This window comes from Rhinoderma darwinii, chromosome 7 (assembly GCF_050947455.1).
Source record: "Rhinoderma darwinii isolate aRhiDar2 chromosome 7, aRhiDar2.hap1, whole genome shotgun sequence".
Taxonomy (NCBI): Eukaryota; Metazoa; Chordata; class Amphibia; order Anura; family Rhinodermatidae; genus Rhinoderma; species Rhinoderma darwinii.
The window spans coordinates 64,236,426-64,380,604 of NC_134693.1; the positions used below are offsets into that span (position 1 = coordinate 64,236,426).

Sequence of the window (144,179 nt, forward strand, 5' to 3'; positions counted from 1 at the left end):
GTCTTTATGTGAACTTACCCTAAGGCCTAATTCACACGACCACGTTTGGTCCGTGATATAAGGTTCGCATGTCGGACATATTTCCCCAGACACAGTGCAGGGAGCCGGGCTCCTAGCATCATAGTTATGTATGACGCCAAGTCTCACTGCCTCTCCACAGGAATACTGTCCTGTACTGAAAACATGGTTACAGTACGGGACAGTTTTCCCCCAGAGAGGGAGGGACACCTAGCATCATACACCGTGTTCCAAATTATTATGCACATTGGATTTAAGTGTCATAAACATTTAATTATTAGTTTTTCAATTAAACTCATGGATGGTATTGTGTCTTAGGGCTCTTTGGATCAATGTAATCAATCTCAGACACCTGTGATAATTAGTTTGCCAGGTGTGCCCAATCAAAGGAAAACTACTTAAGAAGGACGTTCCACATTATTAAGCAGGCCACAGGTTTCAAGCAACATGGGAAAGAAAAAGGATCTCTCTGCTGCCGAAAAGCGTGAAATAGTGCAATACCTTGGACAAGGTATGAAAACATTGGATATTTCAAGAAAACTTAAGCGTGATCATCGTACTGTGAAAAGATTTGTGGCTGATTCAGAGCACAGACGGGTTTGTTCAGATAAAGGCATAATGAGGAAGGTTTCTGCCAGACAAATTAATAGGATTAGGAGAGCAGCTGCTAAAATGCCATTGCAAAGCAGCAAACAGGTATTTGAAGCCGCTCGTGCCTCTGGAGTCCCGCGAACCTCAAGGTCTACGGATCCTCCAGAGGTTTGCAAGTGTGCATAAAGCTATTATTCGGCCACCCCTAAACAATGCTCACAAGCAGAAACGGTTGCAGTGGGCTCAGAAATACATGAAGACTCATTTTCAAACCGTGTTGTTTACTAATGAGTGCTGTGCAAACCTGGATGGTCCAGATGGATTGAGTAGTGGATGGTTGGTGAATGGCCACCATGTCCCAACAAGGCTGCAACGTCAGCAAGGAGGTGGCGGAGTCATGTTTTGGGCTGGAATCCTGTGGAGAGAGCTGGTATGCCCCTTTAGGGTCCCAGACGGTGTGAAAATGACCTCTGCAAAGTATGTAGAGTTTATGACTGACCACTTTCTTCCGTGGTATAAAAAGAAAAACCGTGCCTTCCGTAGCAAAATTATCTTCATGCATGACAATGCACCATCTCATGCTGCAAAGAATACGTCTGTGTCATTGGCTGCTATGGGCATAAAAGGAGAGAAACTCATGGTGTGGCCCCCATGTTCTCCTGACCTCAACCCTATTGAGAACATTTGGAGCATCCTCAAGCAAAATATCTATGAGGGTGGGAGGCAGTTCACATCAAAACAGAAGCTCTGGGAGGTTATTCTGACATCCTGCAAAGATATTCAAGCAGAAACTGTCCAAATACTCACAAATTCAATGGATGCAAGAATTGTGAAGGTGATATCAAAGAAGGGGTCCTATGTTAACATGTAACTTGGCCTGTTAATTTTTTTTTGATTGAAAGAGCTTTTGATTTCTGTAAATATGACCTCCTGATGCTGCAAATTCAACAAATGACCATTTTAGTTCTTTTTACAACCTTTAAAATGTTTTGATCTCTGTTGTGCATAATAATTTGAAACAGTGCATTTTGAGTTTTTTACTTCTAAAAAAAATTTGTTATCATTAGGAGATTTGTTCAATAAAATTCGCATTATACTCCAACTGTTGATGGCTTGAAGATTATATTGACTGTCATTTGCATCGACTATTTAGGAAAATCAGCGAAAAATAACATTTGCATAATAATTTGGAACGCGGTGTAGATGACTATGATGCTAGAAGCCCGGCTCAATGCACTTTCTTCAGTCTGGGAAATACTGCCGACATGCGGACCGTATATCACGGACCGAACACGCTCTTTTGTCGGCGGCCTAAATGTTATGTGTGGGGTGAGGGGATTCTGTTTAAAGGCTATGTAAACCTTTAAAACCTTTTTTTTTCTTTTAAATAAAAATGTGAATCAGTGTGTTTGGTGCAACTTTGCAATTACATTTTCTTAAATAATTTTTACTTTTTGAGATACAGCTGCTTTGCGTCCTGACTGACGGGTTCAGTGACAGCTGTCGGATCAAGCAGTTATCAATCACATCATTGTTGATAACTTAGATGTGATCGGTAAGGCCGGGTTCCCATGTAGCGTAAATGCTGCAGAATTTCGGATGAAGTTACGGCGAAACGCGCGTCGGGAGCGCGGTGGTGGTGTGGGTCTGGTCCTATCTGGCCATTTTTTCACTGCTCCCATTTAGTTGCATCTCCAGGTATTGTCTATACTCTTCCATTTTACCAACACATTGTTGCTCTGTTCTAGCTATTGACTTTCACATTTGATAAAGCTAATCATTGTGTGTCTCCACTGTGAGATTTTTAATAGCCTGTTGTACTATGCTTGACTATTTCTATGATATTTATTCTCTGATTTCAGTTCCCATTGGCATCCCCGTTTAGGACCTTGACACAATCTATACTTCTACCACTTACACCAAAATTTTTTCTTTCTTTGTTCTAGTGTGTAGGTTGCACTTGTGATTTTATTCTATTTATACTTGTTTGTATATTTTCATTTGTTCATTCATTAAAAATATTTCTTTTTACTGCATGCCAAAGGTCGTGTTTGGTTCTTATTTGTTTTTTTCAAAGTAAATTACACGTACCATTACACTTAGGCCTTATTCACACGAACCTATGTTAGTGAATGGGGCCGTTCAGACTGTCAGTAAATTTCACGCAGCGTATGTTCGCTGTGTGAAACTCACGACATGTCCTATACTTGCCCGTGTTTTGCGCAGCACGCACCCATTGAAGTCAATGGGTGCGTGCAAATCGCGGACGGCACACGGAAGCACTTGTAGTAAAATAAATTAATGAAAACAGAAAAGCACCTCGTGCTTTTCTATTTGTAAACATAAAAACAGAGTGTCATAATAATGCCGGCTGCGCGAAAATCACACAGCCACGCACCATATGCTGATGACACACGAACCTTTTACGCTCGCAAAAAGGAGAGGTTTTTGCGTGCGCAAAACGGACACGTCCGTGTGAATAAGGCCTTAGGGTTGTTCTATTTTTTGGTTTTCTGATGCAGAATTTCTGTAACGGAATTCTGTGTGGAAATTCCACAGCATTTACAGTAGCAGTAAAGTGCATGAGATTTTGTAAATCTCCTGCCCACGCTGTGGAAAAAAAACGCAGCGTAAATGTTAATAACTTGACCTGCAGTGCAGAATTTAATTCCGCAGCACGTCAATTTATGCTGCATTTTTGTTGAGTTTCAGTTGCGGTTTTTCTCCATTGAATTCAATGGGGATACAAAACCCTCCACAGAAAGCCGAGTTTTGAGACTTTTGTGGTATAATCTCAGCACTTATGCCGCAAAAATTGCAACTCTGAAAAAAAAGGTGTAGCCTTTAAATAGTTTTGTGGGGATCGGTGGGTTTCACTGTAAATGTCATGTGGGGGGGAACTTATTAAGCATATATTCACAGGTTACGGTCATATTGCGTTTTTGTTTTTTTGCAGAGATATTCGCAAAATCATGGCAAATGGCATGGTTATAAAGCAATTTTACAAAAACTGTTGCGAAAAAATGGGATTTGACCTCGACGTGTGAAGAGACCTTTGTAGTTCGTTTGTGTAGGGTAGGGGGCTGTAGATGTTATGCAAGGGAAACGTTTAGTTATAGTTTTTGTGCGGGGTTAAGTATATTTACATGTACAATAATAGAAATTCCTCTAAGGCCTTATTCACACGAACGTTTTTTGCGCGTTGCACTTCCGTGTGTCATCAGTATGTGGTGCGTGGCTGCGTGATTTTCGCGCATATGCCATCGTTATGACACTCTGTTTTTATGTTTAGAAACAGAAATGAAGGAGGTGGTTTTATTTTTTCCTTCATTTCTTTTACAACCATAGCGCGAATCGCGCGTGACACACGGAAGTGCTTCCGTGTGCTGTGCGCGATTTTCACGCATCCATTGACTTCAATGGGTGCGTGATGCGTGAAAAGCGCTCAAGTATAGGACATGTTGTGAGTTTTACGCAGGGGACACACACTGCGTGAAAATCACGGCATGTCTGAACGGCTCCATTGACTTACATAGGTCCGTGCGACGCGCGTGATTTTCACGCGCGTATCACGGACGTGATATATGTTCGTGTGAATAAGGCCTTATAGGTTTTTTGCTTCTAAATGTGCCCTGATGTACAGCACCAATATAACTTTAAATACAAAGAAAGGGGGGAAAGGGGAAATTATGAGGAAGAGAAGGACAAGAAGCGTTAGGATCAAACGATCACTGGATAAAATTAATAGACTGGCTTAGAAAGGTATTATATATCTAACAGGGGTAGGGTGAGCGGTCCCTCAATTAAGAACACCCTATAAAATTTTCAAATCCCATTTAATATATGCCACAAAATGAATAGTTAAATGGGAATAAAGAGGGAAAGGTGCATGGATTGAGTAGCTGCAGTAACGTGCTTCCAGAGCCAAAACTTGGATTAGTACTTTTGTCTCCCTGGAGCACAGCACCACATTTGTTTCTGACTATTGGATTGCTCTAGAATTGAGCCTGTGTCAGATTGTGTTGTTCAGACCTAAACTGGGTGATGCATTAAGTACATATCTCTATCATTCCATTACGCAAGTAACTGCATTACCCAGTATTGTATAGTTTCTCTTATATATGAGCAACAAGTCTATTATTCAATTACCAGTAATAGATACTTTTGGGTGCATTTTATTTTGGTGCCAGCGGCCTTATTGATTGTAGCGATCTGGCAATATAGAAGACTAGGTAACGAAAGCAGATACTTATGTTTATGTTTTTACCAGTAACATTATTTATTGTGGAAATCTGGCAACATAAAACACTAGATAGTGAGAGCAGCTTGGGAAACGACACTCTTCCCTCCAGTAATTACGGAGAGTGCGCTGCCCAGTGTCAGGCTGTGAGCCAAAGAACTGAAAGGGAAAGTCCGCTGTTCTATCTACTGCTCATGCGCTGTTCAAGCGATATGAATAGCTAAGCTAACACAATCTGACATAGGCTCAATTCTAGAGAAATCCAATAGTCAGAAACAAATGTGGTGCTGAGCTCCAGGGAGACAAAAGTACTAATCCAAGTTTTGGCTCTGGAAGCACTTTACTGCAGCTACTCCCAGAAAAGTCAGACGAAACCCATGAACGGAACCCCTGACGGAAATGTGAACGAAGCCTTAGGCTTCCAACAGACGAGCGTGTTCGGTCCGTGATATACAGACCGTATGTCGGCCGCATTTCCCGGACTGAACACAGTGCAGGGAGCCGGGCTCCTAGTGTCATAGTTATGTATGATGCTAGGTATCCCTGCCTCCCCACGTGACTGCTGTCCCGTACTGAAAATGTGATTACAGTACAGGACAGTTTTCCCGCCGCGAGGCAGGGACTCCTGGCATCATACATAACTATGATCCTAGGAGCCCGGGTCCCTGCAGTGTGTTCGCTCACGGAAATACTGCCAACATACGGTCCGTATCTCACGGACCGAACCTGCTTGTGTGTGGGAAGCCTTACATATATGGACATGAGGAACAGGGGAGAGCGCTAGTAGAAGATTTGCCCGGGGACACGAGCCCTGGGAAAGCTCCACTCCCCGGGAGACATATTCCACATATGCCATACAGTGGGATACGTCTTGGCTAAATTGAACAAAATCCAGGGCATTAACCGGTCACTGCCTGCTCCATGGTTTCGTTCACTGTAATTGACGTCAGCACCAAAATCGGTTAACGCGTATAACGTACAAATGTGAGCACCACACTTTCCGTAGTCCACCCCTGGTAATGGTGGTGGGCCCAGACATCTTGGCTGTATGGGGCCCAGAAATTCCTGATGGCGGCACTGTTGGCAACATTTAAAGTACCATATAATGTACTGGAAACGGAAGATAAATACTTTGTAGGCTGAAATTGGAAAAAACTGCAATTTCTCCATTGTTTTTTTTGTTTTGTTTTTACGGCTTTCCTCATGTGGTAAAAACGACAACTTAACTTTATTCTGTGGCTCAATACGATTACGGTGATACCACAAAAACAGCAATTCTGATATAGTTTTATTTATATAGCGTTCACTACGTGTCATAAATTACATGTTAACTTTATTCTGCCGGCCGGTCTGATTCCGGCGATACCTAATTTATAAAACTTTTTTATGTTTTACAACGTTTTGCACAATAAAATTACTTTTGTAAAAAGAATGTATTTTTTCTGTCGCCATGTTGTAAGAGCCATAACTTTTTAATTTTTTAGTCGACAGAGCTGTATGAGGGCTTGTTTTTTGTGAGACAAGCTATAGTTTTTATAGGTATCATTTTTGGATACATGCGACTTTTCGATCACTTATTATTTAAATTTTTGGAAGACAAAGTGAAAAAAAAAAACAGCAATTCTGGCAGTACCTTTTAGTTTATTTTTACGGCGCTCACTGCACGGGACAAATCACATAATATTTTCATAGTTCAGGTCGTTATGGATGTGGTGATACCAAATATGTATGGTTTTATTTATTTTCAATAATAAATGACTTGATAAGGGAAAAAGGGTGATTGTGGTTTTTTTTATTACTTGAAACTTTTATTTTTATGTTCTAATACATTGCACTACCTATGTATTAGAACTGCCAGTTGTTCAATGACAGCAAGCCAATCAGGCTCCGCCTCCGGTCGGGGCCTAATCAGCTTCCATAATTGCAGACAGGAGGCCATTGTTAGACCTTCTGTTGCCATAGTAGCAGTCGGCAGCCTTGCCATCGCAATGGCAGGACTGCTGATTTGCTACAAACCATTAAGATACAGCGATTGCTTTCGATCGCTACATCTAAGGGGTTAATGGCAGGAATTAGAGCTAGCTCCGGTTCCTGCCGTTACAGCGGACATCCACTGCTGATGACGCAGACGCAGCTTCTGTGCCGAAAGCTGAGCCGGTGCCATCTTGCCGATGCTGGAACTGGAAACCTTTTAGGCCCTGACTCTGAGCGGGGCATAGGAGGCTTCCGTTGTTGGCAGATCGGGAGGTCAGCAGTAGGCCTCCGGTTGCCATTGCAGCCACCGGCAACCCAGCGATCACGTTGCTGGTGTGACGGTGGCTAAAACCCCTCACATGCTGCGATCTCTATTGAACTCAGCATCTGAGGGGTTAATCGTCCGGATCGGAGGCTAGCTCTTGTCCTGGCCATTACATCAGGGTGCCTGCTGTAACATACAGCTGGCACCCAGCGGTGATGGTGCGGGCTCAGCTCCTGAGCCCGCACTATCACCGCGATGTAATGGTACTGCGCTTTGCGGGAAGCCCTGCCTGACAGCGTCGTATATATATATGGCGGATGTCAAGAAGGGGTTAAAAAGCTTCCAAATGCACCAATTTAAAGGGGTTTTTCCATGAGGGACATTTATGATATATCCCCAGGATAAGTCATAAGAAGACCTGGAGACGTGTGCTGCTGTCTAACCGTCTTTTTTTTGAAGATTACATCATGCCAGATCGGGTTTATCTGACTTAAAAAGTCTCTGTCACCAGTTTAATACTTCTTTATCTCCTACCTAATCTAATAAATGCTTTAATATAGATAACTACTGTTTGTTTAAAAACGTTTATTATTGAACAAGTTCTAATCATTTTTAGATTTATGTACATTTTTTCTAAATGCCCAACTGGGCATTTTTTTTCATTTCACCAAGTGGGCGTTGTAATGAAAAGTGTATGATGCTGACGAATCAATGTCATACACTTCTCTTCATTCATGCCCAGCTTGACCGGACATCGCCTACAGCCGTGCCGGGACTGCTGCTGAAGAGGATAATCATCCTGGCACGGCTGGAGGCGATGTCTGGTCATTCTCCTGTCGCTCCGGTGAAGGAACTGCGGGAGTAAGTGACGTCACAGTGTGATCTCGCGATTCTAGCAGCGATCACGCTGGGATGTGAATAAAGCTGGGCATGAATGAAGAGAAGTTGGTCAGCATCATACACTTTTCTTTACAACGCCTACTTGGAGAAACGAAATTAAAACGCCCAGTTGGGCATTTAGAAAAAAATTACATAAAGCTAAAAATGAACTTTGTGAATAATAAAAGTTAAAAAAACAACAAAAACAGTAGATATCTACATCAAAGCCTTTATTAGATTAGGTAGGAAATAGAGATTTATTAAACTGGTCACAGAGCCTCTTTAACAGCTTTCGCGATCTGTTCTGCTTTAAAATTCGATTGTTGACAATTACAAAACCACAGAAGTGGGCACTTGGATCATGAATCTGAACTCTCCCAACACATTGGGTTTGATCCCCCGAGATGATATTCTATTAGCTTCGCAACCTATGTCCAATACATTCGCATATAGCAATGAAGATGCATTGAGGATTATACAAGGTGCAACTTATGACTCTGCCTTTCTGAATACTCCATCAGTTGAAGCCTTGAAAAGGCAATATGTGAATGAGTCTAAACGTAAAATCTCTTGGGACATGCATTTATCCACCTTGCTGGAGTACTATAAAGCACACAGGATCCCAAGGGGGCTTAGATCGCACTTACACCCTAATTTATTTCCAAATAAAGAATACTTTGCAAAAAATTCGAACACATATCGACCAAATATGCGTTTGATTTAATTCTCTTGAGTATTGAATATTTGCAGTCTGAAATTCTTTTGTTGGAGAAAAAGTTAAAGGATATTGAAACATTAATTTGGATTAACCTGGATAGGGTTAAGACGGAGATTGAAAAGACTAAAAGGGATGAATGGCATAGAGATTTAGAGGATTACCAAAACGGAAAAATCTACAATTGGCTGAGCAATAATTTAAATTCCTTTGCATCCCAACACTGAAATCGAGGAAACCAAAGACTGGTAACTTTCTTTACACAACCGGAGATTCTGATTCTACTGATGATTCCGTTCATATACCTTTTTTAGACAAAGGTCCCCATGGAAGCATAGGTGCACCAGGAGAGGTGGACGCAAGCACCAGCAGGAGCGTAAGAGGACGTTTTTACCCGAAATTGAGACCCCCAATGAGGAGGAATCCCCCACGAGTAAAAACGTAGTGGTAAATATATCCTCTGTAGAACTCTCTGATGAGCATTTACGTGTTTTGCAGAAGGGACTATCATTTTGTCCTGATACCGACATTGATTGGTTCTAACTTGATTTAAATTTGTGAAATTTCTTTAGATGTTTAAATTTGAAAGTATTGTTTTCCAAACAAAAGAATGATGTGTTACATGACAAGGTTGATTTCAGTTGTACATTTCAAACCAATAAATTAGGTGTTAGACTAGTCAGCACTTATATACCTCCATCTAGTCCAGTGATCGACATATTCTCTAAAATTGTGCTTAATGAGATTACACTTTTGAAGGAACATACTAAAGAAAATCCTAGGGTTAATCCAAATCTCTCTAAAAAAGAACGTAAAGCCCTGAAAGAATTTATGGGCAATGAGGTAATCACAATAAAGCAGGCAGACCACTGTCACTACACACACACACACACACACACACACACACACACACACACACACACACACACACACACACACACACACACACACACACACACCTATACTGCATTTTATCTAAAGATCCAAAATTTGACTTATTAAATGAAATCAATGGAATCATTAGGGTAGCAGTGGAGCAAAATATTATTGATCACAAATTGGGAGAGTTTCTAAAAGTGGATAATCCAATCACACCACTATTGTACACACTCCACAAAATTCTCAAATATCTATTTGCCCCCCCCCCCCCCCAGGGAGACCAATTGTATCTGGGTGGGGATCAGTATTCAATAATGTGGGGATCTTTCTAGAAAAAGTCTTGAAAGAATTTGCAGTAAAAGCCCGGTCCTATATTAAGGATACAACTGATTTTCTGAAAAGGTTAAAACGTGTTGACTATAGTGGTAGTCCGCTTCTTGTCTTTTTTGATGTTGTAGTGCTTTATACCGGCATTGAGCACAACAGGTTTAAAAGTGGTACAAAAATGTCTCACCAGCATCGGGTGTGACCCAGGGTGTAGACGATTTGTCCTCGAGCTGTTGGAGTTGGTGCTGAATAGGAATTGCTTCCTCTTTAGTGACCGGTTTTATTTGCAGCGCAGGGGACAGCGATGGGTTCCAATGTGGCCCTCATGTATGCTAACATCTTTATGTCCTCCTTTGAGGATGAATAATCTACACCTCTGCTTATATGGGTTGCATCCGCTGCTGGGGGAGATATATTGTCTTCATTTGGGAGGGTGACAGTGAGTCTCTGGATAATTTTCTCTTGGAGCTGAGGAGCAGTGTCCCGGCACTGCAGTTCACTATGGTGTATTCTGAAAGTGAGCTGCAGTTTCTGGACACTCTGGTACAATTAAAGGATAGGAGAATCACAATGCATTTGTTCGTCAAACCGAAGGACAGGAATAATCTGCTGCTAGTCAACAGCAACCATCCGGGACACATGGTTAAATCTCTTCCATGGAGTCAATTTCTGAGGGTGTAACGCATTGTTTCTGATGAAACACAAAAACAAATCAGATTGACAGAAATGTGTGGGAAATTCAGACAAAGGGGTTACCCTAGAAATCTTATACAAAGACATAAGGATAGACTTGCAGTTGAGCCAAGACAAGCTGAATGTGAGGTTGGACAGTTTTGTAGCGTTTGCACAATAAAATTAAGTTTCTGTAAAATAATTTATTTTCTGAGACACACTATTCTGAGCCGTAACTTTTTTATTTTTTCGTCAAAAAAGCAATGGGAGGTCTTGTTTTTTGCGGGACGGGTTGTAGTTTTTATTGGTACCATTTTGGGGTAAATGTGACTTTTTGATCACTTTTTATTCTATATCTTGGGAGGGGTGGTGACCAAAAAATAGCGATGCTGACAGTTTTCCGTTTATTTTGTTTGCGGCGTTCACCGTGCGGAAAAATGAACATTATTGTTTCATAGTTTGGTTCGTTGCGAACACTGTGATATCAAATATGTGTACTTTTTTTTTAACGGTTTCATTTTTTCCCTATAATAAATGACTTATTATAGGAAAACAAAACCTTTTATTTTTACACTTTTATAAAACATTTTTATTAACTTTTTTTACTTTTTACACTTTATATTTTTGTTTATTAACTTTTTCTTTTACTTTTTACACTTTCTTTTTTTTACCTGCAGCTCTGATCGCTGCTATAATACATTACACTACCTAGGTAGTGTAATGTATTCCAACTGTCAGTATGACGTCACAGTCACTCTGACAGTTGGTCTACGAGGATCAGCAGAGGCTGATCCTCATAGGCTAACATACATGGCAGATCTGGGGGCCGTTGTCTGGCCCCCGGGTGCCATCACAAGCATCAGAAGCCCCCACGATTGCATGGGGGCTGCTGATATGCTACAAACCCGCTACATGCGGAGATCACAATCGAGCCCCGCATGTAACGGGTTAATTGCCGAAATCAGCGGCGATGAGCCGCTGATCGGCAACACTGGAGTGTCAGCTGTCGGGGACAGCTGATCTCCAAGTTCCCGATGCACACTGTCGCCGACAGTGTGCCATCGGGAACGACACAGTGACTTCCTGTCACTCTGACAGGAAGCCTATCAGGACCAGCCGAAGGTTGCCATTGTTTGGCTTCCGTTTGCCATAGTAACTATTGGCAGACCCCGCGATTTCGGACCGGGGTCTGCCGATATGTTAAAAACCCCCAAAATTCGGCGATTGCACCTGATCGCCGAATTTAAGGGGTTAATTCGCCGAAACCAGCGGCAAAGGACCGCTGGCCGGCAAGAGGGGAGTGTCAGCTGTCGGCGACAGCTGACCTCCCGTTTCCCGGTGCACACTGTCGCCGACAGTGTGCACCGGGAAAAACTCAGTAACTGTACGTCCTCGTGCGGGAAGTAACCTCCCGCGACGACGGACAGTTACGTCCTGGTGCGGGTAGGGGTTAATGTATGGGATTTATATCCTCTTAGTTGCCCACGATTATATTATATATCCTTAGATACTGGAGATTTTGGATACAACAAGGGGATCTGCTCACCATGCATCAGTGATTCCGACGCCAGGTGGAACGATATTATAGAGGAAAAATACTGTTGAAAATGAGTGAACTGAGATGATTTACTTCTTTGGAGTTACACATGACTGTTATGGTCTCTTCATATTGTGTGTTTTCACATGGATGAATAATGAAATAACTAGATTGAAGTGGGGGTCTATGAATATATGGATTGTTGCTATAGATGGTTATGCAGAGTTTTGATCTATTAGGTCGACTTACAATGAGCGCTTCCATTTATCATTAAAATTGCATCTTATATAGGGGAAGTGATTCTGGGTTAAAAAAAATCAATTTCGATACACTTTATCTGGAGCATCTATGAGTTTCTTTAAAATCGATACCATTTAGACGAGACGGGCTATCTAACGTTATAGCCCCTCCCCTTGGATTTTATTGGTGGAGCATAATCATGTGACTCTGATTGCATAATTATCTCGTCCCTTGCAGTATAGTACGAGTGGGGATCTTTTGAGAACACCTGCTCATCGTAGTACTTTTAGGTTCCGTGATGATGTAGGATATGATATATCGAGAGGTGATCTTTTCTGTACGTTAGTTTATTTTATTTTTTTCTGTGACCTGATGTGAAGGAGATATAACACATTGTTTTTGAGACATGCGCAGTAACATATGTCAAACGCCGCTGGATGCTGTAGCATGGTGAGCCGATCCAGTAATTATTCGCCTTGGTTCTTCGTTTTTTCCAGTTGTCTTTAGGATCATGTGGGTTTTTATGTAAGTCTTTTGTATGACATGTATATTATAATGCACTATTGACACTTTTATATGGAAACAATGTTTAATTCGCCACCTGTGAGTAATGTTGTGACGTATTGATGTTACCATTAGTCTAATTGTACCATGTGATGCTGTACACTTACCTATTTAAAATGCTATTGTTAGACACAATGTTAGGCTTGAGAAAGACCCTCCACTTGTTATGGGTCGAAACGTTGCCGTTTTTTGCTGGATGTTTGACCAATAAAATATTTTTGGGGATCCGAAGACCTGGAGATGTGTGCTGCTGTCTAACCACCTTTGTTTTGAGGATATCCTGTGGATATGTCATAAATGTCCCTGATGGGAAAACCCCTTTAAAATCTTCCCTAAGCCCAGTTGGCCTTGCTGTCCATTGATCTCGAGCATCTTCCAATATTCCATTAAATAGTAATTTTACATACACTTATAGTTGCCAGAATGAAAATTGCCAAAACTGGAGAGATAATCCCATCCCTTCTCTTACAGAAGTAATAAAAGGAGTCAATGATAACTTTTTTTTTGAATGTATGTCTTTATATTCCTTTAATAATCGAGAAAATATATATCTAATATATACCATATGTATTAATGCTCTTGGTATGCATTTAGACTGTGTTAAGCTTAGGAGTAGTAATTTTACAACCTATGCAGACTACTAAAATACATAACATACTGTAAAATATAAAACTATATATAGGGTTTACTTACTACAAAAATAGAGCCTTTAAATAAGATTTTAAACATTCCTGAATTCTCTGATCTGGGCACAAAGACAACACGTAAGCAATTCTAGTACATTGTATTTTTTTTTCATCATTTACACAGAATATTTAAAGAAATAGAAAATCGGCATACCAATGTACCTAAAAATGTAATCTACAATTCATACACATTTTGCATATTATCGATGTTAAGTAAATGTTATTAAATGTATTCTATATGTAAGATTGTTCTTGCATCCACAGTTTTGTAGTGCCTGACTGGTAATGGTGGCATTAAGAGAAGGAGAGGTCAGTTCCAGCAATCATAGGTCAAATGAGCAGTCGTTATCTAGAGACAAATGAAATGACAATGAAAATACAATAAATAAGATCTAGTAACAATGCTTTATTTATTTATTTTTTACATTAAGGCCTCGTGCACACTTCAGTCTTTTTCTTCAGGGTGCAAGCCGTTTTTCTGACGGCTAGCACCCTGACCCATTCATTTCAATGGGGCCATGCACACTTCAGTTTTTTTTTTTTTGAATCAAAAAGTTTTTTATTAAGTCCGCAAAACATGCAAAATACATAACACAGTAGTGGAATAGTTTACAGTATAGAAAATAATTTACATACATTTATTTGACTGTATGTTACATTCTCATATATTCACTGTGTTAATATGTAAAATCGAAACAGTACATTCTCTTAGTATACTAATATACATATACAAATACATTATATATAATATTATATGTCAAATTTTTAATACCTTTCCTTAAGTACTAGATGGTAAAATTTATCTCAGAGCATACAATACAATTTCTTTTCTCGGATCCTTTTCGTTGTATATTGGGTTTTTATTCAGGAACTGCTCAAACCGGATAAGATTCATTATAGTTTATACTGTTTATGCTTTAAGTATCACTGTGCGGAGCAACTATAGTAAGTAACTAATCTAAACCAGTGTTGACTGTATGAACAGGAAAATTAATATTAGGTAAGTGTGCGTTCAGCAGCTATAATATGAGCTATCTGACCATATACCCCATCTTTTAGTAAATTGTGCATATTTATGGTTTTGATTGGCAACCATTTTTTCATATATGTATGTGGTATTAACTTGGGCTATAACTTCTTGTATATGTGGTTGTGTGGTTTGTTTCCAATGTCTAGTAATGATAAGCTTTGTTGACATAAGGAGATGTGCTATAATATATCTGGAGGAGGAGTCGAATGAATTCAAATCTAGAAATAATAAAGCCATTCTTGGTTTGAGTTGAAAATCGTTTTTCAGGAGTATAGAGATTATCCGGCTGGTTGCACTCCAGAGGGGTTGTATTTTGTTACATTCCCACAAAATATGATATAGGGATCCTTTATATCCGCATAATCTCCAGCAGTTATTGGAGCAGGAAGGAAATATTTTATTTAATCTTGTGGGTGTGTAGTACCATCTCAGGTATGTTTTGAAAACCGCTTCTTGGTGGGTTACACATCTAAAGATTTTATATATATTATTGAGTGCTGATTTCCATTCGATTTCAGATATATTAACTTTCAGCTCCTCCTCCCATTTAACCATGTAGTGGTTTTTAATCAACGAAGATTTGTTCCCAATATCATTGTAGAAAAAGGATATTCCTCTTTTTGCTTTAGTGATCATATTAAACATTGAAACTACATCAAAGCTCTGATTGACATTCGTTGGTCTTTTCAGCTTTAAGAACTTTTCAATACGTGAGAACTTGATGTGGTGGTCTGGAGGTATTTGATATTTTTCGTTTATTTGTGAGAAATCCTGAGCTATGATATCAGCTACCGATATGATATTATTTAATTTCCATTCATCTAATTCTATGCCTGGAATATTATCTTCCAGGAAACTAAGCGGGATCTGGTTATATGGGCACACCATATTATTTTTTGATACTTTCATGTAATTTTTCCACACTTTATCTGAAGTTTGTATAGATATCAAATATGTTTTTTTTAACGGTAACTTCCATATCACAGATATCATTCTGGCCTTTAAGGAGCTATAACCACTTATGTATCTTTCTAATTCCACCCATCTTTTATCAGAGTTGTCATTCCACCAATGGCTAAGTTGGTCTAGAATACATGCGGAATAATAATCTCTCAGGTTAGGGAGTCCTAGACCTCCTGCTCTCCTATGTAGTGTCATTATTTTGTATGCTGTTCTAGATTTTTTCCCATTCCATATAAATTTTTGTAAGTGGCTGTTAAGGTTAGTAAAGAATGAACTAGGAATCGGAATTGGTATTGTCCTAAAAAGATACATTAATTGTGGTAATAACATCATTTTAAAGGTAGCTATTCTTCCGAACCATGAAATTATAGATTTAGAGTAGTCCTGCATTTCGTTTCTTAATTTCATTAACAGATGTGGGAAGTTCTGTTGATATAGTTTTTTTGTTGGACATGTAAGTTTGATGCCCAAGTAGTTGAGTTCTAGAGATTGCCAATCAAGATCATGCCTGGCCCTCAACACAGAAAGAGTTTGTAATCCAATATTTATTGGAAGGATTTGGGATTTGGATCTGTTGATCTTGTAGAAGGAGATATCACTAAAGGTATTGAGCACTTCAAAAATTCTCTTCAAGGATTTCTCCGGGAGGGTATTACATAAAATAATGTCGTCTGCAAACAAGGTTATTTTATGTTCTTTTTTATTAATAGTAATGCCTTGTATCTCCTTGTCAAGTCTAATAAGTTCAGCTAACGGTTCAATAGATAAGATAAAAAAAATTGGGGATAGGGGACATCCCTGCCTGGTACCGTTAGTTATATCAAATTCTTGTGATAGAGTATTGTTGGAGTAGACTTTAGCTGACGGTTGTGAGTATAAGGCTTTAATTGCCGAGTAAATATGACCTTGAATGCCAAACTTTTCTAATACAGAGAAAGCGTAGTTCCAATTAATCCTGTCGAACGCTTTCTCAGCGTCAATTGTAAGAAAGGTTGATGGAATATTATTATATTCACAAAATTGCATAAGAGATATGACCCGTCGAGTGTTATCTGGAGCCTGTCGGCCCGGGATAAAACCTGCTTGGTCATTGATTATTAATGATGGGATAACTAATTTCAGCCTGGAAGCTAATATTTTTGCATATATTTTGACATCCCCGTTCAGGAGAGAAATAGGTCTATAGTTTGAAGTTCTTTCTGTTGACTTCCCTGGTTTAGGGATGGTTACTATTAATGCCGATAGCATTTCTTTTGGGAATGTTGCAGTAGTGGAGGCTTCTTGTAATACCTTGAGTAGTCTGGGTGCTAATATATGTGTAAATTTTTTGTAATAATCGTTCGAAAAACCATCAGGTCCCGGGGCTTTGTGCATTGGAAGGGATTTTATGGCCTTAATAATTTCATTAAGCAATATCGGAGAGTTAAGAGATTGTAAGGATTCTTCTGAGATTTTTGGTAGGTTTATTTGCTTAAGGAATTTGTCTATAAGTACTTGTGTAGGTTGAATTGTCTCTTTATCCTCTTTAAGATTGTATAACTTTTGATAGTAATCTTTGAAGGCGTTGGAAATACCTTTTGGGGACATTATCGTTTCCCCGGTCTTGGGATGTATAATTTTCTGAATTCTAGATTTTTGTGCTTGTTGCTTGATTCTTTTAGCTAATAAAGATCCTGCTTTATTATCTTGTGTATAATAATGCATTTTGGATCTCCTGAGTGTATGTTCGTATTTATGAAGTAATAAATTACGTAGATGAGTCCTTTCCTTTCCCAGTTCTGCCGAAGTGGAAAATGAATGGTTCTGTTTGTTTAGTGTTTCCAAATTTTGTATTTTTGCCATGGAGTTGTTAATTTGTAGCTCTCTCTCCTTTTTTAATCTGCTTCCTATTTTAATGAAGGACCCCCTAATATATGCTTTGTGGGCATTCCATAATGTAAATGGATTAACTTCTGAGATGTCATTAAAAGAGAAGTACTCTTCTATGTCTGAGGCAATATTTTTAGAGTGGATATCATGCGAGATTACATAAGAGTTTGCTCTCCAGATATAGTCATTTGTCTTCGGGAATTGTTCGGATATCGACATTGATATCGGCGCATGGTCAGTCCATTGTATATTTCCTATTTGAGTTTTGGTCACTCTCTCAATTAATAGTTTATCAATCAAGAATAGATCAATTCTTGAGTAGGTCTTATGCCGTGAAGAGTAATAGGAGTAATCTCTTTCTGATGCGTGTTGGATTCTCCATATATCAAAGAGGGAATTTAGTCTTAGGGATTTTTGAAGATCAAGATTTTGGTTTCTAGAGTTAGCTGTCGAATCTAATGAGTGATCTACTATTGAATTGAAGTCTCCACCTATTATCAAGTTCCCTTTCCTAATCTTTTGGGCTTTTTTGACTATTCTGTTTATAAAATGGATCTGTCTTCTGTTAGGGGCATACAAGTTTACTATTGTGTAATCTTGATTATTAATGGTACATACTAAGATAATATATCTACTTAGTGGGTCTATATACTGGTGGTGAATTGTAACCGCCAATGATGATTTAAAGGCAATAAGTACCCCTCTCTTTTTTTGAGGGTATGTTGAATATATCAAAGTAGGGTAGTCCTTATGTTGTAGGTGAGGAATATTATTTTCACTGATATGTGTTTCTTGTAGACAAATTATGTCACTTCCATGCTTTTTAGCTTCTCTCCAAAGGAGGGATCTTTTGAAAGGGGAGTTAATACCCCTAACGTTTAATGATAGTAAATTTATTCCCATTTTTGAGTGGGTAGTGTTTTGGTATTATCGAAGTAGGGCCAGGCATGATCTTAAGGGCAAAGACAGGGGTCTGATATTTCTTTGAACGCACACTTTTACAGGTTTGCAATAAATTACAGTCATTATGTAGATAACTGTCAGTACAAAAACATAACATCCCTACAACAATAACACAGAATAGGATGACTTCCAAGTCATTCGGTATCTTTATACGAACCGATATGTGGGGGAAAATTTTAAGTGGGAACATGTAATACCACATAATACATTATCATCATCAATTCTCAAAAAAAAAGTATTAGATTACCAGTGTAAAGTTAAGTCGGACCAATTCTTTGCCATTCACCATCTATTCTTGCCGGTGATCTTCTGGGAGAGTCCAGTGTAGGTGGTTCTGTAGAGATATTCCATAGCTTCAGTAGGGAATGTCCTTCAGTAACTGTTCTGGCCGTATGAACTGTGCCGTTACGATTTACCAGTATTTTCGTTGGATAACCCCATCTGTATGGAATATTATTTTTCCTCAATAATTCCGTTAGCGGTGCCATTTCTCTCCTTGCTTGTAAAGTGGCAGCTGATAAATCTTGAAACATCTTAAGATGAGAGTATGGTGAGGGTAGAGGCTGATGTATACGTGACGCATACATTAACTTTTCTTTCATTTGAAAAAAAGTAAATCTTGCTAGTACATCACGCGGTATGTTATCAGGTAGACTTTTAGGCTTTGGAACTCTGTGTGCGCGATCAATGCTAAGTTCATATTCAATAGTGTCTGGTAGGATACTCTTTATGAATTTTTGAATGTAATCTCTCAGATTTAGTCCAGCTATCGATTCCGGGATGCCCCTGAATTTTATGTTGTTTCTTCTGTCTCTATCTTCTGAATCTATCAGTTTCGCTTGGATTTTACTGACTTTCTCTTCCATGACTTTATGTGAGTCAACGAGATCATTATGTGCAGCGGCAAATGTCGCCATCTTGTTTTCTATGTGCGAGACTCTCTCTCCTACTTCAGACAAGGATTTTTGAAAAGGCTGAACAATATTTGATATGTCATTGTGCAATGTGCTTCGGAGAGCTGACAACATTTCTTTAAGCATGTTTTCTGAGACCACTTTGTTTGAAGTGTGGAAACTTTCAAAAGCGTCTGCTGCATCATTAGCATTAGCTTTATTTAAAGATGTAGGATCGTAGCTTACCTCAGAATCCTTGAGGTGATCGTCCATTTTCTGCTTCTGCTTAGCAGGGCTAGAGGACGGGGAGCAGGGTCCATTCCCTGACCTCTCCGGGCTCGGTAACCGGATCACTGTTGCGTGCTGTTTCAATATCATAGTATCGTCTCTTCCGGGTGTGCCTCGTGGGGACGCTGGCGCCATTTTAGTAATGGAGTACTTCACAGTACTCCTGGTTTGTGCCGTTCGTAGCCCTACACGAGGTGTCTGTATGCCTTCCGATATCTCTCTCGCTCTTGTACCTTTATCCAGCACTGTCTCCTCACCAGCGGTAAGTATCATTGGGGGTTTATCTGTGGGTAACGGAGCTGGACTTCGTGACCTCTCCTCATCGCCATCTTCCGGAGCTCTGTAATCACCTTCTTCCATTATGGATGAGTTCTGATCCGACTTTGTAGCCGATTGCTTAGGGAATCTCTTCCTGCCCATATAGATTTGCGAAATCCCTATCATGGGAATGATTTTTGTCGCTGGCAGGTTCTTTTAGTAGCTAGTGATGATAATCTTTGGCGGAGCTCTTCTTTCAAACGGCCATCAGCATTCACGGCCAGACCACGCCCCCCCACACTTCAGTTTTTTTGACAGTCCCGTTGCTCCGTTCCAACAAAAGTAGAGCATGTCCTACTTTGGTCCGAGATACTGTGACCGTGAGGCCCATGCAAGTCAATGGGGCCGTCAAAAAAACTAAAGGCACACGGAAGGCATCCGTGTGCCGCCCATGTGTGACGGAGCCATTGCCTAGCAACGGCCGGGCGGGCAGAAGTACATTACAGATATATTACACTAATTGGCAGCCACTTGTCTCTATCAATCACAGATAGAGAGAAGAGGCTGCTGATTAAAATAAAATAAAAAGCAGTTCATACGTACCCCGGTCGTTGTCTTGGTGACGAGTCCCTCTTCTTCCTCCATTCCGACCTTTCTGTATGACGCGGCAGTCCATGTGGCCGCTGCAGCCTGTGATTGGCTGCAGAGGCGGTCACATGGGATGAAACGTCATCCCTGGAGGCCGGCCTTCTGACGTCATCCAGACTTCCGTGACAGCCACTACAGCCTGTGATTGGCTGCAGCGGTGACATGGGATGAAACTTCATCCCAGGAGGCCGGAGAGGAGGAAAATGCAGGGAGTTCTGGGTAAGTATTATTTTTTATTCCAATAAAATTTTGCGAGCGCCGAGCATTGTCATTCTTCAGTGCTAGTCACTGTCCAGGGTGCTGAAAGAGTTACCGCCGATCAGTGTAGCCCATTAACTCTTTCAGCACCCTGTACAGTGAAGAGCGCTGCTCTTTCAGCACCCTGGACAGTACCATGCTCGGAACTCGGAAATGAAAACACGGGAGTGCACATGGGAGTGCACACGGAAATCACACGGCCGCTAAAACGGGCCTAAAGGGTTTTCATTTTCAGACAATACTATATTACAGATAACCCTCTGTTATGTAAAGCTGGGAACCATGTAAATGATAGTTCCCTGCTATGGAAAAAAAAATTATATAGTCACCTACAACCAGTATGGCTTTATGAAAGAGAGACTTCTAAATTTGATATATTTTATTTTAGCAAAAAACAACATCCAACAATTGGTATCATATAATCCTTTCGATTATACAGTTGTTTATAACCCCGTATCCCCCCCCACCCCCAACCAGACCACGAGAGGGAAAAAAATAAAATAAAAAATAAATAAATGAATTAAAGAAAAAAAATTATATTTTAAAATGTACCATCCACGTATTCCATATTGCATCAAATTTGAGAACTTGATTTTTACTCTGATATTTTTTTTCAAACCCTATACCTTGTATTAGCTTTTTTTTCCCAGTCAGTTATTGTGGGAACCTCAGATGATATCCACCGTTGCATTAATGTGATTCTAGCAATTAATAACACTCTCAAAATTGCCATTGAGTCACAGTTAGTTACCTTTAAACTAGTGGGATCTCACAAAACGATCAGAGTGGGATCCATGGCACCTCCACTCCCTTAATTATACCCACAATCCTATCTGGATCACTCACCAGTGCTCCTTCACCAGTTCTAATGACTCCAATATGTTTATTAACTTTTTGGTTTTGTACTATATGCATTAAAGTTCACCCCCCCCGGTATACCTGCTTCATATAAATGTTTAACCCTTGAAAACCCAATTTGTCCCTGGCCTTTTTCCTTTCTGATACTATCATATCTCCTTTGTGCTATTTCCCATTGCTCTCTATTTTGAACACTCGGGACCTTTATATATTCTTGTTCACTCTCTTCCACTTTGTGTTTTGCATGTTCTTCCTCTCTCCTATAAGATTTTTTAAGGAAGTTTATTTCAGAGAAAAGGGTACCTCTAGTGTAGGCCTTTAAGGCCTCCCACACCGAGCTTAGTTCTGTTATCAAATTTATTTAAAGAAAAGTAGAGATAGAATCATAAATTTGCTTATGTGTTTTTAAAAGGGAAAACCAATGGGAATTAATTGTATGTTGCGGTCTTTGTTTCCCCCCTTCCATATCTAATATCAGAAGCACTGGTGAGTGATCTGAGAGCCCCCTTGTTTGGGAACTAATCTTATTTACCCTATTAAGGGCCACTTTGTTCCCAAATACCAGATCTATCCTGGACATCACTTTATGTGAGCTGTTGTAACATGAATATTGCGATCTATCAGGGTTTCTATTCCTCCATATGTCTGTGAGACCCATTTCTTCCATTGTATTTGCAAACCTTGTAGTGCCCTCCATATCTTGTGTCAACCCTTCTATAAACCTATCTTTCCGTAAATGCATAACATTATTAAAGTCTCCCATGACTATAACTAAACAATTATGTTTATTTAATATGAAATCTTTCAGTGCAAATAACACCCTAGGTGAATAAGGAGAGACTTACTTGCACTTTATAAAGTAGTAAGCAGGAGCCTTTTGATCGCTTGTATAATGCTTTGGAATGCTCAGTAATTTAAAGCATTATTGCTTGTCAGTATTAAACTCACAGGCAGGCCATGCCTCTGGCATTTCACCCATGGCAGACCTGGGTGCCTTTGTTAGGCCCCCACGCTGCAATGGTTAAAGAGGCTCTGTCACCAGTTTATAACGGCCCTATCTCCTACCTAATCTAATAGGCGCTTTAATGCAGATAACTACTGTTTATTTTTTATTTTTTTAAAAAACGTTTATTTTTTACCAAGTTATGAACATTTTAAGATTTATGAAAATTTGTTCTTAATGCCCAACTGGGTGTTTTTTTTAACTTTTCACCAAGTGGGTGTTGTAAAGAAAAGTGTATGACGCTGACCAATCAGCATCATAAACTTCTCTTCATTCTAGCCCAGCTTGATCCACAGCACAGCGTGATCTCGCAAAATCACGCTGGGACGACACTTCCTCCCGCAGGTCCTTCACCAGAGCGACGGAAGTGTGAACAGACATCCAGCCATGCCGGGACGTTTATCCGAATCTGCAGTGGCTGGAGGCGATGTCTGTTCGGCACCCGGCAAATGTGATGCGGGGTACAAATGAGCTGACAGGGGAAGCCCCCTCCCTCTGTCACTCAATTTAGATACTGTGGTCGCTATTGACCGCGGCATCTAGGGGGTTAAACTACGAGAATCGGGGTAATCTCCCATCCCGGGAGTTGTGGCAGGAACCCAGCTGTGTGTAACAGCCGTGCTTCTGCCACTAATTTCATGAGTACAGTGGCAAGATCCACAAGATGCCACTGACGTATATAACTGTCAGTGGCATCTTGTGATCTGATGTATATATCCGCTTGTGACGAATATATACATCACAGAGCATTAAGGGGTTAATGTAATGTTGTTGGGAGGAGGGAGGATTTTTTTTTCCACATATCAAAATGGCTCTGCCCTTAGGGGATGGTTTTTGCTTTCCTCTAAATCTTAGGTAAGCAACCAGTAGATCTAGATCTACTGGTACATCTTTTACAGACCCTGAGTAGGTCACTGATGCCTTAGTTAAACAATGAGGGCACTTTAGCATAGTCCACAGGAAACCACTGTTTTTGTTTGCTACCATTCTGACTGACACATTCTTTTCTCCTCTACTCAAGCTAATTAGTTCTTCTGTGAAAATATGCCCTGTTACTGCTTAATTATTTTGGAGAAAATATTTGCAGACTTACAATGTGATTGGAACATATATGTTTGTAAAAAATCCAAATCATCGTGTGACAATAGCACCTAGAATAAGCACAGTGTACGGCCTAAACTGGGTGACTTCTTTTCTCGTCCTGATTATCATGTGGGCACAGAAAGTGCTGTAATTTACAGCCACAGCCCCGCTCCAACGGCTGAGACATGAGAAACCTCTGATCTCTGCCGTTAACCCTTTGAATGCGATCAACGCTAATCACGGCATTCATAGGGAAAATGTGGGGGGGGGGGGGGCCCTTGATGCATCACAGGGATTTCCTGTGACGTGATCGAGACCCATATTTCCTGTTAGGTCGTACACAAGTTAATGTACTGGCATATATATATGTATATATACCAGTACATTATAGTAAAGATTCAAATAAATAATCCCCCTATGGGATTACAAAAAAAAGTTAAATTAATAAAAATAAAAGATAATGTTAAAGAAGGCAGTAAAAAAAAAAAATACACGCAAATGCCCATTTTTTCTTACAATAAATAAACTTCATTAATCCCTTAAGGAAACAGCCTGTTTTCGCCTAATGGACGAGGCTATCTTTTCAAATCTGACATGTGTCACTTTATGTGGTAAAAACTTTGGAGTGCTTTTATTTTTTCAAGCGATTCTGAGATTTTTTTCTCATGACACATTGTATTTTAAGTTTGTGGTAAAATTTGGTCGATACATTCAGAATTTCTTTGTGAAAAACACCAAAATTTAGAGAAAATGTGCAAAAGTTTGCATTTTTATCAATTTAAATGTATCTGCTTGTAAGACAGATAGTAATACCACTCAAAATAGTTACTAGTTCACATTTCCCATTTGTTTCTTTATGTTGGCATTGGTTAATGGACATTATTAAATTTTTCTAGGACATTACAAGGCTTATAACTTAAGCAGCAATTTCTCAAATTTTCAAGAAAATTTCAAAAGCCTTTTTTTATGGATCAGTTCAGTTCTGAAGTGTCTTTGAGGGCCCTATCTATTGGAAGCCCCCTATAAATCACACCATTTTAAAAGTTGCACCCCTCAAAGTATTCAAAACAGCATTTCTAAAGTTTCTTAACCCTTTAGGCGTTTCACAGGAATTAAAGCAAAGTGGAGCTGAAATGTACAAATGTAATTTTATTTTGCAGAAAATCAGTTTAATCCATTTTTTTCTGTAACACAGTTGGTTTTACCAGGGAAACACAACTCAATAGTTACAGATTCTGCAGTTTTTAGAAATATCCCACATGTGGCCCTAGTGTGCTACTGGACTAAAGCACAGGCCTCAGAATCAAAGGAGCATCTAGTAGATTTTGGGGCCTCCTTTTTATTAGAATATATTTTAGGCACCATGCCCGGTTTTAAGAGGTCTTGTGGGGCCAAAACAGTGGAAACACCCCCAAAAAGACACTATTTGGCAAACCATACCCCTCAAGGAATTTATCAAGGGGTATAGTGAGAATTTAAACCCCACAGTTTTTTGTTTGCTGGATTTAGTGAAATTAGGCAGTAAAAATGAAAATCTGTATTTTTTTTCAATAAAACATAGAAATTTTCCATTTTTACAAGTCATAAAGGAGAAAAAGCACCCCAACATTTGAAAAGCAATTTCTCCCGATTACGGCAATACCCTATATGTGGTAATAAACTGCTGTTTAAACCCATGGCAGGGTTTAGAAGAGAAGGAGCACCATTTGAATTTTGGAGCTCAAGTTTTGCTGGATTGGTTTTCGAGTGCCATGTCGCATTTGCAAAGCCCCTGAGGGACCAAGACCGTGGAAAGCCCCCAAAAGTGACCCCATTTTGAAAACTACAGCTCTCAAGGAATTTATCAAGGGGTATAGTGAGCATTTTGATCCCACAGATTTTTTTTACTGCATTTAGTAGAATTAGGCCATGAAAATGAAAATCTAAGTTTTTTCTAATAAAATGTCGTTTTAGCTCAGATTTTTTCCATTTTCACAATAGATAAAGAAGACGAAAGCACCCCAACATTTGTAAGGCAAACTCTTCTGAGCAGGGCAATACCCCATATGTGGTAATAAACTGCTGTTTGGACACACGGCAGGGCTTAGAATGGAAGGAGCACCATTTGGCTTTTGGAGCTCAAGTTTTGATGGAATGGTTTGCGGCGCCATGTGGCATTTGCAAAGCCCCTGCGGGACCAAATTCGTGGAAACCGCCCAAAAGTGACCCCAATTGGAAAACTACAACCCTCAAGGAATTTATTGAGGGGTATAGTGAGCATTTAGACCCCATAGGGTTTTTGCTGAATTTAGTGGAATTATGCAGTGAAATTGAAATTAAATTTTTTCAGATAAAACGTGGAAATTTTCAATTTTACAAGGAGTAAAGGAGAAAAACCGTCCCAACATTTGAAATGCAACTTCTCCAGATTACGGCAATACCCCATATGTGGTCAAAAACTGCTGTTTGGACACGGCAGGGCTCAGAAAGGAAAAAGTGCTACTTGGCATGCAGATATTGCTGGTTTGGTTTTTGGGTGTCATGTCGCATTTGCAAAACCCCTGCGGGACCAAATCAGTGGAAACCCGCCAAAAGTTAACCCATTTGGGAAACTACACCCCTCAAGTCATTTATAATTTACCTGGACAAATGACAAGGCTCAGATGTGAAGGGCAACATGTGCATTGAGGTCTATTCTGGTGATTTTTACAGCATTGGCCCACCATTGCAGGGCAAAAAGTAAAACAAACCCCCAAGTAGTGACCTCTATTTTGGAAACTACACCCCTTATGCCATTGTAAGGGGTGAAGTGTAGTGAGCATTTTGACCCCACAGGTGCTTTTTCATTAGAAATTAATGCGCAGCGGATGGTGCAAAGTGAAAATTGCAATTTCCCACTGATATGCCATTTTAGTGCACAAAATGTTGTGCCCAGCTTGTGCCACTGAAGTCAAATACCTCATACACTGTTAAGCGGGTTCACCTGGGTATGGCGATGCCATATATGTGGACGTAAACTGCTGTTTGGGCACGATGTAGGGTTCAGAAGGGAGGGAGCGCCATTTGGATTTTGGAGCGCGGATTTTGCTTGGTAGTTGTTCTGTTTGGTTTTACTGGTATTTCAATTTATAGTGTGGCGGCATATGTGAGCTGAGCGGAGTACATAAGGACATAATAAAAGAGTATAATAATGCAGTAAATAAATTATAATTCACTGATGTAGCCATCTTTTTTTTTTTTTTTTTATTTAGTTTCAACAAATTTTAAGTATAACAAGAGGAGGGAAGGGGGAATGGGAGCAGAGAAGAATGGAAGACACAAATCAGCATTGGTATTGTATATCTACATATCCAGTACATAGTTGGACATCACATGCAGTAAGACCCTCATCAGATTTGAAAGGTCCAAATATAAGCAGTACAATAGTTAATCAGAAACATATGTAGTTGCGTTCAACATATGCAACCTAGAAATGAGATCTGTGAGTCATTAAGGTAGATATTGACAATGGGGGAGAGGGAGAGGGGGCTTATCTTATAGAGAAAGAAGCGCAAGTCACTTATAGGCAGGCGAAAGGCTCATTCATTAAAGTAGTATAGTGTAGGCAATTACACAACCGTTCAACAAAGGCTAATTGGTGGAGCACCAGCTACCGACTCTTCAAGATACCATGTGGTATACTGGGAGTAGGTGTTAAGTTTCTGTTTTATCCTGGGTGGGAGCGTGACAATAAAGGTTTCCCATAAGGAAAATAATTTTTTAACTCTCGCTTCTTTGTGTAGCGTAGCCTCCACCCAGTCCATCCTGAAAATATGAGAAAGCTTTTCCAAAAACATTTTCAGGGGTGGTGCCTGAGGCGAAAGCCAGTCCTGTAGGATGGTCTTACGGGCTGTGTTAGAAACTATAAACAGTATTTTTTTCGCGTTTGAAGCACACGGAGGAGCATCCGAGTCCAAAATACCAAAAATTGCCCAAGAAGGGAGAGAGGCACAAAATTAACTAAGTGTTATAATGCAAAGGCTTCAACTCTTTTCCAAAATTGGCGGATAATGGAGTAGCCCCAAAAACAGTGATAGAGGTCAGCGTTCATTTCAAAACATTTGGGGCAAGCTGATGTGGGAATTCTGCCCATTAAGAAGTTTCTCATTTGGGGATATGTAGGCTCTATGGACAATCTTCAGTGCCATATGCCAGTAGGATGTTGACGGAAGAAGTCTTGATGCAGTGTATAAACTGTCCATAATATCTTTGATGGATAGTTTGGGAAAATGTTGTAACCAGAAATGTGCACCTGTTGTGGGGGTAATGTAATCAATAGGAAATCTCAGGAAATTATAATACAATGATATTATTCTCTTGGTATTTTTAGTTTTGAGAAGTAGGTTAACCACCAGGTCTTGTGAGGGATCAGGAGAGATCTGGTGTATGATTTTTCTAACGTAACTAGAAGCCTGCAAGAATGGAAATAGTGCCTGAGAGGAGAAATGGAATTTGTCTTGAAATTCCGCAAATGCCAGTGGACGGGAGGCGTCCGTCAGCAATAGATCCGAGATGCATCTCACAACTCTCCCCTCCCAGCGAGTTAATATTCCAGCAGGATGTCCATGTTGAATATCAGGATTACCTACAAATGGCAATAATAGTGAAGCATGGGGAGTCAAGTCGGCACTTTTGCGCACAATCTGCCATGTCTTGATGACTGAGGAGAGGGTTAAGGCGCACCTCGTCTGTCAGGCTGCCACTAGGGCATGCAGGATGTATAATAAAGACTGGTTTGGCAAATTGTGCCTCCACGAGCGGTTTGGAGTAGTGCGATGTGTTGTGTGTCCAATCTGCCACAATTCTTAGATTAGAAACCAGGTTATAATCGCGGATGTTCGGAAAGTTAATGCCGCCATTGAATTTTGTTTGCTGGAGGACCCTCATGGCTCTCCTAGGTCGACCATTGTTCCAAATAAATTTTCTGTAGAGGGCCATGATTACCTTTTCGTCTTTAGGTTTTAAATATATGGGAAAGGATTGCATCAAGTATAGGAGTTTTGGGAAGGCCACAGATTTTATTAGGCTGGCTCTCGCTGAGAAGGAGAGGATGGAAGATGCCAAATGTGTAAGAGGTGTTTTAGATGTTCTATATGTGCGTTTATGTTATCGGCGTATAATTTTTGCGTGTTTTTTGTAGGGGTTGTCCCTAAATAGGTGATGTGAGATCGCGACTATTTGAGTGTCAGTCTCGTAGCCCAGAAAGGGGGAGATGGGCCCTTAAAGAGTAATGCTTCTGATTTTTGTAAGTTAATGGTGAAACTTGATTGCGCTCCATATGTCTCGATAAGTGAGAGGACAGAGGGGAGCGATTGTCTGGGGTTGGAAAGAAATAGCAATACGTCATCAGCAAATCCCGAGATACGAATTTCCCGGAAGTTTATTTTGATTCCCTGGACCTCTTGATCAGAATGAATCAACCATAGTAGGGGGTCTAGAGATATGTTAAAAAGGTGGGGGAAAATCGGGCAGCCCTGACGGGTCCCTCTATGAAGTCTTAGGGGGTCAGTATTTAGTCCATTTATGGTGAAGGATGTGCATACATCAGCTTGCATCAGTTGTACATAATTAGAGAAAATAGGTCCAACATTTCTGCATTGGAGAGAGGAGTTTAAGAACGTCCAAGAGACTTTATCGAATGCTTTCTCAGCGTCCAGACTGAGAAGCATGGATTGGGGAGCCGATCTAGATAATTAGAGAAAATAGGTCCAACATTTCTGCATTGGAGAGAGGAGTTTAAGAACGTCCAAGAGACTTTATCGAATACTTTGTCAGCGTCCAGGCTGAGAAGCATGGATTGGGGAGCCGATCTAGATTGAGCGGTTATTTAGCTGCTATTGCTAGTCTAATGCCTTTGGAGGAGTGATGGTTTTGTAGGAACCCCAGTTGGGACGACGTGAGAAGCGATGGGAATACCTGTTGTAGTCTATTAGCTAGGACTTTAGCAAGCAGTTTATAATCCTGGTTGAGGAGAGATAGATCTATAAGATTGCACTAAAGTAGGGTCTTTGGCTGGTTTAGGGATCAGGATGGTCCTGGAGTCATGAAATCTAGGTATTTGAGTATTGTTTATGTAAATGAGATTGAATATGGACACGATTGTAGGCACTATATGTGGTTTTAGAATTTTATAGTATTCTCCCAATAAACCATCTGGGCCTGGAGATATGCCGTTCGGGAGTTGCGAGATTGTCGATTCGATCTTCTCTTCAGTGATTCGTTGGGAGAGCAAGGTCTGTTGACCTGAGTTTAGTTTAGGGAAAGATGTATCATTCAGTAAGCGTCGGGTTAGTTGGGGGTCCGGTGTTGAGGGTATGATTTTGTAACGACGGGGTAGGGAGACAGACAGGTGAGCCCTAATCTACCCGCCACTCAGTCCCTGCCTACTTGCACGGCCCGTCCTAGGCGATGGCGTACAACTGGGCGACGGTCCCTACACTCAATAAGTGCACGACAGACAAACAGACAAGGGTACACAGAAGCTAAGGGAAATGGGGCAGTTGCCCACGGCAACACCGTGAGCAACAAGAGTAGTGAACGAGCCGAGTCAAACCAGGAGTGTACGAGGTACAAGACGCAGAGCAGGAGTGTAGTCAGTAAAGCCAGGGTCAAACTGAAGCAGAGGTCAATAGCAATAGCTGGAGCGGCAGAGCCAGGACACAAGATAGAATCACAGGCAAAGACAAGCAGGAAATGAAGGTATAAATGGACCGAGGGCGGGAGCTAGAACCGTCTGGCCAGGCTGTGATAGGTTCTCCCACTCCTAAGCCTACCAGCCTGAGTGGTAGCAGATCGAGTCACTCTATCAGACCTAGGAGCAGGTGCAGACTGATTACCCACGGGCGTTGACACAGAAGCTGTGTCTGGCAGATCCTTTACAGTTTTGTAATATTCTATGAATGTTTGTTGAATAGTAGTAGGGTCGGTGGTTAGGGGAAACATGTTATTAGTCTTTAGTTTTAGAATTCTGTAGTTAGTATAACGGTTCTCACCGGTTTGTTTGTGGATCCTCTGTGTCGTCCGGGAGATGGTGCTTGTAACCCAGGGCAACACTTGGCACAGCAGGTTTTAGAGGCAGTCGGATATATAGGCCAGAAGTCAGGACAGGCAGCAGACATCGTAACGGGTATCAATAGCAATAGGTCAAGGCAGGCGGCAGGCAAGGATAGTCAAGTACAGGCAGAGGTCACAACGGTAAATCCAGATAAAGGCAGAAGGTGAGGTAACAGGAAAACTGGGTACAGGGAAGCTAACGGAGAACTTGATTGAACAAGCAAGGATTCAGAGGGAGGAGGATCCTTAAATAGGAAGTCTTGGAAATTTTGGCACGCGCTGGCCCTTTAAGTAGGGAAGAGTCAGCGTGCGCGCCCTCTAGTGGCTGCAGCCGCACATCGTGGATGACGATCGCGGAGGAAGGTAAGAGAAGCACTTACCTGATGCCGCCCAGAGCCAGCAGAGTGTCCGGATCAGGTAAGTGGAGCTCAGGACGAGCATGAGGAAATGGAGGGCGCAGGAACTCGGAGCAGAGACTGTGGAAGAGGCGGGGAATGGCGCGGCAGCCGTTACAGTTAGATTTGGGTGTTTTAATAAGATTGGAGAGCAGACGTCCCATTTTATTTCCCCATCTGAAATATTTATTTCTAACTGTGTCATTAGACCATTGGGCCTGTCCTATTAAATAGGTGTCAAGTAGCCAACCTAGGTAGTGTTGTTTCGTTTCCGGACTGGGGTCAGCTATGTGTCGGATATAGGCATCCGTTAAACTGCCATACAGGGAGTTATGCTGAGCAGTCTGAGAGCATCTCTTGTGAGAGACATAAGCTATGATACATCCCCGCATGATGGCCACTCACAGATCAGGAACTTTTTAAAATCATCAGTCCATGAGTGCATCAGATATGCAGGAAAGAGACAGTTTCTACTAGTGGTCCGGGTAGCCCTAAGGTTAACAGTTAGCGAAATGGGGGCATGGTCCGAAATTATTATATTATGTATGGCAGCGTCCATTATATCAGGGAAGAGTAAAGTGGATATAAGGAAATCATCTATTCTAGAGTGGGAGTCGTGAACTGAGGAGTAAAATGTAAAGTCTCGGGCTGTTGGATTATTGAGTCTCCATGGGTCACAAAGTTGGAGGTGAGCCAGTAGAGTCGCCAAAATCTTAGCGGTTGGAGCATCATGTGTGGAATTATTCAAGGAAGGCATCCATCGTTAGGGCTACGTGTGTGTGGCTGGTACCTGTAGTGGAGGCTCATGCTCAACTCCACTCCTGCTCCGGTCAGTCCTCCGTGTTGGCGCACCCCTGTTTGTCTCTCTCCACTGCAGGGACACGTTCCTCCTGCAGATTCCCTGATGCTGCCACACTGCGTTCTCTCCTTCTGCTGCTGCTGATCCGGCAGCCTCTATTATCTCTACTCTTGCTCCCACGCTGTCGGCTCCTCTCTGCTTTCCTCTCTTTCTCCGGCCGGTCACCTGACCTTCTTCCTCTCTCTACACTTGCTCCCGCTCGCCTCTCCACTCCCTGACTTTCGCGCCATCGCACACACTTCCGCCCCCTCTTACATCCGGTCCTCCTCCTCCTCCTCTCCTCCTCCTCTGTCTCGCATCGCGAGACTTCGCCCTTCTCCTTGTGGGAGCGCACGCGTCATGGCTGTCGTCAGAGCGGCCATTGCCATGACGCCCAGGACGCTCCTCTGCTCGGGAGCCGACTCCCGAGCCGTAGTCCAGCCCGAGTCCCTGCGTGGGTTCCCCTGTACCGCCCGCTTACAGGCACACTCCTTACAAGCTCAGTACACACTCACAAGCAGTTATGGTGAAACTACTCAACCGTTTTATTTAGGGAAAGGTAAACAAGGGCGATCTGAATAAGAATGATGCAAATAAAGAAATAAAGCACAAATGACATAACAGTTACAGTTCTGTGTGATTGACCCCCTAGTGGTGGGCATGGGCTATATGCCAGGCCTGGCTGCTACAACACTTAGCAATATTCCCTGAAATGTTATGGGGATAACAAAGGGTTAATCTACTGTCTTCACCAAACATATACAGTATATCAGTGACCCACACAGGATAATGATCACTCACACACACTTATACTGTTGGTAATAGCTGGCACACACTTATACTGTTACTAATGGCTGCAGTAATGCAATGAACACAGTCCAAACGTTGGGGCCCTGTTGCCACGGACGTTGGCGCGCTTTTCAGGAACCGTTGGTGCACTTAGATACTGAACTTCCTCTCAAGAACAGTTCTCTCACTAAGTCCTCAATCCGCACAATAAGTTCCAGCAATGTGTACTCACTACTTCTTGCAGCAAAGATTATATTCCCCTGGGATCCAGCTCGGGGCCGCAGCGTTCAGACGCGTGGACGACAATGGAGTGGCAGGCAAAATCCTCCTGTGCTGCAGACCAGGGCACCTCCCTGGAATCAGGCTGTTTTGCAGAGGTGATACTGCTGCAGCATTTCTTTCTCTCATACAGTGAGCTGCTGGGCTGTCAGGACTGTCTCTGTGCTCTGTGCCCCAGTGCAGGACTCTCTTCTCTCTGCAATGCACTCACAGTCTCCCTATCTCCTGACCATGTGTCTCTCCCAAAGATGGCCACCGTCTCTCCTCTCTCCTCAGCCTTGTCCCACAATCCCCTGCTCAGCCAATCAGTGCTCCCCTCTGCTGCTCCTCTCCTAGGCTGCAGGGGTATAGAGAAGCAAGTGGTGCTGGGACATGTAGTCCACTGCACTTCAGAAGAAGAAGTGCTAATGTCTGTTGATGTGAGTCCCTGCTTGGCATTAACTGCAGCATCCTCTATACACAATGCAGGGGCGTAGCTAGGGGGGGGGCAGGCGGGGCACGTGCCCCGGGTGCAGTTCAGAGGGGGGCGCCAGCGCCCCCTCCTCCTGCACTATAACTGTACCTGTGTCGCAAGGACACAGGTACAATTAGAAGCAATGAATGACCGGGCACGTTCCGTGCCCGGCCATTCAGCGCATCTCCACGAATGAAGCGACTAGTACCTTTTGTACCAGTGACGCTTCCGTCGATGAAAGGCGCTGACTGACTGGCAGGGAAAGTCATCCTGCCCAGCCAATCAGCGCCTTTCATAGATGCTGTGTTCAACCCCCTGGAGACCTGCGCAGAAGAGAGCAGGTCTCCATGGCTGCCGGACGGCGTGGGAGCGGGATTAAGGTGAGTTTGAATAGTTTTTTTTTGTTTGTTTTTTTTAAAATTGTAATAGACGTGTGTGTCTGTATCTGCGGGGGGGGGGGGGGGGGGGACTTTGTCTACGGGGGGGGGGGGTGTCTATCTACAGGGCTGGGCTATATACAGGGGGACTATATCTACAGGGCTGGGCTATATACAGGGGGACTATATCTACGTGGGGGGGTGTCTATCTACAGGGGGACTATATCTACGGTGCTGGGGCTATATACAGGGGGACTATATCTACAGGGGGTGGGCTATATACAGGGGGACTATATCTACAGGGCTGGGCTATATACAGGGGGACTATATCTACAGGGCTGGGCTATATACAGGGGGACTATATCTACAGGGCTGGGCTATATACAGGGGGACTATATCTACAGGGGGGCTATATACAGGGGGAATATATCTACAGGGGGGCTATATACAGGGGGACTATATCTACAGGGGGACTATATACAGGGGGACTATATCTACAGGGCTGGGCTATATACAGGGGGACTATATCTACAGGGGGGCTATATACAGGGGGACTATATCTACAGGGGGCTATATACTGGAGTGGGCTGTCTATAGAGCACCATATACAGGGGTGGGCTACATAGTATATAGCCCCCTGTAGATCTAGCCCACCCCTGTATATGGTGCTCCATAGATAGCCCACCCCAGTATATAGCCCCCCTGTAGATATAGCCCCCTGTAGATATATTCCCCGTGTATAGCCCACCCCTGTGTATAGCCCCCCTCTGTAGATATAGCCCCCCTGTGTATAGCCCACCCCTGTAGATAGCCCCCCTGTGTATAGCCCACCCCTGTAGATATAGCCTCCCTGTGTATAGCCCAGCCCTGTAGATATGGTCCCCCTGTAGATATGGTCCCCCTGTAGATATCGTCCCCTGTAGATAGGCCACCCCTGTATATATAGTCCCCCTGTAGATATAGCCCACCCCTGTATATAGTCCCCCTGTAGATATAGCCCACCCATGTATGTAGTGCTCCACAGATAGCCCACCCTTGTATATAGTATATACAGGGGTGGGCTATCTGTGGAGCACTATATACAGGGGTGGACTATCTAGTGGAGCACTATATACAGGGGTGGACTATATGTACAAGGGGGGCTATATACAGGGGTGGGCTATCTGTGAAACACTATATACAGGGGTGGACTATATGTGGAGCACTATATACAGGGGTGGGCTATATCTACAGGGGGGCTAAATACATGATTGGGCTATCTGTAGAGCTCTATATACAGGGGTGGGCTATATCTACAGGGGGCTATATACAGGGGTGGGCTATCTGTAGAGCACTATAGGGGGAGTTATTTGTGGGACACTATATACAGGGGACGGCTATATGGGGGCACTATCTACAGGGGTCACGGTGTGTTTGGGACACGGAGTATGGTGCTATTATAATTAGAGTGCAGTGTATGGCGCTATTATATTTAGGGGCGTAGTGTGTGGTATAATGATAACTTTATATTTATTTATAGGTGCAGAAATGTTGGAAAAGTGAGAAGCTGAAGACATCTGAGCTGCAGAAATGGGCTGTGACCGGGAGAAGTCACCATAGAGGTCTGGACCGGATGGAGAAAAAGAACTAGAATCTGAGACGTCACCGGTGAGTCACTTAATGTAAATGTTTATTCTGCCTCTAATCAGTAATGTAGTCACTGTGTGATCTGCAGCGAGATGATGGGTGGAATGATTATGATAGGATTTATTTTTTGTGAAACGGCATCTCCCAGCATATCCTTACCATTGTTCGGGCCATGCTGGGAGCTGTAGTTTTACGCCGTACACACCTATACGTCAGGGGTTGCACTAAATTGAGCTGTATTTGTGCTGGTGTTGTATATATGTAGTGAGCTTGCTTCTGGGGCTGTATATAGAACTATATTGCTTGTGAAATGTACAAATAATTTTATGCTCGCGTTACATCAAAATAAATGACACGTCGATTGGTAGAGAAAACAAACACGGCGAGGTGGAAGGAGATGTCGGAAAAGAGGTTGGGGGGGCGCCAAACTGAGTCTTTGCCCCGGGTGCTGGAGAACCTAGCTACGCCTCTGCACAATGCTTTCTCTGCAGGTGTTACACACATATATATATATATATATATATATATATATATATATATATATATATATATATATATATATATATATATGTATGTGTAGAAATGACCGCAGCACTCCAAAAGTTGGTGTCAAACAAAGATGTGGTTTATTATTCCATGTTTTTGAAAAAGGTCCTGTGAGAGGACTGAAACGTAGCTTGTCTCTGAAACATGGAGTAATAAACCACATCCTTGTTTCACATCAACTTTTGGAGTGCTGCGGTCATTTCTACATATATCTATAGGACCGTTGGATCGATGTCGGGATCGCATAGCACCAACATATACAAATACAAAGTGCTGCTTTTTTCTTCTACCTTTCTATGTGTGTATATATATATATATATATATATATATTCACTTTTTATACTTCTCTGTTTCCATTGATATGTATAGCGCGCATAATTAACCATTATATATTTAATGAGTACATTATACTGCTGGATTATGCAGTAGGGATATTGCTGTACCTATTTTCAATGTCTATTGTTTATATGTAGCAACAGAGATATACGGTTGGCGCTGATCTCGCAGTATCTATGCCTTAAGGCCAGAAACAGGGTGAGACCTGGTGTCTTGGATGTGCTCAGCATATAAACAAAAAGTTCCAAATTCCAACATCCTAAAGAGAGTAGGAAAAAATGCATCACTCACTGATACAAATTCACTCACTGATGCGAATCCATGTCTGGATGAACCCTCAAATATACTAATTTTGCAGAAGATTCGTTGCGTAATTGTCGCAAATTTGCAGCAAAATCCGCAGTAGAACATTTTCGCCATGTTTGAATATGTCCTTTTGGTCAGTTCACACGGCGCATTTTAGGTGGTGGGTCTTGCCACATAAACCGCCGTGGAACTATGGGAAGATTCCTCCTCCCATTGACTTCAATCTGCCCGAAGATCAGGCAGGACGTTTCTTTTTCCCACTAGCTGAAAAAATCAGCTAGCTGGAAAAAGAAGTGTCCGACTCCCATTGAAATTAATGTGAGGCAGAATTTTGAGACAGAATCCCCAGGGGGTTTCCCACCGCAAAAATTCGCCTTATGAACAGGGCTTTATAATTTCATCCAGCTCTGGATCTCAATTCTTGAAGTTTGTGACATATCTAAATGAGTCGAATTCCATGAATATGAGATTCACTTCGAAATTCAGTGAGACACAGTTTGAGTGTTGAGACGTGTTAGTCACAGTTGAGACGAACACCCTGGTCACTTCTGGATTCAAAAAACCCACTGCCATGATCTTACTTCTACATTTTGAGTGTTTTCACTTTCACCATGTAAAACAAGCACTAACCTATGGCCAATTTATTTGTTTAAGGAAAATCAATAGCAATGATGATATGTTTCTTCAACAAGCAGAAGTTAAAGGGATGATTAGTAAAGAGAGGTCACCCCATCAAACTCCTTGATGAAGTCTTACTGAAAGCAAGAAGTTATAGTCAGCACAACTTGCTAAAAAATAAAAAACTCAAATTATCCAAGAAAAAGAGAGACAGAAGATTTATCTTCTCTTTTAAACATAGTCCTCTCACCCCGTTGATTAGATCAGCTATTTTAAAGAACTATCATTTGATTGAATTATTTAGAGAAAACCCCTAATAACATTCAGGCAGAGCCCGACAACGTAAGAGGGTGAAACTGCCAATTTAAATTGAACTGTCCTCTCTGTGCATCCTCCATATTTGTTGGTACCTGCATTCTGTGTTCCCTCCTGTGTAGAGTGATGACTGCCCCTCTATGTGTACACATTCGTTAGCAATTTTTTCTTTTATTAAATGAATGTAGTTAGTGTTTCAAGTAGCTTTACAAATCACCTTTAAATTAGATGTGTGATCATAATAAGCTGGGTCCTGAGTGTCAGACACATGCAGGACCCACTCGCAGCTAAGCTGTCAGTTCAGCTGAATGACAGAATCGGCTGAGACAGAATGATACAGCTTCTATGTATAGAAGCTATGTCTTAGAAAGCAAAATTTACTTGAATAGGAGCAGAGCTGCAATACTGCAGCATGGCCGCTATAAAGTGGTTAGAGCCATCTGCTTCTGGCACCTGAAGGAATTTTGAGGCAGATTTTTTTCTGCCTGCAAAAAACTCAGTGTGAATTACCCCTTACAAAGAAAACTATGGCAAATCCGACCCATATGAACATAGCTTTACTGTTGGTGCTCAGCTTGGACCATCACATGATGGCAGACCCAGGTAACCTCGACCTTCATTAAAAATTATTGAGTGCCCCTGGTCTAGGCTATACTCTGTCCACATAACTGCTAAACAGTCTTAGGCTTTGTTCAAACAGCAGAACATTCACACTAATTTTGGCATGGCCCACAAATCGCCTCCTATTGTTGTCAACAATATATCTGTGTTGGCGTTCTAACGGCAATGACATTTTTTGATGTGGATTCCATGCAGAAAATGCAGTGGCATGCGCCCCATTGAAAAATCTGCAGCATACCATTCAGCCATTCCGGAACTCACAGGGAATTCCGTACGTATGTCCGCACCACATTGTGTTTAATTTGGTGCAGATTTTTTGTCTGGAATGGAAAGCAGAGAGGAAAAAAAAAGTTTATATTCACCTCCTGTGAAATTGCCCACAAACCACCTCCCATTGTTGTCAACGAGAAATTCGCATTCGTGCTCTTATGGCAATGGAATTTTCTGTTGTTGATTTGATGTGGATTCCATGTGGATTGTCACACGTGCATTAGCCCAATTGAAAACTCTGCAGCATATACCTAGAACTCGCAGGGAATACCATCCGAAAGTCTACACCAAATTATGTGTAATTTGGTGTTGATTTTTATCCGGAATTGTGGCTGTGGAAAGCATAGACAAAAAAAAGTCCATACTCACTTCCCATGGTGTTGCCATAGTGATGCCTCCATGCTCCACACATCTGGTCCCCATGTAGCCGACCACCTGTGATGACGCTGTATCCCATGTGATTGCTGTAGTCTGTGATTGACTGAAGCAGTCACATAGGACACAGGGTCATCACAAGAGGCCAACAGCACAGATAACAGCCTAGGGGAATAATATTTTTGTTTTTTCTCTTTTTTCGATTGTTGCTGCGCAGCAAAAATAGCAACATTTGCAATTTGTTGAAGATTTTAATTTACCAATTGAAATCAATTTTCGTAAATCCAGACAGAAAATATGCTATATGTGCACATAGATTCAATAATTAGCACAAATGTCCATGACTAAAGCTTTTATCTATGCTAACACATTGTAACTTTTGAAATTTTCTTGAAGATGTGGAAAATTTCTGCTAATGTTCTAATATTTGTAACATCCTCGAAAAATAAAAGGATGTTCAAAAACGATGCTAATCTAAAGTAGACATATGGGAAATGTTAATTAGCAACTATTTTGTGTGGTATAACTATCTGTCTTACAAGCAGATACATTTAATTTTGCAATTTTTAGCAAAATTTTGGTGTTTTTCACAATTAAATACTAAATGTATCTACCAGTAACATAAAGTCCATTGTGTCACAAGAAAACAATCTCAGAATCGCTTGGATAGGTAACGCCATTCCAAAGTTATTACCACATAAAGTGACACGTGTCAGATTTGAAAAATAAGGCTCTGTCAGGAAGGAAAAAAGTTGCTGCAGCGGGAAGGGGTTAAATATGGAGTACAAACCTTCAAATGCAGGATTTTCAAATGTATTAGTTTTGTCCCTGGAAATCAAGAAACAAATGATTACTACTTTGCCTAGGCCAAGAAATTGCATTCAATATTTTCAGGATTTAACAGTACATAAAAGACAATGGGCGGAATTTATTATTTGTTAAACACCGCAGAAAAGTTGCAAATGCCTCAAAAGTCACAATTTGCAAAAATATATTGATTACAGCTTTTGTTGCATTTGCCCCACTCAGCACGTTACTAAAAAGTGGGTGGGCTTTAGAAGATGGGGCAAGGCCTTCAGCTGCTTTACAAGTTTACAATAATTTACACCAGAAATTGGCTTAAATTTTAGCACAAATCTACTCGACTTTCAGGTGTACGGAGATGTGCTTAATTTCTTAGGAGGCACCTCTTAATAAATTAGGGGCAACTTACTCCAGTGCTCCTTAGATTAAGACTGGAGTATGAAATGCCTGTCCTAATAAATTCCCCCCTAATCTTGTTTAGATTTTGTGGGAGTAGAAACAGAATCTGTTTTTAGTGCAAAGGCCCTTTTACACCGGCCAACACTTGGCCGGTGCAGCAAGCACCGATCAACGAGAATTTGCCGTGACTGTCCCTAATTTACAGAGACAATCTTGGCAAATTACTGTCCTGGACGTGTCCCGGCAACCCCGTTCCCTCATATTCAATTGTATCTGCGTCCTCAGGACGCAGATACACTTGAATACTATGGCGGAGCAGGGAGCTAGCTCGCTGCTCTGCCATTCACTAGGCTACAGGTCACGTTAGGCCTGCAGCCTATAAGACGCTGGCACTGGATCCCTGCGCATTCCAGCACGATGACGTCACTGGATTGCGCAGGCCTATGCAAGGATTAGTCTCAGCACCTCATAGGCTGCAGGACTGGGGAGGCTGTGGAGCTTCGTTCCTCGCGGAAACGGGGCTATGTGAGTATACGATATTTCATATTTTTGAGGGGCACCTGGCACTATCTACAGGGGGTATGTGTGGCACTATCTAAAGGGGGATGTGTGGCACTCTCTAAAGGAGGGACTGTGTGGCACAATATACAAAAGAGGTTGTGTGTGGCACTATCTAAAAAGGAGACGTGTGGTACTGTCTACAGTGGTTGTGAACTGAGAATATATGAACTGTAATTCCGAGGGAGTAGTGTACTGTTTGGAGTGTCCCTGCAGCTTGAAATACGTGGGCAAAACGATAAGAGCACTAAAAATCCGCATTGGAGAACATATCAGGACGATCATAAACTATGATAGAACTGAGAAGGAATGTAAACTCCAAAAGAAAATATTCACACCTACCCCAATTGCAAGACATTTCAAAGAGAGACACAATCTGGAATGGCGGACTCTAAAAGGTTGGGCCATTTCTAAAATTAATATGGGTATCAGAGGAGGCAACCTCGATGAGGCTCTTTTGAGAAGAGAAAGCGAGTGGATATTCCGTATGAACTCCGTTAAACCGTTTGGCCTAAATGATAATTTTAATTTTGGTTGTTTTCTTTGATCTCTGAGCGAAAGTGACCAGGAATTATAACAGAACATCTCTTTACTGTATAAGTATGACGGGATTGATAATTATTTCCGCCATTACACTTATGTGACTATCTGCTTCCGATATACACAGTAATCAATTTGTACCATCCTAGTATCATGGACTTATGAGTCTGTCCACATTAGATGTAATTATGCTTAACAGCATTAAACATATTATTTTTACAACCTATCAACCTTCCTTCTCTTCTCACCTAACATGGTGTAAGATTCATTTGTTTTTATCACAACTGTAATCATTAATTGAATGATGCATATACTTGATCTACAGCTGTTGTCTCAGGCTGTACATCAAAATCAAAACTACTGGACAAACAGATTAATACTGATATTTTTGTTAATAATAACTTTTATCACCTTCCCTTTCCAAAATAATTGCTGCATGTTTGTTTCTGCAATGATAATTTCATATGTGTAATTGTTTTGTGAGCACAAAGCATAATCCTTGTACTTTCCGTCGTGAATTGACTGATTCTTAGATCAGGCAATGTTACTTTAACATTGATACACTCCTAGAACTAACAGGAAGTATCACGTTGCACTGTCACACTGTTTCCAATCTACAATTGTCTTGATTGGTCTCTATTCCTGTCAATCAGGAATTTTTAGTATATCTGGGCCGTGAGTCCGGCGGCCACCACCCCTGGAAGAAGCCGGAAGTTCCGGCGAAACGCACGTCAGGTGTTTTACTATCAACAATGTTTCATGCTCTAACACTAACTCCGTTATTTGAGACACTAGTCTCCAACTAACAACTGTGGCAGAATATCTGCTAAGAGACAGGGACTCCTCTATGCCTCTATCACTGAAGCTGCACATAGTACGTGCGCTCAGTCAATTATAGCAGCTCAAACGAAGGGACCGGGCTGCTCTGGACGTGCTGATTAGCACCCAGACAGCTGATCCCGGCATACAGGCTTCAACTCCCTGGTCGTTGGTCACGAACGGCACTGTCTATTGTGTGCCGTAATGATCAACGAGCAGCTTCAAAGACCGCAGAGACTGTCATTTCAACAGTCTCTTGTTGACACTGTACACACAGTGTGTGCCTAGGGAACCGCAGCAGCCTGCAGTGGGGGACCGTGCTGAGCTGTACTGGATGTGCTGTTAGCACCCAGACAGCTGATCCGGGCTCAACACTGTAAACTCCCTTTCTGATCACGAACGGCACTACTCCCTGTATGCCGTAGTGATCAACTAGAAGCTCCACAGGAATGCAGAGACTGTCATTCTGAAAGTCTCTCCTCGATGCAGCACACAGTGTGTGCCCAGTGAGCCGTAGCAGCCTACAGTGAGAGTCCGTGCTACGCTGTACTGGACGTGCTGACAGCACCCAGACAGCTGATCTCGGCTCTACTCTGTAGATTACACTGGTTCTTTATTCACAAACGGCACTTTTGTTTTTGAGCCGTGTGACCATTGAGCCGCTACGTAGAGACTGCTGATTTAGCAGTCTCTCCATCTAGGCTGCACACACATTCTGTGCTCAGTGAGCTGCATTAGCCCACAAATAGGGACCGTGTTTAGCTGCACTGGACGTGCTAACAAGCACCCAGACAGCTTATCCCGGCTTTTTGCCGTGTACTCTCTCTCATTTGACCGTGCTCAGCATTGTACATTGTATGCTGATCTGGTCTATGTGCAACTTGACAGACACGCAGTGACTGTCACTTTACTAGGTTCCTCCATCGCTGGGCTAACATTACAGCCCGATGAAGGAACCTTCAGCACAGCATTATAGAGAATTGTGTACCACTACAACCAACTCAAGTTAATGCTCTAGCAGTGTAATTTCCACAACACTTTGCTTTAGCATATACAACTGTGGGCTCAGTGGCGGACACAGACTGCAAAAGGCCCCTGTGCAGATAATGTGCCAGGGCCCCCCCGCCCCCCCCCCAATACCGACAAAGTTACCTAAACATATATATGCATATAAAAATAAACCTTACTAATAAAAATTATGAAGGAAGATTTATATTGTACATTTTATTACCAGTTTAGAACACAAGTAACACATTTTTTTCCGGGTTAAATTCTTATCTAAACTAAGTCCCTAAATGTGGGCAAAGAAAATGAAAAACCTATACTCACCTCCTCCGGCGCCTCCGTTCCCCCTCCGCAGCCCCTATCCCTTTCTGTGTTTACAAAGCTGCTGTGGTGACGCGCGGTCGATGGCACATGACCGCTGCAGCCAATCAATGCCCTCAACAGCGATTTGCTGTGGAACTACTGTCCTCAGCAGCACACCAATGAGGAGTTATTGGCAGCAGCGGTCACGTGCCATCGGCAGCGCGTCACCAGTGCAGCCTTGTACACTTGTAACACAGACCGAGACAGGAGGATGGGGGCTGCGGCGGGTGAACGGAGGCGAGGGAGGAGGTGAGTATAGTTTTTTTATTTTCTTTGCCCACATTTTCTTTGCCCAGCTACTGTCCACGGGGGGCCCGCTGATGGGCTCGCAGCTACTGTCCACGGGCCTCTGTCTCAGTCCTCAGCATCGCGCAGCTGAGAACTGAGTCGGCCAGCAGAGGAACGGGCCCCCTTCCCACGCGGGGCCCTTGTGCAGCTGCACCGGCTGCACATGCGGTATGTCCGCCCCTGTGTGGGCTAATCAATATATCAATATACATCTAAGATTTAGGCTACTTGTCCCATTACTCGCATATTTCCCCAACGGAGTAAGAATAATTAAGACATTTATTTGTCTATAGTGTCAAGTGAGGGGTCATTGGCACTACAAATTTTCAGCTAACATTGTTATTTTAACTATTTACTAATAAAGAATTTATTATTTTCAATATTATTTGATCACACTACTTTCCTCTTTCCCTTTCCTGTTACTATACACTATCTAAAGGGGGATGTGTGGCACTCTCTAAAGGAGGGACTGTGTGGCACAATATACAAAAGAGGTTGTGTGTGGCACTATCTAAAAAGGAGACGTGTGGTACTGTCTACAGTGGTTGTGTGGCACTGGCACTATCTAAGGGGGGAGTGTGGCACTATCTACAGGGGGTTGTGTGGCACTATCTAAAAAAGGGGAGTGTGGCATGATTTATAGGGGGCTGTGTGGCACTATCTACAGAAGGTGTGTTTGGCACTATCTACATAGGGTGTGTGGCACTATCTACAGGGAATGTGTGTGGCACTAGCTACAGGGGACTGTGTAAGTCACTATTTACAGGGCGTTTGTGTGGCACTATCTACAGGGGGGGGCAGTGTGTGGCACCATTTACAAGGGGCACTGAGTGTGGCACTACCTATACTGTTTTTTGCGCTATTGGTAGTGGTCAGCACATATCGCCCAGCCCTTTTATTTTCTTAGAGTTTGTAATATAAGTGGCTTAACTGGTGGATACGTGCAGACCAATACTCATAGCATAAAAAACAAAGTGTAGTGGGAGCTTGGCGAAAATAACTTGGTTTGAAAAATATGCGTTTGGAAACCCCCAATTAAAAATCCTGTGTTTGCCCCTGGCTGGGGAACAATTGCTAGGGCAGACTAGAGTGACGAGACTTTTGCGTAACGGTTGCTTGGGGGGAGGACCTAAGTAAAATAGACCGCTGCGTTCCCCGGTGTTCAGTTTGCCGCCTGAAAAGAAACAGCTGCAGACAATATGGAGGTGAGGAAGTCCGTCGTTCTTTGCATATGTGTCATAACTCATAATTAGTATTTCTTCCTATTTATTACTCCATTTATCCTTGGCCACAGTTTCACAAACCTGTATCTTCGGCTTACAGTATAGAGAAATTGTAGCAGCTGAGTTGCAGGTAAAGACAGGTTATATTTATAGACGAGGGCTAAAATTATAAGACCTTGAGATGTCGCCTTCTTTCAAGTTCTTTTTAGCCTTTGCCCAGTTATATCCATTTCTGGGAAAGCTGAGTGACAGATAATATGGCCGCCACTAAGCTCCCATAGAGGTTGTCACAAAGATTTGCCAGACCCAAATAATAAGGTCATCACCTGCCTGTATATAAACAGATAACCAGAGAGAGATACTGACCAATATTGTAGTTGTCAACCAAACTAGTGCCAAACTAGTTATTTGTTTGTTTATTTGTATGCAGAAATTCTGGGAAGAAAGCCATGCCCCCATTAGCCATACATACCAGATAAGCCACACCCCATAATCCACACCCACCAATCCGTCTCTATAACTTAAGTGTCCCTGAAAATTTTTGGAATCTTGCCAACTGTGATGTCCGAAGAAGTCTATGGAGAAGGGAGGGGGAGGAGGAGGGAGCAGAGAGAGAGAGAGAGAGAGAGAGAGAGAGAGTGAGTGACACAGACATGCTGCATGTAAGTCTATGGAGGGGTAAACAGAGGGAGGAAGCAGGACCCGAGAGAGACACACACACACATTGCTGGAAAGATTTATATGTCACCCCAGTGCTAGATTGTCATCTACACTACTCATAATATTTAAAAAAAATTCATAACACCACATTTCCGCCCCTTTTTTTAAAGCCACAAACAATTATCTTGTTTGCAGGCCTGGATACACTTTATTTTGGCTGGGTAGGTGGTCCTCAATAAAAATTACCATTTTGCTTATTTTAACTTTGTATGCCGTAAGCATTTTACTTGCCAGGACTATATACGCCCCTTATAACCTTGTAACGTGTATAGGGAATGTTCAATATCTTGAAATACCAATATGCTACAAATTTGCAGCCAGAGGACTAATTTGTAGCAGTAGCTAAGTGGCAAAAAAATCTATTTGAAAGAAGCAGCTAAAGCGAGTGTGAGAACTTGGGAGTGTGTATTGGTCTGCAGTGTGAATTAAGATTCAGTAACTTTAGATTAAAGGCTATGTGCACCTTTGAAAATGTTTTTATAAAAAAATAAGTTTTCAAAGGTGTACATAGCCTTTAAAGTGTAACTAAACGTTTAACAAACTTCTGGCATGTCATAGTGACATGTCAGAAGTTTTGATTGGTCAGGGTCCAAGCACTGAGACCCCCGCCAATCGCTAAAACGAAGCTGCAGAAGCGCTGAGCCGCTTCGTTTCTGTACGCCTTTTTTCGAAAAACGATGTAGCGGTGTACTCAATAGAAAGTCTATGAGCCCGTACTCTGCTACATCGTCTTTCCGGAAAAAGCCGAACAGAAACTAAGCGGCTTCGTTTTAGTGATTGGTGGGGGATCTCAGTGCTTGGACTCCACCAATCAAAACTTCTGACATGTCACTATGACATGTCAGAAGTTTGTTGAACGTTTAGTTACCCTTTAAGTCACTTTAAGAGAAATTGTTATTTGTATTTTTCAGTTGAATTTATTCAATGTTTCTTTTTTTTTTTACAACTTGTACTTTCTCTGCAGTTTGTGGATTTTCAGATCCCCATTAGACACAATGAACTCCGTTGGTGCCAATGCTACCCGATGTACATCCCATGCCATGTATACTCTACTTGAACAACCATTTGAGAGACCATATTGCTGTGCAGGGGTCTGAGAATGTCCCATCTGGAAGGCCAGATTCTGGAACTAAGTGAGCAAATTTCAACACTGCGTGCAATTGACAACATGGAGAGGAGTTTGTTGCTCACTAAGCAAGCACTTACTGGGGCAGATGCAGAGGAGGATGGTAGCATGGAGGTTCAGGCTGAAGAGGCAGCTAACTGGGTAACAGTTAGAAGGCAGGGCAGAAGGAAGATTGTCATGGAGACTAATCCTGATCAGGAACACCCCAATAAGTTTGCCAAGTTGGCAAATAATGGGGGTGTCAGTTCAGGGGTAGCACTGCTGCAGCAGAACACTTCCTCTAGCAACCAGGGGAATGCCTACTTAAGTAAGAAGGGGAATGGGAGCACAGGAATGACTAGATAGGTTCTAGTAGTGGGGGAATAAATTATTAGGGAAACAGATCGGGCAATCTGTCACAAAATCTTTGTCTTCTGGATGATTGGGTTCGACATATCATGGATCGAGTTGACAGATTATTGGGAGGTGCTGGTGAGGACCCAGTGGTCATGGTGCACATTAGCACCAATAACAAAGTTGGAGGTAGGTGGAAGAACTTAAAACATGATTTTAGGGACTTGGGTAGTATGTTTAGGGCAAGGAATCAAATGTAGTATTTTCAAAAATACTACCTGTGCCACGTGCCACACCAGAGAGACAGCAGGAGATTAAGGGGGTAAACAAGTGGCTCAAGAATTGATGTAGGAAGGGAGGGTTTGGTTTCTTGGACAACTAGGCCGATTTAACTTTTGGCTATTCTACGTTAGGAATGGGCTGCACCTAAATAGGGAGGGTACAGGAGTACTGGGGAAAAAGAAGGCTAGAAGGTTGGAGGAGTGCTTCAAATATGGTATGGGGGAGGGCAGTTGCTGTGTAGGAGGGGAGAACAGCATAGCTATTGAGCTGGGGCTAACGAATGAACATGGGATGGAATAGAGGAATGAGTTAGAACGGTTAATGGAAATAATAAAATAAGTAATACAGATAAACATATAAAGTGAATGTATACTAATGCCAGAAGCCTCAATAACAAGATTGTGGAATTAGAATTAAAAATGCTGGAGGAGAATTGTGACATAGTGGGGATAAGTGAGACATGACGGATGCTAGCTATGACTGGAATGTTAATATGCAGGGTTACAGTCTGTTTAGAAATTATTGTAATAATAAGAAACGGGGGAGGGGATTGCTTATATGTAAAATCTTACCTAAAACCAATTTTGCATAAAGATATGTCTATGGGGGAAATGATCATGTGGACTCCCTATAGATGAAAATAAGTGGAGGGAAAAAGAATAAAACAATACTGATAGGAGTTTGTTATAAGTCTCTAAGTATAATGGAAGCAGGAGAAAGTCTACAAATAAAGCAAATATATGAAGCAGCAAATAAAGTCATTAGTATGGGGGAATTTATCCACCCTGATATAAACTGTGAGGCAGAAACCTGCAGGCCCAACAAAAGAAACAGGTTTATGACAATAATAAAAGACAGTTACCTTTCAGAACTTTGCAGTATTCGTCAAGAGGGGTGGGGGGCACTTCTATTCTAAATTTTAACCAAAAGGCCAGGCAGGATTTTAAAAGTACAGGTTGGAGGTCACCTAGGTAATAGTGACCACAACATAAGAAGTTTTAATTTATCCTTTAACCCGTTAGTGACCGGCCCATCGTCTTTTTACGTCGGTCACTAACGGGCCTTATTCCAATGCCATAGACTTTTTACGTTGCGGCATCGGAATAAGTAAACAGAGCAGGGAGCTGTCAAATCTCCCTGCTCTCGGCTGCCAGAGGCAGCTGAGGGTTGGGAGCGTCCCTGCTCTGCCGGGTGAGATCGATATTAGTATCGATCTCACCCGTTTAACCCCTCAGATGCGGTGCTCAATAGCGAGCACCGCATCTGAGTTGTTTTGGAGAGAGGGAGCTCCCTCTCTCTCCCCCCGACACCCGGCGATACGATCGCCGAGTGTCTGTGTCTCCCACGGCAGCTGGGGGCCTAATAAAGGCCCCCAGGTCTGCCTGTGGTGAATGCCTGCTAGATCATGCCGCACCATTCCCCTCCAGCAAATTTGCACAGGAGGTCAAGGTGACATCAGGCACAGATGAGTCTTTACAGATTTAAATGGCGAGGAGGTGAAAATTGCCTGAACATTGTTAGTTTTAAGCCAGATTTTAGTAAAATAATTTTTGTTAGTTTGTTGTACTAATCAGGCATCTACAGGACCTGATGGGGTGGGATTTACGAGTTTCCTAGATTATCAGATGAGTGTGGAAAAAGAAGACTCCACCTTTTTGAAATAGTCTATCTATATGCAACACCGGTTTCCAATGTAAATCTAGATGCCATCCCAAAGTTAGTTTGTTTGATAACAGTACTCAAGAAGTGTTGTGGGAATGTTAAATAATGAGGTTAAGTTTTATGTAAAGTTCTAGATCAGCATGCCTTAGAATTGGACTATTGGAGGCATATGTCAGTATTATAATTTGTAAATGGTAACTTCTCAGTGGAAGTAAATTCCCATTTGAAAAATTTTTTTTGTTGTGAAGAGGAAAATGTTAAAACAAAAAAATTCAGATCAGGAACTATACCTGGATCTGGTCTGTGTGTGCACAATATTATTTAGTTTTGCTGAGGATTGAACCAGCTGTTTAATAAGAAATTCTGCGCAGTATTTATAAAAAGAAGAAAAATTAGTTTGTATGTATCACTTTTAGTATACTGCCCAAAGTAAATGTTTAAAGTAAAGATGTCATTGTTAATGTTTTTCTTTAATTGAACTACCAGATTAAGATCAATTAATGATTATGTGATAAAAAGATTGTTCACAAGATGTGTCCAACTGGTAGCGGAAGGCGTGAAAATGAGATTCTAATGGAATGTGGATGGATAAGGAAGGTAACTCTATCAGGTATAGTATCAGAGGCACTCTAGATGGCATTTGCATTGGTGGTATGTGGCCTCACATATGCCTCAAAGACTGCAAGGATCAATTTGGTAAGATCTAATTGGTATTTCCCAGGTTTTACAGCTGTAGCTGCTAAATTCTGTTAGAGCTGTTTGATTTGCCTACAAAACAGTCCTGGCAGACCGGTGCCAACTTTATCAGCACATCTGCCTCCCACAAAGGGACCTTGAGAGGCCTTCCCAGGTAATACAAGTTGCTTTTAGCTTCCTAAGATATTAGGTATATTTATAAGGGTGTTAATTTGAATCTAAGAGTAGGTAAGAAAAAAATTTGTTTGATGCACTTGTCAGATATATGTGAATATTTCTGTGGTTAGTGAGCTGTTACAGGTAATCAGCTCAGAACATGGTAGAAATCCTTCTGAAAAGAGTACCACCAAGTGCAAAATAAAATGCACCCAGTATCTATACATTTTCTAGGTGCCCTGTCCAGTGGGACAGAGAAGTTTTTCTTCTATAAAGGTGTTTGTTTGACTTAGATTAAGGGCCTGTTATTATATGTACATAGAACAACTTTTATAGAGTATGCAGATGTTATCACCAGATGAGCATTAATTTTAACAAATTGATAAAGGTTGGGTCCCCAGCAAATCAAAGACTTTGGCCAGATGAACTCCATCACTGAGATGCGGCAGGCACAGCCGGAGCAAATACAATGTGCTTGTCATGGACTGAAGGCAGTGTCACAATTTTAAAGAGGCTCTGTCACCAGATTATCAAATCCCTAACTCCTATTGAATGTGGTCGGCGCTGCAATGTAGATAACAGCAACGTTTTTTTTTTTTTAAAACAATCATTTTTGCCCAAGTTATGAGCAATTTAATATTTATGCAAATGAGCTTTTCAATGGACAACTGGGCGTGTTTTCTTGTTTTACCAACTGGGCGTATATTGTGTTTTTACCAACTGGGCGTGTATTGTGTTTTTACCAACTGGGCGTTGTGAATAGAAGTGTATGACGCTGACAAATCAGCGTCATACACTTCTCATCGTTCCCACCCAGCTTATTTTACTGCAGACACACAGCGTGACGTCATCCACAGATCCTTCAACCTTGGCGTCGGACAGAGAAGATACATGGGCTCCAGCCGTCCGAGAGGGTAATATGCTCGTCTCTAGGGAGTTTACTATGCTTACCTGCACACGGTGATGCTGCTGCAGATTTGACTGCACTCTCTCGGACGCCTGGAGCCGATGTGTCTTCTCTCTTCCGACGCCAAGGTTGAAAGACCTGTGGGTGACGTCACGCTGTGTGTCTGCAGTGAAAGAAGCTGGCTGGGAATGATGACGTCACCCACAGGTCCTTCAACCTTGGCGTCGGACGCTGTGTGTCTGCAGTGAAAGAAACTGGGTGGGAACGATGAGAAGTGTATGACGCTGATTCATCAGCATCATACACTTCTATTCACAACGCCCAGTTGGTAAAAACACAATACACGCCCAGTTGGTAAAAACACAATACACGCCCAGTTGGTAAAAAAACAATACACGCCCAGTTGGTAAAACGAGAAAACACGCCCAGTTGTCCATTGAAAAGCTCATTTGCATAAATATAAAATTGCTCATAACATGGGCAAAAATGATCGTTTTTCCCCCAAAAATAACTTTGCTATTATCTACATTGCAGCGCCGACCACATTCAATAGGAGATAGGGATTTGATAATCTGGTGACAGAGCCTCTTTAAGCAGCCGTGCAGACAAGCAACTTGCCGGAGGAAGAGGATTTTGATGTGGAGGGTTTGTGAAAGTCATAATAAAACTCCACTAATCTGCCTACGAGGGAACTCACCCAAGGCTCACAGTATAAGATGCTATGTACAGCCGGTGAGGTATACTAACAAGAGACAATGACTGACAGATGAGAAGGACCAAACCAAGTCCTGCTCACATCAGCAATCGTCAAAGTAAAGCAAGGGCCAAAGACCTGAGTGAACCCGTCAGCAACATCCAAGTGTTTTACTGCGGAAGATAACTAAGTGACCAGGAGGTGGGTAATAATGAATCACCCACTGGACACCAACGTACAGTCTGACTCCACAATTGTGTGGGTTACCAAAAGGGTTACAATCAGTGGAGAGCAGAAGACAGAACAAGACAGAAGAGGAGGAAAAACTACAGGACTTGTCAATGCACTGATGGGAACCAAAAGCCGAACTTGAGGGGAAATGCATGAGATTGGTGATGGCATTATATTATTAAGTTGTGGCCCTATTGTTTATATTGTTTGAAGTTTATAATCATAATATATAATCTCTGTAATTTCATATGAGAAAAAGGGGGGTTTGTGATAGATGGTCAATTTGCTTCTATTCTGTGTATTAAATTAAATTGTGAATTATCGAGCAGGCCAGATTCTATTCCACCTGTAATAACCCCACCTTCTATTGCAGAAATATATGTAATCTTTGAATATTTTTTCTGTAACATTGCAATTAGCAGTCCGGCTGAACGCCCAGATATAAAGTTATCCCATTTGCAACTATTTCTTTTTATCCCACCATTCACATTTTATATGTAAATATAACTCCCAAAACTCCCACACATCTAGAAGAACAATCTATTGTATTCTTGCCAAGAGAAAAATAACAGGTGTTAAGTGACGTAAGCATATAATGAAGAATTATAAAATTACATTTAAAATGTATTGTATGTCTGTGATTGGCATAATATGAAATATTCTCATTGTATGCTATTGGCTGAATCATAGTTATTGTTACATTGCCTCTGATTGGTTAACCTCAAGCCTACACCTCTTTTGAAAGATATTATTGTAATTGATTTTGCCAATAAACCTCAGAGGAGTATTTTGAGCATACAAGCAATGTCTGTGTGTCTTACTCCTTTCCGATATATTGATATAATCAATGATTAGGATCTTGATAAATCTCCTGGAATGAGTGTCGGTTGAAACACTCGCCTAAATTTCAGTCTAATATATTTTGAGCAAATGACTTCCTCAACACTGGTTAGGTTGTGGGGAGGTACGGAAAAAGCTGAGCTCACTGAACTACGCTGTTTCTGTAACTCCAATAGAAGTGAATGACAGTTACGGAAGCAGTGTAGCTCACCTGCTACGCTGCTTCTGTAACTGCCATTCACTTGTATTGGACTTACGGAAACAGCGTAGCTCAGCAAGCTACGCTGTTTTTGTAACTCCCGACCATCTAATCAGGAAGCGGCAGGGAGGCAGCAGCAGCTGAGAAAGGTAGAATGGGGTTTAGCGGGCCCGGTTCTAGAGATAGCTCATTAGCCCCATGTACCCCTGTGGACGCTACCAGCTAGCGAAACATGTCGGGGGGGCTTTAAAGTTTTTTTTAATTCCTGTCCTAGCCGAATATAATGCCGATTCACTAAGTGTGGCCTCTACCTCGCAACTGACTCTGATTCAGTCAGTATTCACCCTGGCCGTTTGAATGTTCTGCCGAGCTCTCTAGCTGGCTGTTTTCACTTTCACTTCGGCACTTTGACAGTGATAATTTTAAACTGACATTTATGTGGTCTGTCTTTTGCTACACGTAGCCTAATAAAACTTGTTAGTTTATTTTCTTATTATATTGTGGGTAGTCAGGAAATAAGGGTTTCTGTTTGCCTGCAGGCATTCCTTTTGTTGACTATATATTTTACCTGCTGACTGCCCAGGGTCACAATTGCTCTCGGTTCTAGAGATAGGTGCGTGTCTCAGTGGTGGGACCCACATCTAACTGACATCTATGGCACATCCTGTGGATATGCCATAAATGTCTCTGATGGGCAAACGCCTTTAATGCCAAAATAGGCCTGTTCCTTAAGGGGTTAAGTTGGAGGTCTTGTTGCTGAATCTTGTGGCTCAGGGAGTCGCAAAAGCTAATGGCATCTGTGACGACAGCTTCTAAATGCTCCACGCAGTGGCCAATGTAACGTGCATCTGTTTTAATGTCTGAAAGATTTTTCATCACTGGGGCAAGTGCCTGCAGGATGGTCTTTTTGAGAAAAATGTGCAAAATAGGAGCCCGTTCTCCACTCAAAGTGGCGGAGGTCGTCTCCGTCTTACTCTCCTCATCAGAGTCCTCCTCTGCTCTTGCATCTGGTGCAATGCGCAGTGCTATTTTAGGCGGACGCGCTGGGCTATGAGATTTTAGGAATTTATCCAGGTGTGCCTGGAGGTTCCCTGGATCTGCTGTTGCCAATATTGACCATGTTGGTAGCTTCTGCCTTGCTATTTTAGGGTATCTGGGTCATGTGCTTGGGCTGGAGAGCTATGTTTTTCTGCTGCGATTTCAAAAACAAACCAGCAAAACTGCTTTATTTTACCGCAATTTTGCAAAAATCACGGTACACAGCACAGATTCATAGCAATGTGTGAACACAGCCTAACCCTTATCAATTATCACAATTCCATAAACTTAATCTAATACGTTAATTAATGCTGATTTTATTAGTGGATCTAGTTAAAAACTTGTTTATGGCAACTGTCAATTAGTGACATTTTATTTTTGGACTGACAGAAATGTTTTCCATCCATCAGAAATATATTGGAAATTCTTCTCTAGTAATAATCGTTATCGCTATGACTGTAGGGTGTATTGCTAAAGAAGTGGTCAGCAGGTTTTATGATAAAGATCGGGCACGGACAGGAGAGTGCCAGTGCAAAATGCACAAACTTTATTTATGTTTGTGAGTGGTGCAAGTGCTTTGTGCGATATATTTAACACCGCGATCCGGATGCTGGTAAACATCTGGGTCGTGGAGTCAATAAACGGCCTGAGTAGGCACAGAGAAGCACAGAGCATTCATGTTACCTCTCCCCTTAGGTCATCTACAGCTACACAGGGACAGGAAGAGGCTTACAGCGTCTCCTGTCTACATAGCTGACATCTGTTTCCAGATCAATGATTCTGGAATGAGCTGCTTATATTTTACATCCCATAGACCTTTTATTTTTGAAACAATAGAGAAGATCATACATTCCTCTCCCAATTTTATGTCCTACATCGTCCCATAGTTAGGCAGTGTGGGACAGATTACACATGATATTTCTTCTTGTCTCATCCCATAGTCCGGTTTTTGCTTTATTTTGCAACAAAGCCTTTCTTCTGATGATTTAAAGGATAACTAAACTTTTAAAAAATTTTGACATGTCATAGTGACATGTCAAAACTTTTGATCAATGGGGATCCGAGCACTGAGACCCCTACCAATCACTAAAACGAAGCGGCAGAAACGCTCTGGTGAGCGCTGTGCAGCTTCATTTCTCAATGGCTATCGTCGGAAAGCCGAGCGAGCGGTGTACGGGATCAATGGAATGTCTATGCGTCCATATACCGCTCGCTTGGCTATCCGAGGAAAGTCGTTCAGAAATTAAGCCACACATCACTCATACGAGAGCTTCTGCAGCTTCTTTTTAGCGATCGGTGGGGGTCGTAATGCTCGGACCCACACCCATCAAAACTTCTTACATGTCACTATGACATGTCAAAAGTTTTTTAAAAAAAGTTTAGTTACCCTTACAAAATTGCAGGATACCTATTCTGTCATGGATTTACCGTGGCAAAATCCTCTGTGTAAAATATCTGCCACATCTGATCCAAACACCAATTACATATATTGAGAGAGAGACTGACTTACTTGTCCACTTTCAGGAGTCCAGGATTTTCTATCACAAAGGAAAAAAAATTGGAGAATATTAAAGTGAAGCTCTGGTTTTAGATCAAAATATAATTTTTTTTAAATTGCATTATTATCAGTTTCCTAAGACAAAGTTCACACTACCATTAGTATACCTTTACCTCTCTTCTGTCAGAGGAAGAGAAGATCGAAAGACTAAACGGAAAGCAACGGTTCCGTTAGAATTGAGACGCCAATCTTCCCTCATCGTGGAGTTTCCGCACAAGTTCCATAATCCATGGACTGAAATCCATCTGGAACTTTTATGGACTTTGGTGAGGTTTAATTATTTATATCTTAATGATTTTAAATTAACAATTTTTTTGATACAAAGAGAAAAACATCAGATTATGCCATATATCTCAAGGTATATTTACATCATACTTGCCTGCCCTCCTGGATTGTCCAGGAGTCTCATAGACACAGGGAAGGGCAGGCAAGTCTCAAACAAACACTCATTAAAGATATATTATGAAATGAAACACTGTTTTACAGTAAATAAATTCATTCTTTTTAAAGGGCCCCCTGATGACACTGTTAATAGGGTTACTCGGATGGCGATGGTTATGTAGGCACTTAGGCTGTCGTTGTAGTTGTTTGACTGGTCCCTAGGGGTGGGGCTTACATGAAAATGCTAATTCCATGCTGCGCAACAGCATAATGTACTGTATATCCCCGAAGAATTCCTGTAAGGGATTCTTAAAAGTAGAGAATTATCTTGTGCACAAAACAATTGTTTAACAAAATGATTAACTATCACTAACCTCCTGATAGCTTTACTGATTTTGTAGCATTTATTTGCTACAGTTTTGCAATAATCAAGGCAAAAAATGATTCTATTTTATTAGTAAGCTGAGGTGATAACATGAAGAAAAGTTCCTGTATAACCACTGCAGTAAAAGGGCTAAGGTATCCCAGCTATGTACCTACTATATTTCCATGAGACATAAATTCAAGACCTGTAATAAAAAAATCAGACATTTTGTGACGGTTTTTCCAGTCATTATGTGACTGAAAAATGGTTAGTATATGTAAAGGATCTGCCAGGTACTACGTCTGTGTATACTCCCGGGATTAATCAGTCGACACCTGAGGCCAGACCTCTTAGACTGACACCGGCTCCCACCAACCAGGGTGGCAGGCTCAGGAGTGGGAGAGCCTATCGCGGCCTGGTCAGTGGGAGTTAGCTCCGCCCCCTGTCCATTTATACTTGCCGTGTTCTCTTCCTCAGTGCTTGTTATTCTTCTTGGATTCCTGGCCCCACTGCTGCCTTGCTCCAGCCTGCTTCTGCCTTGCTTCAGTTCCGCTTATCCTGCTTCGCTTTGCCCCTGCCTTGCTTCCTGCTCCGTGCTCTCGTTGGTATACTCCACTACATCCTGATCCTGACTGACTCATTCACCGCTCCGTTTCCTCCCGGCGTTCCGTGGGCTACTGCCCCTTCCCTTGCGTGTTCCCTGTTTGTACTCCCTTGCACTTAGACAGCATAGGGACCGCCGCCAAGTTGTACCCTGTCGCCTAGGGCGGGTCGTTGCAAGTAGGCAGGGACAGGGCGGTGGGTAGATTAGGGCTCACTTGTTCCCTTCACCTCCTTCCTGCCATTACATAATAACATGGCCATACCTAGTCTACCATTTCTCCTACGCTGACGCTATCATGGACCCCCTTGAGACCCTGACCCAGCAGATGCAGGGCCTCTCCCTACAGGTCCAGGCCCTGGCTCAGAGGGTCAACCAGGGTGACGCTGCCTTAGTAGTACCCCTCACCTCACCTCTAGAACCCGACCTCAAGTTACCTGACCGGTTCTCAGGGGACCGTAAGACTTTTCTCTCCTTCCGGGAGAGTTGCAGACTTTATTTCCGCCTAAAACCTCACTCCTCAGGTTCCGAGAACCAGCGGGTGGGTATCATTATATCCCGACTCCAGGAAGGGCCCCAAGAGTGGGCCTTTTCCTTGGCTCCTGACGCCCCTGAACTTTCCTCCGTTGATCGTTTCTTCTCTGCCCTCGGACTCATTTACGACGAGACTGACAGGACTGCCTTAGCCGAGAGTCAGCTGGTGACCTTACGTCAGGGTAGGAGACCTGTTGAGGAATACTGTTCTGATTTTAGAAAGTGGTGCGTAGCTTCTCGGTGGAACGACCCGGCCCTAAGGTGCCAGTTTAGGTTAGGATTATCTGACGCCCTGAAGGATCTGCTGGTTAGCTACCCCTCTTCCTACTCCCTAGACCAGGTTATGGCCCTAGCAGTACGACTTGACCGACGTCTCAGGGAACGTCAGCTTGAACGTTTCAATGTGTTCCCCTCTGACTTCCCTGCGATTCCCCCCGAGGTCCCGTCTCCTCGCTCTTCCACGGAGGACGCGGAGGTACCTATGCAACTCGGGGCCTCCATGTCCCCTCGACAACGTAGAGAGTTTCGCAGGAAGAATGGTCTCTGCTTCTATTGTGGGGACGACAAGCATCTACTGAACACCTGTCCCAGGCGCAAGAATAAACAGCCGGAAAACTTCCGCGCCTAAGTGATCATCGAGGAGGTCACTTGGGCGCACAGGTATTTCCCGTTAATATGAAACGCAATAAAATTTTGCTTCCCTTTCAGGTCTCGTTTGCTGGCCGGTCTGCCACTGGCAGTGCCTTCGTGGATTCTGGCTCATCTGCTAATATCATGTCTGTGGAATTTGCTATGTCTCTAAAAATGCCTTTTATTGATTTGCCTTATCCTATCCCGGTAGTGGGTATCGACTCCACTCCTCTTGCTAATGGTTATTTTACTCAGCATACTCCTGTTTTTGAACTCCTTGTTGGCTCCATGCATTTGGAGCAGTGCTCTGTACTGGTTATGCAGGGATTATCGTCCGATCTGGTATTAGGTCTTCCCTGGTTGCAGCTGCATAATCCCACGTTTGATTGGAATACTGGGGATCTCACCAAATGGGGTAGTGAATGCCTGATGTCATGTCTTTCGGTTAACTCTATTTCTCCCCGGGAGGAGGTAAACACGCTTCCTGAGTTTGTTCAGGACTTCGCTGATGTGTTTTCTAAGGAGGCCTCCGAGGTGTTGCCCCCTCATAGAGATTACGATTGTGCCATCGATTTGGTGCCTGGTGCCAAGCTTCCTAAGGGTAGGATATTTAATCTTTCATGTCCTGAACGTGAAGCTATGAGGGAGTATATCCAAGAATGCCTGGCCAAGGGTTTCATTCGCCCCTCGACTTCTCCTTTAGGTGCTGGCTTCTTCTTCGTGGGGAAGAAGGATGGTGGTCTTAGGCCGTGCATTGATTATTGGAACCTGAATAAGGTCACCGTAAGGAACCAGTATCCCCTTCCTTTAATTCCGGATCTTTTTAATCAGGTTCAGGGGGCCCAATGGTTTTCTAAGTTTGATCTACGGGGGGCATATAACCTTATCCGCATCAAAGAGGAGGATGAGTGGAAAACTGCGTTCAACACACCCGAAGGTCATTTCGAATACCTGGTCATGCCCTTTGGGTTGTGTAATGCCCCTGCCATCTTCCAGAATTTTATTAATGAAATTCTGAGAGATTACCTGGGTAATTTTCTTGTAGTGTACCTTGATGACATACTGGTGTTTTCCAAGGACTGGTCCTCCCACGTGGAGCATGTCAGGAAGGTCCTCCAGGTCCTCCGGGAAAATAATCTGTTTGCGAAGACCGAAAAATGTGTGTTTGGGGTACAGGAGATACCATTTTTAGGTCAAATCCTCACTCCTCATGAATTCCGCATGGACCCTGCCAAGGTTCAGGCTGTGGCGGAATGGGTCCAACCTGCCTCCCTGAAGGCGCTACAGTGTTTTTTGGGGTTCGCTAACTATTACAGGAGATTTATTGCCAACTTCTCGGTCGTCGTTAAGCCTCTTACGGACCTTACTCACAAGGGTGCTGATGTCCTCCATTGGCCCCCTGAGGCCGTCCAGGCTTTTGAGACCCTCAAGAAGTGCTTTATCTTGGCCCCCGTGCTGGTTCAGCCCAACCAAAGGGAGCCATTTATTGTGGAGGTTGACGCATCCGAGGTGGGAGTGGGGCCGTCTTGTCCCAGGGTACCAGCTCCCTCACCCATCTCCGCCGCTGTGCTTACTTCTCTAGGAAGTTTTCGCCCACGGAGAGTAACTATGATATTGGCAACCACGAACTTTTAGCCATTAAATGGGCTTTTGAAGAGTGGCGTCACTTCCTGGAGGGGGCCAGACACCAGGTAACGGTCCTTACTGACCACAAGAATCTGGTTTTCCTAGAATCTGCCCGGAGGCTTAATCCTAGACAAGCTCGTTGGGCACTATTCTTTACCAGATTTAATTTCTTGGTTACCTATAGGGCTGGGTCCAAAAATATTAAGGTTGATGCACTGTCACGTAGTTTCATGGCCAATCCTCCTTCCGAGAAGGATCCTGCTTGTATTTTACCCCCTGGTATAATCGTTTCTGCCACTGATTCTGATTTAGCTTCTGACATTGCGGCTGATCAAGGTTCAGCTCCCGGGAACCTCCCTGGGGACAAACTGTTTGTCCCCCTGCAATACCGGCTAAGGGTACTCAGGGAAAACCATGACTCTGCACTATCTGGTCATCCTGGCATCTTGGGTACCAAACACCTCATTACCAGAAACTATTGGTGGCCTGGGTTGCCTAAAGATGTTAGGGCTTACGTCGCCGCTTGTGAGGTTTGTGCTAGGTCCAAGACCCCTAGGTCCCGACCTGCGGGCTTACTACGTTCCTTGCCCATTCCCCAGAGACCATGGACCCATATCTCCATGGATTTTATCACCGATTTGCCTCCATCTCAGGGCAAGTCGGTGGTGTGGGTGGTAGTAGACCGCTTCAGCAAGATGTGCCACTTTGTGCCCCTTAAGAAACTACCTAACGCCAAGACGTTAGCTTCTTTGTTTGTTAAACACATTCTGCGTCTCCATGGGGCCCCAGTCAATATCGTTTCTGACAGAGGGGTACAATTTGTTTCCTTATTTTGGAGAGCTTTTTGTAAAAAGTTGAGATTGATCTGTCCTTCTCCTCCGCCTTCCATCCCGAAACTAATGGCCAAACGGAAAGGACTAACCAATCCCTGGAACAATATTTAAGGTGTTTCATCTCTGACTGTCAATTTGATTGGGTCTCATTCCTTCCCCTCGCCGAATTTTCCCTGAATAACCGGGTCAGTAACTCGTCAGGGGTGTCCCCGTTTTTCTGTAATTTCGGGTTTAACCCAAGGTTCTCCTCCGTTTCTCCTGGTTGTTCCAATAATCCCGAGGTAGAGGACGTTCATCGGGAACTGTGCACAGTCTGGGCCCAGGTTCAGAAGAACCTAGAGGCGTCCCAGAGCGTACAAAAGATTCAGGCTGATAGTAGACGTTCTGCTAACCCCCGGTTTGTCGTCGGGGATCTGGTCTGGTTGTCGTCCAGGAACTTGCGCCTTAAGGTCCCATCCAGGAAGTTTGCTCCCCGATTTATTGGACCTTATAAGATCATTGAAGTCCTCAACCCTGTATCCTTCCGTCTGGAGCTGCCCCCATCCTTTCGCATACATGACGTCTTCCATGCCTCCCTCCTTAAACGCTGCTCCCCGTCCTGGTCCCCCTCGAGGAAACCTCCTGTTCCCGTTCTCACCCCTGAGGGGGTGGAATTCGAGGTGGCCAAGATTATGGACAGTAGGATGATCCAGGGCTCCCTCCAGTACCTGGTCCATTGGAGAGGATACGGGCCGGAGGAGAGGACTTGGGTACCTGCTCGTGATGTTCACGCTGCGGTATTGATCAGGAGGTTCCACCTTCTCTTCCCCACTAAACCGGGTCCTCTTAGTAAGGGTCCGGTGGCCCCTCATAAAAGGGGGAGTACTGTAAAGGATCTGCCAGGCACTACGTCTGTGTATACTCCCGGGATTAATCAGTCGACACCTGAGGCCAGACCTCTTAGACTGACACCGGCTCCCACCAACCAGGGTGGCAGGCTCAGGAGTGGGAGAGCCTGTCGCGGCCTGGTCAGTCGGAGTTAGCTCCGCCCCCTGTCCATTTATACCTGCCGTGTTCTCTTCCTCAGTGCTTGTTATTCTTCTTGGATTCCTGGCCCCACTGCTGCCTTGCTCCAGCCTGCTTCTGCCGTGCTTCTGCCTTGCTTCAGTTCCGCTTATCCTGCTTCGCTTTGCCCCTGGCTTGCTTCCTGCTCCGTGCTCTCGTTGGTATACTCCACTACATCCTGATCCTGACTGACTCATTCACCGCTCCGTTTCCTCGCGGCGTTCCGTGGGCTACTGCCCCTTCCCTTGCGTGTTCCCTGTTTGTACTCCCTTGCACTTAGACAGCGTAGGGACCGCCGCCAAGTTGTACCCCGTCGCCTAGGGCGGGTCGTTCCAAGTAGGCAGGGACAGGGCGGTGGGTAGATTAGGGATCACTTGTTCCCTTCACCTCCTTCCTGCCATTACAGTATATCTGTAGAGCAGTTGGAGCTACAAATCCCCTGCATAAAAATAGTAAAATAATAAAATTATGGGCGTGTCTTGGTTATGACGCCAAGCTGACGCACCTAGTAAGAAATCCTGAATCCTATCTGTCCTATTGCCCGATTATAAGAATCCATTATCTTAATGCACCACTCACATGCGAGGAAAATCCAGGCTGAGACCTCAGACTCCCGCAAGAACTACCTCAACTCAATCCAGGAGTTGAATTCAAGGGTTAGTCACGGAAGCCCCCCATACCAGCACTTAGGCCTACCCCTCAGCTATAGTGACTGCCCAGGGACTACCAGAGCCAGCAATATCCAAAACATTGACTTCCAAATTTCCCCCTCTTATTCTCAGAGTTGAGATGTAATCGGAGCCTTCCCCAATGGTGGAGATTGGCCTAGAGTTCCTGCCACTGAAATCACAATTGGCGCCTATGTCGACCAAGAAGGACATGGAGGGGTACATCTCACGACTCAAAGCGGTTTCCAAAACTGAAATTTGTTTATTGAAGAAGGATCTCTTTAACCTCAACTCTGCGGTTCAGGTACTTGACATCAAGGCACAGAACCGTCAACAACGACAGGAATTTCATCAACAGGTGCTGTATGAGAACACACAACCGATCTATTTTCTTTTTTACATGGCCGACAATGAACCGGAATAGAAGAAACAACTGTCGTATTCCCGAAGCTACGGGCACTAAAGACCTTATTCCTACTTTAATAGAAATTGACAGGGCACGTTGCACCCTGTATTCATGCAGTGCTAACCTGACCAGGCCACGGGACGTTGTTTGCCACCTTCACTTCTTTCATGTGAAAGAGGAAATAATGCGCCAGGCTCGCAATAAAGGCACAGTCTAACTTATTGCGAAGAGGAGAGATTTACAACTGCTCTTAGAGCAAAAGTCTTGCTACCCTCCTAGGGATACCCCTACAGGTACGCCGCAGCTCCCCCATGTACTATGTACATTCTCCCGCTGATTTTCCAGAGTTCACGTCGGACCTAGATCTGCCTTCCATCACAATTCTAGATTGGCCCTTCATGTCTCCAATTTCCCAAAGAGTGGCCCGCCAGGGAATTGGAACTGATGCAATCCTCGAGTCTGCCGCATCTTGGACAGATTTAGCCTACTACCTATATGGACCCAGCTGAAAGCTGGTCTACGCCTCTGAAATTACTCTGAGGATTAATTTGGCTGGCAATGACCCCATTCACAGTATAGGTACGATCGTGGTATTATGACATATGCTCCCCATAGTCCCACATTTTTCTGTCGTTTGGGGAGAGATTACAGAGATTTGCTGTACTGCCTCCCCTTGGTGAGCAATCATCTGCTAAATAGATGGATGAATGTTATTAGGCTTCTTTTCACGCACCCCATTACTTCTCAACCATATTGGACAATAAGTGGGGTAACCACTATTGCTTGCAACCCTCCGCATACTAGTATAGTTGTTATTCATTATAGTCATGTTTGAACGGGGGCCTTGAGGCAGAGATTTATATTAGTCTATTTAAGATTTATTGTGATATGCCTTTTTGTTGCTTTTTAGTTAAGCCACCATGTGTTCTGTTTTAGTGGAGCCATACCCTGTTATATCTGTTATTGGGATTTGTATTTCCAGTTTTTCACTGTTCTCCTCACCCTCCTGGGCAAAGTGCTACATAGAACGATAACCGATTATAGGTATTGCAGAGACACTCTCGGATTATTCTCTATTATTTATTTCTATTCTTATTTGCGGTATTTGTTACACCTCTGTAAGGCAAATTTGTGACTGCTAGGGAATCCTATGCCCATAGTCCACCCGACCCTGTTACTAGGGCATGTTCATATTATCACAGATTTCTTACTCTCTCTACCACTGTACTTTGAAGTCGAAGGGTTAGAGCACTTCCTTTAGTGACGGCACATTCTTTTGCTTCCTTCCTTTATTGTCTATCTTTTTTCTCCCAGCATCAGGCGCGCACATGTGGAACTTCCCTGAACTCAACTTAGTAGACCTTGCAGAGGGCTTGGTGGTCACCTCAGGAAATTTCAATTTTCTTGATCAAGTGGTGGATTTCTCTTCGGGTAAATTCCCTGTTGCTAATTCACCTCTTGCAGCTCTTAAAACGAATATCTTCAACTTACAGCTGATATATGTGTGGCGGGTTCTTAACCCCCAGGTAAGGGACTATTCCTTTTATTCCCCAGTGCATAACATGTACTGCATAATTTATTTATTTCTCATCAGTCATCACCTGCTCTCCTGGCTCTTCATTGCAGCATCGGTTCTATTCTCTGGTCAGATCATGCCCTGTCTTTCTTTCCCTTGGTCTTCCTGATGATGTCTCTTGGGAATGGCAATGGAAACTAAACCCTATCCTCCTAAAAGATTCTGTAAGCCGAGCTGTATTAAAAAGGAAATATCTAAATTCCTGTCTCACCACTCCACAGACAATACATCCCTCAATGGAAAGCATTGAGGAGTTTGCTTAGAGGTACATTCATTCAACTGGGAGGTTGTCTTAAGAGGGAAAAGGCCTTTTCCATACATAACATATTATCTTGTATTTAGGATCCTAAAACAGTCCCAAACTGCTCAAATAGTAGCAGACCTTCTTGAGGCTAGGAATAAGTTAAAGGCTCTCTTAAATCAAAACAAGGGTAGTTTAGAGACCACACTATTCTCAAATAAATGTGAAAGCACAATTGCTAAATTTCTACACCCTCAGATTCCCACACCCTTTATGGTTACAGGTATACAGTTAAAACGTCATCAGACGCTAGACATAAACTAGACATAAACCGGACGAGATTGTAGAGGCCTTTAAGAAATATTACTATTCCCTTTACAAAGAAAAACAAAAAAAAAAACAGCTGGCATTCTCAGGGGAAAAATGGGGCTAATGGCGGCAGACGCGGCTGTGACTCCTATTTATGACCTCATTCCTGACGTCATCGGTAATAATGCTGCCAATAGTAATGATCCTCATGGAAACATCCCCCAACGGAAAAGTATACTCCAATCACATACCACCATCAGCCAACGAATAAGAGACTCGCTATCGGTAATGTAGTGGAGATGATGGACAGCAAAATTCTCCATTCACAGAATGTTACAGGCCAGCCAATCAGAAATGGTCCTTGCGCATGCGCACATGAAAGAAACACCGCCAAATGAACAAGTATGAAAAGCAACTCACTGCGCATGTTAGTGAACTTAGAATCGAGAATACGATCGTCCTAAGAGTGTAACAAAGATATCCATCATGGGAACACCAAAATTAAACAAGGAAAAGATCATTGTAAGTATCGATAGATCTACATGACAAGGGAAATATCATCATCAATATCTGTCTCTTGATGGACTATAGGGATGTTAGGACTCTGATAAATAAAAGGACCGTCAGGAATATAATATATAGGCAGAGATCACATTGCCTATAAAATGAGTTAGAAGAATACCAATATCTGCAATAGATTATATTATATAAGTAGGGATATAAGTATTATAAGTATTATAAAGATATTATAGAGAATCAAAAGATCATCTTAAAATAGTTGAGACACTGGCAAAATAGATAAATTTCAGAACAAGATATCAACAATATTTTTGTGCGAACGCAACCATATTAAAAATATCTGCAATATTAGATCAGTATTATCAGTATTAGGAAGACTAAGTATATTTAGAAGTACAAAAGTTATCTGCAGGGCTCAAAAGAGATTCAAATTGTATGGCTAAGATAACACTATTTTCACAAGAAGGCCACGAAAGTAAAGCCCTCATTAAGTCCACCAGGGCTAAGGCTGTTAAGGCGGTAAATCCACCGTGCCTCTTCCTGTAACAACCTACGGTCTAAATTACCTCCTCTGGGACCATGTTTCAAAAAGGTGACACCCCAAAATTTAATAGATCTAGTATCCTTCTCATGTACATATCTCATGTGTCTAGATAGTGGGGTGTACTCCAGTCACACAAAAGCCATTGAAAAGTTATTGAAAAAGAAAAGATAAGGGATTTTGCCACTGTTTATTTAATGCGTTAAAAGTCAAGATAAAGATGGATACATCTATATTTTTGTACCCTAGAACATGATTATCTATTATGGCTTGAGTATTTGGATTGGGGTTTGTAGCTGTGTCGATTCTACACCTTCTGGACCGCGTTGCAGGCTGACTTGGCTGCGTGTCTGCTGACACAACAGCCGACTCACGGCTGCTGACCTCCCCTAGGATATGTTGCTGGGAAGTGGTTGTGTTGCTGCTACTTTCCCCTGATTCCATCAGTGGGGCATCGATTTGGGTTCCATCGGAATCCGCTTCAGGAGCATCCAGACTGTCATGAAAATATGGTAGGTACCGCAGAGGCCTGGGGTACATCCCATACTTCCAAGATACGCATGTAAGGTACTAACAGTACTTACCATTCTCATTGACACTTTTATAAAACAGTGCATGACATCAGCAATTTTTAATAGAATTGGAGTGACAGTTGTAATAAAATCTACAATATTACGTTTAACATCAAATACATTATGCATTATGGTCTAAGGTCCATCACATCCCTCAAGAACATCAGCTGTCGAGTATACACATATGGCCTTTTGGTCGGTCGTCTCCACTACGATGTTACTCAGTTAGTTCCCTTTGGAATTGGTCCCTGCAGCTGTTCCAGCGTGTCATTGCATTTTTTACTGCAATCCAAATATATATATATATATATACATACATATGTATATGTAATATGTATATAACTTTATGCTTTTCAAGATCGAAAATATTTTAATTGAACTAGACATTGTGTGCAAGAGCAGCAGCCGCACTATGATGTCAATATGGCGGCAATATTGTTACCAACAATATGTGCGTTATCTACATGTTGGTTATATGGCATGAAGGGGGGGGGGAAGTACTTTTGGCTGCATGTCAATGCACAATGGTGAATGAACTTACAGATTTTATCACGCTGCACACAACTGGATGTCTCCCATTTCTCTGGCAGGAGCTCCTTACAAAGGTTCTCCCAAGCCGCATCCCTCTGAATCCTATCATGCTACATGTCACATCTTGTATCCCAGAGTTCTGGGCGTTCCTCTCTATTGTAATTTGCTGTGCTGGATCAATTTTGGACATTCTGGTCCTTTTGCCTCTGTTACCAGCTCTGTAGAGATGTACTTTGCCGGGGATTTCCCATTCGTTTTTTGGCGACACTTCCTCATTCGGCAGATAGCACACGAATGGAACATGGATGCCTTCTGGGTGCTGTCCGTAATTTTTGTGGAACCAGAAACTTCAATGGGGCCAAAGGTCCGCAAAAACGGACAGGAATAGGACATATTATTTAATTTGCAGAACAGAACACGGATCCGCAAAAATAATTGATGTGTGCATGGACCAATAGAAATGAATTAGTCAGTTTGCTATCCGCAAAAAATGTGCATAGCACACTGAAGAAAACTATGGTTGTGTGCATGAGCCCTTAGAATAGAGGAGACAGTAGCAAAAATGCAATATAGGTGTGCTCAGTCTAAAAATTAAGTTTACTTGACAAGGTCAATAAACAAGGAGGGTCAAGGTACAAATGGGTCACAACAACATAGTCAATCAATCTGGGTCAAAACATGATAATAAATGATGAGCAGGAATAGCACATTAAAATGCAAGGTACAGGGTATTTACCACTATTAGGGTATGTTCACACGAGGTCATTACGTCCGTAATTGACGGACGTATTTCGGCCGCAAGTACCGGACCAAACACACTGCAGGGAGCCGGGCTCCTAGCATCATAGTTATGTACGACGCTAGGAGTCCCTGCCTCGCTGCCGGACAACTGTCTCGTACTGAAAACATGATTACAGTACGGGACAGTTGTCCGGCAGCGAGGCAGGGAATCCTAGCGTCGTACATAACTATGATGCTAGGAGCCCGGCTCCCTGCACTGTGTTCGGTCCGGTACTTACGGCCGAAATACGTCCGTCAATTACGGACGTAATGACCTCGTGTGAACATACCCTTAGGGCACGGCCAGACGTGGTGGAGTTTTTCCGCTGCAAATGTTGGTGCAGATTTGGGGCAATTACACAACGAATCTGCACTAACACTTGCATATTTGACAGGTAATTCAGACGTTGCAGAAAAGACAGCGGACTTGCCACAGATTTCAGTTTTTGCATTGCAAAGGCTGAAATCCGCAGTGAAATTCCGCTTCTTCTCCGCAACAGACAGTGCATGCTGCGGACGGAAAATTCTGCACCGCAGCCTATGGTCCGCAGCGAAGTTTTCCGCAACGTCTGAACTAACTTGCCTAAAAATTTATTGAAACTGTAAAAAGCGGCCGCTGGAGCATTCCACTGCGGACTGTCCGCAGCGGAATTCCATAGCAATTCCGCCACGTCTGGACATGCCCTAAGGGTATGTTCATATGTAGCATAAACAATGTGGAATTTCCGAACAAATTTTCGAAACAGAAATTCTGCAGCGTTTTCGCAAGAAAAATTGACATGTTGTAGATTGAGAATCTGCACCGCATGTCAATTTCTGCACTTTTCAGCATATTTTGTATGAGAGTTAGTGAAATATCATCCACTGTGCTGCTACTGTGATACGCTGCGGAATCTCCGCATAGAAAATCCAGTCATAAAATCCGCAGTGTACCCTTAGGCCTTGTTCACACAGTGCACATTTGCTGCTGATTTTGCACGTATTTTTTTTTAAGCCAAAACCATGAACCTTAACCCCTTCCCGACATCCGCCGTATATATGCGGCGCGAGCCGGGTGGGGGAATATGGAGCGGGCTCACGGGCTGAGTCCGCTCCATAGAGCGAGTGTGTTGGCTGTGTGTTACAGCCGACACTTCCTGGTTACGAGCGGGATCCCATTTTAGCGCGATCCCGCTTGTTTAACCCGTTAAATGCCGCTTTCAATAGAGATTGCGGCATTTAAATTACTAACAGGGGGGCGACCCCTGTAACGTTCCAACGGCCCCCCCGCGGTGAGATCGGGCGGAGCCATTGGTTGGCACGGCTGCCTGGTTACCTGATGAAATTCCCCAGGTCTGCCATCTTTGTACCCCTACGAAGCTCTGCCTCTGGCAGGGCTTCATAGGTGACTGTCAGAATTACGATATACTGCAACACATTAGTATTGCAGTATATCGTGCAAGCGATCTAACGATCGCTGGTTGAAGTCCCCTAGAGGGACTAATAAAAAAAGTAAAAATGAGTTAAATAAAGTTTTTTTTTCTTGTGTAAAAAAAAAATTACAAATTAAAAGTTCAAAAAACCCCCCTTTTCCCATTTTCCCCCTAGAGCATAGTAAAAAATGAAATAAATAAACATAATTGGTATCGCCGCGTCCATAAAAGTCTGAACTATCACAATATATCATTATTTAACCCGCACGGTGAACGCCGTAAAAAAAATAATTGTAAACGCCAGAATCTCTATTTTTGGTTCACCTAATCTCCCACAAAATATTAAATAAAAAGTGATCAAACCATCGCATGTACACCAAAATGGTGTTATTAAAAACTACAGCTTATCCCGCACTTAATCAACGGAAAAATAAAAAAGTTACGGCTCTCGGAATTTGGCGAAACAAAATAAATTTTCTTTTTTTACACTTAGGTTTTTACTTGTAAAAGTAGTAAAATATAGAAAAAACTACATATATTTGGTATTGGCGTAATCGTATTGACCCATAGAATAAAATTAACATGTTGTTTTAATTGCACAGTGAATTCCGTAAAAATGGCGCGCAAAAAACCATGGAGGAATTTGTGTTTTTTTCATTTTCTACCCCACAAATATTTTTTTTCCCGTTTCCCAGTACATTATATGGCAAAGTAAATGGTGCTATAAAAAATTACAACTCGTCCCGCAAAAATCAAGCTCTCATAGTACTATATCGACGGAAAAATAAAGGCGTTATGGCTTTTGGAAGGTGGGGAGGAAAAACCTAAAATGAAAATCTGAAAAAGGGCTGCGGCGTAAAAGGGTTAAAGAGGATCTATCACTAGTTTATTAATGTCCTATCTAATAGCCGCTATGATACTGATAACTACAGTGTCATTTTTTTTTATTATTTGCAAAGTTAGGGAGGATTCACACGAACGTGTATTGGGTCCGTGCGGGCCGCGTGGTTTTCACGCGCCACGCACAGACCAATACAAGTCTATGGGGCAGTACAGACAGTCCGTGCTTTTTGCGCAGGGTTTGTCCGCTGCGCAAAAAGCTCGACATGCTCAATATCTCCGCGTATTTCGCGCATCACGCACCCATTGAAGTCAATGGGTGCGTGAAAACCACGCAGGTCGCACGGAAGCACTTCCGTGCGAACCGAGTGTTTCGCACACCAGCTGTCAAAAGGATGAATGTAAACAGAAAAGCACCACGTGCTTTTCTGTTTCCAAACATCCAAACGGAGTGTCTTTTGAGATGAGCGAACCCGGACAACCGAACCGAACTTCACCGGGTTCGGCCGAACTCGTTTTGGCCGAACCCGGCAAAAAAAATTCCGGTACGCGACGTCAGGAGATAGTCACTGTCCAGGGTGCTGAAAGAGTTAAACTGTTTCAGCACCCTGGACAATGACTTCCGATCCCAATATACATGAACGTGTAAAAAAAAAAAGAAGTTCTGACTTACCGACAGCTCCAGCCATTCACAGGCCAAGCACAGGCTGCAGCGGTCACATGGACTTCCGCTTCATCCAGGGAGGTGGGGCCCGATGTCAAGAGAGGCACGTCACCAAGGACGCGTCACCAAGGCAACGGCAAAGGCAGTGTAATGTTTTCTGTATGACACTGTCCAATTAGCATACAGCTTCTCCTCCTTCCCTGCTCAGCAACACAGGTGATCATATAGTATACAGCTTCCATTCCAGTCTGTGTTTTCAACTGGTGATACCTCCGTTGTTTCACAGCTGGAACTACAATCCTGGTGCTGTATGAAAGAGTGGAATCTTATCTTTCATATGCCACCAGAATCACTGTTCGATATATGGCTGTTTTAAGCAATCTCCTTTCCCTCCAGCCTGAGTCTCTCACACTGTGAGTGAAGCAGCTTCATGCTGATAGGACAGTGTCAGAGGCTGTGAGGTAGCTCCACCTTTAGGAGAATCACTGGTGTTGACACCCACTTCTTGTCAAGTATAGCCTCATTTGCGTATTTAGAAAAAATCAGATTAGCTAGGATATTGGGCATTACTACACTAGTGACAGAGCCTCTTTAAAGTCTGCTCTGAGTGCATAGACAGCATGGATAAAAATATGTTTATTACACTATAACGGGAAAATGTATCTGCAACCACTCTAATGATATATTATCAAATAAATTAGCAGAGAATTTAAAACCTAAAACATGAAGTTAAAAGGTAGGCATTTACTTTAAACTTAAGGGGATGTGCCCATCAGAGACATTTATGGCATATCCACAGGATATGCCATATATGTCAGATAGACGCTGGTCCCTCCTCTGGGACCCATGCCTATCTCTAGAACAGGACCCCCTAAACCCTGTTCTACCTTTCTCTGTCCTCGCTGCCTCCCGGGCCACTTTGTAATTTCCGGCCATGTAATCAGGAAAAAACTGGGTTTAGGGGACCTCGTTCTAGAAATAGGTGTGGGTCCCAGAGGTGGGACCCACATCTATCTGACATTTATGGCATATCCTGTGGATATGCCATAAACGTCCCTGATGGGCAAACCCCTTTAAGAAATAGTAAAGTGTACATCAGCATTGTGGCTTCCATTTATAATGAAAGCCACAAAGCTATGCAGGATTGATCACATGACAGACACCAGTGGCGCCCGATGGACTCAATTGACTGAAAATGGGGTCATTCAGTTACTGCCAAGGTGTCATTTATTTTGACATAAACAATAGTGAAATGTGACGGAAGCTGCAACAGATGCTCTGAATGAAACACAGATTTTAACACAGGCTAAAGCATGCCCTAATATCACTGAACAGGGTAGAATAGGACAGCCACATCAGTCGCTTTAGGACAGGCTTGCCTCATCAAATAAAGAGACTCACTTAAGGACTAAGTTTTTTTTTTTTTATGTCATATTGTGACATCCCCACCATGTTCTTTGATGCAGACCACAGTCTTCTGTTGGGCCCTGGCTCTGAGATGATAAAAATGCCTTATAACACTAAGTTCTCTGAGATCCAGCAGTGGGCAACAGTATAAATTGAAAACGCATGAAAATACTTTATCACTTGACCTGCCTAGGTAGAGTCGTGCGTTAACCTTAGATCATCCTATCCCCCCACCCCCACTTTAGTAAAGACACGTGACACCGAGGTTGGATGTGAAATGGCCACAGCAGCCGTTTATTAATTTCACAGTTTTATAAAAACAATTTAAATCCGAAACATTCGGATAACTAGTTAGGAATCCGCCATAGAATTCCTCCTAATAATTCACATGACCCAACATGGGTCAGAATCGTAAATAACAATTTAACGTTAACATTAACCCGAGCAGAGGAAGTCCTTGAAGCCCCTTCAGATGTTCCTTTTTAAGAACACACCGAATTAGCCATCTGCAAACCACCAATTACCTCCAGCCGTAAACCAGCTCGGAAGCACCGTTCACCTCTGCAGATGGCTCCAACCACTAGAAGTCCACTTCAAGGGGATAACACCCGATGAAGCCCTCAAGTGATATACCGACCACTAGAAGTCCACTTCAAAGGGATAACACCCGATGAAGCCTTCAACCATGTACCTTTTTTGGGGGACGCATACCCCCGATGCGACCCCCCCACCATTTTGTACTGACTGGCCTCAAGGACTCCCCCCGCCACAGCGAAACAGGCCTTGACCACCTTAAGCCTGTGAGTTCCTCCACACCACCACCGCCCTTTCTATGCCTTCTGCTATCGCCAAGCTCCAAAGATCAATGCCAACCTCGGTCAGATGAACCCCGTCACTTCTCCAAAAATTCCCCACTCCTGACTCCAAATCCCTATGCCTCACGCAAATGCCCCCGTTCTTTGCCACAAAACGGGACACCGCCCGGTTAACTTTTATACGAGCCTTATTGACTCTCTCCACCGATCTAGCTAACCGCCAATGCTTTCTTGGGACTATGTCCGACCACACTACCACCAACTTGGGATAAGATACCCACAAACACAACATATCATGTTTGATATCCCGCACCAACTCACGAAAAGGGCGGACTCCTAAGTCATTCCCACCCACGTGCAACACTAAAACCTCCGGAACCCTATCCAGCCGCGCATATGTCTGGAATTCCGCCAACACCCTGCTCCACGACATACCTCTAAAACCCAGCCAATGCACAACCGCATCCTGTCGCGGAATGCGCAACCGGCGACCATCCGGGTGGACGTCCGCCCTCAAAGCCCCCCAGTGCACGTACGAATGACCCATCAACCACACCAAACACGGAGGCGAATCTGAAACGGAAAAAACAATTAGGCACCACCAATATAACATTTGCAAAGCGTACACAACCAAACTCATAACATATGGGGGCGGACATAGGACTTAAACCTTTTAGACTCCCAACGACCAATACGCCTCACCCCTTCATCATCCAACCCCAAGCGCCCCGCCTCCGTTGCTGCGCCAATCCTGAAGGAATGAGATGAATATGAGCCTGCCGCAACACCAACCGCCGTCAAACATTTTTTAAATACAGCTCCAAACTGAAACCTGGACAAAAACGACCCGTCCACATGCCGTAACAAAAGCAAATCTGGAGACCCCCTGTTTTGCGTAAAACCCCGCATGCACTCTACTGGGCACATGACCGACCCCGGGAGAGCGAACAAAACTATCAGTTTTCCCTTCCCTACTTGGTCAGTTTTAGATCGACGCAACCATACCTCTAGCCGATCTGCAAATAGGCTCACCTCCCCAGATCTCAGCCCCCCTGCCCGTTTAGTACTTGGCGACACCAACTCACCTATTCTAAATGCTCCAAAGAACGCTAACGAAAAAGCCAATCGAAACAAATCCATTTCATCTGAAGAACGACATACCGATGCTAATGAACCGCCCAACGAGCTAAGCAAAGCAAACGACACCGGCCTTCTACTATCCGCCTCCACCCTACCTCGGCGCAACCCCTTCAAAGCCTGCGATACCAGAAATTCCTTCGATACATCCCGAAAGCCCCGCAACTTAAACCCAAACGCCACTGCAGATATGAACCGGTTCACCTTTGCTAATGAAAACCTCGCCTCCCAGGCGTCCCCTAACCAGTACAAAAGTGCCACCAACCTGTCTCTATCCGTATTGACGTCACCCAACTCTCTTACCCACTCCTCCCACTGCCTCCAACAAGCAGCATACGCACTCCACGTCGCGCGCGCCAAAGACCTTTGTAACAGCTGCTCTACGGGACCGATACCAGATCCCAAAGATGCTCCGGACAAGCCAAACCGAGACGTTCCGCTCCCGGTGCCAATTGCCGAAACCGGTCCCACTGCGAGCGAGAAAGAGCATCAGCGATACAATTCCGTACACCCGGGACATGCACCGCCACCACCCACGCGTTCAATGACAAACACACCAACACTAAATGCCGCAACAATTGAACTACCGGAGGAGAGGACGCCGTGATGTTATTAATGGCAAGCACCACCCCCATGTTGTCGCAGTAAAAACGGACCTTCTTATCCCTGAGCCTGTCCCCCCAAATGGTAGCCGCCACCACGATGGGAAACAGCTCGAGCAGGGCCAGATTCCGCGTGAGTCCACTGGACACCCAGCTAGCCGGCCATTGACCCGCGCACCACGGACCTCCCCCGTAAGCTCCAAAACCACCCGCCCCAGCCGCATCCGTAAAAATATTCAAATCACTCGTATCCTGCGCAGGGGCCATCCATAGCGAGCGACCATTGTACTGGCCCAAGAAGTCATCCCAAACCTGAAGATCAGCTCGGTGCTCCTCCTTGAGCCGCACAAAATGATGCGGCGCGCGCACTCCAGCCGTTGCCGCCGCCAACCTCCTGCCAAACACCCTCCCCATCGGCATAATCCGGCAGGCGAAATTCAACTTCCCCAGCAGCGACTGAAGCTCCCTCAGCGTCATTTTCTTCATTCTACAAGCCCGTCGAACCTCCAGCCTCAAAGCACCCAACTTATCCGCCGGGAGCCGACACTCCATTGCCACCGAGTCTATTTCGATTCCCAAGAAACAAATCGTTGCTACCGGGCCCTCCGTTTTTTCCGGCGCCAAAGGAATCCCAAAATCCCTCGCCACCTTCTGTAGTGCATTAAGCAAATTACCGCAAACCGGCGAACCCCCCGGGCCAACGCACAAAAAATCATCTAAGTAATGGATCAACGAATCGACCCCGGATACTCCCTCGTTACCCACTCCACGAAGCTACTAAACGCCTCGAAGTATGCACAAGAAAGAGAACACCCCATCGGAAGGCACCGATCCACGTAAAAGGCCCCATTCCAAAAACAACCCAACAGCCGTTGGCTTTCTGGATGGACCGGCAACAACCTGAACGCCGCCTCAATGTCGGTTTTTGCTAGCAGCGCCCCTGGACCCGCAGCCCGCACTAACCCCACCGCCTTATCGAATGAGGTATAAACTACGGAACACAACTCGTGATCAATCCCGTCATTTACCGACGAACCTTTGGGATACGATAAATGTTGAATCAAACGAAACTTTCCGGGCTCGCGTTTAAGGACAATACCCAACGGGGACACAACTAAATCTTTTACCGGCGACTCAACAAATGGCCCCGACATGCGACCCAACGAAACTTCTTTTAACAACTTTTCCGACACGACTTCCGCATGCAAGTAAGCCGATTTTAAATTCCTCCGCGTAACCGGAACCTCATAAGGAGGCGGAGGAATAACAAAACCAACACGAAACCCTTCATAAAGCAACTTAGCTGCCGCCCTATCCGGATACTCATTTAGATAAGGGGCCATCCTTTCCACCTTCACCGGCGACACCCCCTTGACTAGCCCCATGCTGGTTCCCTGACCTCTTTTTTCGCAGACATTTTGCCGCCCCGTGTGATGCACCATTACACTCGGAACACACGTGCTTGAACTTGCACGTGGCACCGAACTTGCACTGACCTTCATTAAATTGCCAGCAAAACCCCGCCTTTCCCCCGCCGCTTTGTCCAATCTGACTAGACTGGCCTCCCTGGCCGCCGCTCCCGGGAAAGGACTGCCTAACCGGAGCCGTAACCCGTAACCAGAGAGCAATATCCTTCTGGTCCCACCGAATCGCCGGCCGAACCGCCTTCCGCTGACGGAATTGCTCATCATATCGCAGCCACGCCTGACCCCCATACGCCCTATGAGCCTCCCCAATGGCATCAAAATAACAAAACAACGCCGAACAATTTTCCGGCGCCTTTTCCCCTATCACACTAGCCAATATGGCGAACGCCTGCGACCAATTAACGAACGTCTGCGGGATAAGCCTATACCGCCGCCGTTCCTCCTCGTCCTTTTTACTCTCATCCCGCTTGCTCTTATCCAAATTAAATTTAGCCAGCGGCAAGAGAGAAAAAATTTCAACATATTCGTCTTTCCAGATCCGATCATGCACCTCCTGCTTTAAATGCGCCCCCAACGGACCCTCAAAACACACGTACACCTCCCCCCGAGCACGATCATCCATACGCACTCGATCGCCGTCCTTCTGCGCCTCGGTCTGTACCGCGACCGCATCTCTAACCGCCGCCACCGGACGCGCCTGTAACGATCCCACGTCCCTGGGGCCTTCCCAAACTACCGCAGGGGACATTTCCGTTACTACCGGCGCCGCGGCCCTGTCCAGGCGCCCCACCAGCTCCCGTAAGCAACCCACTAAGTCTGCCAAACCCGCTCCGTCGCGTCCGCCCGCGCCACTACCGGCCCCCGATGCAATGCTAGCAGCCCCCCCGCCGACACCCGACATAAAAATCGCTGGATAAGGCAATGATGGAGTTATACACTCACCGGGCTGCACAGGCGCTGTGTTCCCGTCAGCCGGACCATCCTGACCTCGACGATACACGTCCAGTTCACCTTCCTCCAATTCTTCTCTCGCCGACGACTGTCCATCCCAACGACATCTTCGGAACGGGGATGAGGACGCGCTGACCGATGGGCCGGCAACCTGCGCCCGACCGCCGGGACCCAGACTTCCGACCGGACCTGTTGCCTCGACGTCGCTGCAGATCTAGGCGTCCGTCTAGACGATCCTGACGAAGCCTGCCCCCTGGCCGGAACATCACCATGCGGGGCGGCCGTACCTTGTCCTCCAAATCTTCCATCTGATGGGGGAGGGGTGACAGGGAGCCCAGCCTGCGACTCCCTGCTTACCGCCGGACCCCGTCGCGGCCTGGGATTCCTGCCAGGACGCAGGGCCTGGGAAGGGGCGGTCCTCCCAGCTGCCTGGCCTGCAGCGTCCGGGATCGGGCTCCCTCTGCGACGCCGTGTCCGCGGGACTGCCTCCGGACTGAGGCGCTCTGGAGGTCGGGACCGCCGAGAGGGACTGGTCGACCCGGCCTGCGTCGCCGTCACCCCTGGCAACGCTCTCTGCCCGCCCAGCGCAGGAGCGGTTGTTGCCGACTCCCCCCCCGCCGCCATAGCCATGCTCGTGAGGGGGCCGGGGGAGGGGAGCCTGTCCTTTGCAACAGACCCCGAACGCCGTGCCCGACGTGGCGAAACGGCGTCCGGGATCCTCGTTATGGCAGCCACAGTCTCCTCTAGCCATCCGGGACCGTGGTGCACAGCAGCGGCACGCAGCCGCTCTAACATTAAGGCTTCTGCCATCCCTAAAAGCACGGGCAACGGGGAGCTTACTGTTCTTGTGTTACTCCTCCCGCTGCTTCCGGCTCAATGCCGAGAAACAGCGGGAAGCGCAGTAACGGCCCCCCCCGTCCCCTTTAACTCCTCCCCGTCCCTCCTCCAGCTCCTTCCAACTCTCCCTCACCTAATTAACCCTTTCCCTACCAGGACGGTCATGTCGGCTTCCCTTAATCCCTGCGGGCTGCGTCCAGCCTCTTCTGTACTTTTATCTGATCCAGCATTCAATAATCAATGTTTTATTTTCAGTAAAATATCTATTACTGAATGGAACGGGCTAGACTAGTCATTCAAATATTACTTGTAACTTCAAGTATTGATACCGATGCAAAAAAACAACCCAAAAAAAACACGTATAGTAAAGGGAATTTTATATAACACTTGTGCATGTACTTCTTTATGTTAATTGTTATAAAGAGTTAAAAAAATGTACTCACTTTTCTTATGATAGTAATTTAGTCCATACGCGATTAATATCCCAGAAAGTATTAGCCCAAAACTTGTAAGAACATAAGCTTCTATATAAGCCTGTCTTTGGTTTTGCAGGGACACATTCTGAGCTACATGATGCAAAGAGAAAAAAGAGTATTAATTGGAATGTGCATCTAGTAGCTTTAGTATACTGGATACAGGTGGCTGACCTAAGGAAGAAGTAGTGGTGACTGATTCTGAATCTAAATGTGTTACTGTATTTCCATTATCAGTGTCATATATAGACTGAATCACAGGAATCTCAACAGCTATAGTCACATAAGGGTTATGTATTGGAGGTACCACAGCAAATCACAGTAAAAACGCGAGTTTTTCGGTGCGGTTTTCGGCCACGCTGCAAAATCACACTGTGTGAATACATCCTAAGGCCGGGTTTCCACGTAGTGTAACCACTGCCGAATTTCCGCAGCAGAATACTGTACGGAAATTCCACAGCATTTACAGTAGCAGCAAAGTAAATGCGATTTGAAGAAATCTCATGCACACACTGCAAAAAAATCTTCAGCGAAAACATTCATAAATTGACATGCGATGCAGAATTTAAACGTCAATTTATGCTGCATATTTGTTGCTTTTCTGTTGAAGGTTTTCCCCATTAAATTTAATGGGGATGTAAAACTCGCAAAAACTAACCAAGTGCTGCGACTTTTGTGGCCAAAACAATTTGATTCCGATGCAAAAATCGCAAATAACAAAAAAAAAGGCTTTTTTTGTGTCAAATTAATTTTAAATAGTCTATACTTACCCCGGGCATTGTGATAGCGACACTTTCTTCTGTTGATCATCTAGGCTGGCCTCCTGGGACAATGTTTCATCCCAATCACAGACTTTAGCAGTCTCGTGGGCTATAGCATCATTCCAGGAGGCACGTACAATGGAGCGTCACCATGGCAACGTCCTGGGGTAAGTATAGACTTTTTTATCCCCGAAAGCTAGTTTCCGCAGTGGAGATTCCACGTGAAAACCTGCACCACAATTTGGTGCGGTTATCTTCCGTATTTCCCTGTGGTTTCTTGGTCGGATAGCTGCGTAGTTTTGTGCAGCATATCTGACCCATGGGAATATGGCCTTAGTTAATTTGCACTGAGCAATTATAATTACGATCACTCACAAACCAATTAATCGTGCTAATGATTGCCCAGTATAAACGGGCCTTTAGGCAGATGTAGATGTGTATTATATGTAGTGCATCTACATGTAGTGCATCCGGAAATGTTCTGTATTACCTGCATATTTTGAGTCTTTTTTTCCTTCTTCCTTCAACTTATTGAAGTGTTTTCTTTCTATGACTGTATAAATTAAAAACCAATATCCACCATGCTAGACACAGTTAATCATGTTGAAATAAATACGCAGGAAACCAAATAGCTTTTAATGTGGGTTGACTGGGGGTCGGCCACAGTTCTTTATTAAATATATAACCATAACTTTATTATCTCCAAAAACTGTAATTACCTCAGTCTGTAGTACCCGAATGCCAAACAGCTCTTCTCAGGAGCATGCGGGTAGATTGTTTAAATATAGAACCGCCACTAAGGAGGTCGTTTAGTCCAAACTACATGCAGGGCCGGCCTTAGGATAGATGGCACCCAGTTTCGGTACCCCATCCCATCATAACAAAAAATGCCCCATAAAAAGTACAATGCCCCCCACAGTATAATCCACTTGAGGTGCCCCCATACAGTATAATACGCTTTATAGTGACCCCACATAGTATAATGACCCCTTTAGTTCCCCCCACAGTATAATGTCCCCTAAGTGCCACACACAGTATAATGCCCCCTTAGTGGCCCCCACAGTATAATGTCTCCCCTCCCCTGGGTGCCACACACAGCCCCCCTTGTAGATAGTGCCTCCCTGTAGATTGTGCCATACAGCCCCCCTGTAGATTCTGCCATACAGTGCCCCCCTGTAGTTTCTGCCATACAGCCCCCACATGCCCCTTGCAGACAGTGCCCCCCTAACTCCCCCTTGTAAACAGTGCCATACAGCCCCCACATCCCCTCAAACAAACAAAACAACAATTTTTTACTCACCTAGGCCCCATTCCCGTGATGAACAAAGCTGCTCCACAACGCCGACAGGATCCTTGCATAGGACAGCATGATCCAATGACGTCATCATGCCGGCCTGATAGGCTGTAGCCTAGTGGACTGGAAAGATTATGGTCCTGAGGAGAGATCATTGGAGCCCGTGGAGAATATCAACGCCCCAGCTCTCATCAGGGACTTTGAGCGAAGGTTTCCAAGCAAGCCTAAAAAGAGGGGGCGTAAAGGGGGGTACTGTAACGACTGCCGCGCCGTTCCCACGGCCTATGCTCCGGTTCCGGCGCCCTCCCTCATCAGCTGCTCATCCCAAGCTCCACTTACCCGGTCCGGACGCTCTGCTGGCCCTGAACGGCGTCAGGTGAGTGCATCCATTACCTCCTTCCACGGTCGGCATTCTCGATGTGCGGCTGCAGTCACTAGAGGGCGCGCACGCGCTGACTCGTCCTGCCTTAAAGGACCAGCGTGCGCCTTAATTCCTAGAACTTCCTATTTAAGGTTCCTCCTCCCTTCCATCCCTGCTTGTTCAACAAAGTTCCCCGTGAGTTCCCTGTGCCCTAGTTCCCTGTTTCCGTTCCTTCTGCCTTTTGTCTGGATTTCCCGTTACTGACCTCTGCTTGAACTTCACTATGCTTGTCTGCCGCCTGCCTTGACCTATTGCTGCCATACCCGTTACAACGTCTGCCGCCTGCCTTGACCTATTGCTGCCATACTCGTTACGACGCCTGCCTTGACCTATTGCTGCCATACCCGTTACAACGTCTGCTGCCTGTCCTGACTTCTGCTTATCCAACCGACCGCCTCTACCCACTGTGCCAAGCGTTGCCTGGGTTCCAAGCACCATCTTCCAGATGACACCGAGGATCCACGAACAAACCGGTGAGATCCGACAGGATCCTTGCATAGGCCAGCGTGATCCAATGACGTCATCACGCCGGCCTGATAGGCTGTAGCCTAGTAAATGGCAGAGGATACCTCCCTGCTCTGCCATAAGATTCAATGGTTCTGCATCCTAAGGACGCAGATAATATTGAATGTAGCGTCAGTATGTAGTAGCCAGTATGGCTGTCACAGTGATAGTTACGCCACTGAGCAGAGAATACACAAGCAGGGGAAGGGAGCCAGTGCAGCGCCCCCTTCCACATGCTGGAGAGATGCGCCCTGTGTGATGGCACAGGACGCACACCCCAAAGGACGGCCCTGACTACACGACACTCCGACCCCCAGCCAACAGAAACAAGGCCTTCTCGACACCGTCTTGTAAATCAGACAAAAATATATAGCCAATGTCAGTCAAGTGGACTCCTTCCGAAAGCAGTAAACACTGGTTATCCTCCTCCGGTTGCCTGTGTCTCACTACCACTCCTCCATGGGACCAGACAAAATGGGACACACTGGCATTTAATAAGCGCCTGCCACGTTAAATGACATTAACATCACGGGCGCCGAGCCACACAGCCCGTGGAATAATCTCCGACTATACTAGGACCAACTCTGGAAAAAAGGAAGCGAAGCATTCCAAATCTGACTGGATAAGGGCAATAAGTTCCCCCAATCGCACATTGCGTAAGTCATTACCAGCCGCATGTAAGACCAGGACTTTAGGGCCCGTCCGATAACTGCTGATGTCGACAACCTCCGGGAAGGGCTGTAGTGAGCGCAAGCCGCGGAGGCCCCGCCAATTCACCTCAGCCGCAGTAAAACCCAGAGATCGACCTCCACGGTGGATAACAGCATGACGTTCAGCCAAAAAAAAACGTAAGAGTGATCGATAATCCATGCAGTTGGACAAAAACCTGCAAGAAAACCAAAATTAGCGAGGTCGAATATATCCTGCAAAACAAACGGAGTGCCAATGACCTATTCTACGCATGCCCTCTCTCTCTAGATCGCGGTCCCCAGGATAGTCACCAATAGACAGTCGGGTTGCTGATATTGGGTGTGTTCCTTTTTTGTGGTGAAACAGACCTGGGTTAGTAACAGGGGATTAATATAAGGTCCAGCAATCAGAATCCGACCGTTCAACCACTAAGATGCCAGGGGCAATGATGACTACAGAATCTTAGCCGTTAAACAGAGGGGGTGGACCACTCCATTACGCCAACGGCCCAGTTGCAACGCAATTGTGGGGTGCCTATGGTTGTCGTGGAAGTCTGGGGATCTAATGAAGGCCCTCCGGGTCTGCCATCTTGGTCCTCCTGTTAAACCCTGCCAGAGACAGGCAGGATGCTAAAAGCACAATTCACTGAAATATATAAGCATTGCACATAACGATCACATGTTCTAGTCCTCTAGTGAGACTAAAAAAACCTAAAAAAACTAGTTGTATAAAAGATGGCTGGACCATTGTACTTTAACCATTTTTTACACTTTGTGTCACCCTTATTTCCACATAGTTTGTAAGCTGTTGCGGGCAGGGTCCTCACTCCTCTTGTTTGAATTGTAATTTAGTTTTGTCAATATGTAACGTCTGATTTTGTCTGTACAATGTACTCCCTGAACTATAAAGTGCTGCGGAATATGTTGGCGCTATATAAATAAAAATTATTATTATTATTAATAAAGTTAAATAAAGTTTTTACTAACACAGGGAAAAATATTAAAAGTAAAAAAAACGTTTTCTCCATATTTCCTTTAAAATAACGTAAAAAAAATAACATAATTGGTATCGCTGCATCCCAAAAAATTGTCTGAACTGCGAAAATATCGTGTTATATAACCCTCAGGGTAAACACAGCACGAAAATAAAATCACAATGCCAGAATGCTGTTTTTTTTTGTCACTTTACCTCCATAAAAAATTAAATAAAAAGTGATCAAAAAGTCACATGTACCCCACAACAGAACCAATAAAAACTACAGCTAGCCTCGGAAAAACCAAGCAATCAAACAACTCCATCAACAGAAAAATGTAAAAGTTATGTACTCAGAATATGGCAACACAGAACAATTTTTTTTTAACAAATCATTTTTATTTTATAAGTAGTAAAGTAGTAAAACATAAAAAACGAAACCCTAAAAAACAATGGAGGAATTGCTGTTTTGTTTTTCCATTTCACCCCATATAATTTTTAAAAGTTTCTTAGTAATGATGCCATTCAAAACTACAACTTGTCCAGAAAAAAAAAAGCCCTCATAGGATAGGTCGATGGAGAAGTAAAATAGTAATGTTTTTTGCTGTGCAGGGAGGAAAAAACAAATGTGAAAAAACAAATAATGGCTGCGACAGCAAGAGGCAAATCTACATAATCACCTCTAATTCTTCCACAAAATGAAACATAAATTATAGAGGGTACACTTAAAAACTTTTCTGTTATGTCTTGGCTGGAATGCACTGAAGGGAACTGAAAGTTGGAGTCTTTATTTGGTGGAGGCCAGGGGCGTAGCTAAAGACTCATGGGCCCTGGTGCAAGAATTCAGCTTGGACCCCCTACTCCTCCCCAACACCACCAGACCACTGCGCATGCCACTGCGCCTTGCCCGACAGACCCCATGAATGCCTCCACAGTATAATGCTCCCCATAGCTTTTGAGAAATCTAGTCTTATTAATTAACTCAATCTCATTATCATGTCTGAATTGAATCACACATCTTGAATTTACCTTGGGCACTGCTTTATTTTTCTCTATTCTATGTTATCTGATGCCCTTGCACAACATTCACATGGTCAACTAGAAAAAATTAGTACTTCTTGGCGGACTATGTGATTATCCTGTCCCATAAATTTTAATCAATAAACAAAGACCCTGCACATATACAGTCATGAGATTAAAGTTGCCATATTCATCATTATTATTGTGGGATAGGAACTTTGTCGCCACCAGTAATTGTCATAACAGTAGATGTACAACCCTAAGAAGACACGATGTAGAACAGTACAATATATTTCATCGTTAAATATTTATCAATATATTGATATATATATATCATTATATTTAATCGTTTAGACTGTAGGGAAAAACGGAATCAGACTATAGATGTTAAACGCCCCTTAAAATCAATATGAATAATGACTGGTGTAATGACAGTTTATTGACTATAATGGAAATCTTGAGGTAATTTTTGTGTGACCGCTATTGCCACTATGAAAATGATATGAACTACATACGTGTCCATGAGAAGTTAAAGGGGTTATGTGGGTACGGAAAAGTATTAGCAGTATACTCACTGCAGTATGTGAGAACACTTGCTAATATATATTCTGGTCCCCCTCATGATGACACGACTCTTTGTCATGTGACCGGCCCAGCTGTACTTCATGTACTTGCTGTAGTACTGTTACATCAGTTACATAGAGTACAGTGGTGCCGGTCACAGTCGTGTCGTCATGAAGGAAGAATGTGCCACTAGACTTCCGGTCCCCCGGCAGTGCTATAAAGATCTATGAAAATCTCTGAATCAGCGCGACAGGGGATCGTAATGTATATTAGCAAGTGTACACACATACTGCAGTGAGTACACTGCTAATACTTTTCGGTCCCCACATAACCCCCTTTAATTATTTATAAAATTATAAGTGTAAGTACATTACACAAAATAATTTACAAAAGTTAAAGTGGCACCAATGATAGGTAATAAAAATGATAGCTATAATAACACACCTGAATGACACTTGCTTTCAAGGCTCTGTTTTAACTATTAATGGTAATAATGGCCATTATTCAACACCAAATACAAATACAGTGTACATGTGAGCATTGGAATTGGCATATAAATACATGCAGATGGACAAATGAAAAATTGGAATTAATCTACAAACCATAATGCATGCGAGTCTCTATTAATGCAAAATACATGCTGTATATGTATAACGGTTCTCACCGGTTTGTTTGTGGATCCTCGGTGTCGTATGGGAGATGGTGCTTGGAACCCAGGCAACGCTTGGCACAGTGGGTAGAGGCGGTCGGTTGGATAAGCAGAAGTCAGGACAGGCAGCGGACGTCGTAACGGGTATGGCAGCAATAGGTCAAGGCAGGCGGCAGATGTCGTAACGGGTATGGCAGCAATAGGTCAAGGCAGGCGGCAGACAAGGATAGTCAAGTTCAAGCAGAGGTCAGTAACGAGAAATCCAGACAAAAAGGCAGAAGGAATGGAAACAGGGAATTAGGGCACAGGGAACTCACGGGGAACTTGGTTGAACAAGCAGGGATGGAAGGGAGGAGGAACCTTAAATAGGAAGTTCTAGGAATTAAGGCGCGCGCTGGCCCTTTAAGACAGGATGAGTCAGCGCGCGCGCCCTCTTGTGACTGCAGCCGCACATCGAGGATGCCGACCGCGGAAGGAGGTAATGGATGCACTCACCTGATGCTGTCCAGGGCCAGCAGAGCGTCCGGACCGGGTAAGTGGAGCACGGGATGAGCAGCTGATGAGGGAGGGCGCCGGAACTGGAGCAGAGGCCGTGGGAATGGCGGGGAACGGCACGCCAGCCATTACAGTACCCCCCTTTACGCCCCCTCTTTTTAGGCTTGCTTGGAAACCTTCGCTCAAAGTCCTTGATGAGAGCTGGGGCGTTGATATTCTCCACAGGCTCCCATGATCTCTCCTCAGGACCATAATCTTTCCAGTCCACTAGGTACAATGATCTCCCCCATGTTCGTTTGACATCCAGGATCTCTTGAATTTCAAATTCGGCATCAACCGCTGGTACAGGATGGACCGGAATTTTCTTAGAAAATCGGTTGAGTATGGTGGGTTTCAGCAGAGAAATGTGGAAGGAGTTAGAGATTTTTAGAGACTGAGCAAGGCGAAGTTTGAAAGTTACTGGATTAATTTGTTTAGTTATTTCATAGGGGCCCAGAAACCGAGGAGCTGGCTTGTAACAAGGGGTCTTCAGACGTATGTACGGGGTGGATAGCCAGACTTTATCCCCAGGAAGGAGCTGCGGCGGTATCCTGCGTCTTTTATCCGCGTCTCTTTTAAACCTGGCTACGGCTTTGTGGTCTGACAAATCCGTAGAAAGTCGCGGTGGACCGTGTTAGTAGCTGGAAGGCACAGAGACTGGTAGGGGAATTCCTGGATGCTGGCCATACACCAAGAAGAAGGGAGAATAGCGGGTAGATTCCCCTGTATGGTTGTTGTAGGCAAATTTGGCCCATGGAAGCAGACCTGCCCAGTTGTCTTGTCTCGGAAACACGAAATTCCTGAGGAAACCTTCAAGTATTTGGTTAATACGCTCTACTTGACCATTGGATTGGGGATGGTACGTGGAAGAGAAGTCTAGTTTGACCTCCAGCAGTTTGCACAAGGCTCTCCAGAACTTGGATGTGAACGGAACTCCTCTGTCAGAAACAATGTGCTTAGGAAGACCATGCAGGCGAAAGATGTGCTCGACAAACAGCGTTGCCAGTCGGGAAGATGACGGAAGGTCTGAGATAGGTACGAAGTGCGCCATCTTGGAAAAGCGATCCACCACAACCCAGATTATGGTACACCCAGCAGATCGGGGATGAAGTCCACGGCAATGTGCGACCAGGGAGAGTCAGGCACAGGCAGGGGGTGCAACGGGCCAGCAGGTCTTGAATGGGAGACTTTATTTTGAGAGCAAGTGGAGCAGGCAGAAACAAAGTCTTTAGTGTCTTGGGACATGGAAGGCCACCAGTACTAATGACCAATCAAATCGAGAGTCCTTTTGATGCCAGGGTGCCCAGAAACCCTGGAGGCATGACCCCAACTCAGAACACAATCCCTTTGTTTCGGGGGTACGTAGGTCTTTCCTCGAGGAATGTGTACCACTTCAGCAGGAGCAGCGATCACAATACGTTTCGGATCTATAATAAACTGTGGGCTGGGCTCTTGGTGTGTGGGGTCAAAACAGCGAGATAAGGCATCAGCCTTGGTATTCTTTCCGGCAGGTCTGTAATGAAGCTGAAAATCGAATCTGGAGAAGAATAATGCCCACCGAGCTTGACAAGAGTTTAGGCGTTGAGCGGTCTGTAAATATAGGAGGTTTTTATGATCTGTGTAAATGATGATGGGGTGCCGTGCACCATCAAGCAAATGTCTCCATTCCTCCAGGGCCAATTTAATAGCTAAAAGTTCTTTATCTCCAATTCCATAATTTTTTTCAGCGGATGTGAACGATTTGGAGAAAAAAACGCAGGCCACCAGTCTCCCTCTACAAGTCTTTTGGGACAGAATAGCTCCAACTCCCACAGAAGAAGCATCAACCTCCAGAACAAATGGTTTGGTGGAATCCGGTCTATGTAGGACTGAGGCAGAAGAGAAGGCAGCTTTGAGAGCTTGGAATGCGGCTTCGGCCTCCGCAGTCCAGTCTTTAGCATTAACCCCTTTTTTGGTCAGAGCAGAAATAGGAGCAGTCATAGAGGAGAAATGAGGAATAAACTGGCAGTAATCATTTGCGAATTCTAGCAGGCGTTGAACCGCTTTGAGTCCTTGCGGACGAGGCCAGTTGAGAATTGAGGACAGCTTGGCTGGATCCATTTGAAGACACTAGTCGGAAATTACATACCCCAAGAAAGGCAGACTGGTACTCTCAAAGAGGCATTTTTCTAGCTTGGCAAACAGAGAGTTATTTCCCAGACGTTGTAACACTTGGCACACATGCACACGATGAGTTTGAATATTGGGAGAAAAGATTAAAATGTCATCTAGGTATACCACCACACAGCTGTACAACAGATCTCGAAAAATGTCATTAACAAAGGCCTGGAAAACCACAGGAGCATTACAAAGTCCAAAGGGCATGACAAGGTATTCAAAATCGCCATCACGAGTATTGAATGCGGTTTTCCATTCGTCTCCCTCGCGGATACGGATGAGGTTATAAGCTCCACGAAGGTCTAGTTTGGTCAAGAGTTTCGCCCCTTGTAGACGGTCAAAGAGTTCTGACATCAATGGTAACGGGTACTTGTTCTTTAATGTGATATTATTTAATCCTCGGTAATCAATTCAAGGACGCAGGGAGCCGTCTTTTTTTCCCACTAAGAAAAACCCTGCGCCAGCAGGAGAGGAGGACTTACGGATGAATCCTCTCTCCAGATTTTCTTGGACATACCTAGACATGGCCTCAGTCTCGGGCAATGACAAAGGGTAGACTCTAACTCTGGGAGGTGTGGCGTTGGGGACCAGGTCTATGGCACAGTCGTATGCCCTGTGAGTAGGCAGCGATTCAGCTTGTTGTTTGCAGAAGACATCCGAAAAGCTTTTGTATGAAGTAGGAAGTCCTGCTGAGTTAGGTTCTGTAGACTGAGGCATAGGTGGGCGAATAGATAGTAGACAATGTTGGTGACAGAAGTCACTCCAGCGGGTAATTTGACCTCCAGTCCAGTCAATAACAGGAGAGTGCTTCTGCAACCATGGTAGACCTAGAAGCAAAGGGTTCAGAGAGTTCTTTAACACATAGAAGGAGATACGTTCCTGGTGCAGCGCCCCTGTTAACAGGAGAATGGGCTTGGTGACGAGATAGATAGTTTCCTGTAGGAGCCTCCCGTCTACAGAAGCAATGGATAAAGGTTTGGTTAGTCTTTGCACTGGGATTTGGTAGCGATTTACCAAGGACTGGCACAGAAAATTCCCAGCGGATCCGGAATCTAGGAAGGTTTGAACGTCGAAAGTGGTTCCTGCAAAGGACAGCGTCGCTGGTATGGTCATCTTCTGAGAGGAAGGTATTCCACCTAGGGTAGCCTCTCCTACTTGCCCTAGGCGTTGGAGTTTTCCGGCCTCACTGGTCAGTCTCTGAGGAAGTGCATTTTTCCACCACAATACAAACACAAATTCAACTTGCTTCTATTCTGGCGCTCCTCAGGCGTGAGTCTTGTTCTCTCCACCTGCATGGGTTCATCTGACCGGGAGGAAGATGAGGCCAGAAGAGGTCTTTGGAAGGTTGGTGCCAATCGTGATGTCCGATTGCCTCGAGCAGATTCCTGTTGTCTCTCACGGAAACGTATATCAATACGATTAGCTAGAGTGATCAAGTCATCCAAGGACGGTGCAAGGTCTCGGCCAGTAAGTTTATCCTTGATTCGGCCCGCCAGACCCTCCCAGAAGGTCGATACCAAAGCCTCATTATTCCACTGGAGTTCAGTAGCGAAGGTGCGGAATTGAATGGCGTATTGGCCTACAGTGGAGGTTCCTTGTCGGAGCTTGAGTAGAGAGGAAGCTGCAGAAGAGGCTCGACCCGGTTCTTCAAACACCCTTTTAAACGTGGAGAGAAAGTTCTGAATGTTGTACATGATCGGGTCATTTCTCTCCCACAAGGGCGATGCCCAAGCCAGCGCTTCACCAGACAGCAAGGACAGGATATAGGCCACCTTAGCCCGGTCTGAGGAAAAATGATGTGCCATGACTTCAAAGTGGATGGTGCATTGGTTAACAAATCCCCTGCAGGTCTTGGGGTCTCCCTCATAGCGGGCAGGCGTAGGTAGGTGAAGTCTGGGACTGTAGACAGGAGCTTGTGGTGGTGGTGGTATCGGAGGCGCCGGAGGTGCTAGTTCGTTCAAACGAGTGGACACATTCTGCAGTAGCTGAAACAGCTGATCTTGGCGGACTTGTTGTCTAGAAAGCTCCTGAGCCATATCAGCGGTGTCAGGCAGGGCTGTGTCAAGGGGATCCATGGCTTGTTCAACCTATAACGGTTCCCACCGGTTTTTTCGTGGATCCTCTGCTGAGAACTTTCTCTTCCAGTTTTGGTCATTGCCCACCGTTTTTGGTGCCAGGAGAGACTCGAGGGTCATCAGGATTGTCAAATGGGTATGTGTAACCATGTTTTTTTCTTTTCATGAATAAAAAAAAGTATATGTCGACCGTATGTGAAACATAATGCTTTACATTTCAACATGTTTTCCATAAACTTCGATCTTAAAAAAAGATGCCACATCTACGTTTTTTTAAAGCACAGAATAGCGTAGTAGTCTACGCTATTCTATACTAAAAAAAAAAAAAATTGCGGCGTAAATAAGGACAAACGTAGATTAAAGAACACAATTTTGCTCTACGATTGGACCATTATTGTCTATGTGAACATCGAGGGATACGTCTGAATACCATTTTGGTGTGTACATACATATTTGCTTGGTGTACACAAAAACGTGATGTGAATGGGGTCTAAAATAAATGAATTAATAAATAACACACTGTGGTTGCAATTGCCAAGTGTTGCTTTTGTTTAATTCTAGGCAAACATACAGTATATTCCATTGAGACAAATACAAATAGTAGGACTTAAAGTTCACCTCTTTCTTTGTAGTTACTTGACTATGATATTGTTGGAAGATTTTTACAAAACACATTTCCAGGAGAAACAACCATACAGCTCTGTAACACGTCTTTACCTAAGCATGAGGGTGTCGAATTTGTCCACTCTCCTGTGTCCTGGCACAATACCGAAGATGATCCTTGTAATTCAAATCCGTCTTCACAAGTGACGTTACAAATGGATTTATACCTGTACTCTCCGAATACATCAGAACAATTTACTTCACCATGCTTCGGACTCGGCAGGGCCATACAAGGAACAGCTGTAACCCAAAAAATTAAACTTTGGTATTCTTAAAATATCTTGACCGATGTAAGAAACAACATTTACTGAAGATGTAAAACAATATTTGTGCATATTTTGCTCTAAATTTAAAGGGTGTCCAACCTTTCAGCTGACTTTTCAGAATAAGCTGTCATGTGTGTGTACATGAGGAATAACGCTATTATTGGCCATTACATGACTTGTATATGACATTATTTAGCAGTTTTCCCCTCTGCAGGCTCTATCGCTAATTCACAGTTTTTCCTGAGCTAGTTGGTGGAGTCTTACTGCCATAATGTCTAAACACTGCACACAGAGAATTTTGTTCTTTTATTTCCATCCATAACATATATATAGAAACATCAGCCACATGGAGGACATCATACAGCAGTAATGAGCAGTGTAGCTGCGAATCCAGCACTAGGTCAAGATATCCCATGTTCACATGGCTTATTTTCAGGCTAATTTTAGAGTGTAAAATTCTCGTTTTACCCTCCAAAATACACTGGAAATAGGCCTGCAAACAGTTTCTCATTGATTTCAATGGGAAATACACTGTGCTGTTCATATGAGGCTTATTTTTACGCTGCTGAATTAAAAAAAACACCTCGTAAAAAGAAGCCTCATAAAAAGAAGTAGCATGTCACTTCTTGATGTGTTTTTGGAGCTGATTTTCCATTGACACTATGAAAAATGCCTAAAAAAGATACATAAAACAAAACACAAAACAAGCTTCAAAATAGAAAAAAGCTTAATTTTCAGCTTCAAAAATGCAGTGAAATCAGAGACTGTTTTCCCTTGAAAACAGCCTCGTCATTTTCTGCCACTTCTTTTTGTACGTGTGAACATACCCTTACTAGAAGCTGCTTCAGCGTCTGTGTGTCTCTGTCTCTCTCTCAGGCTGGGTTCACACGACCTATTTTCAGGCGTAAACGAGGCGTATTATGCCTCGTTTTACGCCTGAAAATAGGGCTACAATACGTTGGCAAACATCTGCCCATTCATTTGAATGGGTTTGCCGACGTATTGTGCAGACGACCTGTAATTTACGCGTCGTCGTTTGACAGCTGTCAAACGACGACGCGTAAATTGACTGCCTCGGCAAAGAAGTACAGGGCACTTCTTTGCAACGTAATTTGAGCCGTTCTTCATTGAACTCAATGAAGAGCAGCTCAAGATATACGAGCGTCACAGACGCCTCGTATATTACGAGGAGGAGCATTTATGGCTGAAACGACGCAGCTGTTTTCTTCTGAAAACAGTCTGTCATTTCAGCCGTAAAAGCCTGCTATCGTGTGAACATACCCTCACTCTGCTCCTGCTTCCTTTTCCCAATAGCTTTCTATGGGCAGCTGTAATCTGATCCATAAATGATCAGTGAGCTGACAGTCAGTTTCCTCTTGAGGAAACAGAAAAGGCAGTCAATTCAGAGTGAGTGAACAGTCAGGAGAGGAGAGGGGAAAGGAGTCTGATAAGTGGAGAAACAAACAAAAGGATATCACAACACCAGATTAATTAAATGGAATGGGTGCAAGCCTCAACAGCTAAATCCCCTAGTATAATCCAGACAAAGAGAGACAAGGCATCACATCCAAAAATAAAGGGAATTCATTCACCCAAGTATGCAACATTTCAGTCCAGAAGGACCTTTCTCCTGATAAGTGGAGAAAGATAAATTTTTCTCTAATAAGATACAGTGCACAGTTTATTATTTTCACTTGTACTATTGATTTATGCAAAGTTTGTTGAAAAATCTGTGGCTATTTAAGCTAAAAACATGTAAAGTGCATTATAAAGAGGGGCAATGCTAGAATTTTTTCTTGAGGTGAGCATAGATTACCATGTTTTGATTTAGTTTTTTTTTCTCTTAGTTTCATTGCTTTGATAATTTTTGGTCATTCCCGCATTTGATAGTAGGAGCATAATGGACCTTAATATCCTCTATCAATAAATAATATGCCTATATACTTAAAAATAATATTGCCATTCCAGTCCATAAATAATGCTCTTATTAATCAGTTAAATAATACTGCCATAAAGAGAGCAATCCTATAAAAAAAGTGCGAATATGATAACACCCTACATTGCTCAAATAATGTCACATAGAGTATGTTTACACAGGGCAAATATGCTACATACATGTACGCAATGTATCCGTCCTAGAACCCGCAGGAAATTCTGACCCAAAAATCCTGGTTTTGGCTTCCAAAAACTGAAGCAAAATACTGACCTAAATACTGCTGTCTAAATGAGGCCTTATTCTCTCCAGGAAGTAATGGAGACTGTTACCCAGACTGTCTCCACACAACATGGCTTTATCAAAGTTTTTTCACAATTTTCTGAAAATAGTGGCACTATGGTTGCACTTTTATCACGATATTTAGAAAATCGCAGAAAAAAACCGCGATAAAGCCATGGTGTGTTTGTTAGGAAGCAGTCGCACGCGCCAGATTTTGTTGCAGAAATCTGAATGGAACTTGCAGAAATCTATACACCTTCAGCAGCAGCAACCACAGGCATATCTATTGCCATTTTCACACTGCAAAATCCACTGTACACTAATTTATACCTGTGGGGTGAACATCCTCACTACACCCCTAGATGTATGCCTTGAAGGGAGTAGTTTCTAAAATAGGGTCAATTTTTTTGTACATCAGGGGTTTTGTAAACGCGACATGGCATCCGCAAACCATTCCAACAATTTTACGCTCCAAAAGTCAAATGACGCTTCTTCTCTTCGGAGCCATCCAAGTGTCCAAACAGCTGTTTATAACCACATATGGGTTATTACCAAACTCGGGAGACATTGCTTTACAAATGTTGGGGGACTTTTTCTCCTTTATTCTTTGTGAAAATAAAAAATTTTGACCTAAAATTACATCTTGTTGGAATAAATGTAATTTTTCATTTTAAAGGCCCAATTCTAATCAACTCAGTAAAAAACCTTTTGGGTCAAAATTCTCACTATGACCCTAGATTAATTCCTCAAGGGGTGCAGTTTTCCAAATGGAGTCACTTTTGGGGAGTTTCCAATGTACTGGTACCTCAGGGGCACTACAAATGCAACATGGCGATTTGAAACCAATCCAGCAAAACTGCATTTGAAAAGCCAAACGACACTCTTTCCCCTCTCATCCTTGCCGTATGCACAAACAGTAGTTTATGACCGCATATGAAGTATTGCCGTACTTGGAAAAAAATTATTTTCTCCTTCATTCCTTGTAGAAATGTAATAATTTTGTAATGACTGTGTAGGGAGACAGACAGGTGAGCCCTAATCTACCCGCCACTCAGTCCCTGCCTACTTGCAATGGCCCGTCCTAAGCGACGGCGTACAACAGGGCGACGGTCCCTACGCTCACTAAGTGCACGACAGACAAACAGACAAGGGTACACAGAAGCAAGGGAAATGGGGCAGTTGCCCACGGCAACCCCGTGAGCAACAAGAATAGTGAACGAGCCGAGTCAAACCAGGAGTGGACGAGGTACAAAACGCAGAGCAGGAGAATAGTCAGTCAAGCCAGGGTCAATATGAAGCAGAAGACAAGTAGTAAGCAGCAGCAGCAGGGCCAGGAAACAGACTGAAAGAATCACAGGCAAAGGAGGAGCAGGAAGTGAAGGTATAAATAGACAGAGGGCAGGAGCTAGCTCCGTCTGGCCAGGCTGTGATAGGCTCTCCCACTCCTCCTCTTGGCCACCTTGAATTCTACCCCGGAGGTTTCCTCGAGGGAGCCAAGGACGGGGAGCAGAATTTCAGGAGGCAGGCATGAAACACGTAGTTTATTCGAAAAGACGGGGGTAACTCCAGTCGGAAGGAGACCGGGTTAAGGACTTCAATGACCTTGTACGGCCCTATATACCTGGGAGCAAATTTTTTGGACGGGACTTTAAGGCGCAAATTTCATGAGGAAAGCCACACGAGATCCTCGACCGCAAACAAGGGGTTAGCAGAACGTCTTGTATCTGCCTGGGTCTTTTGTATGCTCTGGGACACCTCTAGGTTCTTCTGAACCTGGGCCTAGACTGTGCACAGTTCCCGATGAACGACATCTACCTCAGGATTGTTGGAACGACCAGGTGAAACGGAGGAGAACCGTGGATTGAACCCAAAATTATAGAAAAAGGGGGAGACCCCTGACGAGTTACTGACCCGGTTATTAAGGGAAAATTCAGCGAGGGAAATGAAAGAGACCCAATCATATTGACAGTCAGAGATAAAACACCTTAAATATTGTTCTAGAGACTGATTAGTTCTCTCAGTTTGGCCATTAGTTTCAGGATGGAAGGCTGAGGAGAAGGACAGATAAATCTCCAACTTTTTACAGAAGGTTCTCCAAAACAATGAAACAAATTGTACCCCTCTGTCAGAAACAATATTGAGAGGAACCCCATGGAGACGCAGGATGTGTTTGACAAACAAGGTAGATAACGTCTTAGCATTGGGTAGTTTCTTGAGGGGCACAAAGTGGCTCGTCTTACTGAAGCGGTCCACTACCACCCATACCACCGACTTGCCTTGAGATGGAGGCAGATCGGTGATAAAATCCATGAAGATATAGGTCCAAGGTCTCTGGGGAATGGGCAAAGAACATAGTAAACCCGCTGGTCGGGACCTGGGAGTCTTGGACCTAGCACAAATTTCACAAGTGGCGACGTAGGCCTTAACGTCTTTAAACAACCCAGGCCACCAATAGTCTTTGGCAATGAGGTGCTTGGTACCCAGGATGACTGGATGGCCAGATAGTGCAGAGTCATGGTTTTCCCTGAGTACCCTTAGCCGGAATTGCAGGGGAACAAACAGCTTGTTCTCAGGAAGGTTCCCGGGAGCTGAAACTTGATCAGCCGCAATTTCGGAGACTAAGTCAGAATCAACAGAGGAAATGATTATACCTGGGGGCAAAACACAAGCAGGATCTTCCTCCGAAGCAGGGCTGGCCATGAAGCTACGCGACAGTGCATCAGCCTTAATATTTTTAGACCCAGCCCTATAGGTGACCAAAAAGTTGAATCTAGTAAAAAATAACGCCCATCGAGCTAGTCTCGGGTTTAGCTTCCGGGCAGATTCTAGGAAAACCAGATTTTTGTGGTCGGTAAGGACCGTAACCTGGTGCCTAGCCCCCTCCAGGAAGTGGCGCCACTCTTCAAATGCCCATTTAATGGCTAAGAGTTCGCGGTTGCCAATGTCGTAGTTACTCTCAGTGGGTGAGAACTTCCTGGAGAAGTAGGCACAGGGACGGAGATGGGTGAGGGACCTGGTACCCTGGGACAAGACAGCACCCACTCCCACCTCGGAGGCGTCAACCTCCACGATAAATGGCTCCATTTGGTTAGGCTGAATCAGCACTGGGGCCGAGATAAAGCACTTCTTAAGGATCTCAAAAGCCTGGACCGCCTCTGGAGGCCAATGGAGTTGATCAGCACCTTTGCGAGCGAGATCCGTAAGAGGCTTAGCGATGACCGAGAAGTTAGCTATAAATCTCCTGTAATAATTAGCAAACCCCAGAAAGCACTGTAACGCCTTCAGGGAGGCAGGTTGGACCCATTCCGCCACAGCCTGAACCTTGGCAGGGTCCATGCGGAATTCATGAGGAGTGAGGATTTGACCAAAAAATGGTATCTCCTGCACCCCAAACACACATTTTTGGGTTTTAGCAAACAGCTTGTGTTCCCGAAGGGCCTGGAGCACCTTCCTGACATGCTCAATGTCGGAGGACCAGTCCTTGGAAAACACTAGGATGTCATCAAGGTACACTACAAGAAATACCCCCAGGTAGTCTCTTAAAATCTAATTTATGAAATTCTGGAAGACCGCGGGAGCATTACACAACCCAAAGGGCATGACGAGGTATTCGAAATGACCTTCGGGCGTGTTAAACGCAGTCTTCCACTCATCCCCCTCTTTGATGCGGATAAGGTTATAAGCCCCCCGTAGATCAAACTTAGAGAACCATTGGGCCCCCTGAACCTGATTGAAGAGATCAGGAATCAAAGGAAGGGGGTACTGGTTCCTTACAGTGACCTTATTCAAGTTTCGATAATCAATGCATGACCTAAGACCACCATCCTTCTTCCCTACGAAGAAGAAGCCAGCACCTACCGGCGAAGTAGAGGGGCGAATGTAACCTTTGGCCAGGCATTCTTGGATATACTCTCTCATGGCTTCACGTTCGGAACAAGAGAGATTAAATATCCTACCCTTAGGGAGCTTAGCTCCTTGTACCAAATTGATTGCGCAATCGTATTCTCTATGAGGAGGTAACGCTTCAGAGGACTTTTTAGAAAAAACATCAGCGAAGTCCTGAATAAACTCAGGTAGAGTGTTCACCTCCTCAGGGAGAGAAATAAAATTAACAGAAAAACATGACGTCATGCATTCATTACCCCATTTGGTAAGATCCCCAGTATTCCAGTTAAACATGGGATTATGCAACTTCAACCAGGGAAGGCCTAAAACCAAATCGGATGATTATCCCTGCATAACCAGCACAGAGCACTGCTCCAAATGCATGGAGCCAACAAGGAGTTCAAAAACAGGGGTATGCTGCGTAAAATAACCATTAGCAAGAGGAGTGGAGTCGATACCCATTACCGGAACAGGTTTAGGCAAATCAATCAATGGCATAGCTAGAGACATAGCAAATTCCACAGACATAATATTAGCAGAAGACCCTGAATCCACGAAGGCACTGCTGGTAGCAGACCTACCACCAAAAGAGACCTGAAAGTGAAGCAAGATCTTATTAGGTTTCATATTTACGGGAAATACCTGTGCGCCCAAGTGACCTCCCCGATGATCACTTAGGCGCGGAAGTTCTTCCGGCTGCTTATTCTTACGCCTAGGACAGTTGTTCACTTGATGCTTGTCCTCCCCACAGTAGAAGCAGAGACCATTCTTCCTGCGGAAGTCTCTACGTTGTTGGGGAGACACGGAGGCCCCGAGTTGCATTGGTTCATCCGAGTTTTCCGTGGAAGAACGAAGCAACGGAACTTTGGGAGCCATCATGGGGGAGCCAGAGGAGAAGGCACAAAAACGTTCAAGTCGTCGTTCCCTGAGACGTCGGTCAAGTCGTACCGCTAAAGCCATAACCTGATCTAGAGAGTCAGAAGAGGGGTAGCTAACTAACAGGTCCTTCAGGGCGTTCGACAGACCCAATCTAAACTGGCACCTCAAGGCAGGGTCATTCCACCGAGAAGCTACACACCACTTCCTAAAGTCCGAACAGTACTCCTCAATGGGTCTCTTACCCTGACGTAAGGTCACCAGCTGACTCTCGGCAAAGGCAGTCTTGTCAGTCTCGTCATATATGAGCCCGAGAGCAGAAAAAAAAAGGTCAACAGAGGAAAGTTCAGGGGCGTCGGGAGCCAAAGAGAAGGCCCATTCTTGGGGCCCGTCCTGGAGCCGGGACATAATTATACCAATTCGCTGGCTCTCGGAACCTGAGGAGTGGGGCTTTAGACGGAAATAGAGCCTACAACTCTCCCGAAATTAGAAAAAAGTCTTCCGGTCCCCTGAGAACCGGTCGTTCAACTTGAGGTGGGATTCAAGAGGTGAGGTGGGGGGCACTACCAGGGTAGCATCTTGCTGGTTGCCGCTCTGAGCCAGGGCTTGGACCTGTAGGGAGAGGCCCTGCATTTGCTGAGCCAGGGTCTCAAGGGGGTCCATAGTTGTGACAGGGACCAGGGTAGAAAAGGTATATGGGCCTGTGATTATGTAATGGCGGGGTAGGGAGACAGACAGGTGAGCCCTAATCTACCCGCCACTCAGTCCCTGCCTACTTGCAACGGCCCGTCCTAAGCGACGGCGTACAACTGGGCGACGGTCCCTACGCTCACTAAGTGCACGACAGACAAACAGACAAGGGTACACAGAAGCAAGGGAAATGGGGCTGTTGCCCACGGCAACCCCGTGAGCAACAAGAATAGTGAACGAGCCGAGTCAAACCAGGAGTGGACGAGGTACAAAACGCAGAGCAGGAGAATAGTGAACGAGCCGAGTCAAACCAGGAGTGGACGAGGCACAAAACGCAGAGCAGGAGAATAGTCAGTCAAGCCAGGGTCAAGATGAAGCAGAAGACAAGTAGTAAGCAGCAGCAGCAGGGCCAGGAAACAGACTCAAAGAATGACAGGCAAAGGAGGAGCAGGAAGTGAAGGTATAAATAGACAGAGGGCGGGAGCTAGCTCCGTCTGGCCAGGCTGTGATAGGCTCTCCCACTCCTCAGCCTCCCAGGCTGATTGGTGGAAGAAAGGGTCACTCGACCAGACTTAGGAGCAGGTGCAGAGTGAGTAACCACGGGCGTCGACACAGAAGCTGTGTCAGGCAGATCCTTTACAAATTTGATCTTCGACATTTTCATGGCCCCATTCTAATAAAGTATATTAAACACCTGTGGGGTTAAAATGCTCTTGGCGTATAGTTTCGAAAATTGGGTCTTTTTGGGGTGCTTCCTATGTATTGGCACCACAAGACCTCTTTAAACCTGACATAGTGTCTAAAATATATTCTAATAATAAGAAGGCCCCAAAATTTACAAGGTGCTCCTTCATTTCTGAGGCTTGTGTTCCAGTCAAGTAGCACACAAGGACCACATAAAGAACATTTCTAAAAACTTCAGAATCAGGGTAATAAATATTGAGCTACGTTTCTCTGTTAATGGGAAAAAAAGGATTAAAGTTGAATATCTGCCCAAAATATGAAATTTTGAAATTTCACCTTCACTTTGCTTTTATTCCTGTGAAACGACGAAAGGGTTAAAAAACTGCTATTTTTAATACTTTGAGGAGTGCCGTTTTTTAAAATGGGATAATTTATAGGGGGATTCTGACATATAGAAGTGCCACTTTAGAACTGAACTGGTCCCTAAAAAAATTGGTTTTGGAAATTTTCTTGAAAATGTGAGAAATTGCTGCTAAAGTTATAAACCTTGTAATGTCCTAGATAAATAAAAGGATGTTCAAAAAATGATACAAACATAAAGATGATATATGCTAAATGTTAACTAGCAACTATTTAGTGTGGTATAACTATCTGTCTATATAACTCTGTAAAACCTTTCCCATCAAAACCTTTGTTAATTGTGGCAGCCAGTATGTTGTATATCTTTTACAATGCCCCTGCAGCCTACAGTATATTGATAGAACCATACAGTCGCTGGGATCTAGGAAAAATATACATCTTTCCAATACGAACAAAGGCTTTCTCAAATACAGCGTATCACAGCATTGATACTGTGACTTTAGCAAATTTACCATCAATCCCTATAGAACAGATACTGTCAGGGATCATTGCCATGTATATTGTTTGCAAAAATATTATCCTTATATATATATATCAGTATATTACACAAAGAAATCGAATCTATGGAACAATGGAGCATGTATCAGAAACACGCTTATGGAGACACCGCCCCTGGAATGCCAGAGGAGCGTACAGATGGACTTACAGCTGAATAGAGCCAATGGGGCTTAAAGAGGCTCTGTCACCAGATTTTGCAACCCCTATCTGCTATTGCAGCAGATAGGCGCTGCAATGTAGATTACAGTAACGTTTTTATTTTTAAAAAACGAGCATTTTTGGCCAAGTTATGACCATTTTTGTAGTTATGCAAATGAGGCTTGCAAAAGTCCAAGTGGGTGTGTATTATGTGCGTACATCGGGGCGTTTTTAATACTTTTACTAGCTGGGCGTTCTGATGAGAAGTATCATCCACTTCTCTTCAGAACGCCCAGCATCTGCCAGATCACGCTGTGACGTCACTCGCAGGTCCTGCATCGTGTCAGACGAGCGAGGACACATCGGCACCAGAGGCTACAGATGATTCTGCAGCAGCATCAGCGTTTGCAGGTAAGTAGCTACATCGACTTACCTGCTAACGCCGATGCTGCTGCAGAATCAACTGAAGCCTCTGGTGCCGATGTGTCCTCGCTCGTCTGACACGATGCAGGACCTGTGAGTGACGTCACAGCGTGATCTGGCAGAAGCTGGGCGTTCTGAAGAGAAGTGGATGATACTTCTCAACAGAACGCCCAGCTAGTAAAAGTATTAAAAACGCCCCGATGTACGCACATAATACACGCCCACTTGGGCTTTTACTTTTAAACACACCCACTTGGACTTTTGCAAGCCTCATTTGCATAACTACAAAAATGGTCATAACTTGGCCAAAAATGCTCGTTTTTTAAAAATAAAAACGTTACTGTAATCTACATTGCAGCGCCTATGTGCTGCAATAGCAGATAGGGGTTGCAAAATCTGGTGACAGAGCTTCTTTAAGCACGTCCCACATCTCTAGGGAGGAAAACTTTTGTGTTTCTTTGTTCAATAAAAAAGTCCAGTTCTTGCTTCCTACTTCACTGAGGGAGGATCTGTACCAACTTGTCTCCTGGTATATTTTTTCCACGCATGCACTCAGATTCCAACTTACGGAGTTGGTTATTCGTTGTGAAATAACAGGGAGTAGGAAGCGACCCTGACAATACGAGTCACCACACCAAATAGATTTATGAAATTGAAGCAGTGGGAGGATTTCTGAATTTTCAAATTATGCTGCCTGCAACCGGGGGGAGTGGGAGGGGGGGGGGGTCAATGATATTGCAGAAACCTCTCTTAAATAACCTCCACATCCCTTCTCACATTGTTCTATTGTCATGCCAACCCATGTGCCACCCTACCACTATGAATTCTTCATTTTGCTTGTTCCATACTCCCCCCCTCCATTATCTTTCCTCCTCTATGCCCTACCCTCTCTTCATGGAGCATCTGGACTATCTCATACATGTACGCTCTATCATTCCTGTCATTATATTGATTTAGTGTTTCATTGTAGTGATCTGCTGCAATATAGTTTTGTCACAATCTTTATTGTTTTGCCCTCGTTGGCCTGTGCTTTATTTGATTTTATGACATTTAGCGTTTCTGTGAACCTCCGCACCTGTGAATTTAGAAATGGGTATGTATGAGCAATTCCTATCTTATGGTTATCCGTAAGATATGAGGAGTTCATACATACCCATTTCTAAATTCACAGGTGCGGAGGTTCACAGAAATGTAAAAAGTTTGCAGGTTCACATAAATGCTAAAACCACAGAAGTGCACCTGCCAATTTTTATATAGCTTCATACTTTTTCATCCCCATATGTAAACACTAGGCCTGTGTTCATAGGTTACAAATCACTGAAAAGGAACTGGATGAGTTTAAAATCACTGTACAGGCCATACATGAGGGCAGGTATAACACCTCCCGGCAGGACACAGACAAACCACAATGCTACATAGAGGGAGATGACACAGGTGCAAAATACTGATAAAACACCCACTCACACTCCTACTATTCATGAGGGGAGTGGCTGCTTAGTATTCTCATTGCAGAGTACATTTAATTTGAATATGGAGTCTACTTTTACTTTTGTGAATAACGGCCAACATGGAACCACAACGTTTCACCTCCTCTATGAAGGCATTTTCAAGTCAGTTCTCCTTTCTGTATTGCTTGCTGCGTGGAACTCACTAACTGGCTTGATTGTCAATTGTTGCTATGCAACTAGTCTTCCGTCTTCTCTATGAGAGCATGCGCAGTAGAAGGGTGAAGACGCTAATGAGCTTGTGAATTCAACATGTAGAACGGACCTGCCTTTCCTTTCACTAATTTATATACACTAGCCCGGATTGGTGAGTGGTCGGATGTTCTCCACCCACACACATTTCGTTGCATTTTCAATTTCATGAGAATCATACAGATTTTGCATGTTATAATAATGTTTTTGTAATTTTGTATTCACTGTTGTCAACACTGGCAATTGATCACGAAAAATCTTTTTAAAAGTGTCGGATTTGAATGTATATCAGTATGGTTTTGTTATATATACTGTCTTAATGTTTACTCATTATGTTAATGAGACACTCACTATATATGGTTCACACATTGCTTGTATCACTATGCTTGATAAAGGTCCTATAGCAGGACGGAAACGTTGCAGCTTGTGCTGGCTTAATAAACCACCATTTTTTTCCACTAACACGGAGTACTGTGGGACTTTCTTCAATATATATACTGTGTGTGTGTGTATATATATATATATATATTATTTATTAAGGTGTGTAATTCTTGTATTTTGTAGATTGTTCCTTTTTTAAATTTTGAGCTTAAAACCATATTAAACGTTTATTTTTGGGATGTGTGGTGCATCTTATTCTTTGCTTTAGTTACACTTTGACACAAAATAGCAAGACGGTGCCTGTGTGTATAAAGTTCTGAGTGCCATTATGACAATGTGCCAGATGTCCACTTTCAGAAAACAAATGGGTATGAGGTTTAGTATTTTTTTTAATTTTGTAATTTCGTTTTTTTTTTTATACATATCAATAGTGTGAAAATAGTTTTGGCTACAAGAGGTGCAAAATATCCAAAACCCCCTGGCAGGGAAAGGATTAATAAGCACTTGACTCCCCCAAGAGAGCTGGCTTCATGTCATGGGTCAAGCGTAAGAAAAATATATTCATTTTTCAATGGTATTTCTATTTAATGTATATAACAAAGATAAATCTGACTGGTTACCTTTTTAAATAATATATAAAATCTACTGTATAAAAATTGAAATTACAGATTGTAGAGTTCAATTACCGATACACTTAGGAATAGATTCCGACCATTCTCCTGAATTTTGGCACAGTAAAGAGTTTGATCCATTCAATTGAAATCCCTCTTCACAAGTGAATTGGCAGATAGATTTAAACCTGTATTCTCCGAATACATCGGAACAGTTTATCCGGCCATGTAATGGATCTTCTAGAGCTGTGCAAGATATAGCTGTAAAAAGAAAGAGAATTTTTAGCATAAAATCATTACATTGCTCAGATATATTTTGACAATGTGCAAGGTGTCTACTTTCAGAAGATATATACCGTATTTTTCGGCTTATAATACGCACCTGACCATAAGACGCAGCCAGGTTTTCGACAACCGAAAATAGGAAAAAAATTATTTGTTAAAAAATAATTTATTCAGTTTCACCACATTCTGAGAATCAACATTTTTAAATATTTTTTTCATCGATTGAGCGGTGTGAGGGCTTATTTTTTGCGGGACGAGCTGTAGTTTTATTGGCACCATTTTTGGGTACATACGATTTTTTTGATCACTTTTTTTTAAATTTCATATTTTAAGCACTAAGGTGACCAAAAAACTATTTTGATGTTTTAAAATTTTAAACTCACCGTGTGAATTTAATAATAGTATAGTGTAATAGATCAGATTTTTACGGACACAGCGATACCAAACTATTTTATTTTTTACATTGTGCTTGGGAAAAAATTGGAAAAGGTTTTTTTTTTTAGCTCTTAATATTTTTTATTTTTTTTACACTCTTTTTTTTTTTTTACACATTTTATTAGTTCCCCTAGGAGACTTGAACCAGCGGCTACTTGGTTACATGTGGAGTCACTGAAACAGCGTAACTACGCTGTTTTCCTAACTCCCAGAGTAGTGAATGGCAGTTACGGAAACAGCGTAGCTCAGTGAATTACGCTTTCAATAACTCCACATGTAATTAAGTGACCGGGAGAGCACAGAAAGCTAGAACGGGGTTTAGGGGGCCCCGTTCTAGAGATAGGTGAGGGTTCCAGAGGTGGGACCTGCATCTATCTGACATTTATGACATATATTGTGGATATTCCAAGAAAAGTAGTAGGACAACAACACACGTCTCCAGATCTTCAAAGTGGTTTTATTGTCAGAACATCCACGGCAAAGAGGCAACGTTTCGATCCATAGTGAGTGTGGGGTCTTTGTCAAGCTTGGCTTTGAAGATCTGGAGACGTGTGCTGTTGTCCTATTACTTTTCTTGGAATTTGCATTATGCCGGAGTGGGTTTGCCTGGCTTGACAGCGTGCACCGCACCAGACTCGGGACTTGTGCTGCTTCAAAATCTTTTTACTTTGCTTCATATCCTGTGGATATGTCATAAATGTCCTTCATAAAAAAAAACTATAAATGCCACGGTCGCTATTGAACACGGCATTTAACGAGATTTGCCATAAAACACATTTATCCCCTACATGTGAGATCGCTGGGGGACCCACCGCTGGGACCGCCAGCGATAAGGAGAACAGGGGACCGAAAGTCACCCAAAGTGCTACATTAGAAGCCTGGACTTCCAGGTTCTGTGTCCGGCTTATCTGTTCCGCAGCTCCATAGAGATCAATGGAGAGCCGCTCGGCACTGGCAGATTATCATATGGGCGGTTCGGGTGGCCACCCCGAACCGCACATCATTTTAAAAATCACTTAACAAGGATCTCTCGGCGTGCTATCGCCGCTAATGGCCGCTGCTGAGAGGGAGTGGCGGACTGGAACGGAATAGAGCCGCCAGCACAGTGCTGATGGGGAGGAGGGGGAGGGATAGTAATAGCAGGGGCTGGATAGGACTAGCAGACGTGTTTTTGCTAGGTGGTAGAACACGCCCCTCTTTGACGCTGCACCTACCACCAGTGAGGAACACAAGAGAAGGGCGGTGGTTGAGCGGTGAGGAAGAAGGTTAGTCTGCTGTTCGCCTCCTGCCCCAAGCAACAATCGGCAGACGTTAAGGGGGGATTAATTATACAGCAAGGGGGGGAAATTTCTATCTAACTTGTAGCGTCCATGGCCGCGGGCTGTCGGGTTTACTCACCGCCCGACGCCCACAGCCATGGATCCGTGAGCACTGGTCCCCATTTCCTTCCTAAGAGACACCAGTGCTCACTTCCGCTCTGGTCTGCTGTGTCTCATAGGATGCTCGCGCGCACCAAGGAGATCGTCATCATCATCAACTTCCACGATTTCCTGGTCTATAAGAAGGCCCCAGGCTTTCTGATCCTTGCCTGAACGTTGTTAGTTTTCCCATTCTGTCTTGCTAATGGTCCCTTAGTGTTTCACATTCCAGTTGTTACCCGTGCCTTGTTCCCTGTTCCTGTTTCCCGTGCTGTGCCTTTAGTATCGAGTCGTGCCACGTCCTGTGTCATCTGCCACATCCTGTGTCATCTGCCACGTCCAGAGGAATCCGCTACGTCTTGTGTCATCCTCCACGTCCGGAGGAATCCGCCACGTCTGGCGCAGCCTGCGGCACCTCTGTCATCCGCCATGTTTGGCGTTACCTGCTGCAACCATCTCCATCAGTGCCAGAGCTGCGGCCACTGTCTGGACTATTCAGGTACCCTTGTGCGGGACATTGTATTGCTGGGATTTCCTGTTGTTTGGCCAACTGCCTCCCCGCTGCGGCGGTATGGCCTAGTGGGTCCACTAACCCGTTTTGTGACATAACTCACTGTAGAGGACTCTATGGGGGGATAATCATTTCCCCCCATAGACACTCAGCAGTCAGTTGCACGCTAAACCCCCCCCCTTGCTGTATAATAAATACTGAAATACTGAGGGCTCTATGGGGGATGGGGGGGATTATTCCCCCTTCATAGAGTCCTCTGGAGTCACTTAGATGGTTAGACCCCCCCCCTCAGTATAATCCCCCCCTTCCCATAGAGCCCTCACTAGTTACTAATATATTGCAAGGGGAAGTCAAATTGTCTGACTGCTGGGGGCTCTATAGGGGGGTCTGAGCGACTATCTTCTGGGGGCTCTATGGGGGGTCTGAGCGGCCGGCTCTATGGGGGGTTTTCCCCCCCACAGAGATGTCAGAATCAGACCTCCCTATAGAGCCCCCAGCAGTCAGTGAGACAACCTCACCTCCCCTTGCAATATAATCCCCCCCATACAGCCCTCAGTTTTTCCATAAGGGAAATGTATGACATATCCTCCTGTTTTTGCTCTCACTGCCTCCTGGCCACATCCTGATTACATGATCGGGAGTTACGAAAACAGCGCAGATTGCTGAGCTACGCTGTTTCCGTAAGTCCCACACTCCAACCGATCACTAAAACTAAGCGCTGAGCCGCTTGGTTTCTGTTTCCTGAAAGCCGTGCAGTTTGTGTACGGGCTCATAGAAAGTCAATGAGCCCGTACACCGCTACTTTGGCTTTCCGAAAAAAGCCGAACAGAAACAAAGTTGCTCAGCGCTCACATGAGCGCTTCTGCTGCTTAGTTTTAGCGATCGGTGAGGGTCTCAGCACCCGGCCCCTCACCCATCAAAAGTTCTGACATGTCACTATGACATGTCAGAAGTTTGTTGAACATTTACTTACCCTTTAAAAAGAGGTGTTACAATTTGTTTTTATTTGATGTGTTAAAGGCTATGTAAACCTTTCAAAGAGTTTTTATTTTAATAAAATAGTGTATGGTGTTTGGTGCAACCATTCTAAATACTTATTAAAAAATGTTTTTACTTTTTGAGATACAGCTGCTTTAGATCCTGAATACAGAGCAGCTGCATCTAGTGCTAAAACCTGTATCTGTCAGGTCAGTGGCACTGACGGGTACAGTCTCAGTGGGTTGGGGGAGTTGAATTGCGTGTGAGCGGGATGGAGGGGGCCCAAGTTGTGTCAACAGCCCATGGCCCATGGTACACTTAATTCGCCACTGCCGCTCGCGCATGCGCAGAAGAATCCCATTGATCTCTATGAAGCTGCCGGACACAGACCGCGGAAGTCACAGCTTCTCATGCAGCGATCCTGGTAACTTTCTGTCCCCATTCTCCTTATCCTGTGGATAGGGGATACATGTGTTTAATGGCACAAGCCCTTTAAACTGCCAGGAACAGCAAAATTGCTGTTCCTGTTAGTTAGAGCAGCGTGTCAGAAGCTGACACCTGCAGTGTATGGAGCGGGCTCAGCGCGTGAGCCCGCTCCATACATCACCCCCCCGCTCCATGATGTGCTGGCACGTCATGGGTTGGGAAGGGGTTAAGTAATGAAGCGGTCATGGGACCCAGCGATGACTTTTCAGCAAGATTTATTCTTGCTAAAAACTGCGTCTTATAGTCCGAAAAATACGGTAGATATGTGGGTTTAACATGATTTTTTTTAATTCAAATTTTTATTTGTACATTTCATTAGTGTGAAAATTGTTCTTGCTATCAGAAGTGCAAAATGTCCATAAACCACTGGCAGTGAAAGGGTTAACAAGCACTTGAATCTCCCAAAGAGCGTTGACTTCCTATCTTGGGTCGGCCTTAAAAAAAAAAAAAAATGCATTCTGCAACAGTCTTTCTATTTACTGTAGGTCACATAGATCAATCTGACTAGTTACATTTTTGATATTACATAAAATCTCCTGTATAGAAACTGAAATTACTGACTCTAGAGCTAAATTACCGATACACTTAGGTATAGATTCCGACCATTCTCCTGAATTTTGGCACAGTAGAGAGTTTGATCCTTTCAATTGAAATCCCTCTTCACAAGTGAATTGGCAGATAGATTTAAATGTGTATTCTCCGAGCACATCGGAACAGTTGATCCGGCTATGTAATGGATCTTCTAGAGCTGTGCAAGATATAGCTGAAAATTAGAAAGAATTTTTAGTAGAAAAATATTACACGGCTAAGATACCTAAAAATTTATTGAGACTGGGGTTTCATACACCAGTCTTAATCTGAAGGGCGCTGGAGTAAAATGTGCCTAATTTATTGAAAGACACACGCCTCTTAATGCATTAAGTGCATCTCTGGCTGTCAATGCACCAGAAAGTCTAATCTACACCAGCTGTGAGCTGACGTAAATCTGTGCTTTAATTTACACCAATTTTTAGCATAAATTAGCGTAAATTTGTCGGGCTGTGGAAGGCCTTGCCTCTTTCACTAAGCTCCACCCACTTTTTTGATAAAGAGCATGAGTGGCGCAAATTCTGCAAAAGTCTATTTTTGTGCAAATTGAGATTTTTGCAGCATTTGCACCTTTTCTACGCCAGAAATCTGGCGTAGAATGATTTATAAATTCCCCCATTGACTAGTTCTGTCCCCCTTCAGTATCACAGGTTGCTAATTTGTATCCAAACATATCATTGCATTTCGCACACTGTGACTAAAATTCTGACATTTTTTCCTTTGTTGCTCTTTCCACCGTACCGTTTGGCTTTTATGGTCAGATCAATACCTAACATAATATGTCCTGGAGCTTCCCACAAATAGTCAGAGATTTTAAAATCTCACCGCTTATTTAATTGTAATAGGAAGATCCAATGTCTTTTGAATGTTAACTATCATTTTTTTTTTTAAATAATGTATACGCCAGATGATTTCAAAAAATATTGAAGTATACTTTATTAACCAATTCAGCCTCTTTTTATTGTAAAACTGTTCCTGGACTGCTGTCCCTATCCTCTCAGCTACTTGCCGTTGCTAGAGAAAGTCTGTATTCTGTGCCGTACAGGCTGAATACAGCTACTCTGTGTGGGGGAAAATTCATGCGACCTGCTCCTGAAACCCAATGCACACAATGACACTTCGCTAACGTTTGTGTGTGTTTTACAGCACAGAAAGCGTAATCTCGCTGTAAATGACACCTTACAGCGTAATCTCGCGAGACTACGCTTCCTGTGCTGTAAATCCCACACAAACGTTAGCGAAGTGTCAGGATTCTGCATAGACATCACGTCCTGGTTGCTAGTGATGAGTATTCACTCTCAGGACACTTGAGTAACGTTAATGTGTGTGTATGTGGCTGCACATAGTGATCAAGTAAGATCACTATGTGCTGTGTAAATTAATGGGGAGAAGTGTATGACTCTGATTGGTCACTGATTGGTCAGTGTCATACAGTTCTCTCCACAACGCCCACTTTGTCAAAAAGTAAAAACGCACAGTTGTCTATTAAGAAAGTCATTAGCATAAAGCTAAAATAGGTCGTAACTCCGTCAAAAATGATCGTTTTTCTAAATAAAAAGCACTGCTGTAATCTACATTACAGTGCCGATCATATTATGTAGAAGATAGGCCACTTATAATGTGACAGAGCCTCTTTAACAGACAGGTAGTGACAGGAATTCCATCTGTTCAACTAACCATTGTATATAATAAATTAACCTTTATCTTTATTACATTATATTATGTAGACATGTACCACTTTGTATATCATAAATTAGCCTAATCTTGACTACATTGTATATCATAAATTAATATTATCTTTCATACATTGTGTAATGTAAACATATACTATTATATACTAATTCTCTCGGTCTCCTGGTGCAAATGTCACATATACGTCATATTGGCTATATAAACTGCTGTAATTAATGATGATGTCAGTTCAGAATAGGAATTCAGAGCTCTGTGTACGCGCAATAAACCTTCTTAACCCACATTCATGTGAGTTCCTAATAGACATTGAGAAAGTTTTTACACTGCTGTAACACCTTTCAATTCTGTCCTAAAGCTATCATCTCTATAAATCTCAGCTATGTATGTTGTAAATCCAGCACAGCAATAAGTAGCATGCTATTTATTTTGCACGGAAAAGCCGAGCATAAGCCCCCTTGAATGACAATGGGACTAATTCTCGTGCGGATCTGCTACACACTTGTGGCACATCTGCGGCAGAAATCCAAGGGTAAGCCTCTGATTTTTGCTCTGTAAAAACACATTGGACTTTAACCCCTTAACGCCCAGCGTCGTACTATTCCGTCGTGCTGACCGCCCCGTTCGCGCTCAGTGACAGAATATTACGTCGCGGGAGTAACGGCCATTTCGGCCGTCTTCCCGACACATACAGGAGCTATGACAGGAGCTATGACAGCTGCTATCTTGTACAGCGGTTGCCACAGCTCCTATAGTGGGGACCAATCGCTGTGTCCCCGCTGATTAACCCCTTAAAAGCCGCGTTCAATAGCAATCGCAGATTTTTTGGGGTTAAGCTACCATTGCCGGCCTGCTACACAATGGCGTCCGGCTATGCCATCGACGGAAGCCTAATGAGTCCTGACAAAGAGCTGACAGCTCTAATACACTGCAGTGTATTAGAATAGCGATCAGGGCCTCCTGCCCTCAAGTCCCCTAGTGGGACAAAGTAATAAAGTAAAAAAAAAAGTTAAAAAAAGATGTGTCAAAATAAGAAAATAAAAGTTTTAAAAGTAAAAATACCCCTTTTTCCCTTATCAGTCCTTTATTATTAATAAAAATATATAAATAAACAAATAAACTATACATAATTGGTATCGCCGTGTCCGTAACGGCCTGAACTACAAAATTATTTTGTTATTTATCCCGCGCGGTGAACGCTGTAAAAGAAAATAATAATAAACCGTACCAGAATCACAATTGTTTGGTCACTTCAACTACCCAAAAATGTAATAAAAAGAGATCAAAAAGTCGCATGTACCTAAAAATGGTGCTGATCGAAACTACAGTTCGTTACACAAAAAATAAGTCCTCGCACGGCTTTATTGATGGAAAAATAAAAAGGTTATGGCTCTTAGAATAAGGCAACACAAAAAGTTAATTATTTTTTACAAAAAGTATTTTATTGTGCAAACGCCATAAGACAAAAAAAACTAAAAAACATATGGCATCGCCGTAATCGTATCGCCCCGCAGAATAAAGTGAATATGTCATTTATAGCGCACGGTGAACGCTAAAAAAAAGATAGAATAAAAAAAACAATACTAGATTTGCTGTTTTTTAGTCACCATGCAACTTAAAAATAGAATAAAAACTGATCAAAAAGCCGCATGCACCCCATGAAAACTACAATGAATTCCTCAAGATGTCTAGTTTCCAAAATGTGGTCACTTTTGGGGGGGTTTCCACTGTTTTGGCACCACAAGACCTCTTCAAACCGGACATGGTGCCTAATAAAGAGGAGGCCTCAAAATCCACTAGGTGCTCCTTTGCTTCGGAGGCCGGTGCTTCAGTCCATTACCGCACTAGGGCCACATGTGTGATATTTCTCAAAACTGCAGAATCTGGGCAATAGGTATTAAGTTGCGTTTCTCTGGTAAAACCTTTTGTGTTATAAAAAAAAATGGTATAAAAAGGATTTTCTGACAAAAAAATAATGTAAATTTCACCTCTACTTTGCTCTAAATTCCTGTGAAACACCTAAAGGGTTCATAAACTTTCTAAATGCTGTTGTGAATACTTCAGGGGTCTAGTTTCTAAAATGAGGTGTTTCATAGGGGTTTCTAATATATAGGCCCCCTCAAAGCAACTTCAGAACTGAACTGGAACCAAAAATAAAATAAAAAATTAGGCAATACTTCGCTTCTTACATTATATTGATAATGAGCCGTGCGCACCCCGAGATGACCCCAGTTTTGACCGTTTGTATAAATGGAGACACCTATTAGACCGTTTCAGTGCCCGGTTTTCCCAAGCATACACCCCCGAGAAGTGTATTTCTATTGATGAGTCCTTGGTACATTTTAAAGGGAGGCTTCAATACCGCCAGTACCGGCTGAGTAAGAGGGCAAGGTATGGCGTGAAGATGTATAAGCTGTGCGAGAGTGCATCAGGCTATACCTACAAATTTAGGATATATGAAGAGAAGCACACCAGTATTCAGCCCCCAGAATGCCCCCCCCCCTTACTGGGAGTTAATGCAAAAATTGTGTGGGATTTGGTGCACCCACTGCTGGACCAGGGTTACCACCTCTACCTGGATAATTTTTATACCAGCGTCCCACTCTTCAAGTGCCTCGCTTCCAGAAGTCCTGCAGCATACGGCACTGCTAGAAGAAATCTGAGAGACCTCCCTAAGACTCTGCTTGGGCAAACAAGAAGGGGTGAGAGCAGGGCACATTCTAGCAGCAACATATTGTGTGTCAAGTACAAGGACAAGAGAGATGTCCTTGTATTGACAACAATACATGGCCACACCAGTACCCATATACCTGTACGAGGTACCAGTACAGAGACCCCCAAACCAGACTGCATCCTGGACTACAATAGGTACATGGGAGGGGTGGACTTGTCAGATCAAGCCCTGAAGCCCTACAGCGTCATGCGGTGTGGTATAAGAAGCATTATACAATACGTATGTGATACGTCGATGTCAGGCCAGACGGGAACTTTCCTGGAATTTCAAGAGGTGGTTATCAAGAAACTAATTTTTAGGGACCAAGAAGGGGGAGCACCCAGTACTTCCGGAAGCGAGGCCACACACATCGTACCAGGGCAAAACTTTCCAGGAGAAGTTCCCCAAACTGCCAAGAAGGGAAAAAGCCAAAAGAGGTGCAAAGTCTGCTATAAGAGGGGGATAAGGGAGGATACAATATATCAATGTGACACGTGTCCTGAAAAACTAAGGCTCTGTATGAAAGAGTGTTTTAAAATGTATCATACATCCCTTGATTTTTAATCTACCTCAGTTTTACTTACCCTGATGCACTCTGCACAGCTTATCCCCCCTCGTCTTTCCCTTCTGAGCCCTGCTGCGTGCCCAGGCAGCTGATAACAGCCACATTGAGGGTATTGCCATACCCGTGAGAACCCACATTACAGTTTATGGGGTGTATGTCTCTGGTCAAAATGCTCACTACACCTCTAGATGAATGCCTTAAGGGTGTAGTTTTTAAAACGGGGTCACTTCTTGGGGGTTTCAACTGTACTGGTACCCAGTGGCGGATTAAGAAGACCATGGGCCCTGGGCTGTTACCCAAACTTGGGTCCCCCTTCTCCACCACCACCCTGCCGCGCCATAACTATTGCTAACACTACCTTTTTGCACAAGCATTAACAAATGGGTGTTATGATTCCCCTTTCACAGGGCTGTGTCCCTACATACTAACAGTATCACACTGTGCAGGGACACATCCTCCTGACAGGGGGAATGGTAACACCAATTTTTCTATCAGTTCTGAACTGCACAAAGACGTTATGCGGAATACAAGGATTTCCTATAATAAACATGTCAGGAAAGGGGACAGATTCTCTTCAAATCCGGTGACTCACAGTGACGACGTATCAGATGCTAGTATTTTTTTTCCCTCTTTTCTTCTCCATCCGGTCCAGAGCTCATGACGACTTCTCCTGGCCATGACCCATTTCTGCAGCCCTTAAATACAATATCACCATGCACTACGCCCCTGAACATAATTGTGTCACACACTGTAAAGTAAAGCACCACATACACAGTGCCCCCTGTAGATAGCGCCAACCCCCCATGTAGACAGCGCCACACACACACCCCCTGTAGATAGCGCCACACACCCCCCTGTAGATGATAGCGCCACATGCACAAGCCCCTGTAGAGAGCGCCACACACACAACCCCCTGTAGAGAGCATCACACAGCTCCCTATACTGTAGATAGCATCACACAGCACCCTATAGATAGAGCCACACAGCCCCCTACAGATAGAGCCACATAGCCCCCTATATATAGAGCCACACAGCCCCCTATAGATAGAGCCACACAGTACTCCCCCTTGTATATAGTGCCACACAGTGCTGCCTTCCTTATATATAGTGCCACACAGCGCTCCCCCCCCCCTTTTATATAGTGCTACACAGCGTCGCTATAGTGCAGCCCTGGGATGACATTTTATCCCATATGACTGCTGCAGTCTGTGATTGGCTGCAGCGGTCACATGGGGTGAAACGTCATCCCAGGAGGCCGGCCCGTACGAAGAAACTGAATTCTGGGCAAGTATAACATTTTTATTTTTTCTAAATTGCGTTTCTACATAACATCTGTTATTTGTTGCGGGTTTTACTTCCCCATTGAATTAAATGGGGAAAACCCAAAACACATGAGCAGTTTACGCAAATACAATTGACATGCTGCGGAACAAAAAACCGCACCGCAGGTCAATTTCTGAGCTTTTTTTCCCCACTTATCATTTACGCAGCGTGTGGAGGAGAATTTTTCACATCTAATCTACTCTGCTGCTACTGTATTAGGGCTTGTCCACACTTAACGGAATTTCTGCGTATTTTCCGTATATATATAATATACACTACCGTTCAAAAGTTTGGGGTCATCCAGACAATTTTGTGTTTTCCATGAAAACTCACACTTATATTTATCAAATGAGTTACAAAATGACTAGAAAATATAGTCAAGACAATGACAAGGTTAGAAATAATGATTTTTATTTGAAATAATAATTTTCTCCTTCAAACTTTGCTTTCGTCAAAGAATGCTCCATTTGCAGCAATTACAGCATTGCAGACCTTTGGCATTCTAGCAGTTAATTTGCTGAGGTAATCGGGAGAAATTTCACCCCATGCTTCCAGAAGCCCCTCCCACAAGTTGGATTGGCTTGATGGGCACTTCTTGCGTACCATACGGTCAAGTTGCTCCCACAACAGCTCTATGGGGTTGAGATCTGGTGACTGCGCTGGCCACTCCATTACAGATAGAATACCAGCTGCCTGCTTCTTCCCTAAATAGTTCTTGCATAATTTGGAGGTGTGCTTTGGGTCATTGTCCTGTTGTAGGATGAAATTGGCTCCAATCAAGCGCTGTCCACAGGGTATGGCATGGCGTTGCAAAATGGAGTCATAGCCTTCCTTATTCAAAATCCCTTTTATCTTGTACAAATCTCCCACTTTACTAGCACCAAAGCAACCCCAGACCATCACATTACCTCTACCATGCTTGACAGATGGTGTCAGGCACTCTTCCAGCATCTTTTCAGTTGTTCTGCGTCTCACAAATGTTCTTCTGTGTGATCCAAACACCTCAAACTTCGATTCGTCTGTCCATAACACTTTTTTCCAATCTTCCTCTCTCCAATGTCTGTGTGCTTTTGCCCATATTAATCTTTTCCTTTTATTAGCCAGTCTCAGATATGGCTTTTTCTTTGCCACTCTGCCCTGAAGGCCAGCATCCCGGAGTCGCCTCTTCACTGTAGACGTTGACACTGGCATTTTGCAGGTACTATTTAATGAAGCTGCCAGTTGAGGACATGTGAGGTGTCTATTTCTCAAACTAGAGACTCTAATGTACTTGTCTTGTTGCTCAGTTGTGCAGCGGGCCCTCCCACTTCTCTATCTACTCTGGTTAGAGCCTGTTTGTGCTGTCCTCTGAAGGGAGTAGTAGACACCGTTGTAGGAAATCTTCAGTTTCTTGGCAATTTCTCGCATGGAATAGCCTTCATTTCTAAGAACAAGAATAGACTGTCGAGTTTCACATGAAAGTTCTCTTTTTCTAGCCATTTTGAGAGTTTAATTGAACCCACAAATGTAATGCTCCAGATTCTCAACTAGCTCAAAGGAAGGTCAGTTTTATAGCTCCTCTAAACAGCAAAACTGTTTACAGCAGTGCTAACATAATTGCACAAGGGTTTTCAAGTGTTTTCTAATCATCCAATAGCCTTCTAACACAGTTAGTAAACACAATGTACCATTAGAACACTGGAGTGATGGTTGCTGGAAATGGGCCTCTATACACCTATGTAGATATTGCATTAAAAACGAGACATTTGCAGCTAGAATAGTCATTTAGCACATTAACAATGTATACAGTGTATTTCTGATTAATGTAATGTTATCTCCATTGAAAAAAACTGTGCTTTTCTTTCAAAAATAAGGAAATTTCTAAGTGACCCTAAACTTTTGAACGTTAGTGTATATACATACATACATACATACATACATACACTATATATATATATATATATATATATATATATATATACACACACACACACATGCTATATACATTATATACATACATACACATGTACACATCACAGACACACATGGGTATGCACATTATACACATATAAATATACATTGTAAACACACATGCACTTACCTTTTATGTACAGTGAAGGAAATAAGTATTTGATCCCTTGCTGATTTTGTAAGTTTGCCCACTGTCAAAGACATGAACAGTCTAGAATTTTTAGGCAAGGTTAATTTTACCAGTGAGAGATAGATTATATTTAAAAAAAAACTGAAAATCACATTGTCAAAATTATATATATTTATTTGCATTGTGCACAGAGAAATAAGTATTTGATCCCTTTGGCAAACAAGACTTAATACTTGGTGGCAAAACCCTTGTTGGCAAGCACAGCAGTCAGACTTTTTTTGTAGTTGATGATGAGGTTTGCACACATGTTAGATGGAATTTTGGCCCACTCCTATTTGCAGATCATCTGTAAATCATTAAGATTTCGAGGCTGTCGCTTGGCAATTCGGATCTTCAGCTCCCTCCATAAGTTTTCAATGGGATTAAGGTCTGGAGACTGGCTAGGCCACTCCATGACCTTAATGTGCTTCTTTTTGAGCCACTTCTTTGTTGCCTTGGCTGTATGTTTCGGGTCATTGTCGTGCTGGAAGACCCAGCCACGAGCCATTTTTAATGTCCTGGTGGAGGGAAGGAGGTTGTCACTCAGGATTTGACGGTACATGGCTCCATCCATTCTCTCATTGATGCGGTGAAGTAGTCCTGTGCCCTTAGCAGAGAAACACCCCCAAAACATAATGTTTCCACCTCCATGCTTGACAGTGGGGACGGTGTTCTTTGGGTCATAGGCAGCATTTCTCTTCCTCCAAACACGGCGAGTTGAGTTAATGCCAAAGAGCTCAATTTTAGTCTCATCTGACCACAGCACCTTCTCCCAATCACTCTCAGAATCATCCAGATGTTCATTTGCAAACTTCAGACGGGACTGTACATGTGCCTTCTTGAGCAGGGGGACCTTGCGGCACTGCAGGATTTTAATCCATTACGGCGTAATGTGTTACCAATGGTTTTCTTGGTGACTGTGGTCCCAGCTGCCTTGAGATCATTAACAAGTTCCCCCCGTGTAGTTTTCGGCTGAGCTCTCACCTTCCTCAGGATCAAGGATACCCCAAGAGGTGAGATTTTGCATGGAGCCCCAGATCGATGTCGATTGACTGTCATTTTGTATGTCTTCCATTTTCTTACTATTGCACCAACAGTTGTCTCCTTCTCACCCAGCGTCTTACTTATGGTTTTGTAGCCCATTCCAGCCTTGTGCAGGTCTATGAGCTTGTCCCTGACATCCTTAGAAAGCTCTTTGGTCTTGCCCATGTTGTAGAGGTTAGAGTCAGACTGATTAATTGAGTCTGTGGACAGGAGTCTTTTATACAGGTGACCATTTAAGACAGCTGTCTTTAATGCAGGCCCCAAGTTGATTTGGAGCGTGTAACTGGTTTGGAGGAGGCTGAACTCTTAATGGTTGGTAGGGGATCAAATACTTATTTCTCTGTGCACAATGCAAATAAATATATATAATTTTGACTATGTGATTTTCTTTCTTTTTTTTAATATAATCTGTCTCTCACTGGTAAAATTAACCTAGCCTAAAAATTCTAGACTGTTCATGACTTTGACAGTGGGCAAACTTACAAAATCAGCAAGGGATCAAATACTTAATTCCTTCACTGTAGGATATTTGTGAAGGGTGTTCAGCAGGTCTATGTGGTGGGAGTCTTCACACAGCGTTTCTCCTGCTCACAGAGCCTGCAGACAGTCTCCCCCTCTCCCATGTCCCGACTGCTAGCAGCAGGAGAAGAGATGTGTAGAGCAGGGAAGGGGGGCTGGAGGGGGAGTTTCAGCACAGACCACGGCTGCTAAGTAGGACAGAAGCTCACCTTGCCTCATGACAGGTGCGGTCCTGGCATCGGGGCTCCCTCGGTGCTAGCGACACCACCAAGCATGAGGGGGTTTGGGCGGCCATGGGCCCCCTGGGAGCCTTGGGCCCCGGGCGGCCGCCTGAACCGCCCTAATGATGATCCGCCACTGCTGGTACCTCAGGGGCTTCTGCATACATGACTTCGCACCAGAAAATCCCCAGTAGGCCAAATGGTGCTCCTTTCCTTCTGAGCCCTCCCATGGGCCCAAACGGCAGTTTATCACCACAAATGGGGTATTGCCGCACTCAGGACAAATTGGGCAACAAAATGGGGTATTTTGTTCCCTGTGAAAATAAGAAATTTTGATCACAAATGACATCTTATTGGAAAAAAAAATAATTTTTTTTAATTTCACAGCCCAATTCAAATAAGTACTGTGAAAAAACTTTGTGGTCAAAATGATAAAAGAATTTCTTGAGGGGTGTAGTTTCCAAAATGGGGTCACTATTGGAGGATTCCTACTGTTTTGGCACCTCAACACCTCTTCAAACCTGGCATGCTGCCTAAAATATATTATAATAAAAAAAGAGGCCTTTAAAATGCAGTAGGTGCTTCTGTGCTTCTAGGGCTTGTGATATAGTCCACAAGCACACTAGAGCCACATGTGGGACATTTCTAAAAACTGCAGAATCTGGACAATACATATTTAGTAGTATTTCTCTGGTAAAACCTTCTGTGTTACAGAAAAATAAAAAATAAAAATTGAAATTCAGCAAGAAAAATGAAATTTGCAAATTTCACCTCCACATTGCTTTAATTCCTGTGAAATGCCTGAAGGGTTAAAAAACGTTCTAAATGCTGTTTTGAATACTTTGAGGGGTCTGGTTTTTAAAATGGGGTGTTTTATCGGGGTTTCTAATACATAGTCTCCTCAAAGCCACTTCAGAACTGAACAGGTACCTTAAAAAAAGGCTTTCGAAATTTTCTTAAAAATATGAAAAATTGCTGTTTATGTTCTAAGCCTTGTAACGTCCAAGAAAAATAAAATAATGTTCAAAAAATGAGGCCAATCTAAAGTAGACATATGGAAAATGTGAGCTAGTAACTATTTTGGGTGGTATAGCCATCTGTTTTACAAGCATATGCATTTAAATTCTGAAAAATGCTATTTTTTTCCAAAAGTTTCTCAAAACTTTGCAATTTTTCACCAATAAACACTGAATATATCGACCAAATTTTACCATGAACATGAAGCCCAATGTGTCATGAGAAAACATTCTCAGAATCGCTTGGATAGGTTTAAGCATTCCGACGTTATTACCACATAAAGTGAAATATGTCAGATTTGAAAAATGGGCTCTGAGCCTTATAGCCAAAACAAGGCTGCGTCCCTAAGGGGTTAATGGTAATGTAAGAAAGTTAGTGCTCCTTATATCCTCGCAAGTGCTTCCCCCCTCTCTTAAAGCCCCCTTCACATCGTGTTATTGCCCTACGTTTATCGTGTATGTTAGAAAATCTCCGAACACACAAAACAACATAAACAAAAATTCATAGGGCTCCATTATGTCTTTTTAGCCTAAGTCGGGCTGGTATAAGTCGGTATACCTTTTTTTCGAAGGATGGAGTAGAATAGTATACTTTGCTATTCTATACTGAGAGATTCCACAAAAAAACGTATACCGGTCCTGACATCAATTTATGGACAGTGAGGTCACGAGCTTCCCAATGCTTGAGTCACCAGACAGAGCATCACAACTTTGTCCCTGGGAAAGCTCCTGACATCACTGTCCATATATGTAAAGTGACGTTAGGGGATTCTCCATGGCCGGAATCCCTGGCCAGAGCATTGCCGACCCTCTGACCGTAGACTCAGGCTTTGCAAAGCTTCTGACATCACTATACGTACATGTACATCAGGAACAGCGCCAGAGTCCCTGGGCAGAGCGCTAGTAGAAGCTCTGCTCCGGGGCTTTAGTCCTGGGAAAGCTCCTGACAAACTGTCCATTTATGGACAGTGACTTTAGCAGTTTCCCCTGGGCCATTCCCCGGGTGACGAATCCCACTATATATATATATATATATATATATATATATATGCCATGCAGTGGGGTACGTTTTGACTAAATAGTTCAAAATCCAGGGCATTAACCGGTCAATGACTGCTCCATGGTTTCATTCACTGTAATTGACATCAGCACCAAAATCAGTTAATGCGTATAACGTACAAATGTGAGCTCCACACTTTCCATTGCCCAACCCCGATGATGGAGGAAATTACTCATGGCGGCCCTGCATATGGATGAAGGGGAAATGCTAAGTTTTCTTGTTCGGTCTACCACTGGCCTCTGTAGTGTCCAGATTGAGAAGGAATATGAGCCACAATGCCAGGAATTTTGAAATACATGGACACTGGATTATTGGTTCCGCCTGTGACAATGAATAGCCACTGAGTAAATGATGAGGTTTAAAAGCTTGCATGCTTGTGGGGAGCTCTGGGACATCTTACATTATCCATTTGTTTACATTGTCATTTGGCAGCAGACTGACGTCCAGTTGTAGCTTCTTAGTACTGAGATCTACTCTGTTCGGACTCTTTTTGTACTCATGGTCAGTTCCTCCATGTTAATTTTCAATAACTTATTTTTTTATGTCAACACAACCCCACTGTGTTCTCACACCTTACGTATCTTATTATTGCAAATCTCAGCACTTATTACTAGCTATTATCTGAATGGGACAAATTGAATAGTTAGTATTTCTCATAAGGCTTACTGGAAAACTACGACCGTGTGATATTTTGGTAATCGTTATTCACCTTTACATGTGGGTATAGGTTCAGACCATTCTCCTGAGTTCTGACAGGATATGGATCTTGGTTCTGTCAGTTTAAATCCTTCTTCACAACTGAAGTTGCAAACAGAGTTATACTGGAATGTTCCAAATTTATCAAAGCAATTAATTTGCCCATGTGATGGACTGTGTAGAGACCTACAAGATACAGCTGCAAAAGAGCAATAAATGTCTAATTCAATATCATCACATATAAAATCTGTCCTGATCAAGTGATAATTATACAGTTACAGGCAATACAAAGATACAGAAAAAAAAAACCTTGGAGATCAGCTATACTGAAGATCGATGCAATAAAAACAAATTGTCATATAGATAGAATTGTACTCACATATGTGAGGAAAGCCAGGCACCATGCTCGCCCCCCGATCCACGGTTGCCCTGAATATCAATCCCCTGATCTCTCTCCCAATGATGGAAGCAGCAGAATCGTCATCCGAATTAAAAATGTTTTAATAACATATAAGTATGCCAAGTATAACAGGTATACCTAACTAATGGCCAAACATAAGAGAAGACCGTAGTAGTTTAAGGGGAGTAGGAATGGGGGTAATGAAAGGGGTGTATAGGTGCGGGCATGATAGATGTAGGTGTTGTTCTGAAATAATGCATAATAGACAGGAAATTGAGTGTTCTATAACTAAGGAACTATTTGAAATTAAGCAGTTTACATCCCTTTCTGTTGAACGTCAGAGGAGGTGAGAACAAGGCAAATGCGGTTATTTAAAAAGTGTCAGCGTTTTAAAATGAATTATTCCTGATGAAGGGGGTTGCCCTCGATATGCTTGGAATGTTTGGCCATTAATTTTTTATACCTGTTTTTATGCTACGTTATTAAAGCATTTCTAATTCGGTTGATGATTCTGCTGGTTCGATCATTGGGAGAGAGATTAGGGGATTGATATTCAAGGCGAACGTGGATCGGAGAGGAGCTTGGTGTCTGGCTCTCCACACATATGTGAGTACAACTCTATATGACAATTTGTTTTTAATGCATCGACCTTCAATACAGGTGCTTTTCAAGTTTTTTTCCCTGTATATTTGTATTGTCTTATACGGAACATGATAATGAGGGACTCCGGCAGGATTGCAGCGGCTGTAAAAGATGACTTGTTATGTTGTGCATTATTTGTGGGTGGTATCGTGTTACCAGTCACAGAGAGTAAGTTGAAAAAATTTTATTTCGAAAAATGTATTTTTTCAAATGTGCCTGTCATTTTGTGCTCCTTCCTTTTTTGCTTGTTTATTCTTTACAATTACAGGCAAGGACGTGATGAGGGATAGGCTGAGTAGGCAGCCACATAGACCATCATTGAGGGGGAGGATGCGATTTATGGATTGAAGAAAAAAGGCTCTGCCTCCAAATGTCTTTCCACAACCAGATTATATTACTATATGGCACAATTGCACACACATATATTAACTTTACATGCACAAACATTACACACACAGACATAAAAAGCATGTTCAGCAAAACTTAACAATAGTCCATCAGAAAGCTATCATGTTGACTTTCGGGAGGGTATATTCTAAAACCCCTACCTCAGACACCAAGAGGGCTTGTTTTACCCCTGAGTGCAGGGTTTGCTATAGCTAAAGTACAGTTATGAGAGATGTGTCTTGTAACGAATGGGCCTCATGTATCAAAACTGTCATTCCTTCTCCTGTGCATTTAAAAAAATATATATTTATAAAAGATTATCACCACTGAACATTAGTCACAATGAGAGCTTCAGAAGAGGCCCACCATCCTGCCTCAATGGAGGTCTTTCAAAGTTGGATGAGGCATTGTGTGAGATATATCAATACAATTGCTGCCCTTATAGTATTTATGAAGACTATTGATTTAATACATTTTTAAATGCGTGATTTAATATGTTTTACTACCACTTTTCTAAATTGGTACTGCACTACATTCCCCAACAGACATGTGGCATGTTGGGTATTAGAGTGTGTGATAAATTAGTATGTGCTCCATAAATACCAATTGTTTTATCAGAAAAGCTGATTAGTCACAGGTGATTATTAATAATTCCCCATATAATTTAGACCTTTATAAGCCTTTGAGCACATTTAAAAAAAAAAAAATAAAACAATGTATTAGAGGATTTAAAACAACTTTTTACTTGTTTTTCATTAAAAAAATATTTTTGAGATACCGCTTCTATGTTTCCTGGAAACATTGAAGCTGTATCTTGCGCTAAAACCCGAATCTGTCAGGTCTACAGGACCGATGGTTTCGGTGACAGCAGGTCCAGCGTGTCTCTGACACGCAGGTTCTACCAGTTATCGATCACATGACTTAGATGTGATCGTTAACAGGTGAATCCTGCGTGTCAGAGACGAGAAGGATCCACTGCCACCAAGGCCGTCAGCCCTGCTGACCTGCCGAATATGGGTTTGAGTGCAAGATACAGCTTTTATGTATCCAGGATACATAGAAAACATACAGCCAATTTGAAAGAATCATGCAGGACATAAATTTTTTGCAAAGATAAAAATCCAATATTTATTAGTTACACAAAACAGATGCATAAAAAAATGTAATGAGAAACACAGTCAAAAGAATGGATGCAAGACAGGGGTAGACACACCACATACAGAATTGACTCTAGATACAGATAATAATAAATAGATGGTAGTACAAAGCACAAAGTACTGTAGATACAAATTATTGAATATAATCTGTTCATCTAGAATGACATAATGACACCCATAGTGGGACTGATAGCATGAACAAAAATAAAGATCCAAAAGAGAAAGTAATACCATAAAATGAATTGCCAAGCTGAAGGCGAAGGCCAAGGAGAAAGAGTATCAGGGAGTCCACCGACGCGCGATTCGCAAGGTTAAAGGTTACTAATAAATATTGAATTTGTGTCACTGCAATAAATGTATGTCCTGCATGGTTCTTTCAAATTGGCTGTATGTTTGCACATGCATTTGGGACCACTGTTGTATGGAAATAATAATTACTGTTGCCAGGGTACATAGAAGCTGTATCTGAAAAAGTAAAAAAATGTTTAAAAAAACCCAGTAAAAAGTTGTTTGAAATCCTCTAATCGGTTGTTTTATATTTTTTTTAAATGTGCTGAAAGGTTTACACAGCCTTTAAGCTACCATTCGATAGTTGTGAACCCCAATTCTTCATGGGAAAACAGCTTTAAGGGTTAGGGAGCGATTGGTGGATGATTAAGGGGACTTGGGTATCCATTTACATTTAACATTATTCAACTTTTTTTAAACTTTGCAGGGTAAGTCTTTACTGGTGCACCTTTAATAAAAAAAACTGTTTGGGCTGCCCAAATTCAAAATAAGACTGCCTCTTATGGCATTGTCATGTATATGAGGCCTTAGTCAGTCTGAACACCACTAGTCTAATTTGAGAATTTCATAAAAGTTTTAAGTTTGTAGCTTACATTTTTCTATAAATAGAAATAGTTGCAGCATTCCAGATACATTATACGACACAAATGGCAGATGTAATAGTTATGATGTCCATATATTACCCTTTTCACAGTTTGCTCCATGGAAGCCTGGCCAACATTTACAAGTATAATTCTCTACAGTCTCCATACAGTCTCCATGTTTGTTGCAAGAAGAGTCTTCGCAGCTGACTGTAAGAAAATGTAATTTAAAAAATAAATATTTGAAAAAACACAAAAAAACAATTGTAATTTGTTATAATAATTTTCTGAATTGTATTTACTTTTATGATGAAGAACATACAGGGGTTTGCTGGTATGTGTTAAAAAACCTTATCTATTGCAAATATTATGTGTTTGCGTGTTTGTTTTTTTAAATTTTACTTAGGTTATTTTAACAATACTTTTCTTTATTACTTTACTTTTTTTTTAATCCCATAGAAGCAGTTTTAGCTTTGATCTTTATTTTGTTACTTCAATGTATTGGCATGTATGTATGTATGTATGTATGTATGTATGTATGTATGTATGTATGTATGTATGTATGTATGTGCAAGTACATTGGCCTGTGTATTAATAGCACACAGACAGTTGTTAGGGCATGCCTAAGTATGCCCTAACAGTAGGCAATATGGCCAGGCAACCATGGACTGGGAACTGATCAGGTCTCAGGAATCCCCTGTGACACGCTCAAAAGGGGGTCCCCACAGCATCTGCCATCCGCGATCAGCTTTAATCACTCGGCTAGAAGGTGTTGATTTTTTTCATTGTACATTTGGGGGCAGTGACTATCTCTGTCTTATTCGCGCACTACTCCCATCTGTCCAAGGCTGTTTTTAATTAGAGAAGAGTAAAGCTCGTGTCTACTAACGCCGAGTTCATTTCGTAGGCCTAGGCCCAGAAGAGAGGTGAGTCTCCTATTAAACAGGTGTAATGTTAAAGGGGTTTTACTTGTTCATCAAAATTCTGGCCAATAGGGCAATGCAATAAAACAATTAAAGAGTTGTTACTCACCTGACAGATCACCTGGCATTCCAGCGCAGCTGCTGCGGTCCTTCCTGCCACTGTTTGTTGACATGGTTAGATCTATGACGTACCAGTATACCCAAGTAATCACTGCAGCCAATAACTGGCCTCAGTGGGATACGGCGATCGACTGCTTAGGTCCGTTATTAGCCATTTATTTATCTGCAAGAAGCGGTGGGGAGGACCAGAGCGGCTGCGCTGGTATGCCGGGGATCTGTCAAATGAGTAAAACGTGAGTGGCGGAAATAGTATAAAGTATACCAGAAAACTGGCATGGAAAACGTAATAAATTCCCTTCCATTCTTAGACCTACAACGACAACTACAAGCGAGTTTAGGGGCTTACTGCAGACTGTTATACATTGAAAATAATAAGACAGTGTTAAGCTCCTAAGGGAGGGACCCTAAAAAGTAGTATGTACTTAGCAGAAGGGGCGTGGTCATCTGTGGCCCAATAAATTTACTTTAATTTATGCCAGAAGCTGGCATAAATTGTAGCGCAAATCTTCTCCAGATTGTAACGGCTCCAGCATCGCAAATCTACTTCAGCTGGAGCAGAATTCCTGGCACACAACTGGTCAGAGATGCTTCTGATTCATTATGCCCTTCCTCTGGGGCGTCACCGTGGTGCAAAACCCAGGGTTGGGCGAGAGTGTTTGGTGTGCCGCTTATGCCTTTCATCAACTTTTTAATGTGTTTTTTTATCTTGTTTTATCTTGTGAATATGGAATAAAACCAGCGTGGAGTAAACAGTGTTGAAGGGTGTTGCACTATATTTCTCATTTTTCATGCTAGATATATAGGCTCTTGTTCTGCCAGGAGAATCGATGTCGGGAGACCGGCAGCGGCTCTGTGGAACTACAGGAGTAAGAAGAACCAACTGCACCCACACTGGATCGTGGATTGTTTATTGCATATAGACTGGGAGAGAGTGTTCTTATTGACTACACGTTGGACTGCCTATTCAGTGCCGTTTAAGCGGTAAAATTATATGTGTTTTTTTCTACAAGCTATTAAAAGGTTGGTGTTCGCGTTAAAGCTACATTTACATACAACATTTAGCTCATGTTTTAGTTATTATCTTTTTTGGCCAATATTTTGGTTGTTAGACATGCATTGGCTTAATGTTTGCTGGTTTTTAATAAGAGAACGTAGTTACGTAGCTACATAGTAACATAGTTGATAAGGTTAAAAAAATACAAGTCTATAAAGTCCAACCTCTAATTGTACCGTGATGATTATGACAAAGGCAAGAACCCCCATGAGGTTGATGCCAATTTCCTCATTAGGGGAAAAATTCCTTCCTGACTCCAAATATGATCAGAATAATTCCCTGGATCAAAGTCCTATTTCCAAAATCTAGTGCTCATAAGTTGTTATATTATTATTTTCAAGAAAGGTATAAAGGCCCTTCTTGAACTTGCTCAATGAATCAACCATCACAACATCCTGTGGCAGAGAGTTTCATAGTCTCACTTCTCTTACAGTAAAGAATACTTTATTGTAAACCTTTTTTCCTCTAGATGTAGAGGATGCCCCCTTGTCATTGATACAGAAACCTGCAGGACCAACAATGGAAACAGGTTTATGACAATAATTAAAGGCAATGACTTTTCACAACTGGTGCAGGACCCAACAAAAAGGAAAGGCACTAGACTTAATTTTAACCAATCGACCAGACAGGATATCAAAAGTAAAGGTTGAGGGTCACTTAGGTAATAGTGATGAAATAGTGAGGTCTCTCCCACATAAAGGAGATGACAAGGGCATTCCAAAACATAGACTACATGATCAAAATCCAATTTTTTTTTCTTTTTGGGATGCTATTGTAGGATATGACACTGGGGCCCAGACATTGTATGCCCCACTACCATATGCTCCCTGAGAAGATAGCTTTCTTATATTCATGTAGACTGGGACTGGAATAGCAATACCTGGGGCTCTTTACAGATACCCAGGGTTCGCTGGTTAGACCATAGTACACATAATGTTTTTCATAAGTTGTGGGACATACTGCATGTAAGCCTGCCTCATGGATATTCTCTCAATTAACTGAGGATGTAGTTCCCTTGATAAGACTGTCCCAGGTCACACAGAAGCAGTCTTTGTCCCATGCGTTTCTTTACTTTATCAAATATGTTCTGCATTTCTTTATTATTATTATTTTTCATCATTATCTTTATTATTGTGTAGGCAAAATATAGTCACAACGGGACATGGGTTTTTCTTCCTCTCCCTACTGTGCAGATAACTAGATCTGATAATGACATAACTTAAAACGGTTGAGTAATGATTTCCCTTAAACCAAAATGGCTACCGAACTTTTTGTGGCGCGTATGGCACATGCGTGGACATGCGCAGTTTGAATAGTGTGGAGAGGACCTGGATTATATGTGAAGCCTTGCCAATATGGCCACTGGGTAACTTCGTATAGTAACAGTGCATGCCCGGACATGCACACTAAGCACAAAATGGATTCTATGTAGGACTATTGACACTAATCACCTGTAATGTTTGGCCATGCGCAATGGAGTTATCAGAACGCCGAAAACGGTGCAAATGCACACTGAAAGGTGGAGCCACAAGACATCATGGTAAATGAATCTTTTGTAAAACTGGTGTATATTTTATCTGCTTAATGCACTGATTAGCACTGTATGCACTTTATGATTGTATTAATGCATTGATACACTCTCCATATTTACTCTAAATACATCGTTGGTGACTGTAGATTGTATACCTAAACTTAAATATGTATCACAATTTGTAAATATTATTGTATTTTTGAATAACTTGTACTGATCACATGTAATAGGGACCAATTATTGTGTCCTTACTTATACCACTGTTTTGTGCACGTGAATTATGCTTGAGAAAGACTCCAGTATCAGAGTCGAAACGTTGCACCAGGGCGAATAAAGAAAACCATTTTTCATTTTCAATTGAAGTGCTGCCTATTCTTGTATACCTGTGGATTGAATTGGAAACTTGTGTCCGATCCCTAAGGCGAGCACCGATCCACAACCTTTGCTGGTGCTGCTGGATGGTGGCTTTATCTAGGAGTATAGTTAGCTTCTTGACCCCTCAGTTTTTTTGCTAAATTTATTGGAATTAATCTATTATAAATTATATAGTAAAAAAAGCCACAGATAGGTGATCAGTTCTGCTGAAACGTTTATACAACACCCTAGCCTCCAACACTCGGGCTACAGACCACTACCATTTCCAGTGGCACGATCATGCAGGCTGCAGCACGCCAATTTCTTCATTTTATACAGGTTTGATTTAAAAAAAAAAATGTGCTATGATACGCCAATTATCAACTCTGCCTATATAATAATTTTATTAACACGTACATGCCACTATGATTGGTGAACTGCGTGTGTCCCCTATCTTTCTTATCTATTCTGCTGTCTTTTTATGTTTGTTTTTACTTTGACAGTCTGTCCTATCAGACTTCAATGACCTTTTTAAACCAAGTAACCTTTAACCTGCCAAACACCTCTGCATAACTCATCCATGACTCATCCAAACACCTCTGCATGACTCATCCATGACTCATCCAAACACCTCTGCATGACTCATCCATGACTCATCCAAACACCTCTATATGACTCATTCATGACTCATCCAAACACCTCTGCATGACTTATCCATGACTTATCCAAACACCTCTGCATGACTCATCCATGACTCATCCAAACACCTTTACATGACTCATCCATGACTCATCCAAACACCTCTACATGACTCAACCAAACACCTCTACATGACTCATCCAAACACCTCTAGATGACTCATCCATGACTCATCCAAGCACCTCTGCATGACTCCATGTGACTTGCACTTTTTCCACACATTTTTTTACCACTTTGTTTTGGCTATATATTTCACCTTTGCAAGGGGAATGTATAGCATTTGTATTTTACCTGATAAAGAGGCCAGTCTGGCCTCGAAACTCATAGTAAATAAAACAATATCTGATTTTACATTTGCTTGTTTTAAATCCTCACTACTCAAGAAGGGTTTTACCCGTTAGCAGCACCAGGGAAAATCCATTTTTCCCTCAAACTTCTTAAACAACCTATCTGAATCCATAGGCATTAATATGGAGTTGGTCCCCTCTTTACAGCTGAAACAGCTTTCACTTTTCTGGTAATGCTTTCTATAAGGTTTTGAGTTGGTCTGTGTCACGCCTCTGGGGTATGTGGACTAACTTTTCCGCTTCGCCATAGCAGAGTAGCAGATGGCCAAACAACAGTCAATAACAGTCTCTGGGGTAAGATACCTGCGAAGAGGATCAAGCAGGTACACGGCATAGCAGGCATGTGGTGTAGAAGATACTTGGCACAGATGACGCTTGGCATGGCAGATGACACTGGACGTGGCAGATGACACTGGACGTGACAGATGACACTGGTCAACTCCAACACTAGTTTACAGCTCAGGAATAAACACAGTTACGGGATACAGGATACAGTAAGCAGGATACAGGAACACTGGGAGCAGGATAACAACTATGGGACCATTTGCTTAGACTAACATGGGAATACAACAAAGCTCAGACAGGGAGTGGAAGGTCAGAGCCCTTTTTATAGTCCAGGATGATCTTGGGATTGGTTAGGGAACACTTAGTTGGGTGCGCACACAGGCCCTTTAAGGCCATAGACGAGCATGCGCACCCTAGCTGACACTGCAGAACAGAAAGGTCGCGAGTGTTGGCATCTCCAGAGAGAGAAACACCGTCAGGAAGTCAGAGGTCTGCGGTCACGGCTGCCGGTATGTGAGAGAAGGTGGCGGTTTGTGACTGCGGCCGTTACTATACCACCCCTTACGCCCCCCTTCTTGGGTCCAGAGCGTGAGAGAAATTTTTTATGAGGGTAAGGGCATTAAGTTTCCCTTCTGGCTCCCAAGACCTCTCCTCAGGACCAAACCTTTTCCAGTCCACCAGTTAGAAAGTCTTTCCTCCTACTCCCTTGTAGTGCAGAATCTCCCTCACCTCGAAGACGTCAGAAGAACCGTTGGGAGCAACTACAGAACTAGGAGATTTACTGTAGCGGTTCAGGACCACAGGCTTTAGGAGGGACGCATGGAACGAGTTGGGGATTTTGAGAGTAGGAGGCAGCAGAAGCTTATAGGACACTGGGTTTTTCTGTTGTAACACCTCAAAGGGGCCGATGAACCTGGGAGCGAATTTGTGGAAAGGGATATTCAGACAAATGTTCTTTGAAGAGAGCCAGACCTTGACTCTGGGGAGAAACTGAGGAGTAACCCTTCTCTTCTATCGGCATATGCTTTCATGTGATCCTCTGTGTCAAGAATCGCAGACTTGGTCTGCTGCCAGATGTGAAGAAAAGTCCCGAATGAAGAATTGGCTGCAAGCACTTGAGACATAGTTGGCACAGGAAGAGGAACTCGTGGGCTCTGACTGTATACAATATAGAACGGAGAGGAAGCAGTAGACTCACTTGTATGGTAATTGTATGAGAATTCCACCCAAGGCAGGAGCTGTACTCAATTGTCATGTTGGACAGATACTTAATGACAGAGATAATTCTCAAGTATTTAGTTGTTCCTCATCACTTGACCGTTAGATTGTGGGTGATAGGCAGAAGAGAAGTCCAGCTTCACATCCAAGAGATTACACAGGGCTCTCCAGAATTTACACGTGAACTGTATATCTTTGTCAGAAACAATATGAAGAGGCAGTCCATGTAGACGAAAGATGTATTTGACGAACAGATCTGCCTCACGAGGAGCTGAGGATAGGCTCGTTAAAGGAATAAAATGTTCCATTTTGGAGAAACTATCCACTACTACCCAGATCATCATACATTCAGCAGAAGGGGGGAAGGTAAGTGATAAAGTCCAAAGCAATGCATTGTCAGGGAGCATCAGGCAATGACAGAGGTTGGAGCAGACCAGCATGTTTAGAATGAGAGGACATGACATCCCTAGGTAGCGAGGGCTACCAAAACTGACGAGCAATAAAGTCCCGAGTCTTGCGGACACCAGGATGCCCTGCCAGTTTGGAATTATGCCCAAGGGGAGAATTGTTTTCCTGTCAGTAGGACAGACAAAAATCTTTCCAGGAAGAATGTCCTTGATTCGCACAGGATTTACGGCAATAATCCTAGAAGGATCAATAATATGTTGCGGTTTCTCTTCTGAGTCGTCAATTTCAAATGATCGAGGCAAGACATCGGCCTTAATGTTTTTGTCCACAGGGCGAAAATGAGGAATAAAATGAAATCTGGCGAAGAACAGCGACCATCCAGCATGATGAGGATTTTGTCGCTGTGCAGACTGCAGATATGTAAGCTTTTTGTGGTCGTGTAGATGATGATGGGGTGAGCAGACCCCTCAAGCAGGTGTCTCCATTCTTTCGAGGCCAACTTTACAGCGAGCAATTCTCGATAGTAAGCAGAAAAATCCGCAAGATACTACCTTACCCTAAGAATTTTTTTGAAACAGGAGTGCTCCAGCACCAATGGAAGAACCATCAACCTCCATGGAAAACTGCTGAGTAACATCTGGATTACGAAAAACAGAAGCGGATGTGAAGGCGCTCTTGAGATTGGAGAATGCAGACTCTTAGCATTCACTCTCTTTCTGGTGAGAGCTGAGATGGGAGCAGTAAGGGACGAGAAATTTGGGATGAACTGTTGATAGAAATGAGCTAATCCAATAAATCTTTGTTTAGCTTGGAGACCATGAGGACGTGGCCACTCCAAGATGGCTTTCCCCTTTTCCGAGTCCATTTGAAGACCAAGATCGAAAACAATATAGCCCGGGAAGGGCAAGGACCTCTTTTTAAATACGCATTTCTCCAGTTTTGCGTATAATTTATTCCTCCTTAGCCACAACAAGACTTGGCGTACATGCCTGGAACACTGCTGAAGTGTTACACAGTCCAAAGGGCATGAGAAGATACTCGTAGTGACCATCCCGGGTGTTATATACGGTTTTCCATTTGTCACCCTTGCGTATACGAATCAAGTTATAGGCCCCACGTAGATCCAGCTTAGTGAACACTTTAGCTCCACGAATCCTGTCGAAGAGCTCTTAGATAAGCGGCAAGGGGTACTTATTTTTTACCGTGACTTGGTTCAACCCACGGTAATCAATGCACGGTTGGAGTGACCTATCCTTTTTCTCCATGTAGAAGAATCCAGCTCTAGATCGTGAAGTGGTCTTCCTGATAAACTCCCTCACCAGGTTCTTCTTGACATACTGCAACATGGCCTGGGTTTCAGGCAAGGAAAGCGGGTAGAAACGTCCACAAGGGTGTGAGGCTTCAGGAAGCAACTCTATAGGACAGTCATATGGACGATGAGGAGGAAGGACCTCTGCCTCCTTCTTATTGAAGACATCAGCATAGCTGGCATACTGTGAAGGCAATACAGAGAGTGACTGAGGCAATGGAGAAAGAACGGGATGAACCTATGGCAGGCAGCGGTGTAAACATCGGGATCTCCCTGTAGGACCTCTCCGGAGTTCCAATCAAGGACTGTAGCATGTTGGCGAAGCCATGGCAATCCCAACAGTATGGGGCTGATAGCTTTGGACAAGACATAGCAAGCAATCAGCTCTGAATGTTTGTAGCCTTGGTGGTTTGGTGATAGACAAGATAGGGTCAGGCAGAGGTTGTCCATCTACAGAGATGACTGTCAAAGGTTTCTCTAGAGGAACTGTGGTGAAATGGAGACGATAAACTAAGTCCTGCTGGATAAAATTTGCAGCCACTCAGGAATCCAAGTAAGCAGGCACACAGAAATAAACAAAAAATGACATGAAACACATTAAAAGTTGAAAGATGATTGCCACAGTGTGGATGAACACCAGACAGTGATGTGCGTAAATATAACGCACCGGATCTATATAGATGTTACTAAATGGACAATAAAAGGGCAGGACTGTAATGCATGATACGTTACATATATATGTTTAATTGTAATCACACAAAACCCAGAAACAGCCTGCTCCTTAAAGTATTGTCAAGTGACCAAATATATACAGGAAGAGTAAACAAATGAGTATGGTACGATTTGAACAAAAGATTCAATAGTATCTACATCATATTACTCTACAATAGCACTCCTTACCCATGTTACAATCCATGCTGTCTGGCATCAACCCCGACGTTCGTTTCGGCACGGAAGCCTTCGTCTGGGCGTCGTAGTCTGGGTTGACCCCCAGACGAAGGCTTCCGGGCCGAAACGCGGGTCGGGGGTTGATGCCAGACAGCGTGGATTGTGACATGGGTAAGGAGTGCTATTGTAGAGTAATATGATGTAGATACTATTTCATCTTTTGTTCAAATCGTACCATACTCATTTGTTTACTCTTCCTGTATATATTTGGTCACTTGACAATACTTTAAGGAGCAGGCTGTTTCTGGGTTTTGTGTGATTACAATTAAACATATATATGTAACGTATCATGCATTACAGTCCTGCCCTTTTATTGTCCATTTAGTAACATCTATATAGATGCGGTGTGTTATATTTACGCACATCACTGTCTGGTGTTCATCCACACTGTGGCGATCATCTTTCAACTTTTAATGTGTTTCATGTCATTTTTTGTATATTTGTTCTAATAAATTTATATATTTTTTTATTGATTTTCGGTGTGTCAGACTCCTATTTTTAGGTTTTTGTTTCATTCAGCGGGCGTTCCACTGTTTACTACCATGCTTATTACGGGCTTATATGCCTTTTCCCCTCCAGATCCCATACACCTATAGGGACATACATGTATTATACATATCTTTGGGGATTACAATTTAATAATACTAATTTTCTTTGGGTTCTCCATATAGGTATAGTACACAGAAATAAACAGTTTGGAAAAGAATTTAGCATTATAAGGAGATTCACCTAGGTTCGTATCTCCAATCAAACCTAGGTGCTGGAATTTCCGGGATTTTGAGGGCATTGGCGTATGAAATGTCGCTTGTGGCCACAGTACAGACACAATCCAGTCCATCGTCTGCATTGCTGTTCCTGGTCGGACAATCTGAGTCTATCCACCTGCATAGGCTCCTCTGGAGGTGCAGTAGGACGGGATAGTAATGGCTTTTGAAATTTTGGCGCCAGTCGACAAGATCTCCTCTCCCGATGGACTTCCCGAGTGCGCTCTTGGATCCGCATATCGATCTGGGTTGCCAGAAGTATTACAATCCAAGGTAACTGGAAGTTCTCGAGCTGCTAGTTCATCATCAATATGAGCAGCAAGACCCTGCCAAAAAGTCGCCACGAAGGCCTCATTATTCCAAGCCAGCTCCACCACCAGCATACGGAAAGAGATGGCATACTCCCCTACTGTTGACTCTCCCAGTTTGAGGGTCGGCAGTGAGGCAGCTGCAGAGGATGTTCGACCCTGTTCCTCGAACACTGTACGGAAAGTCTCTAGAAACAGTGGTAGATCAGAGAATTCCGGGCCCTCTCGTTCCAAGATGGGGTTCGCCCATGCCAGGGCTTTGCCGGCAAGGAGAGAAATAATAAATGCTACCTTGGCCTCATCAGAGGGGAAGAGATGGGCACGTAACCTAAAGTGGATCGTACATTGATTGATGAAGCCTCTACAGACTCTAGAATCCCCGTGGTAGCGGGGCGGTAGTAGCAGCGAAATTGTAGACCCAGGGCAGGCAGGGGGGGGGGGTAACAGCTAGTGGAACAGCGGAAGTAGCCAGAGGAGATGCAGTAGGATAATTTAAATGGATGATTATCTAATTTGCTGCCTGTAGGAGCTGATCCTGATGTGCCCGGAGGTCACGCATGTCCGTTTGCTTCACCTGGATTGCCGGCTTAGGTTGACGATCCATGGCCTGAGTGTACTGTCATGCCTGTGGGGTATGTGGTCCCACTAACAGAGTAGCAGCTGGCCAAACAATAATCAATAACAGTCCCTGGGGTAAGAGTACCTGGAAAGATAATCCGGCAGATACTTTGTGTAGCAGACAAGTTGGGGTAACAGACACTTGGCACAGATGATGCTTGGCTTGGCAGAAGACACTGGACGACTCCAACACTAGCTTACAGCTCAGGAATAAACAGTTACGGGATACAGGATACAGGCAGCAGGATATGGGAACACTGGGAGCAGGATAACAACTAAGGGACCATTTGCTTAGACTAACATGGGAATACAACAACAACAATGCTCAGGCAAGGAGTGGAAGGGCAGAGTCCTTTTTATAGTCCAGGATGATCTGGGGATTGGTTAGAGAACTTTTTACATGTGCGGACACTGCAGAGCAGTACAGCCACTTGTGTTGGTGTCTCCGGGGAGGGCGACGCCGGCAGAAACTCAGAGGTCTGCTGTCGCGGCCGCCGGGAGGTGAGAGAAGGCATTTGTAATGTCGGGGTAGGGAAACAGACAAGTGAGCCCTAATCTACCCGCCACTCAGTCCCTGCCTACTTGCAATGACCCGCCCTAGGCGACGGGGTACAACTGGGCGACGGTCCCTACACTCAATAGGTGCACGACAGACAAACAGACAAGGGTACAAAGAAGCCAGGGAAATGGGGAAGTTGCCCACGGGAACACCGTGAACAACAAGCGAGGTGAACAAGCCGAGTCAAACCAGGAGATGAGCGAGGTACAAAAACGCAGAGCAGAAGAGTGGTCAGAAAAGCCAAGGTCAATCACTAGCAGAGGATCAGTAGTTCAAGAAGCTGCAGCAGGGCCAGGAAACAAATAGAGAAGAATCACAAGCAAAGGAGGAACAGGAAAGGCAGGTATAAATAGACAGAGGGCTGGAGCTAGCTCCGTCTGGATAGGCTGTGATAGGCTCTCCCACTCCTAAGCCTGCCATCCTGGGTGGTGGAAGATGGAGTCAGTCTCACAGACATAGAAGCAGGTGCAGACTGATTACTTATGGGCGTCGACACAGAAGTTGTGTCTGGCAGATCCTTTACAGTACCCCCCCTTTTATGAGGGGCCACCGGACCCTTTCTAGGTGGACCTGGTTTATTGGGGAAACGAAGGTGGAACCTCCTGAGCAATACCCCAGCGTGAACATCCCGGGCGGGTACCCAAAGTCCTCTCCTCAGGCCCGTATCCCCTCCAATGAACCAGGTACTGGAGGGAGCCTTGGACCATCCTGCTGTCCACAATATTGGCCACCTAGAATTCTACCCCCTCAGGGGTGAGAACAGGGACCGGTTGTTTCCTCGAGGGAGCCAAGGACGGGGAGCAGCGTTTAAGGAGGGAGGCATGAAACACGTTGTGTACTCGAAAAGACGGGGGCAACTCCAGTCAGAAGGAGACAGGGTTAAGGACTTCAATGACCTTGTATGGCCCTATAAACCGGGGAGCAAACTTCTTGGACGGGACTTTAAGGCGCAAATTCTTTGACGATAGCCACACCAGATCCCCGACCACAAACAAGGGGTTAGCAGAACGTCTTCTATCTGCCTGAGTTTTTTGTATGCTCTGGGACTCCTCTAGGTTCTTCTGAACCTGTGCCCAGACTGTGCACAGTTCCCGATGAACGACATCTACCTCGGGATTGTTGGAACTACCAGGTGAAACGGAGGAGAACCGTGGATTAAACCCAAAATTACAGAAAACGGTGGAGACCCCTGACGAGTTACTGACCCGGTTATTAAGGGAAAATTCGGCGAGGGGAATGAATGAGACCCAATCATATTGACAGTCAGAGATAAAACACCTTAAATATTGTTCTAGAGACTGATTAGTCCTCTCAGTTTGGCCATTAGTTTCAGGATGGAAGGCAGAAGAGAAGGACAGATCAATCTCCAACTTTTTACAGAAGGCTCTCCAAAACAATGAAACAAATTGTACCCCTCTGTCAGAAACAGTATCGACAGGGACCCCATGGAGACGCAGGATGTGTTTGACAAACAAGGTAGCTAACGTCTTAGCATTGGGTAGTTTCTTGAGGGGCACAAAGTGGCACATCTTACTGAAGCGGTCTACTACAACCCACACCACCAACTTGCCTTGAGATGGAGGCAAATCGGTGATGAAATCAATGGAGATATGGGTCCAAGGTCTCTGGGGAACGGGCAAAGAACATAGTAAGCCTGCTGGTTGGGACCTGGGAGTCTTGGACCTAGCACAAACTTCAAAAGCGGCGACGTAGGCCTTAACGTCTTTGAGCAACCCAGGCCACCAATAGTTTCTGGCAATGAGGTGCTTGGTACCCAGGATGCCTGGATGGCCAGATAGTGCAGAGTCATGATTTTCCCTAAGTACCCTTAGCCGGAATTGCAGGGGAACAAACGCTTGTTCTCAGGAAGGTTCCCGGGAGCTGAACCTTGATCAGCCGCAATTTCAGAGACTAAATCAGAATCAATAGAGGAAATGATTATACCTGGAGGCAAAACACAAGCAGGATCTTCCTCCGAAGGAGGGCTGGCCATGAAGCTACGCGACAGTGCATCAGCCTTAATATTTTTAGACCCAGCCCTATAGGTGACCAAAAAGTTGAATCTGGTAAAAAATAACGCTCATCGAGCTTGTCTCGGGTTTAGCCTCCTGGCAGATTCTAGGAAAACCAGATTCTTGTGGTCGGTAAGGACCGTAAGCTGGTGCCTAGCCCCCTCCAGTGGCGCCACTCTTCAAATGCCCATTTAATGGCTAAGAGTTCGCGGTTCCCAATATCATAGTTACTCTCGGTGGGCGAAAACTTCCTGGAGAAGTAGGCACAGGGGCGGAGATGGGTGAGGGACCTGGTACCCTGGGACAAGACAGCCCCCACTCCCACCTCGGACACGTCAACCTCCACGATAAATGGCTCCATTTGGTTGGGCTGAACCAGCACTGGGGCTGAGATAAAGCACTTCTTAAGGACCTCAAAAGCCTGGACAGCCTCAGGAGGCCAGTGGAGGAGATCAGCACCTTTGCGAGTGAGGTCCGTAAGAGGCTTAGCGATGACCGAGAAGTTAGCAATAAATCTCCTGTAATAATTAGCGAACCCCAGGAAGCACTGTAACGCCTTCAGGGAGGCAGGTTGGACCCATTCCGCCACAGCCTGGACCTTGGTGGGGTCCATGCGGAATTCATGAGGAGTGAGGATTTGACCCAAAAACGGTATCTCCTGCACCCCAAACACACATTTTTCGGTCTTAGCAAACAGTTTGTTTTCCCGAAGGGCCTGGAGCACCTTCCTGACATGCTCAATGTGGGAGGACCAGTCCTTGGAAAACACAAGTATGTCATCAAGGTACACTACAAGAAATACCCCCAGGTAGTCTCTTAAAACCTAATTTATGAAATTCTGGAAGACCGCGGGAGCATTACACAACCCAAAGGGCATGACGAGGTATTCAAAATGACCTTCGGGCGTGTTAAACGCAGTCTTCCACTCATCCCCCTCTTTGATGCGGATAAGGTTATAAGCCCCCCGTAGATCAAACTTAGAGAACCATTGGGCCCCCTGAACCTGATTAAAGAGATCAGGAATCAAAGGAAGGGGATACTGGTTCCTTACAGTGACCTTATTCAAGTTTCGGTAGTCAATGCATGGCCTAAGACCACCATCCTTCTTCCCTACGAAGAAGAAGCCAGCACCTACCGGAGAAGTAGAGGGGCGAATGTAACCCTTTTCCAGGCATTCCTGGATATACTCTCTCATGGCTTCACGTTCGGGACAAGAGAGATTAAATATCCTACCCTTAGGGAGCTTAGCTCCTGGTACCAATTCAATTGCGCAATCATATTCTCTATGAGGTGGTAACACTTCGGAGGCCTCTTTAGAGAAAACATCAGCGAAGACCTGAACAAACTCAGGTAGAGTGTTCACCTCCTCAGGGAGAGAAATAGAATTAACAGGAAAACATGACGTCATGCATTCATTACCCCATTTGGTAAGATCCCCAGTATTCCAGTCAAAAGTGGGATTATGCAACTGCAACCAGGGAAGGCCTAAAACCAAATCGGACGATAATCCCTGCATCACCAGTACAGAGCACTGCTCCAAATGCATGGAGCCCACAAGGAGTTTAAAAACAGGGGTATACTGTGTAAAATAACCATTAGCAAGAGGAGTGGAGTCGATACCCACTACCGGGACAGGTTTAGGCAAATCAATCAATGGCATAGCTAGAGACATAGCAAATTCCACAGACATAATATTAGCAGAAGACCCTGAATCCACGAAGGCACTGCCGGTAGCAGACCTACCACCAAAAGAGACCTGAAAGGGAAGCAAGATTTTATTACGTTTCATATTTACGGGAAATACCTGTGCGCCTAAGTGCGCCTAAATTGCCAGGTTGGGTGATGATGCGAGGGTGTCAGTCTCAGAAAAGGCAGCCCTAGTGGATACTGATCTCCCTAACAGCCGGGAGAACAGCCCAGCTAGTAGTCGGCGGGATGGTAATGCAGGCAAGCCAAGACAATTGATAGTTGTAGGGGATTCTATAATCAGGAAGACGGATAGAATAATTTGTCGCCAAGACCGCCTCAACCGAATGGTTTGCTGTCTCCCTGGTGCCAGGGTTCGGCATGTGGTGGAACGGGTGGACAAATTGCTGGGAGGGGCTGGTGATGATCCAGCTGTCGTGGTCCATGTCGGTACCAACGACAGAATAAATGGTAGGTGGAGGAGCCTTAAGAATAATTTTAAAGAACTAGGCTACAAGCTGAAGGGAAGGACCTCCAAGGTTGTATTCTCAGGAATACTGCCTGTGCCATGCGCATCACAGGAAAGACAGCGGGAGCTTAGGGAGTTAAATGCATGGCTGAAGTCTTGGTGTAGAGGAGAAGGATTTGGGTTCCTAGAGCACTGGGCTGACTTTTCATTGGGGTACAAACTGTATTCTGCAGATGATTTGCACCTAAATGGAAGGGGGTCCGCTGTGCTGGGGGAGAGAATTCTAGCTGGGGTGGCGGAGTATTTAAACTAGGGCTGAGGAGGGAGGTCAATGTAGAAAAAAAAGGGGTAGCCAGGTTAGAGAGGGGTCAGACTATATTGGTGGGGGGAGAAACAGAATGTGGGGAGAGGACTAGACAACAAGATAAGGAGATCCTTTCGTTACAAAACATCAGTGTAAATAAAAAGGACCGATTAATGTCAAATCACATTTCTGATAATAAAAGTGAAAAACTGACAGGCAAGTTAAAGTGTATGTTCACAAATGCCAGAAGTCTAGCAAGCAAAATGGGGGAGCTGGAGGCCTTGATACTGGAAGAAAATATAGATATAGTTGGTGTTGCTGAAACATGGCTGGACTCTTCACATGACTGGGCTGTAAATCTACAGGGTTTTACACTTTTTCGTAAAGACAGGACAAATAGGAAAGGTGGTGGTGTATGTCTGTATGTGAGAAGTGATATGAAGGCGAGTGTGAAAGAGACAATAGTGGGTCAAGACTGTGAGGAGGTTGAAACCTTGTGGGTGGAACTAGAAAGGGAGGTAAACACTGAAAAAATTACTTTTGGTGTAATCTATAGACCCCCCAATATAACTGAGGAGATGGAAGGTCAGATATATAAACAGATGGAGCGGGCTGCACAGGCGGGTACTGTAGTGATAATGGGAGATTTTAATTTCCGGGATATTAATTGGTGTCATGGTTCGGCTTCAACTGCAAAGGGGAGACATTTCCTCAACCTGTTGCAGGAAAATTTTATGGGCCAGTTTGTGGAAGACCCGACTAGAGGTGAAGCTCTGTTGGATCTGGTCATTTCTAATAATGCAGATCTTGTTGGGAATGTCAATGTTCGTGAAAACCTCGGTAACAGTGATCATAATATAGTTACATTTTACCTATACTGTAAAAAACAAACGCAGGCTGGGAGGGCAAAAACATTTAATTTTAAGAAAGCCAATTTCCCCAGGATGAGGGCTGCAATTCAGGATATAGACTGGGAAGAACTAATGTCAAATAATGGAACAAATGATAAATGGGAGATTTTCAAATCTACTTTGAGTTATTATAGTGCAAAATTTATTCCTACAGGTAATAAGTATAAACGACTCAAATTAAACCCCACATGGCTTACACCTTCTGTGAAAGGGGCAATACATGACAAAAAAAGGGCATTTAAAAAATACAAATCTGAGGGTACAGCTGTAGCCTTTGTAAAATATAAAGAGCTTAATAAAATCTGTAAAAATGTAATAAAATTAGCAAAAATACAAAATGAAAGGCAGGTGGCCAAGGATAGTAAAACAAATCCTAAAAAATTCTTCAAGCATATAAATGCAAAAAAGCCAAGGTCTGAACATGTAGGACCCCTAGATAATGGTAATGGGGAGTTGATCACAGGGGATCAAAAGAAGGCAGAGTTACTAAATGGGTTCTTTAGCTCTGTATATACAACAGAAGAAAGAGCAGCTGATGTAGCCGGTGCCAGTGCTGTTAATATATCAGTTGATATACTGAATTGGATGAATGTAGAGATGGTCCAAGCTAAATTAAATAAAATAAATGTGCACAAGGCTCCGGGACCAGATGGGTTACACCCTAGAATTCTTAAAGAGCTTAGTTCAGTTATTTCTGTCCCCCTTTTCATAATATTCAGAGAATCTCTAGTGACTGGTATAGTGCCAAGGGACTGGCGCAGGGCAAATGTGGTGCCTATTTTCAAAAAGGGCTCTAGGTCTTCCCCGGGTAATTATAGACCAGTAAGCTTAACATCCATCGTGGGGAAAATGTTTGAGGGGCTATTGAGGGACTATATACAGGATTATGTGACAATAAATAGCATTATAAGTGACAGCCAGCACGGTTTTACTAAGGACAGAAGTTGTCAAACTAACCTAATCTGTTTTTATGAAGAGGTGAGCAGAAGTCTAGACAGAGGGGCCGCTGTGGATTTAGTGTTTTTGGACTTTGCAAAGGCATTTGACACTGTCCCCCATAGACGCCTAATGGGTAAATTAAGGACTATAGGTTTAGAAAATATAGTTTGTAATTGGATTGAGAATTGGCTCAAGGACCGTATCCAGAGGGTTGTGGTCAATGATTCCTTCTCTGAATGGTCCCCGGTTATAAGTGGTGTACCCCAGGGTTCAGTGCTGGGACCACTATTATTCAACTTATTTATTAATGATATAGAGGAAGGGATTAATAGCACTATTTCTATTTTTGCAGATGACACCAAGCTATGTAATATAGTTCAGACTATGGAAGATGTTCATGAATTACAGGCAGATTTAAACAAACTAAGTGTTTGGGCGTCCACTTGGCAAATGAAGTTTAATGTAGATAAATGTAAAGTTATGCATCTTGGTACCAACAACCTGCATGCATCATATGTCCTAGGGGGCGCTACACTGGCGGATTCACTTGTTGAGAAGGATCTGGGTGTACTTGTAAATCATAAACTCAATAACAGCATGCAGTGTCAATCAGCTGCTTCAAAGGCCAGCAGGATATTGTCGTGTATTAAAAGAGGCATGGACTCGCGGGACAGGGATGTAATAATGCCACTTTACAAAGCATTAGTGAGGCCTCATCTAGAATATGCAGTTCAGTTCTGGGCTCCAGTTCATAGAAAGGATGCCCTGGAGTTGGAAAAAATACAAAGAAGAGCAACGAAGCTAATAAGGGGCATGGAGAATTTAAGTTATGAGGAAAGATTGAAAGAATTAAACCTATTTAGCCTTGAAAAAAGACGACTAAGGGGGGACATGATTAACTTATATAAATATATTAATGGCACATACAAAAAATATGGTGAAATCCTGTTCCTTGTAAAACCCCCTCAAAAAACAAGGGGGCACTCCCTCCGTCTGGAGAAAAAAAGGTTCAAGCTGCAGAGGCGACAAGGCTTCTTTACAGTGAGAACTGTGAATTTATGGAATAGCCTACCGCAGGAGCTGGTCACAGCAGGGACAGTAGATGGCTTTAAAAAAGGGTTAGATAATTTCCTAGAACAAAAAAATATTAGCTCCTATGTGTAGAAATTTTTCCTTCCCTTTTCCCTTCCCTTGGTTGAACTTGATGGACATGTGTCTTTTTTCAGCCGTACTAACTATGTAACTATGTAACTATGTAACTTAGGCGCGGAAGTTCTTCCGGCTGCTTATTCTTACGCCTAGGACAGTTGTTCACTTGATGCTTGTCATCCCCACAGTAGAAGCAGAGACCATTCTTCCTGCGGAACTCTCTACGCTGTTGGGGGGACACGGAGGCCCCGAGTTGCATAGGTACCTCCGAGTCTTCCGTGGAAGAACGAAGCAACGGAACCTCGGGAGGCATCATGGGGGAGTCAGAGGAGTAAACACAAACACGTTCAAGTCGTCGTTCCCTGAGACGTCGGTCAAGTCGTACCGCTAAAGCCATAACCTGATCTAGGGAGTCAGAAGAGGGATAGCTAACTAGCAGGTCTTTCAGGGCGTTCGACAGACCCAATCTAAACTGGCACCTTAAGGCAGGATCATTTTGCCGAGAAGCTACGCACCACTTCCTAAAGTCAGAACAATACTCCTCAACAGGTCTCTTACCCTGACGTAAGGTCACCAGCTGACTCTCGGCAAAAGCAGTCTTGTCAGTCTCGTCATAAATGAGCCCGAGAGCAGAAAAGAAAAGATCAACGGAGGAAAGTTCAGGGGCGTCAGGAGCCAAGGAGAAGGCCCATTCTTGGGGCCCGTCCTGGAGCCGGGACATAATTATACCCACCCGCTGGCTCTCAGAACCTGAGGAGTGGGGATTTAAGCGAAAATAGAGCCTACAACTCTCCCGAAAGGAGAAAAAATTCTTCCGTTCCTCTGAGAACCGGTCAGGCAACTTGAGGTGGGGTTCAAGAGGTGAGGTGAGGGGCACTACCAGGGTAGCATCAGGCTGGTTGTCCCTCTGAGCCAGGGCCTGGACCTGTAGGGAGAGGCCCTGCATTTGCTGAGCCAGGGTCTCAAGGGGGTCCAT

General features: G+C 43.5%; 1 long non-coding RNA gene across 1 annotated transcript; it reads right to left on the reverse strand.

Annotated features, from left to right (window-relative positions):
• Positions 1–13,707: 13,707 nt before the first annotated feature.
• LOC142657929 (uncharacterized) lies at positions 13,708–90,570 on the reverse strand. Its single transcript, XR_012850004.1, has 5 exons — positions 90,438–90,570; positions 78,050–78,172; positions 55,311–55,338; positions 39,708–39,745; positions 13,708–13,936 (listed from the first exon to the last, which is right to left on the reverse strand). It is a non-coding gene; the product is annotated as an uncharacterized LOC142657929 (long non-coding RNA).
• Positions 90,571–144,179: the final 53,609 nt, after the last annotated feature.